This window comes from Centropristis striata, chromosome 19 (assembly GCF_030273125.1).
Source record: "Centropristis striata isolate RG_2023a ecotype Rhode Island chromosome 19, C.striata_1.0, whole genome shotgun sequence".
Lineage (NCBI taxonomy): Eukaryota > Metazoa > Chordata > Actinopteri > Perciformes > Serranidae > Centropristis > Centropristis striata.
Window position 1 is genome coordinate 3338056 of NC_081535.1, and position 144179 is coordinate 3482234.

Here is a 144179-nt window from a genome sequence, read left to right on the forward strand (position 1 = left end):
GAGCTTGTCTCCAGTTTTACTTGGTATATCATCATCAAACTGAAACTGGCCTCATGGAGTTTACAGCCAGAACTTTAGAGGTAAATTTACAGTAGGGCTCCACGCTGCTTTGTTTTCTAGTCTGATGGAGGCAACAAGTCTGGATTATTTGGAGCTCCAGGACACTCCACAGGGTTAAAAATCAAAAGAACAAAACCCAACATGTTTCCACCAAATCTTCACATTAATTCAGAGCTTTATGGTTAAATATAACTTGTGCTGACTGCACATTTCTTGATTTTTTTTTTTACAGTAACATCAGTTTTTCTGCTCAGTTTGATTAATGTGACTGAAGGCCATAGATGAGAGACGAGGGGAGGAGCAAAAAGAAAAAAAGAAAAAGAAAAACTGGGTTGAAAAAGCAAAGGATTGGAAGAGGGGGAGCCTGAGCTCAGAGTTTAATGTAGCGTGCTCCTGAATCTAGATCACTGAACACACCAGTGTTTCTTCACTCATTTCTTGTAGCAGGAATGGGCTCCGTGGTCTCACTTCACCGTGTGTGTCCCAGTTTTAGCGGCGGACCATTCACTGCGCTAATGCTAACACTAGCCAGGTCACAGAGGTGGGATGGTGCATGCAGAGTTTGAGAAAACAGATGTTATGCAACAAGGTGCACGGAAAATAATCGCTGTGAAATCTGCAGTTATTTACCGTTTTATTCACGGTGCATCACCGTGGTTGAGTTTTACAGTATTGTGCTGTATTATTTGCAATAAAAATCACTCCTTGTGACTAAATTACAGAATTCTAAACACAAAATTGTGTTGCTTTTACAGAAAAAAAGGCAGCTGTGGTTACCAGGATGATTCTGCAAAAAATACAGTACAAATGTATGTTCTTTTTTAATAATTTTGTGTCTTTTTTAAATAATGTTGTCTTTTTTGGTAATTCTGTGTCTTTTTTGGTAATTTTGTGTCATTTAAAAAAAATAATTTGTGTCTTTTTTGGTAATTCTGTCTTTTTTAAGTAATTTAGTTTTTTCTGTCATTTTGTGTCTTTTTAAAATAATTGTGTGTCTTTTTTTTGTAATTTTTGGTCATTTTGTGTCTTTTTTTTGTAATTTTTGGTCATTTTGTGTGTTTTTTAAGTAAGTTTTTTCTGTCATTTTGTGTCTTTTTTGTCATTTTGTGTCTTCTGTGGCTCGTTTTGTGTCTTTTTTAAAATAATTTTGTGTCTTTTTTGGTGATTCTGTGTCTTTTTTTGGTCATTTTATGTCTTTTTTGGGTCATTTTGTGTCTTTTTTTTTTTAGTATTTTGTGTCTTTTTTTGGTCATTTTGATACTGGCTCCAGTGGCCCCCAGGTAATTAGAGTTCGAGACCCCTGATGTAGAGCAACGACTCAGTGTTGTAGAGAGAGAGACAGAGACGGCAGTGTGTGTTTGGTAAAGTTATTAAAATTCATCTTAGTCTATTAAACTGTTTGTGTTGTGGTTTGATTCAGCGGCTGAATAACTTTATGTGATTAAAGCATAGCACATAAATATTCTTAAATGGAAAGAAATCACATTAATACATAAACAAAGATGATATTTACTGAAGCCAAAAAAATCACAAGTTAATTATGCCGTTATCACAAGAAAATAAGCTTTGTTACCCAGAAATAACTAAATAATCACCCGTTATCCCGACAAAACAATAGGTCATTTCCTCTTTAATTATACTCTTTGTCATTGTGATTAATATCCATGCTTTTCTACTTGTATTAATGTATTATAATGTTTTTTCTTTACTCTTTTTAGTGGCTATTAGAGGAACTGCATTAAGCATTTTACACATTAGTTTATAACACTTAGCCTTGACAGTCACTGCCCTGTTAATTGGACAATTATCTGTATCTGAATAACTTTATGTGATTAAAGCATAGCATAGAAATATTCTAAAATGGAAATAAATCACATTAATACATAAACAAAGATGATATTTACTCAAGCCCAAAAAAGATAATAGTAATTATGTTGAGATCACAAGTTAATTATGCCATTATCACAAAAAAAACAAGCTTTGGTACCCAGAAATAACTAAATAATCACCCCATTATCCCGACAAAACTATAGGTCTTTTCCTCTTTAATTATACTGTTTGTCATTGTGATTAATATCCATGCCTTTCTACTTTTATTTATGTATTATATATATATATATACTCTTTTTTAAACTTAAAAACTAACTTTATTCTGGGATAACATAAATGGGATATCCTTACATGTTAGAAACTGTATAAACATTATTTAACCCACATATAATTTGTGTGTTTTTTATACATTTTGGACGGGTTGATGGCAAATTTCGTTGTTCTACCCTGTGCAATGACAATAAAGGCTTTCTGATTCTGATTGTGAGAAATAATTTAACCCTTTAGCCTGAAGCAGAGCTGTCCAGGCCTCTGTGGTGCTTCTAAAGGCTGAAATCAGTTGTGATTAAATGAACCAGACACCACTTTTTCCAATTCAATCACTTTGATTATCCTGTGATTACTTCCTCATTATAAATTATATAATTAACTCAAGAAATAGGCTAGAGAAATAATTTCAGTTTCTTCGATTTGACATAAATTAGCCCAGTATCACATAAAAAAATAGTTTTTTTTTAATGTCAAAATAATTAACTTGTGATCGAGATAACGCATTATAGAAATTACCACAAGCATGACTGTGTAATTTGTGCTTTCTCATTTCAATACAGCCGGACACTAATACTGTCTTGGAGCCATCTAGTGGCTATTAAAGGAACTGCATTTTCTTACACATTAGTTGGTAACACTTAGCCTTGACAGTCACATTTTTAGCACATTTCATTTAAACTTTGCTATAGTCTTGTGAATAAATGCTTCATTACCACTGCCATAAAAGTTATGCTTTTTTGTTTATATAGGGCTGTTTCCACTACCGCCCAATACCCAGAATGAGGCGGGTCTCACTCGCCGAAACGCCCCTAATTTGAATACGAGCCGTCCGGAGCGGACTTTTGTTAGGACTTTTTTTGTCCCTGTAGAAGAGCAGGGTCTTTTTTCTCCCCTGAAAAAATCCTGGTTGCTGATTGGATAGAACGCTAAGCAGGATGTGACGTAATACTCGACGCCACAACAACGGGCACTTAGGGACTTTTCAGACCCCCTTAGCGACTATTTGTCAAGAAAGCGACTGGAGACAAATCCAGCAACTTTTTCTAGTGTTATTGGAGACTCCAAGGAGTCGAATCGGCACAGTCCTCCTGCAGCAGTCTCTCCCAGCTGCAGAGCCGGAGGGGATGTTAGAAAGAAATGTGAATAAAATCATATATCTGATGCAAAAAAAAGGGCTTTTCTTTGTGATAAATGGCTGTTCTGTCCTCTAAAGCCTCATCATGCAGCTGCTTTCTGGACATAAGGTCAAAATGCACAAGAAATATATATATATTTCACTGTAAGTTCTATATCTAGTCTTTAGACATTTTTATTTTGATTGCATTTTATTGCTAGAATCTATCTATCTATCTATCTATCTATCTATCTATCTATCTATCTATAAATGGCAGGGAATGCATCAAATAATACAGGTCAAAAATTTGAGGTGCAAGCAAGAAAATTAATGAAATATTTGCAAAATGACAGTGAAGAGGCATGTGCTGATGGCAGCCATATAAATTCTATGAGAAAAAATATATCTTTCAAGCCACTCAGAAGGTCAATCTTGGTGTCAAAATCTACATTTTCTGTTGGGAAAAATGTATCTACAAGATCTGACATGAGATTAAAGCTTTCTCTTGATTTTGAACATAGAGTCCAAACATTTTCAACTCAGGATTTCCTGCTGCAGCACTTGAAGCGAGTCAGTCTGGGTGAAAATGAACATATCTATTTGATCAAATAATCATCTAGTGATATTCTCAACAGCTTTAAATGATTCTTTGACCCAGAAAATGTAGATTTTGACACCAAGATTGGCCTTCTGAGTGACTTGGAAGATGTATCGGTTCTCATAGACTTCATATGGGTGCCATCTCCGATCCTCAATCTTGATGAAATGGCTCCTACCAAAAATTGAAACCTATAGTGATAGAGAGCATGTGGAAAATATGTGGTAAAATGTAGATTTTGACATCAAGATTTCTACAGGATCTATATCTATCTTTGGACTTGTGAACATTTTGTTACTGTCTTTATTCTATCTAGCTCCATTTTTCTTTAATTGAGAAAAATCAGACATGGAAATCATGCTTTTTGCAAACAAAATACAACCAAATCTCGCTTCATATTGAAACTCTCCTGTAAAAAAAAAATCCTCATTCATCCTGTGTGACTGTAAACGTGTGAAGCTCCATTACATGAATATGAAGCAGCACTGGAAGGACACAAAGCTTCCTCTTCTTCTTCTTCTTCTTCTTCTTCTTCTTCTTCTTTTCCTAAAAGCAGTGTTCCTATAGGACCTTGGGGGTCTATAAGGGCAGGCTGACTGGGAATATTCGGGCTAGACAGCCGACTTGCTTGTAACACAAGGTCCCTACACAGAATTAAGTCCGCTCCACTGGAGCCCGAGTACGCGTCTTGTCCCCGCCCCCCTTCCGACCAGGCACAGCATCCATCCTCTCACGCGCTCACACGCTGCGTGATCCCCATCACAACCCGAGCTGCTGAGCCCATGGAGTAGTAGTACTAGTAGTAGTGGGAGTGCTTCCTTTTTCGTCCCCCCCTTTCTCTCCTCCTTTTTTATATCTTTAATGGATTCGCCTTTTCTCTGGATTATTGCTTCATCCCTGCACGGTAAGCAAGTGTGTGTGTATATGTGTGTGTGTGTGTGTGTGTGTTGCCTGCTGATGCTGTGGGGGGAGAAATAAGAGGAAACGGGACTGTGCTGCTATTGTCTGTTGCTGAGGCAAGTTCGGACCTGGATTAAGTCCGAACGCGTCAGATTTAACGCGAACGCGAAAGCGGGGATCGAACCCGGGTTTGCACCTCAAACGCAAAAAATCTGTGCAGAATGGGTGATTGTACGGAGTCGATATCGGTATTTTAGACAGACACCTGTCTCCAGCAGCAACAGTGACCGCCCTCCGGGGCTTATTTACGCCCTTAGAAATGAGCATTTTGCACATGGAGCGCCTCTGAGCGCGCTGCGGCTCCTTTTTATGGCACCAAAAACCAAACATTCCGCTCCATTTCTGCAAATGTTTCGCCCTTCGTTGCCGAGCAAACGTGTCTTCAGTCCAGCCAGAAATATTCGGCCCTTCTCCCCGCCCCCCCCCCCCCCTAACATCACAGGGTGGCTATTCCTCCTCGACCAGCCCCCCCTCTTCTCTCCTCAGACCCTCAGACTTACATGCTCGGCGCAGTTGAAGCCTTTCACATCACTCAAAAAGACTCAAATCCTGTTATTTAGATGCCTTGCTGAGCGGTATAGGGGTAATTAATTCAGTGCAGCATGTGTCATCATCCCTCTGCTGATTGCTTCTCCTATCATCATATTATAATAAGACGTGCATGTGGCCTGGATATGAGAAGCCACAATCATCTTCTTATAGTTTTCCTGAAAGAAATAGGAATAAAATCATATTTCTGATGCAAAAAAAGCAGCTTTTCTTTGTGATAAATGGCTGTTCTGTCCTCTAAAGCGTCACCATGCAGCTGCTTTCTGGACATAAGGTCAATATGCACAAGGAATATATATATTTCACTGTAAATTCTGTATCTAGTCTTCAGAAATGTTTGTTTTTATTGCATTTTATTGCTTGAATATGCCGAGGTTGTTCTTTTTATTTAATAGTGTTGTTATTGTCTCTGTGTGTAATGCTGCTACACTGTAATTTCCCAGTTTGGAGAATAATAATATAATAATAAATAAATAAAGTCTATCTATCTATCTATCTATCTATCTATCTATCTATCTATCTATCTATCTATCTATCTATCTATTTACATGGCAGGGAATGCATCAAATAACACAGGTCAAGAATTTGAAGTGCAAGCAAGAAAATTAATGAAATATTTGCAAAATGACAGTCAAGATGCATGTGCTGATGGCAGCCATATAAAGTCTATGAGAAACATTATATCTTCCAAGCCACTCACAAGGTCAATCTTGGTGTCATAATCCACATTTTCTGTTGGGAAAAATGTATCTACAAGATCTGACATGAGATCAAAGCTTTCTCTTGATTTTGAACATAGAGTCCAAACATTTTGAACTCAGGATTCCCTGCTGCAGCACTACGAGTCTGGGTGAAAATGAACATATCTGTTTGATCAAATAATCATCTAGTGATATTCTCAATAGCTTTAAATGATTCTTTGACCCAGAAAATGTAGATTTTGACACCAAGATTGACTTTCTGACTGGCTTGGAAGATGTATCGGTTCTCATAGACTTTATATGGGTGCCATCTCTGATCCACAATCTTGATAAAGTGGCTCCTGATATCTATTGTCTAAAAAGTGCTGCTTATTTCTGCGTACATTGACCGTAGTTTTGATGCTTCCTAACTGTCTGCACTGCAAAAAAGGTGTCTAAAAACCAGATAAAAACACAAAATCTGAGGGAAATGATCTTGCTGCATGGACAGATTATTTCATTTGACAAGATTTATCAAATTAAGATTATTAAATCTATACCAGGGATGGGCAACTGGAGGCCCGGGGGCCGCATACGGCCCGCATTTTCACTTGAAGTGGCCCTCAGTACAACTACATGCATTTGAGCTTGAAATCTTAAAAGTGCAGTGTAAAAATGCACAAAATTACTTCTTGCAATTAATGTTGGTCTGCTGTTCTTACACTGAAAACAAAATAAATAACAGTAAGTGGTTATTTTTTATTGTTTCAAACCTTTTGTATTCCTATTTATACTGTTAAACATGCATCTGAGCATGAAATATGTTAAGTTACTGCACTGTAAACATATTTAAAATTGCAGTTTCATCATATCTGGTTAAGTGATGCTCCTATATGTGGCCCTGTGGTAGTGGACATGAAAAATTGTGGCCCCCTGCAGCATTTAAGTTGCCCATCTCCGCTATAGAAATAAGCATGTTGAACGCTTAAAATAAGAAATTAACTCTTAAAACAAGATAAATGATCTAACATTTCTAAATCTAAAGTTTTTTTTTATCTTGGTAAGAACCAAATAATCATCAGGTCACTCTGCTCGGGCCAGTTCATCACTGCTGGCAGCTTTAATTTATCTGGTTTTAAGAGTTAATTTCTTATATTTTAAGCGTTCAACATGCTCATTTCTAGATTATATTATATTATATTTAGTGTATTTCACTTATTTTGAGGCTGTAGGAAGTTAAATGTTTCATCTCATTTTAAAACCAGCATTTTCGGCTTATTTCAAGCCTTCTAAATGCATCTGTAGACATGTTTATTTCTATTTTTAATAATCTTAATTCAAGAAATCTTGTCAAGTGAAAATATCTTGCTGCATGGACGGATAGTGTCACTTGTTTTGAGAACCTTTTCCCTCAGATTTTGTGTTTTTATCTTGTTTTTTTAGACACATTTTTGCAGTGCATGTCTTGATTTGTTTTAACTGTAAACTCAAATAAGTAAATTAGCAATCTCCAGTTCCTCCTCCTTTAATTTATCTTGCTTTAAGAGCTAATTTCTTATATTTTAAGTGTTCAACATGCTTATTTCTAGCTTTAATAATCTTAATTTAATAAATCTTGTCAAGGTAAATTATCTGTCCATGCAGCAAGATCATTTCCTCAGATTTACTGTTTTTATCTCGTTTTCAGACACACCTTTTTGCAGTGTATTGAAAAAAGTTGTGGACCCAGAACGGAACCCAGTGGAACACCATAAAATAAGATCTTCATCCATTTTGACATTTTTAGCACTAACAATTAGTATTGTTTTACATCTCAAAGTACTCAAAAGTTGACCTCTGTGTGTATCTGTCCATGCAGCAAGATCATTTCTCTCAGATTTACTGTTTTTAGACACACCTTTGTTGCAGTAAGATAGTATCTCCCACCCAGAGAGAGAGGTTTCTAGCAGCTATTTGTAGTGGGCACCTGTGAATTAGTGCGTTTTGCTGTGTGTGTTTATATGTGACAGGTGTATTCTTGCTCGTCCCTGCAGTAAAGCAGGCGATGGTATTATTCAGCAGACAGATGGCAGGTGGCTGGCCATCAGGTGAGCCTTTCTGAATGCAAGAAACCTGCTGGCAAACACCCATCAGGCTCAATATGAAATTTAAATAGTGTGTGTTCTTGGTTTCACTGTGCTAATGCTTCTTGCAGGGGTGCGTGATTGTGTTAAAGTCCAGTTCTGTCTGACTCACACGGACTGTTTTGGCTCCGGGGTGTGTGTGTGTGTGTGTGTGTGTGTGTGTGTTTGCCTTTTCCTGCAAAAGGTTATGTCACTTTTGACCAATCAGATAGAGAAAACAGGTTGAGGTCACAGTGACATCATCGTGCCTGGCAATGATATACTGTAGTGATGTGGTCTGTGACATCATCAGCAGCATCATCATGTTGCACTTTCAGTTTCTGACATCAACGCTGATTCACTAATCATGATTGTTTTTTAATGTCGTTATTTATTTATTTTTTAGCTGGTTTATCATTATTATTGTGATTATTATAGCAGTTTGAACAGTCATGGTGATATTTTAGTCATTTAGTTATTGTTAGTTATTGATAGTTTAATGTTATGAGAGTATATTATGGCCATTGTAGGTAAATAAAAACCTCAAAACAAAACAAAACAAAACAAAACAAAAACAAACAGAGCCAGGGAAGGAGGCTTTTATTCTGAAAAAAATAAAAAATAAAATAAAATAATAATAATAATAATAATAATAATAATAAAACAGATGGATTAGAGTTACTACTCTTGAATTAAAAAAAAAATGTTAAAAAAAATAAAATAAAAAACAGAGCCAGGGAAGGAGGCTTTTATTCTGAAAAAATAAATACATTTGTATTTTATAAAATTAAATAATAATAATATTAAAATAACTGATAGATTATAGTTACTACTTTATAATTACATTTTTTTTTTACCTACAACGTATATTTTCATTTAAGAATGATAAAATATGTTTTTTTTATTCATCATGATTCGTGATTAGAATGCATTTTTTCATATTATTTGATTGAAATTGTGGTAAAAAAAAATGCTTCATTTACCTGTTTGTACAACAAGCTGTTCTTTGTCCTATTTTTTTATTCTTATTTGAATAGTTTTGATTTATTGCTTCATTTTGGCCTTGAACCCTTAAAGAACGTTTTATACCACAGTTTTGTCTGTGTGGTTTTAGACTGGCAGCTTTCAGAATAAAGCTGCAGTACGTGCTCGTATTATCATCTTAAATCTGCAGCATGAAGCCCTCACTGTCCTTCACTCTCAGAGGAGAGCATCCCATGAGATTTGTCAAAATGAAACTCAGCTCTAGTGTATGATTATCTCTTCACATTGTGAGTGATGAATCAAAACATACAAGTGTAATGTAACATGGCTGCTCCACATGTCACTTCTGTCTGGTTATCACAACATGTTTCAATCATCTCTTGCTGCCTTTTGGAGCAAAATAAATTACTGTAGTAGGTTTAACCCATTTAGTTTTTCTGTAAATTCAACAGAAGCGTCAACTCTTCTACTAAATAATAGATTTTTCAGCCTCTGTAGCAGATAGAAATTAAATTCACAAAGTATTTGAGAGCTTATAGCTGTTATATCTGAGCTCCCTCCGCTATAGTCGTCTTCCGCCATGATTTCAGTTCTGGAAAAGTCCCATGATGCATTGTGACACTCCCACATGTATTCTCATTTTGTGTCTTTTTTTTTGTCATTTTGTGTCTTTTTTAGTCATTTTTTTGAGGAGCAGGGAGGACGGGCAGCACTCTGCGAATATTTTCCCCTCAGTTTGCCAGAAGCTTAACTCTATGGAGCCTTGGGTTATTTTGTCCATTTTTGAATCCTTTTCTTGTCTTTTTGTGTCTTTTTTTAAAGTAATTTAGTGTTTTTTCAGTCATTTTGTGTCTTTTTTTGTCTTTTTTTAGTCATTTTGTGTCTTTTTTGGTCATTTTGTGTCTTTTTTATTCATTTTGTGTCTTTTTGTGTCTTTTTTTGGTGATGATTTCAAAGTTCTGGAAAAGTCCCATGATGCATTGCGACACTCCCACATGTATTCTGATGCATTTCATTGGCTACATTGGCCCAAATACTACAAAGCAACGTATCTGCAAAACAAGTCTTGATAGAATTTAATTTTGTGGACACAAAATGCAGTTAAACAGTTAAATCACAATATATTGAATCGCAATACTCACCATATCGCAAAATGCTTAAAATCGCAATAATATTGTATTGTGACTCTAGGGCTGGGCGATATGGACCAAAAGTCATATCCCGATATATTTAGGCTGAATATCGATATATGATATATATCCTGATATTTTTATCACAAAGTGAGAGCAAATGTTCAGTAAAAGCCAAATATGACATGTCACAAGTAGTTTTATTAAAACTGTTTTGAGTGAACATAAATACTGTATAACAACAGGAGAACACTGTAAAAATGTCCTGTTGTTTTTACAGAAATAAACTGGCAGCTGTGGTTACCAGAATATTGTTGACATATGTCAAAATCTTTACAGAACAACTTGTACATTTTACATCCTAAAACTGTAGTAAATTAAAATAAAAAATACATTTTAAAGTTGTAGATTATAGCGTCCTTTACTGCTAATTTAACAGGATGCTGCTGCTTATATACTCATTATTTATGCAACATTTACATGCAGATTTTGCTTATTGTGCATTGAATACCAGTAAATTAACATTCAGTTATTATTAATTGTACACTGAATACCAGTAAAATGTACAAGTTGTTCTGTAAAGTTGTTTACATTTGTACTGTATTTGTTGCAGAATTATTCTGGTAACCAGTACCTTTTTAAAAAAAAAAAAAAATCAAAGCTCCATAAAGTGCACATTTAGATAAAAAATTATCTTAAATAAAAGCCGCAGCTTGCCTGGAGCAAGGATGACAGTGCAAATTTGAACTATATCGATGTATAAGATATGGTCTAATTCCATATTACATTAAAAAATAAATCAATATATCTTTTATATCGATATATATTGCCCAACCCTAATTTTGACTCAAGTATCAGGATAAATCGTATCCTGCTGATTCACACCTCTAGTTTAAAACATGGTAAAATAGTAAAATAGTGACTAGATACTCTTCTGAAATGTGTTACACATTCCAATAACTACACAGAGACACCAGTCGAAGCCTCATGTCCTTATAAACCACAGATATAGACGTGACGCTGCAGGGAGCGCTGACCTCTGACCTCCTGTCTGACTCCTCCTCCTCCTCCTCCCCCAGCAGAGACCGGCTATCGATCACACACACATAAACCTTTTCACGCTCCGTAGCAGGTATTTGATGAGCACAAGATGTGGGGGCAGTGTCATTAGAGCCGAGGGGGCGTTCTGATTGGACGATATATCTGTCAGTGTGACGCCTCGGGGGAACGCTCGGCCCCGAGGTGAGATAAGGTCCTCTAGAGGACGAGGGGCCTTTTCTCTTTATCTCCACCAGGCTGATACATTCAGGTGATACGGAGACACAGAGGAGCAGAGAGGACGGAATATTTTTACCTCAGTTTGCTAGAATATTAACCCTGTGGAGTGTCCAAAAGCTCCAAATAATCCAGACTTTAGTCGTTTTGTTTCTTTTTTTTAGTCATTTTGTGTCTTTTTTTAGTCTTTTTGTGTCTTTTTTTTTTAGTCTTTTTGTGTCTTTTTTTTTGTCATTTTGTGCCTTTTATGGTCATTTTGTCTTCTCATTTTGTGTCTTTTTTGGTTATTTTGTGTCTTTTTTTTAGTCATTTTGTCTTTTTTTGGTCATTTTGTGTCTTTTTGGTCATTTTGTGTCTTTTTTGGCCATTTTGTGTCTTTTTTTAGTCAGTATTTCTCCATTAGCTCCCGTTCCCATTCAAACTAATTATATAGACGAGTCTGGCCTGAGACGCTGCATTCTGGCATGCTACAAATAAAGGATTTATTTATGTACTCAAGCCAACAAAATACCACTTTTCCCTCAAATTAATCAAGCATCCTTATAAATGTAGATGTTTAGCCACATTAGTTGTCACTGTGTTGTGAAGCTTCTGGGCTCTGAGACGATTTTAGCCGTTTTTGAACACTTTTGATTTCATGGACCACATAAAACATGTTTACTATACCCATATTTGGTATCTATTTTTTCTTCACCCATATGATCTGACAGTTATTTTCTCACGTTAACCTACTTAATTAACCCTGTGGAGTGTCCATAGACTTGTTGCCTCCATCAGACTAGAAAACAAAGCAGCGTGGAGCCCTACTGTAAATTTACCTCTAAAGTTCTGGCTGTAAACTCCATGAGGCCAGTTTCAGTTTGATGATGATATACCAAGTAAAACTGGAGACAAGCTCAAATAGATTTAGTATAAAATGATAGAACTGGATGGAACCCTCTTATATGTTAGATTTGACACCTTTGTTCACATTTGAAACATTTCAAATTCTTTATTGAGCATGATAGTGTTTTGAAAGTAAAAATAAGATTCAAAATCACATTTTATGTTGGACTAAAAAGACACAAAATGACCAAAAAAAACCACAAAATGACAAAAAAAATTACACAAAATGACCAAAAAAGACACAAAATGACCAAAAAAACACAAAATGACTAAAAAAAGACACAAAATGACAAAAAAAGACACAAAATGACTAAAAAAAGACACAAAATGACAAAAAAAGACACAAAATGACCAAAAAAGCACAAAATGACCAAAAAAAAGACAAAATGAGAAGACAAAATGACCAAAAAAGACACAAAATTACAAAAAAAAGACACAAAATTACAAAAAAAATGTTATTTTGTCCATTTTTTAAAATCATTTTTATGTCTTTTCATGTCTTCATAAGTCATTTTGTGTCTCTTTTGGTCATTTTGTGTCTTTTTTAGTCCTTTAGTCCAACATAAAATGTGATTTTGAATCTTTTTTTTTATCTTTCAAAACACTATCATGCTCAATAAAGAATTTTAAATGTGTCAAATTTGAGCTTGGGCTACACGGTGGTGTAGTGGTTAGCGCTCTCACCTCACAGCTAGAGGGTCAACGGTTCGCCTCCCGCCTGTGGTTCTTCTGTGTGGAGTTTGCATGTTCTCCATGTGTCAGCGTGGGTTCTCACCAGGTTCTCCGGCTTCCTCCCACAGTCCAAAAACATGCACTTAGGTTTAATTGGTGACTCTAAATTGCCCGTAGGAGTGAATGAGAGTGTGATTGTCTGTCTCTATGTGTTAGCCCTGCGACAGTCTGGCGTCCTGTCCAGGGTGTACCCCGCCTCTCGCCCAATGGCAGCTGGGATCGGCTCCAGCCCCCGTGACCAGATTGCGGTTAATGGTAATGAATGAATATTTGAGCTTGTCTCCAGTTTTACTTGGTACATCATCATCAAACTGAAACTGGCCTCATGGAGTTTACAGCCAGAACTTTAGAGGTAAATTTACAGTAGGGCTCCACGCTGCTTTGTTTTCTAGTCTGATGGAGGCAACAAGTCTGGATTATTTGGAGCTCCAGGACACTCAGCAGGGTTAATAAAGTAGGTTAAAGTGAGAAAATAACTGTCAGATCATATAGGTGAAGAAAAAATAGATACCAAATGTGGATTATAGTCATTTTTTATGCGGTCCATGAAATCAAAAATGTTCAAAAACGGCTAAAACAGGCTCAGAGCCCAGAAGATTAACAACACAGTGACAACTAATGTGGCTAAACATCTACATTTACAAGGATGCTTGATTAATTTGAGGGAAAAGTGGTATTTTGTTGGCTTGAGAACATAAATAAATCCTTTATTTGTAGCATGCCAGAATGCATCTTCTCAGGCCAGACTCGTCTATATAATTAGCTTAAATGGAAATGGGAGCTAATGGAGAAATACTGACTAAAAAAAGACACAAAATGACTAAAAAAGACACAATATAAGAAGACAAAATGACCAAAAAAGACACAAAATGTCCAAAAATGGCACAAAATGACTAAAAAAAGACACAAAATGACTAAAAAAAGACACAAAATGACAAAAAAAGACACAAAATGAGAAGACAAAATGACCATAAAAGGCACAAAATGACCAAAAAAGGCACAAAAAGATTAAAAAAAGAAACAAAACGACTAAAAAAAGACACAAAACAGCTAAAATAGACTCAGAGCCCAGAGGGTTAACAACACAGTGACAACTAATGTGGCTAAACATCTACATTTACAAGCATGCTTGATTAATTTGAGGGAAAAGTGGTATTTTGTTGGCTTGAGTACATAAATAAATCCTTTATTTGTAGCATGCCAGAATGCAGCGTCTCAGGCCAGACTCGTCTATATAATTAGTTTGAATGGAAACGGGAGCTAATGGAGAAAAACTTGAATCTGCAGCCAAACGTCCTGCTGGCTGACAGCCCTGGGTGTGTGGTTTTTAAATACATGCTAACTGACTATATTAAGGAGCAACTGGAGATTAATTTACTTATTTGGGTTTTTACACTGAAAAATCGAGACATGCACTGCAAAAAAGGTGTCTAACAACAAGATAAAAACACTAAATCCGAGGGAAAAGGTTCTCAAAACGAGTGAAATTATCCGTCCATGCAGCAAGATGTTTTAATTTGACAAGATTTCTTGAATTAAGATTGTTAAATCTAGAAATAAACATGTCTACAGATGCATTTAGAAGGCTTAAAATAAGACGAAAATGCTGGTTTTAAGATCAGCTTACTTAAAAAGTAATTTTACAGCCCAAAAATGAGTGAAATGTGCTAAACATAAGCATGAAATACGCCTGAAATGCTGGTTTTAAAATGAGATTACTTCAAAATGTAACCTTTTACAACCTCAAAATAAGTGAAATATACTAAACATAAGCATGAAATAAGCATAAAATGCTGGTTTTAATATGAGATTACTTAAAAATTTTACTTCCTACAGCCTCAAAATAAGTGAAATACACTAAATATAAGCAATTACATATTATGTTTTCTTACTTTTAGCAAATTCAGCTGAAGATTATGAAAAAATATATATATTTATTCAGAGAAATTATGATTATTTGATTCTTACCAAGATAAAAAAAAACACTTTTTGTGTCTTTTTTGGTGATTTTACGTCTTTTGTTTCTTTTTTGATCATTTTTATGTCTTTTTGTGTCTTTTTTGTGTCTTTTTTAGGTCACTAAAAGACAAAAAATTGTACAAAAGAGATAAATTAAAGCTGCCAGCAGTGATGAACTGGCGCGAGCAGAGTGACCTGATGATTATTTGGTTCTTACCAAGATAAAAAAAAACACTTTAGATTTAGAAGTGTTAGATAATTTATCTTGTTTTAAGAGTTCATTTATTACTTTAAGTGTTCAACAAGCTTATTTCTAGATTTAATAATCTTAATTTAATAAATCTTGTCAAGGTAAATTATCTGTCCATGCAGCAAGATCATTTCCCTCAGATTTACTGTTTGATCTGGTTTTTAGAGCTTTTTTGCAGTGTGACTATTAAAAATGTGAACCATTGCAGCTTGGTGAAGAGTTCTATTGGTTTTATTGTTCACCACTAGTTTCCAGTGTCTCATGGTAATGCTGGTTTTAATGAATCTTCTACCTCATTAGCAGATGTTGCAGGATCTTGAATTAATGTGGGCCAATATATTCATTTGGACTGAACATCAAAGCCTTTACCTTTGCTGAACTCGCTCAGTTATTCCGGACACGTCAGAGCTGATCACACAAGTCCAATTTTGAAATGTTGCATCAAAGAAAATGCCAATTATGGACGTTTCAATCTTCTGGTTAAAAGATTAAATACACAAAAGTCCAAAGATGGCATTATTACAGGGCTGGGCGATATGCACCATAAGTCATATCCCGATATATTTAGGCTGAATATCGATTTTTATCACAAAGTCAGAGCAAATGTTAAGTCAAAGTCAATATGTCTGTTTTGGGGTATTCTGTTACTTTTTTTTTGGTAAATTTGTTTCTTTTTTTGGCAATTTTGTGTCTTTGTTAGTAATTTTGTGTCTTTTTTTGGTCATTTTGTGTCTTTTCTTGGTCATTTTCGGTCATTTTGTGTCTTTTTTGGGTCATTTTGTGTCTTTTTTGGGTCATTTGGTGTCTTTTTGGGTAATTTGGTGTCTTTTTGGGTAATTTTGTGTCTTTTTTGGGTCATTTGGTGTCGTTTTTGGTCATTTTTCCATCTATAGTCATGGAAACCATGGACATGGATAATAATCAAACTCGTTATCAAGAAAAGCATGTTAAATGTCTAGATATCAGCTCTTAAATTAAACTCTTATGAACTATTTTTGTTTTTAATCATTATAATTGTCCAAACAAATATACCTTTAGTTGTACCAGCCATTAAAATGGACAAGAAATTGAAGAAAACAATAGAGTAATAATTTTTTCCATGACTGTATAAAGAATAGAAAAAAATGTGAACTATATAGATATATGGTCTAATTCCATCTCACATTTAAAAATATATCAATACATTTTTTATATCGCCCAGCCATACATTGTAATGTATTGCTGTAGGCTAATCCCTCAGTAAACAGTAGAAGAAGAGATTGAGCAAGAGAGAAAAAATAATAATAAAGAGGTTGCTTTAAATAAAAAATAAATAAAATTGTTGTAATTTGAACTTTCCAACAGTCCTTGAATGGATTGCAGGTCACAAAAATAGTGATATGTGTCAGAATGTCTGTATTCTACATGTGTAATTTAAAATAAAGCGTTTGCACTAACCAAATAAATAAATAAATAAATAAAATAAAGAGGTTGCTAATCGGACAGCGTTGCCGCCCACGAGAGAAAATATGTCTTCAGGAATTAGATTCAACTGGGCAACTTATAATTGTTCTTTCATGCAGTAACAGCTGATCAGACATGTGAGTTAAATGTTCATTATGCAGAATTTATTCTGGAAAAAAAAAGCATTTCCATCTCCTTTTAAGCTCATTAAGTTTTTTCAGAAAAGACAAAAACCACCTCAAGCGAGCGCAAAAACTTTTATGTGCATTTTTCAAAGTTTTTACCAAATTTAAGCGTTTCCATCAAGCTTTTCTCATGTAAAATCATAATTCATTGATGGAAACACTCACATTGCTACAGAGAAGCAACAGAAGAAGTGAGAGTGTCATATCTATTGTTGTCAAAGACAACGTGGCATGCTTGTATTTATATAATAAACGTTGTTGTATTCAAAGTGAATGAAAAGATGCGAACACAGCCACGATTAGAGGTTCAGGCTGGTTGTGAAGTGAGGCAGAGCTGCATCTTGTTCAGGTGAAAGTGTTTAAAGTGGAGTAAGCGTTGCCACTAACCCCTTTGGCTCTGTGAATCTATAAATGTAGAGAGATGAGAGTAAAGATGAGAGACGCTCAAGGAAAATAAGAGAAAGAATCCAGTGAATTCAGAGATCAGTCGGTTTGAGTTGTCACACAAACACACAGACAGATCCACTCCCCGCTAACGGTGTTAGCCGTGCTAGCTAGCTGCTGCTAATGTTTGCACAGTTGATGCATTGGTACTTTGGGGCATGGTGGAAGAAGTACGTACCAGTACAACAATGTAGAAGCACAATGTATATTTTTGCAGGGACAGCAGCACATAAATAAAAGTAATAGCAGCAGAGTTAGCTAGTAGCTCATTTACACCTGTTATCCTTGTGCAGCATGTGGATAAAAAACAACTAAAGAACTACAAATATAGTACATAAAACAGCATAGGGCTGGGCAATATGGACCAAAAGTCATATTACGATATATTTAGGCTAAATATATCTATATACGATATATATCCTGATATTTTTATCGCAAAGTGAGAGCAAATGTTCAAGTAGTTTTATTGGAACCGTTTATTTAAGTGAACATAAATACTGTATGACAACAGGAGTAACTTTTTTTTTTAATCAAAGCTCCATAAATGCACATTTAAGTAAGAAAATATCTTAAATAAAAATAGCCTATGAAGTAGAATGGGCCAAAGGTGCTATAGTTTGTCAGAAAGTAGTTGAAAAACACTATTATATGTGTGGTCTGTGGCCTAGATGTTAGGTAATCAGCTTGTTACCACAGGGGTCACTGGTTAAAATCCCAGGACTCACAGGTCAAGAACTAGTTGTCAAAAAATAGCAACAAAATACAACATTATGGGACGTCCAAAAATGACTCCCTTGAAATAAATGAAACATACAAGAACCTTTATTTAAATATGCAATCATTAAGATCAGTGTATATGATGGAATAGAGGCATTAAAATCTGTGAGAAGCCACCAAATTTGAGCTTTTTTTTTTTTTACAACACCGTCTGGCTGCTCCATTTCCTAGTGGAAAGCCCGGTTGACTGTGAAAATGTTATGTGAGGTGATTTTAGTTATTTAGTTATTAGTAATTTTTTTATTATTTGCAAATACTCAGGAGTCAAGAGTTTTATTTATTAAAACAGACTAAAAAAAACATATTTTCTATATATTTTTCAGTATTTTGTAATATCGTCAAGAATATAATTATCGCAAAAATTCCCTGAAATATCGTGATAATCTTTTAGGGCGATATCGCCCACCCCTAGTACAACAATGTAGAAGCACAATGTATATTTTTGCAGGGACAGCAGTACACAAATAAAAGTAATAGCAGCAGAGTTAGCTAGTAGCTCATTTACACCTGTTATCCTTGTGCAGCATGTGGATACAAAACAACTAAAGAACTACAAATATACTAAATAAAACAGCACAGTGGTTATTTAACGAGCCCTTTATTAAAAATCTGTCTTTAGTTAAAGTAGACCTATTATAAGCAAGTATCAAGAGAGTATCAAAAGTCCATGTTTTTTATATTATGTGAAATATTAATAGTAGGTATAGGTTTACCTTTTTAATCCTCAGGTGTAATGTTTCTTTGGTAGAACTGCGAAACATCTGGAAAGTGAAAGAGGCCCATCTGCACACTGTTTTCTCTGTAAGACATCACAAGCAATAAAGGTTAGGAGCCACTGGTTTCATCTTCAGCAATGCATTGTGTTTATTAAGCACATAGCTTATGTTTTAATGTAAAATCTGAATTTGTAGCTCAAGTAAGTTCAAACCACATCTGTCAAGCATATGTACTGGAGAAAAAAAAAAATAATAATTCCATCTGAAATGTAATAAAATTAACTCTATGGAGTCTTGGGCTATTTTGTCCATTTTTGAATCCATTTTTGTGTCTTTTTTTGGTCATTTTGTGTCTTTTTTGATCATTTTGTGTCTTTTTTGTGTCTTTTTTTAGTCAGTTTGTGTCTTTTTTTGGTTGTTTTGTGTCTTTTTTTGGTCATTTTGTGTATTTTTTTGTCATTTTGTGTCTTTTTTTGGTCATTTTGTGTCTTTTTTTGGTCATTTGGTGTCTTTTTTTTGTCATTTTGTGTATTTTTTTGGTCATTTGGTGTATTTTTTTAGTCATTTTGTGTCTTTTTTTAGTCATTTAGTCTTTTTTTTGTCATTTTGTGTCTTTTTTAGTCATTTTGTCTTTTTTTTGTCATTTTGTGTCTTTTAAGTCCTTTAGTCCAACATAAAATGAGATTTTGAATCTTTTTTTAACTTTCAAAACACTATCATACTCAATAAAAAATGTTAAATGTTGCAAATGTGACCAAAGGTGTCAAATCTACCATATAAGAGGGTTCCATCCAGTTCTATCATTTGATACTAAATCTATTTGAGCTTGTCTCCAGTTTTACTTGGTATATCATCATCAAACTGAAACTGGCCTCATGGAGTTTACAGCCAGAACTTTAGAGGTAAATTTACAGTAGGGCTCCACGCTGCTTTGTTTTCTAGTCAGGATTTGGAGCTTTTGGTGACTCCACAGGGTTAAAAGCTAAAGTAACAAATAGTGAAGTAAAGCACAAGTCATTCAAAATTGTACTTCAGTGCGTAGTTACTTTCCACCGATGCACCAAATCAGAAAAATGCAGAAAAAAGAGAAAAGCTTTGTGTTCTCTCCAGCTTTATATTCCTCTGATCCGTCAGACAGTCCTCACAGCTGTCATTTCCTCCTGCGTCACTCAGGCCAAACACTGAGCTCTACATCTAAGTGTTTCTTGGATTTTTTTTGCAGCTGAACAATAACTCTGTCTCAGTAAAATATCATAAAAATGTGTACAAATATAATTTATGAGTAAAGACTATTAAGTGTTTTTAGGAATTCAGTGCAAACAACAATTTTCATTACTCATCCCAGTCCATCCCATTAGTCCATTATAGATATACTATGCATATACTATGATTTTCCTAAAAAAAAACAATATATAGCATAGACTCACATAGGGCTGCACAATTACTCTAATTTTAATTGTGATCACGATTTTGACCGCCACGATTAAATTAACCTGATCGTCGGCGATATTTCCATTTTAAAATGTGTCTCTCCTGCATATCTAATCAACACTTTCTACACCAGTAGTCCACCAACCACCAGGGGGCAGGGCCGTTTTTCTCCCCTGAAAACAGCCTGGTTGCTGATTGGATAGAACGCTAAGCAGGATGTGACGTAGTACTCAACGCCACAACAACACGCGCCATTTGTAAAAGCTGGTGAAGCAGTGTTGTCAACTTAGCAACTTTGTTGCTATATTTAGTGACTTTTCAGACCCCCTTAGCGACTATTTTTCAAAAAAAGCGACTGGAGACAAATCCAGTGACTTTTTCTGGTGTTATTGGAGACTTTTGGAGACTCGTTCTTACTCTTCTCAACGTTAAGAAGAGTAAGAACGAGTCCAAGTGGCAAAGTCCTCCTGCAGCAGTCTCTCCCAGCTGCAGAGCCGGAGGGGATGTTAACCCCTTAGCGTCCAGTCTGCAAATTGCTAACAGGCTAACAGTTAGCTCTGTAGCAGTACAGTGTGTATGTGCTAACAGGCTAACAGTTTGCTCTGTAGCAGTACAGTGTGTATGTGCTAACAGGCTAACAGTTAGCTCTGTAGCAGTACAGTGTGTATGTGCTAACAGGCTAACAGCTAGCTCTGTAGCAGTACAGTGTGTATGTGCTAACAGGCTAACAGTTAGCTCTGTAGCAGTACAGTGTGTATGTGCTAACTGGCTAACAGCTAGCTCTGTATCAGTACAGTGTGTATGTGCTAACAGGCTAACAGCTAGCTCTGTAGCAGTACAGTGTGTATGTGCTAACAGGCTAACAGTTAGCTCTGTAGCAGTACAGTGTGTATGTGCTAACAGGCTAACAGTTAGCTCTGTAGCAGTACAGTGTGTATGTGCTAACAGGCTAACAGTTAGCTCTGTAGCAGTACAGTGTGTATGTGCTGCTGCTGCAGGAGGTGTTCACTTAGCGATCTCTGTTTGTTTACAACAAGCACCAGACACTAAAAATTGTTGCTATTGTTTGTTTAAAAGTAGTGCAATAAAAATACAGATGTTTTCCCTAACACGATGAATAATTGTGATTAATAATCGCGATTGCAATATTGATCAAAATAATCGTGATTATCATTTTGGCCATAATCGTGCAGCCCTAGACTCATATATCTTAAATAACTTATTGTAATCAGCCACTAGAAGTCTGTGGTGGTGTCTGTATCTGCAGAGATCCTCCCCCTCTGCCTATATGTTCTCATTTCTTTTCATTTTGCTGTGTTCCAGATGTTTCCGATGTCAGCCTTTGGGCATGAAGCTACTAAAAAAAACGAACACTGCCGAAAAAAAAAATGCAAACATAGCGAGGCAGGACATCAAGCTGACAAAGCAAGTTCCAAAACAAGAGTAAATGTGGGGTTTGCTGTCACTTCCCTTGAGCCCGAGGGGGAGGGGGGTAGTTAAAATGTTGTGTTTGCAAACATCAAGTGAAGATCATCTATATGCCTCTAAGGTACGACAGTTTGGATCAGTCCAAATTGTCTGCATCTAATAAGACAGGACGACAAACCAAAGGCAAAAACAAATGTTAAGTTTCATCTTTTCAGCATCATAACTGTGTTAGTGTAAAATTGGTTTTCATCAAAAGGGCAATTTGGCTGGGCGGTATATCGGTGTTACGAGAGACATGTAGTTAAGAGAGACTGATTCACCCAGACCAAACTGGGTTTATCCCACAAAGAAATTCCTTCCATAACTTTAGACGTCTTTTAAATATCATGCACTCTCCCAGACTTCCCCAAAAGGACCTTATTATCCTCAGTTTAGATGCTGAAAAAGCATTCGACCGGGTAGAATGGACATACTTATTTTCAGTCTCAGTTCAACTGTGGAGATAAATTTGTGTCCTGGACTAAGATCTCATACAATAGCCACCAGGCCAGAATACTTACTAAAAAAACTCTTTCGGATCCTTTCTGGAAGCCGAAACTATTCGTTTGCATCCAGATATACATGGTTACAAAACAGAATACGCCAAGGAAAAAGTATCATTGTATGCAGACGACATTTAGTAGTTTCTCGGGGTACAAGGTTTCATTTTACATCTATTTTTGATAATTTTGTGTCTTTTTTTGGTAATTTTTACATCTATTTTTGGCCATTTTGTGTCTTTTTTGGACATTTTTACATTTATTTTTGGTCAGTTTGTTTCTATTTTGACAATTTTGTGTCATTTTTTGGTAAATTTTGCATCTATATTTGTAATTTTGTGTCTTTTTTGGTCATTTTTACATCTATTTTTGGCCATTTTGTGCCTTTTTTGGTCATTTTTACATCTATTTTTGGTCATTTTGTGTGTTTTTTGGTCATTTTCTACATCTAGTTTTGGTCATTTTGTGTGTTTTTTGGTCATTTTTACATCTATTTTTAGTCAGGAGGAACGGTCTTCATTTCAGATAGGCTACTCATTATTTTTTAAATTGAACATGTGATTATTATCTATAGTCTATAGATGGATATATTCAGATTGCAAGAGAAATACAGTAAGAATTTCAAGAATTTACAAACACTTTATCAAAAAAATCCAAGCACTTTTTAAACCTTGAAATACAACATTTAAATTCAAGCATTTTCAAGGATTTCAAGCATCCGTATGAACCCTGGCAAATGAAAAAATAAAATCAAAGCTGCGGTATGAGCATCTTTTTTTCTTGTCCTGTCCTTTTTGTTTCATCTGCTTTGTTAATGCAGGGCTCTGCTTGTTTACTTGCTATTCATTGTTGTCATTAGTCTTTTTTGTCAGGGATTAGTTTTTCTCACCTTCTGTAAAAAACAAAGGAAACATAACTATCGACTGTTAATTCCTCTGTTAAGTGACTGGTTTCCCAATAAACATATTTGTAACAAATACCAATATATATCATATTTGGCCACACGGCGATCAGTTTTGGTCCATATTGCCCAGCCCTAGGTTACAATTGTCTATTTCAGAACTTTGTTTCTGTGTTTCTGTGATGATTCAGTCGTTGCTGAAGTTGTGAAAAAAGGTTAAGAGCCGTTGACACATAACAAAAACTGAAGTACAAACACAGATATACTTGTAAATGAAATGATTGCACGGATAATGAGAAGCTGCACTGTCATGATATTGTTGGAATGCTTAGAAATGTCAGAAGGGAAAGACTTCTTTATCTCCAGCTGGGTCAGAAGGATGCTTCTGATGGTTAGGGATGAAAAAAAAAAAGCTGAACACTCAGATCAAGAGCCTGTTTGATCTAAGTATAGAGCGAAATCTGGAGATGTTACAAGACAGCATGACAAAAAAACTTGCACAGCATCACTCAGCATTCAACACACGGAGTGAAAACACACACACACACACACACACACACACACACACACACGTACAAAAGCCTTGGAGGAATCGTGGAAATGCATTTTCCCAACTTAAGAATTTACATTCATACATATGCAAATTTACCTGAAGCGCTTGCAGTTGTTTACTAATGTCATTTATTGGGATGTAGAGCAACAACCAGCATTCCTGCATTAATTCACTGCACAAGCTAAACAAGGACTGTTGATTTTGAATATGAATATATAGGATTTAATTTAGAAGAAATACAATATTAGAAAATGTAATTCAGTCCTAAGCGTCTGCATGAAGAAGAAATAATTGGTCACTAAGGGTAAATTGTATTAAGAAGGAAGCTTTGATGCACAACATGGGTCTAAAGTGACCCGACAGAGTTTTTATGTTCTATATCTTTGCAAAAAATTATTTTCATCATTCAGTATTCCAGGTTTTCATCAATTAGTTTGTTTTTGATCATAATACATCCTAATTGTATGTCTTCCTTTATTCATTTTTTTTTTATAAAATCCCTTTTTGTGTCACTACTCTTCTAATGCACAACATGGGTCAGAAATGACCCATATCCATTTTTTTTAGCTAGGTAGCTTGCCAAGCTAACTACTTAACTCATAGACATATATACATAGACTCCGCATTGAGCCGGTTGGTCCGTTGCTGCAATACGTCAGCGCGGCCGCCATATTGGATGTGGCAGATCTGCCTGTAAACTAATGAAAGTAAACGGACTGAACTTCATAAAGCGCCTTTCTACAAAGTGCTTTAAGTTAATGCCTCTTATTCACCCATTCACACACACACTAATATATCTGGGAAACAAATAGGCACCAAAAACAAAGTATGTAACTTTTAAAGTGATGATTATAAATGTTTACTCCTTATATTTAGGGTGACCAAGCGTCCTCTTTTGCCCGGACATATCCACTTTTTACGTCCTGTCCGGGGCTTTTTTATAAATTCACGAGAATGTCCGGTGTTCAATGTTTTTCATAGGACCAGTACACGTGCACGTAAATTGACCGGCGCTTTGCACACAACTTTGCGAGACGTAATTACCAAGAGGCTGCCTAGTGGGCGAGTCAGCGCCGCACACACACACAGAGAGAGAGAGGGCAGATCGAACAGCGGAGCAACATTACATATTGAAATCTAACATTTAATCTGTGTCTATAATAACCAGATCCTGAAATGTAGATGTGACATGAGGGTTTTCTGAATAAAGAGCACTAACGTTTACATTTAACTGATTTGATTAATCGTTTTTATATTCACATTGATGAACATACAGTATATCTACACAGGGGGCATTGATGAGAATACATATCTATACAGCTATACAATTGCAGTCTGTGTGTGTGTGTGTGTGTGCAAGTTACTATTAAGTTACTATTATTATTATTATTTTTATTTATTATTATTATATGTACTGTTGCTGACATTACTATTATTATTATTATTATTATTATTACTATATACTGTAATATACTACTATTATTATTATACCGGCCTTATTTATTATTATTACTATTACTATTACTATTATTATATATTTATATATTATATATCATACTATATATTATATATCATACTATTTTATTTATAATTATTTTATTTTATATTTTTACTATTTATTATTACATATATTTTATATTATATACTGTACTATTATTATAATTATATACCGTCTAGTCACTATAGCATTGCTGCCATCATATCAGTATAATTATAATTACCATCATCTTGCCAACCTACCAACTGATCTGCTTTTTTAACTTCTTAAGTGTCCTTGTTCTATCCAGTGTTTTTTCTATTGTTGTTTTTTATTTATGCTACCTCAGTATTTTATTTTATTCTATTGTATTTTATTGTACTTGAATACCGGACTGCTGTGACAACCGAATTTCCCTTCGGGGATGAATAAATCTTATTAGTATTATGCGCGGGACTTCATAGTATTAGCCAAAATCAGCAAATTCTGTTCGTAAAATGACGTTATAATAGCCAGATACAATCAAAAGTATTTTTTGATTCTTACCTGTGAAAGGTAAGGCCATGCGATCGGGTTTGTACAGTAAATCTGTTGGTACATTTCCATGCAGCACATGAATTAGGCATCTTCTCGCTGTCTCCGCTTCTGCACTTTGCCACATCCAAGATGGCGGCGACGTTGACGTACGCTTCAGCACTCAATGCGGAGTCTATGTATATATGTCTATGACTTAACTACCTTCTTGGCTAAGTTTTTAGCTCAGTAGTTAGCTAAGTAGCTTGCTAAGCTAACTACTTAGCTACCTTCTTGGCTAAATATTTAGCTAAGTAGCTTGCTACGCTAACTACTTAGCTACCTTCTTGGCTAAGTTTTTATCTAATTAGCTTGCTAAGCGAACTACTTAGCTAACTTCTTGGCTAAGTAGTTAGCTTAGCAAGCTACTTAGCTAAGTAGTTAATTAGTTAGTTGTAATAATACAAAAACGTTTTTCTTCATAAAGTATGAGAGGCAAAATGGAAATAATAATCTGTTGCTATCAAGAAGATATTTAAAGAATACTTTGAATATTCAATCATAAAATAAGTTGATATCAAAAGATAGAGCACAGAAACACACAGCAGCATTAAATAACATGGGGAATGAATGAGGGTCATTTTGTTTCTATTTTGACAATTTTGTGTCATTTTTTGGTCAATGTTGCATTTATTTTTGGTCAGTTTGTGTCTTTTTTGGTCATCTTTACATCTATTTTTGGTCATTTTGTGTCTTTTTTTGCTCATTTTTACATCTATTTTTGGTCTGGAGGAACGGTCTTCATTTCAGATAGGCTACTCATTATTTTTTAAATTGAACATGTGATTATCTATAGTCTAGATAGACATAGTTTGCATATATTGCATGAGAAATACAGTAAGAATTTCAAGAATTTACAAGCACTTTATCCAAAGTCCAAGCACTTTTTAAACCTTTAAAATACAACATTTAAATTCAAGCATTTTTGACCCATGTTGTGCATTAGAAAGGGGTTAAAATATGTTGTGCATCAAAGGGTGAAACTAAAAGTGAACAGAAATGCTTCTTTGAGGTGTCACCGCAGTGTTGATTCAATACCAGAATGTTCTATAGCGATAATGAAGTAGGTGATAATGAAACCAGACAGGTTTATTTTTGTGGCGTTGAGAAAAGAGCGTGTGACATTGAGGCAAAAGTGATCAAAGTTGCAGCGATGAGTTGAAATGAGCTTCAGGGACAAATATCACTGAGGGTGAAAATCAGGCCAGCAGCTGAGGCAAACCACTGATCTGTGAAAAAGTACAGAATTATGTTTGAAAACTTTTTGAGACTAGCTGGTTAGACGCATCAGAAAAAAAACAAGCTTAATATCTCCTCCGCTTCCATGCTGCTTCTGTACTGTGAAGTCTCTCTCTGGGGGAATGTTTTTTTCTCTTAGTTTGAGAAGTTTTGATTCTTTTCTAAAAGGATATTCCTGATCTTTTACTGTCAACTTGGCTCTGTGTCTGATCTCATCTTACTCCTCTCTGTCTTTGACATTCTGGTGTCCTCTACTGTATCGTTGCTAGGCGATGTGCAGATCTTTTAGCAAAGCTTTTTGTCAGAGAGATAAAAAAGTGATTCCCATTTCAGTTCCCCACAAGTTATTCTGTATTAGAGTCTGTATAAAGACAGCTTAATTTAGGGTTTGTATGGTGGTAGGGCCTGAATCAGATACTAACTTTAATTGAGAAAATGGGCAGTTTGGGGCCAACTCCACCTGCTTGCAGGTTGAGATGGTTGTTATCAGCCTTTTCAATAGCAGCTTGAAAACAAAGCTGTTATGTTTAGAAAAAAGGCTGCAAGTTTACTCATGTTTAAGCTACAAAACCACTTTATGGTTAGGGCAAAAACCCTCTAGGTTAGACGTTATAAAAGATATTTTCATTCATTCATTATCCTTAATCGCTTTTTCATACTTAGGCTGGGGGGGCAAACAATCACGCTCTCACTCACACCTACAGACAATTTAGAGTCACCAATTAACCATGTTTTTGATATGTATATGTCTGTATATGTAATATATTGTCGTTTACATGCGTGACTTTTTGTGCTTTTTTGTGCAAATGTTTGACAGGCAGTACAAATAGCTGAAAAAAAACTATATTTCCCAAGCAGCCATTCCAGCTGTTTATATGTTATTTTATTAATAAAATAATATAATACATAATGATTATCTCATTGCAATGTTTTGTTAACAGAGCCTGAAAGTCTATTTTATTTGTTTTGGTTGTTTATTTGCTTTATTTATCTAGGATATTTTAATACATTTCAATTCCAATGTTTAATATTCTTTAGATTTATAAAATCATTGCAGTGAAAAATGGATGAACTTATTATGCTCTAATATGGTTATAAAACTAGAACAACATCGATACAACGATACTATCGTTTATCGTGATAGTTTCTGGGAAAGTATATCGCCCTAAAAAATGTATTATCGTGACAGGCCTAACTTCAAATAACATCGCCAACTTTTGTTTTGATATCGGACACAAACCCCACTTTCCTGGGTGAAAGTCCTAGGTTTGTTTGATCCATCCAACAAACCCTCCCACCTGCCCCAAGTGCAAATTTTCCTGCTTTATATCCTCGTGAATTTTCCTTCCTTCCCCCTTTCCATGTTACATGTCACTTTCACATTGGGGTAGTTCATAATCACATAGCCTGGGCCAAAGAAGAACCCATTAAATGTTGGTGCTGATCCAAATCATGGCGCAAATAGCAAATTTATCTTCAATTTCATTAACATTGCCGATAGGGCATTTGCGCTGCATTCACATGGTTGGTTGTTTGGTTGTTTGGTTGTTTGGGTGGTTGGTTGGTTGGTTGGTTGGTTGGTTGGTTGGTTGTTTGGTTGGTTGGTTGGTTGGTTGGTTGGTTGGTTGGTTGGTTGGTTGGTTGGTTGGCTGGTTGGCTGGTTGGTTATTTGGTTGTTTGGTTGTTTGGTTGCTTGGTTGCTTGGTTGGTTGTTTGGTTGTTTGGTTGTTTGGTTGGTTGGTTGTTTGGTTGTTTGGTTGGTTGTTTGGTTGGTTGTTTGGTTGGTTGTTTGGTTGTTTGGTTGGCTGGTTGTTTGGTTGGCTGGTTGGCAGATTACTTTATTCATCCCCGAAGGGAAATTCGGTCATCACAGCAGTCCGGTATTCAAGTACAATAAAATATAATAGAATAAAATACTGAGGTAGAATAAATAAAAAAAACAATAGAAAAAAACACAGAATAGAACAAGGACACTGAAGAAGTTAAAAAAAGAAGATCAGTTGGTAGGTTGGCAAGATGATGGTAATTATACTGATGATATGATGGCAACAATGCTATAGTGACTAGACAGTATATAATAATAATAATAATAATAATAATAGTAGAGTATATAATATATAATATAATATGTAATAATAAATAGTAACATGATAAAATAAAAATAAATAAAAGAATATGATATATAATAATAATAATAATAATAATAATAATAATATGGCAGGTAAGGCCGGTATAATAATAATAGTAGTAGTATATCACAGTATATAGTAATAATAGTAATAGTGGTGTCATACTTAACAGAAAAGATTGGTTTTCCAATCATATTTCATGGATCATCTCATCTTTATTCTTTGTGCCGTTTAAACATTATGAGCAGAATAACGACGACCCAACTTGGGAACCATTGGCCTTGGCAGACGTCTCGTTCTCTAATCTTATTGGCTACCAGCACATGATGCCTCACTAGATTCACGTCCCAACACTGGCAATTAATTGTGTTTGTTGGAATGCGCGACCAATTGAAGGTCTTGAACCTTTGAGTCTCTGTGGGGAGGAATGAACACCATCTGCGTGTCAACACAGTGAGTTAATGAGATCCGATTACTAATATCTCCACTAAGGTAAAAGCTCAGTCTCTCTCCTGTGGAAGTGAATTAAGAGTGAAAGTGGGGTTGTTCAAATCATATTTCCTGTTTAGTAATTAGAGTTTCTTGTCAACAGTGGGTCTCAGGGCGCTCTTTAATCATGCATTTGAAACATATTGCAAAGGGAGTTGCACTGATTCTTATTTGGGTTGCAAAGTAATCAGGGTTCGCTCACTTCAAGCTTTTTTCAAGGACTTTAAAGGGCCATTTTAAAGCTTTTCCAGTATCTTACACCTGTTGTGAATTGCATGTTTTAGATGAGTACTTACATACTAACAGGGGGAGATTTCACTTAACCATACCAACAGAGATGGTATTACACTTTTAGGAGGAATGGTCTAATACTTTTTTCCCATGACTGTATTTTAGGTCATTTTTACATCTACTTTTGGTCGTTTTGTGTCTTTTTTGGTCATTTTTAGATATATTTTTGGTCATTTTGTGTCTTTTTTGACAATGTTGTGTCATTTTTTGGTAAATTATGCATCTATTTTTGTAATTTTGTGTCTTTTTTAGTCATTTTACATCTATTTTTGGTCAGTTTGTGTCTTTTTTGGTTATTTTTACATCTATTTTTGGTCAGTTTGTGTCTTTTTTGGTCATTTTAACATCTATTTTTGGTAATTTTGTGTCTTTTTTGGTCATTTTTACATCTATTTTTGGTCAGTTTGTTTCTATTTTGACAATTTTGTGTCATTTTTTGGTCAATTTTGCATCTATTTTTGTAATCTTGTGTCTGTTTTAGTCATTTTACATCTATTTTTGGTCATTCTGTGTCTTTTTTAGTCATTTTACATGTATTTTTGTTCATTTTGTGTCTGTTTTAGTCATTTTACATCTATTTTTGGTCATTCTGTGTCTTTTTTAGTCATTTTACATGTATTTTTGTTCATTTTGTGTCTTTTTTGGTAATTTTTTACATCTGATTTTGGTCTGGAGGAACGGTCTTCATTTCATATAGGCTACTCATTATTTTTTAAATTGAACATGTGATTATCTATAGTCTATAGATGGATATAGTTTGCATCGATTGCATGAGAAATACAGTAAGAATTTCAAGAATTTACAAGCACGTTATCCAAAATTCAAGCACTTTTTAAACCTTGAGAATACAACATTTAAATTCAAGCATTTTCATGGATTTCAAGCCCCCGTACCAACCCTGGTAATTGACTAAATAAAATCTAAGCTGCAGTATGAGCATCTGCAGATTGAAAATGTAAGAAACAGCATGGGTCTTTAGAATCCATAGACTGCAAATATAACTTTCCATATGTGCGGAAGTAGGTGTGATATGTGGAGGCGCCAAGAACTGTGGCTGCCAGAAAAAACTATATTTCAAGACTTTGTGTCTAATTCCTGCTGAGTATGACAAGAGGAATATCCCAGAAGAGCTAGCAAAAAGATCTTCTCCCCCAAATTAAGCAACTTCTAAAATATGATTTACACAATCACTTTATTTTATTTTTCCCCTCTTCTGTTTGTGTTTCTCATTTATTTTGTCTCTCACCCTCCTGTTTATTTTGCACTATCAGTGCTAATATTAATATTACTAATATTTTATGTTAACATAGGGCTGGGCGATATGGACCAAAAGTCATATCCTGATATATTTAGGCTGAATATAGATATATACGATATATATCCCGATATTTTTATCTCAAAGTGAGAGCAAATGTTCAGTCAAAATCAAAGTCAAATATGACATGTCACAAAAAAAGACACAAAATGACAAAAAAAAGACACAAAATGACCAAAAAGACACAAAATGACAAAAAAAAGACACAAAATGAAAAAAAAAGACACAAAATGACTAAAAAAAGACACAAAATGACTAAAAAAAGACACAAAATGACAAAAAAGACACAAAATGACCAAAAAAAGACACAAAATGACCAAAAAAGACACAAAATGACTAAAAAAAGACACAAAATGACAAAAAAGACACAAAATGACCAAAAAAAGACACAAAAAGCTCAATAAAAGGCACATTTAAATAAAAACAATAAAATAGCCTATGAAATAAAATAGACCAATCTTTTTCTGAAATAAATATATTATATGAGAAAAGAAGAACGAACAATACAAAAGAACTAATATGACAAACCCTAGTAAGGGCAGCATTTATATAGAAAGAAAGAACATTTTTTCGAACTATGGTCTAATTCCATATCACAATTAATAATATATTGATATAACTTTTATATGGATATATCGCCCAGCCCTATGTTAACACACAGTTTAATGTTAGAGTGAATTTTGGAACAATCTTTTTCAACAAAGATATACTGGATGTCTATTGTCAGAAGTCTGTCAACAAATGCTTTGTGAGAAACACATTATTAGTGTTTCTACAGAAAGAAATATTTCCCATGAATCCCTTTTAAAGAAAGCCACGAGGGAAGTATGAAAACGGACTATTTATAGCACCAAAGATGCTCCGTTGGCAAGAGTGGCAGCCATGGGACAGCTCCGAGTCTGTGTTCACAGCCGTGCAGGCAGCCGACGAGGAATTCAAAAGGAGAAGTGTACACCTTGTTGATTTCAGGAAAACGTCTCTTGGAAAAGACGATTTGTAAGTGTTGTATTAAATAAATAGGAAAAATAAGCCTTCGAGGAAAACAGGAGCATTTTCAGCTTCCAAAAACGTAGTTTGTAGTCAAATAAAAAGTGGGAACAGCATGCTGAGTTGGTGGGTTTCCCAGCAAAACATGTTCTTTGGTTTTCATGCAAAAGAAGCCCCCAAACTCAAAACAGCCTCATGAATTAGACAAATTATTTATATTATTAATATCACAAATTAGCCCCCAGAGGGACTTAGAGACTCTGGATGGTTTTCACATACATTGTGATCACATACGCAACAGATTAGCGACGGGAGACGCAACTGTTGCCGCCGTCGCTAACTGTGCACAACGTCAGCAGCTGATCATAAACAAACCAGCATGGCTAATTATGCACAGCATCTCCGCTGATCATAAACATAGTGATTGTGAATTAACCAGCATCACAAAATGACAACAAAAGACACAAAATTACCAAAAAAGACAGAAAATGACTAAAAAAAAGTCACAAAATGACTAAAAAAAGACACAAAATGATTAAAAAATGGACAAAATAGCCCAAGACTCCATAGAGTTAAGATTGCTTGTTGTGTCCATCAAAAAGGGCAAAATCCAAAAATAGGGCTTACCACTATGTTTAGTTAGCCTGGGTTTACCCATACTGCATTGCGTGCTCGATTTCATTTCGAACCTGCATGCAGTCTGTCAACTACAGCCGTTTCTTAGCCCTGTTCTAGGATCCAATCACAGAGCGGGGAGGGACGACAAGACAATGACGCGTACTACTCGGCAGACGGAAGCTTGTAGTTTTGTAGTTTTCTTACAGATCCAACATGGCTGCTGCAGACGCGAAGCTCTCTTTAGCTGTAGATGGTGTTTTAAATAGTTTAGAGGGAAAGTTTATTTTAAAAGAAGAACAACGTTTGACTTTACACTCCTGTTTCACCACCAAAAAGGATGTTTTAGCCTTAATGCTTCCGACAGGATTTGGCCAAAGTCTAATCTACCAACTAGCCCCGCTACCGCTCACTGCTGTAACCACGGTGATCTGGCTACGAGCCGGGGGACAGCGGAGCCGCCCAGAGACCCCCAGCAGCTCGTCTATTGACCATAAAATCAGTGGATGTGTGTGGCTGAACACTGCCGGTAGACTGTGAGTCAGAACATGCTGCAGAAAAACTTTGCAGAAGCAGAATTGAGCATTTTAGTCTCAAAGTAGAGATGGGCTAGTCTGGCTATGTAAACATCAATTTCTGTCGCTCTACATACGTCATCTGGTATATCGTAAACCACGCCTCCTCTACGGAGAAATGAACGGCTGGTTTCCAGACTAATCTCATTTGTGATTAGTCTGGTGTTAGCCAGGCTAATGTTTAGTAGTCGCAGCTTTATAACTCTGGCATTTGTAAAAGTTCAATAACTGCTCTTCCACTGAAATAGAGGAGAGAATAGGCGCAGAGCCAACAGGCTGGCAGTGATAACTGAAGGTAATATTTCCTCCGCTTTCACAGTCCGCTCCTGCTGCCGTCTCTGGGAGGAATATATTTAGTATAAAATGATAGAACTGGATGTAACCCTCTTATATGTTATATTTGCAACCTTTGTTCACATTTGCAACATTTAAAATTCTTTATTGAGCATGATAGTGTTTTGAAAGGGAAAAAAAGATTCAAAATCACATTTTATGTTGCACTAAAGGACTAAAAAAGACACAAAATGACACAAAATGACTAAAAAAGACACAAAAAGACACAAAATGAAAAAAAAGACACAACATAACTAAAAAAAAGACTACAACAGACACAAAATGACCAAAAAAAGACACAAAGTGACTAAAAAAAGACACAAAATGACCAAAAAAGACAGAAAATAACTAAAAAAAAGACACAAAAGACACAAAATGACTAAAAAAAAGACACAAAATGACAAAAAAATACACAAAATGACAAAAAAAGACACTAAATTACAAAAAAGAGACAAAAAGACTAAAAAAAGACACAAAATGACAAAAAAGACACAAGTAACTAAAAAAAGACACAACAACAGACACAAAATGACCAAAAAAAAAGACACGAAAAGGATTAAAAAATGGACAAAATAGCCCAAGACTCCACAGAGTTAAGATTGCTTGTTGTGTCCATCAAAAAGGGCAAAATCCAAATATAGAGCTCACCACTATGTTTAGTAGTAGCAGCTTTATAATTTTGGCATTTGTAAAAGTTCAATAACTGCTTTTCCACTGAAATAGAGGAGAGAATAGGCTCAGAGCCAACAGGCTGGCAGTGATAACTGAAGGTAATATTTCCTCCGCTCTGTCATCGGGACAGTTTAGCCACATTCAGACAGTCAGGCAGAACAAGTCAGAGATGGTCCATCAGATGATATTTGTGAGCTCAATATTTCACAGTCCGCTCTGGGAGGAGAGCAGTCACGTCTAGACAAAGTCATCCCAGCTGGCTGAGTGGAGAGGAGAGCCTGATGAGTCCTGACAAGGCCTGGAGGCTGCTGCTTTGATGAGCTCGCCTTCAGGAGGACGATCTGATCACCTTTCATCCCTGTCTAATTAACTGGCTTCTCTGAATTGGAAGAAAAACGCTCCTTGGTTATGATCTTTGGAACATCTTTAGAAACTGTGATGTCTCGGGGCAGGAGGAAGAGAGGAATCATGTTAGACTTTACTGTGACGAGGTCCAATTGTTCATCGTGTGACTCCACAGAGCTGCCAGGCTCTTCTGCTGAGGGAGGAAGAAGCCAATGTAGTCTGAATTACTTAAAAAAGACACATAATGGGCGTCCCAGTGGCTCACACTGGTAGAACGTTACCATTAAGGCCGAGTCCTCGCTGCGGCGGAGCCGGGTTCGAATCCGGCCTGTGCTCCCTTTGCCGCATGTCCTCCCCTCTGTCACCCCCTTTCTATCTGTCACTTTCAATAAAGCATGAAAAATACCCAAAAAATTATCTTTAAAAAAAAAAAAAAAAAAAAAAAAGACACATAATGACCAAAAAAAGACACAAAATGACCAGAAAATACACAGAATTACCAAAAAAAGACTCAAAATTATGGAAAAAAGACACAAAATGACCCAAAAAAGACATAAAATTACCAAAAAAGACACAAAATTACTAAAAAAAAGACACAAATTGATCAAAAAATACACAGAATTACCAAAAAAAGACACATAATTACGAAAAAAAGACAAAATGACAAAAAAGACACAAAATTTCAGAAAAAGACAGAAAATGACCAAAAATACACAAACTTATTTAAAAAATACACAAAATGACCCAAAAAGACACAAAATTACTAAAAAAAGACACAAATGACCAAAAAAGACACAAAATGACCCAAAAAAAGACACAGAATTACCCAAAAAGACACAAAATGTTTTTTAGAAAAAGACACAAAATTACAAAAAAGACACAAAATTACTAAAAAAAGACACAAAATGACCAAAGAGACATTAAATTACAAAAAAAGACACAAAATTACCCAAAAAGACACAAAATGTTTTTTTAGAAAAAGACACAAAATTACAAAAAAGACATAAAATTACAAAAAAAGACACAAAATTACTAGAAAAAGACACAAAATTACAAAAAAAAGACAAAATGACCCAAAAAAAAGACACAAAATTACTAAAAAAGGATTAAAAAAAAAATTACCAAAAAGACACAAAAAAAGACACAAAATGACCAAAAAAAGACACAAAATGACTAAAACAAAAGCCATGGTTATGATCTTTGGAACATCTTGAAACTGTGCTGTCTCAGGCAGGAGGAAGAGAGGAATCATGTTCGGACTTTACTGTGACGAGGTCCCATTGTTCATGGTGTGACTCCACAGAGCTGCCAGGCTCTTCTGCTGAGGGAGGAAGAAGCGACTGCAGTGTAAACTCTTTGACACGGAGCGCGGCCCCCTTAAATTCTCTCATTCGAATCATCTGTCACAGAGCCTCCAGTCAAATCATCAAACTCACAGTCCAACTGTCACATTGTCAGGTTTTTTTTAATCTCTTCCCTCTGCAGCGTTGCCCACAGAACAAGGCTAAATAAAAGCTTCGACTGCACTTTTTTTTTTCTTCAAAAATAGACCACACGTCTCAAATGATTTCATGTTTATTCCCACTCTGAGCATTAAAAAGACAATATACTTGCCAGTCATTGTAAGCAAATCACTAGTGGTCCTTCTTTTTTAGGCATCCACTACTTCTCTCCGTGCCACTACAGAGTAAAATACGTCTTAAAGTTTAGCATGTCTTGTTGCATTCATACACTACAGTATGTCATCATTATACTATAATAGACCTCTTTAGTGCATTCATATTTCAATTAGTTTTACATCATTTTCATCATCCTGTTGTTCAGGTCTAGCCTGGTATTGCAAGGCTTTATCAGCAGACACAGACCACATCTGTGTTTTTATTGCACTACTTTTAAACAAACAATAGCAACAGTTTTTAGTGTCCGGTGCTTGTTGTAAACAAACAGAGATCGCTAAGTGAACACCTCCTGCAGCAGCAGCACATACACACTGTACTGCTACAGAGCTAACTGTTAGCCTGTTAGCACATACACACTGTACTGCTACAGAGCTAACTGTTAGCCTGTTAGTACATACACACTGTACTGCTACAGAGCTAATTGTTAGCCTGTTAGCACATACACACTGTACTGCTACAGAGCTAACTGTTAGCCTGTTAGCACATACACACTGTACTGCTACAGAGCTAATTGTTAGCCTGTTAGCACATACACAATGTCCTGCTACAGAGCTAACTGTTAGCCTGTTAGCACATACACACTGTACTGCTACAGAGCTAACTGTTAGCCTGTTAGCACATACACACTGTACTGCTACAGAGCTAACTGTTAGCCTGTTAGCAATTTGCAGACTGGACGCTAAGGGGTTAACATCCCCTCTGGCTCTGCAGCTGGGAGAGACTGCTGCAGGAGGACTGTGCCGCTTTGACTCGTTCTTACTCTTCTTAACGAGTCGCGGGGGGCGGTGGCTCATTAAGAAGAGTAAGAACGAGTCTCTAAAAGTCTCCAATAACTCCAGAAAAAGTCGCTGGATTTGTCTCCAGTCGCTTTTTGCTCTTACTACAAGTAAAAAAAATAAAAAGATGTGTTGCAAACAAGAGGTAATACTGAATGAACTGACTGGTGTTGCACAGTTCTGGTAACTGTAATGTTCTGCTACATGGAAGAGAAAAAACAACAATTATGCAGCTCTTCACTGGTTACAAAGAGCCCAAAATAAATGGTAATTATAAGTGCTTTCACTTGAGAATGCAACTAACCCTCACATATTGGTATGTCATTGGTTTTCTTTTGAAAATTGATGGACAGGTAGAAAGCTTGAATATGATTAAGAGGCATCTCGTACCATCCAGGAGACAGATGTGTTGCTGCTCGTTTCTCCAACATTATAATTCCAAACTGTCTGCATACATGAAGCAAGCACAGCACTAGTGTTTAACCTCTAACACTGGTATTGATCAGGAGACTCTGTGGTTGGATGGTTGGTTGGAGGCCGACTGATTAATTCTGTAAACTCTGATTGCAGCATCCCCAGTTAGAGCCCTGCTGCCTGTCATCCCCCGGTCCTTTCTTGGTTGTCCATTGAAGAATAAAGACAAAGAATACTTTGAAAACTACACATTGCTTCCTTGACAGTTCCCTCATGATCAGTAGATGGATTTTTGCTTTTCATTCAGGCTGAAATCTCGATTCTATCAAAACAAAATCCTGTCGTTGCTGTTTTTTCCAGTGGCTGGCCATGCATTTCACACCTAGGCCTTCCAGTAGTGCTCCGTCTGAATCAATCCACCCTCCATAACTATCTCATGGCTATAAAAACCATCTCATTATGCAGAAAAGATCTATTGCATCGCAGATAGATAACTCATGTAGCCAGAATAAATGCATATTTACTGAAGTCTCCTTCTACTGCAGCTACAGCTGCGACTCACATCTTTGTTGTGGAGCTCCGTTTCCCTGTGCACTTGCTTGCTCAGCTGTACATCCACTCTGGTTTCCACAAATGTTTCGGAAAGCACCGTTGCTTGTACGTGTCCGGCAGTGCTTTGGTGTCTCGTTGCTGCCTTAGTTAGGCAAGTCAAATTTACAAACCCAGTGTGGCTCCAAACACCATGTCCATCAGCAATAAACACTCCCAGCAATATAATTTGCATTTTTTGCAAATTTTAACAAATTTATGTTCCTGTGAGCCTGTGAACCAGTGGTACCGCTCGTAATTAGTGGACTGAAAGTGGCGGACAAATCCTTTTCTCCTTTCCCTTTTCCCAACAGGCTTGCTAGCTAGTTGCCCGAGTAGTTGCTAGTAGCAAGTTGCCCGACCTTTCTTAAGGATGTCCAGCTTTTCTTGAAAAGTCCATCTTGAATATGGCTTCGACAATAAATCTGCAACCAAATCCATTTCTTCTCCTCCTTCAGCCATTGCACTGCAAAAAAGCCGACTTGTATTTTTTGGCCTAAAACAGTGATTTAAGTTGGTAAAACTTTTAGGGCAAAAATGTAAGTTAGCACAACAAAGGAAGCCAGTTGTCTGCTCAAAAACAAGTTGGTGAGTTGTTGTTACTTATATCTTTAAGTTGGGGTTCACAACAAGGGACAATAGTTCTGATAACTCTTATTTCTTTGTTGTGAAATGCTGGAAAGCGGTGAAATTCGGTCATTAGCGAAAGCTAGCAGCTAACTGATGCTAGCGGCTAACTGATGCTAGCAGCTAATTGATGGTAGCGGCTAACTGATGCTAGCGGCGCTGCTTGTTACAGCTACAAGAGTAGCCATTAGCGTATCAATGCTAACTCAAAATTGTGGTCGCAACATTAGCTGACATTTCATAGCGGTGTTACAATCGTGCCAATTCAGCACATTGCAGAAGTAAGGATTCAAAGTTATTATAATGTAAAACTATAAGTTAGTACAATTTACAGTTGAGTTGACAAAAATCTGAATTCAGAGTTGAGCAAACTCAAAAACAAAACAAAAGTTTTGAGTTCACCCAACTTTTCTTTTTTTTTGCAGTGTGTGGGTTGACAAAACAGCTACAAAATCAACACCAATCTGTTTTTGCTCGTGCAGCTCGCTACATACGCAGTTTGCTAGCTCTGGCTAGTAAACTCTCTGATTATCCATTCAGAGGGAATGAACATGCTGACGTAACCGTTCGCCTGCTGGAGGGCAGTTTGATCGACACTTATTTTATGCTATAGGTCCTGCAGAACTGATTGTGAAGGCCTCCAGGCAGATTTCTTTGACCCTGGCAACAAATGATGAAATGTGATTGGTTAAATGCTTTAATATGACTCAAGGGACTCAATTAAAAAACTTAATCTAATTATTTAGAGGCTTTGTAATTAATTAATCGAAATTAATCGCATTTTAATCACATATAAATATTTGACCTGAGAACAGTGAGAAGTAATTTTTTTCACATGGATTTTTAGTACACCATTGAATAATGACTGAATACATAAGCTTAAGCAACAAAAATATTGTTTATTTTTGTTCAAGTCCAATAGACCAGTGCATTTTTTGCCATTAAGTGTAGCAATAGCATATTTATAAATATAGTACATTTCATAAATTCAGGTAGCCTATAGGTAGGTAGACCTTCTGTAAACTAGAATACTTTGGTTTTTGAAGTAAAACACAATACTCTTAATAATATTTTTTGCAGGCCCTGACGGCCCACCACTTCCAGAAACACAGCAGGGTTCAAGTTCAAGTCAGATGTAAAAGTACCCTTTAACTGTTTTGTATCAAAACAATTTATTCCCACAGCTGACTTATGTTTATATTGTGCATCATAGGTTGTGTTGCACATTTTAATTATTATATCATGCATCATATCATATTGTACGGCAGTACAATCTGCAGTTTTAATCTTTGCTCATTAGTGCTGGATATACAGGGAACATGTTGTAGATTACAGGAAAAACTCATACAAATCAAATGTTCCACTGAGATAAAAATCACAGTTGGCTACATGAACTGTTTCCATTTGAGTGGCTTGATAAAAGCACGGTTCAGTGGAGCAAGCTGCAGAAATGATGAATAATTTAACTGCTGTTGGTGGTAGAAGGGAACATTTTTAAATTTGCCACATATCTGGGAGTATGGAAGTATAGCGGTATAAATGGGATTATTATGGTCATTTAATTTCGGGGCTTTTTTAAACCACATGACAAACATGACTAGTGAGTTTTTCTTCTCTGGAGCTGAAGCTGCTCCACCTGCCATCATCTGAAGAGTCACAGAGTCACTGGAGGCCTCTTACACTGTTAATGTGCACGGAGACGGATCATGCAGATGTCTTCAGGAGTGTTTTTTCATGGATTCACTGGAAGCAATTAAATTTACATGGCACGTAAGAGTTTAAAAGTGGGTGATAGCTGTTTTAGTGAAGTGTAAGACGATCCATCAAGTAGAAAACTTTTTTAGCTCACCCTGTTTGCACGGATCTTGTGGAAGTTCTGCAGCTTTATCAACAGAAATCACATATGCACATATTTTAAGTAGCACATGTGGCAGGTGCTAGTTTGTGTTTCCAAAAAGATCTCCAACCTAAACGACAGAATAGACCGTTTGTCTATACCAAGGTTATAATAGTTTTGGATTTTTAATTTCGTTGTGAATTTTTGTTTTCAAATTCAGTTAGTTTTTGTTTAGTTTTTATTAGTTTTAGTTTTTTTGTAATGGGCTATGTGTTGGGTGCGAGATTCAAAGAGGTCATAATATACTCTGCCTTTATTTCCTTTGGTTTATCCATTTTAGCCCTAATAAGGTTATTAACTCTTACAGTTCCGGGTGTTTTGAACTTTGGTTCTAGTGTAGACATCCCAGTCTCAGTAAACATATTTACCAATGTGTTCCTGCATGTTCACCAACAGAATCCTCTTTCTAATAGAAACACTGGATGATGTATGAAAAAGACAAAAACGAAGGACATTTTCACTATAATTTTAGTTAGTTTTAGTTAATTTTGTAACCACAAAATACAGTTTCAGTTAGTTATCGTTTTTTTTTTTAAAACTCTCGTGTTTATTAAAAAACTAGTTTTTATTTAAAAACTCTCGTTTTTATTTTTATTTCAGTTAACGAAAATGTTTTTTCAATTCCAGTTTCCGTTATTTTGTTAGTGTTCGTTAACTATAAAAACCTTGATCTATACCGCTCATTACGACACTTATGAGCATTTGTCCGCGGAGCATTCTAAAAGTAGCACAAATACCATTATACATACACGTAAAGTTCGTGGTTGTAAAAAAGGCTGCAGTTTCGGTGAATTTAGGCTACAAAACCACTGACCTAGGTTTTGGGCAAAAAACGTCCTGGTAAGGCGTTATAAAAGTCTCCATAGCAACTGCTATGTTTTCGCTTTTGTCATACCGAGCTGTGACGGGACTGATTAGGTACTGGACAATTGCGGGTCTCAGGCTTACACACTCGAACTTCCACACATACAGATACGCATACACACATGTTGCTGAGGTTTTTTTTCATTGTTTTTCCTCCTTTCCTCTCCTCAGGTTGTGCTGTATTTCTCTTCATCTCTGTCTTCCTGTCCTGTTCACCTCTGTCATATTGTTTGTGTCTTTTTATACGTTTTGGACGGGTTGATGGCTAATTTCGTCATACTACCCTGTGCAATGACAATAAAGGCTTCTGATTCTGATTTAACCAGTAAATAAATGTACGTAAATGCCAGAAGTGAAGTAGTTACGAAGGTGACGTGAGACATTTAAACTCTACAGCTGCGTCAATCATTACTACTACGTCACCAAAGATGGAGGCGGAGGACGGTCTAAATGTGAATTGTCGTATTTCGCTGCATGTACAAACGTCATATATTGATGTTTTTGAGGGGAGACCCGTCTCTGTGTCTCACATAAAGAAACCAAACAGACTTTTTTATGCTGTGTGAAGAGCTTTGATAGCAGAGAGACTGAGGGTCAGATTGTTTCCATCTAACGTCGGCTTGATTAGCCTGGATTGAGTGTTAAATGAGAGAGGACAGGCACTTAGAGACTGATTAGACCTGCCGGCTTCACTGTGTGACCGCGTCCAAATGACTCAGTCAGATTGAAGTGTTTGGTTTCAGATCGTGATGAGAGTTTTACTAGTGATTTCCTCTGTCAGCATCCTGTCAGGTGTTCACTAGACCAGGAGTTCTCAACCTTTTTGAGTCTCGACCCCCAATCTAACATCATGTTGTCTCACTGAACAGAATCTCACAGTTCAGATCAGACAAACTCAGTTGATACGATGAATTTTGGACAAATAATGAAGCAGACAACAACTAAAACATCTCTCTGACTGTGCATTTATATATTTTTTTTATATTTGATTGTTACTTTTAATCTAAGTCCTTTGCTATCAGTTTAAAGGTCCATTCTGACCTCCTGAGTGTGTAACAGTCAGCTTCAAGCCAGAGACTCCTTGGAAAGTAACAACTTGATACTTTGGGATTTGTCAGAAAAGACACAAAATTAACAAAAAAGAATCAAATTGACCACAAAATGACACAAAATGACCACAAAAAGACACAAAATGACCAAAAAAAAGAAACAAATTGACCAAAAAAGACACAAATGACACAAGAAAGAAACAAAATGACCAAAAAAAAAAAAAAAAAAAGGCCAGAAAAGACACAAAATGACCAGAAGACACAAAATGACTAAAAAAGACACAAAATGACCAAAAAATTACATAAAATTAAGCAAAAAAGGACACAAAATGACCAAAAAAAGACACCAATGACCAGAAAAGACACAAAATGACTAAAAAAGACACAAAATGACCAAAAAAAGAAACAAATTGACCAAAAAAAGACACAAATGACACAAGAAAGAAACAAAATGACCAAAAAAAAACAAAAAAAGGCCAGAAAAGACACAAAATGACCAGAAAAGACACAAAATGACTAAAAAAGACACAAAATGACACAAAATAAGTAAAAAAAAGACACAAAATGACACAAAAAAGAAACAAAATGATCAAAAAAAGACACAAAATGACACAAGAAAGAAACAAAATGACCAAAAAAAAAACACAAAATGACCAGAAAAGACACAAAATGACCAAAAAAAAGACACAAAATAACACAAAAAAATAAACAAAATGACCAAAAAATGACACAAAATGACCAAAAAAGACACAAAATGACCAAAAAAGACACAAAATGAAAAAAAAATTACCAAAAAAAGACACAAAATGGCAAAAAAAAAAAGACATTAAATGACCAAAAAGACTAAAGCACATTAACACATGAACACTTTAACACAGTGGAGACAGAGCTGACTTCCAAAATGATTTCTTGACCCCCAGAAATCATCTCGAGACCCCAATTGGGGTCTTACTCAGAGCTTAATAAAGTCTTCATGATATGCAGAAACCGCTTTGATTTCACCAATAGGAATGCTAAGGGTGTTTTTTATTGCATATGCATATCAAGCTGATCCCAGTTCAGTCACTAAAGAGTTTTTACACACGAACTGGCAATCTGGTGAATGCCAGATGGGCCTGCTGCACCTTGTGGGCCTCAAGGCCCCGTTAGCACTGGAGGGAAAACCTGACCTGATGCTAGTGGACCACTTGTTTCTGAAACAGCCCATCTGATTAGAAATTACAAGTCCTCAAAACCGTCAGTAGGCTATCTATAGTAAAAGCTGATGTCTACCCATAGACTGTATATAAATAATGGACGTAGTCGATGTGAAAACTGAGCAGCGACTCCTTGGAGTGTCTGTTAGTCCAACCAAACACTGAACAAGACATTTAATGAACAAAACCTTCAAATAAACTGTCATTAAGTGAAAATACAGTGAAAGGGTCAAAGTTATGAGACCAAACCGCTAAACGTCCTTTTTTTAATATCTATATAGCGTTATGTATAACTTTATTGACACGTTGCCGTGGATACGCATTGTTCTGCTTCCCTCCTGGTGACGGCTCGCCTTGTTAGTGACCTGTCAATCAAAGGTAGCCCCGCCCCAAATCATACGATTCTTTATCTTCTATTTTCTTCTAAATGGGGCCATTATTTACACTATTAACATCAGATTGTCTTGAAGAAGATATTTTACTAGTGATTGAGACCATAGTGTTGTCCTAAAAAACATTTCTGAGGTAATAAATCAAGTGACAAGTTTTCAAATTTTGCATTGAAATGAATGGACAGATTTTTTTGCAGCCAAACTTAGCGCCCCCTGCTGGAATTTTTGGTAGAATGCATCTTAAGGCACTTCCTGGTTTGCCTCCCTGCTCAGACCAGGAGGTTGCCGCCTGGTTTTTACATAACTATGTCCTTCTTGCTGTTATGTCACCCTCGTAACTACTTCACTACCAGCATTTACGCATATTTATTCACTGTTTACATTTTTTTTTATAAACCTAGGTCAGTGATTTTGTAGCCTAAATTGAACAAAACAGCAGCCTTTTTTTTTTTACAACTGTGACCCATATGTGTATGTATAATAATGTGTGTGCTATTTTTAGAACGCTCCACTCCACTCTGAACAGTTTTAGGCCACCAGAGGGCACCACCAGCAATACATATTAATAAAGAAGCCTGTTGAATGATAACAATCGACAGGACCTAACTGAAAGTAGAATAAGCTCTTACTCACCTATACTTTCGGGATGATAATCCCTGAATGGTAGACACAGGCGGCAACCTCCCGGAGGTTGCCGCCTGTGTCTACCATTGGCACTGTTGAGTATAAATTAATATGTGAAAATGACACTGGTAACGCCTTCTAGCCATGTGAGATTCTGACTGCTGTTACCAGCCTGAGTCTTTTTTCTGAATGTTTGTTAAATTTTGAACTGCATTATTCAGATAAGACCATTTTATTTCCACACAAAAAAAATAAAAAATTCAGGCTGTGCTGAACTGCTATTTACCACAAAGTTATGTATACAATGCAACAAAGCTGGCAATCTTGTCAGTATTTGAGTGGAAACATGTCAAAATAGTACATGAAATTCAACTGAATCTTGCTAAAGCAGCCAGTGTTCAAGGACAATTTATTATCTTGTGCGCAAAAAAAAAAATGTTTTAAATGAAGAATTTGAAACACTCCACTGCTCCTTTTCTCTGCAACTTGGCTTCAAAACAAACCTCCTCCTCCTCCTCTTCACAGTGGGAAGAGAGGGAGAGCTCCAAAAATCCAACACCACGTTACTCTTTAACGGGGAATTAGACACGATTAAAGCCCCTCAACACATTTATGACCGTTAAATGTCTGCTGGGGGGGTCATAGTTTTGCTGATTAATCCCAATAAATCATCAATTATTACAGCAGATACTGGCATTTCTGGCTTTGGAGAACACAAACCCACCTAATCTACACCCACTGAAGCTGCAACACTCCTCCCACGTGCACCGTCAGTAGAAAACAACGCTACGAGTGAGTGAGAAAAGCAAATATATCACAGAAATATTATTTTTCCAGCATCCTCCTCTTCTCTACATATTCCTGTTGGATTCACTCTCACTAATGAGCTCGCTGCTCTCTGTGGGGAAATGCCATGGTATTGTTTGTGACAATTAGAAACTGTAATGAAATGCAGTAAAACACAACGACAGGAGAACAGAAGCAGAGCCAGAGACTCTGCTTGTTTACAGGCAGACAGAGCAGTTAAAGTTAATGTTGTGTACATTTTAATAATGCTCTGATTTGTGACACGAATATTGTTTCCTGAGGGCAAATTTAGTGCTTTTAAAAAATGCAACAAGCTAGGCTTTAACTGGCACAGGAAATATATTATAATGGCACATGCAGCCATTTCTCAGCTGAAGTGTAACCCAGGGTGCAAACAGACACTTTCACAAATCAGGTTTTGCGCATTTTATATAGGAAAGTAGCCAGTTTTTGCCAAAAGTTCTGTCTGTGAAGATTATAAGGAAAATACTTTATTAAACTGAATATATTTCACTTTTATATGAATGAACAATATAGCCATAATGTGCTAACTGTGCACAACGTCAGCAGCTGATCATAAACAAACCAGCATGGCTAATTATGCACAGCATCTCCGCTGATCATAAACATAGTGATCGTGAGTTAACAGCATCGCTAACTGTACACAGAGTGTCTGGTGCTTGTTGTAAACAAACAGAGATCGCTAAGTGAACACCTCCTGCAGCAGCAGCACATACACACTGTACTGCTACAGAGCTAACTGTTAGCCTGTTAGCACATACACACTGTACTGGTACAGAGCTAACTGTTAGCCTGCCAGCACATACACACTGTACTGCTACAGAGCTAACTGTTAGCCTGTTAGCACATACACACTGTACTGCTACAGAGCTAACTGTTAGCCTGTTAGCACATACACACTGTACTGCTACAGAGCTAACTGTTAGCCTGTTAGCACATACACACTGTACTGCTACAGAGCTAACTGTTGGCCTGTTAGCACATACACACTGTACTGCTACAGAGCTAACTGTTAGCCTGTTAGCACATACACCCTGCACTGCTACAGAGCTAACTGTTAGCCTGTTAGCACATACACCCTGCACTGCTACAGAGCTAACTGTTAGCCTGTTAGTAATTTGCAGACTGGACGCTAAGGGGTTAACATCCCCTCCGACTCTGCAGCTAGGAGAGACTGCTGCAGGAGGATTGTGCCACTTCGACTCGTTCTAAGAAGGAGTCTCCTTCACCAGAAAAAGTCACTTTTGTCTCCAGTCACTTTCTTGAAAAATAGTCTCTAAGGGGGTCTGAAAAGTCGCTAAGTTGGCAACACTGCTTCGCCGGCTTTTACAAATGTCGCGTGTTGTTGTCGGGTAGAGTACTACTTCACATCCTGCTTAGCGTTCTATCCAATCAGCAACCAGGCTTTTTTCAGGGGAGAAAAAAAGACCCTGCTCTTCTACAGGGACGAAAAAAGTCCAGACAAAAGTCCAATCTGGACGGCTCGTATTCAAATTAGGGGCGTTTCAGCGAGTGAGACCCGCCTTATTCCGGGTATTGCCCGATAGTGGAAACAGCCCTATAATAACCTTTCAGTACATTGTAATTCAAGAGGTCTGAAGGAAAACTTGACTTCTGCTCCTCCTCTTGGCTCAGTTTGCAGGCTTTAGTGAATCCAGCCTGACAGGAGACAGCAGTCTGCTGTTTGCTGTTCTAGAAATGCAAATGCACATCCATTCAGATGGTGAAAGCTTAAATCAATGGTGGAAAAGCCTGCAGAAAACTTCACAGTGGAAACAACTGCTACAAAAACAGAAGACAGGCTTATCGAAGAGACAGTCTGACAATAAAAGGTGCCAATATGGGAGAAGCTTTTCAGAGAGAGAGAGAGAGATGTTGCCAGTAGTTTTTAGCCTTCTGCTAACTTTAGCCAAAAGGCTAACAGCTGGGGCTAATTCAAGTTCATGTTTATGAAGCTATAGAGCCTCAAATCACAATCTGTCATATCAAAGGTATTAGGTATTATTCTCCACTGTGTTAAAGTGTTTTAGTCTTTTTGGTATTTTAATCTTTTTATCTTTTTTTGGTAATTTCGTGTCTTTTTTTTTTTGTTATTTTGTGTCTTTTTTGGTCAATTTGTTTCCTTTTTTGGTCATTTTGTGTCTTTTTTGGGGGTAATTTTGTGTCTTTTTTTGGTCATTTTGTGTCTTTTTTGGTCAATTTGTGTCTTTTTTGGTCATTTTGTGTCTTTTTTGGTCATTTTGTGTCTTTTTGGCATTTTGTGTCTTTTTTGATCATTTTGTTTATTTTTTGTGTAATTTTGTGTCTTTTTTTGGTCATTTTGTATCTTTTTTGGTCAATTTGTGTCTTTTTTTGGTCATTTTGTGTCTTTTTTGGGTCATTTTGTGTCTTTTTTGGTAATTTTGTGTCTTTTCTGGTCATTTTATGTCTTTTTTTAGTCATTTTGTGTTTTTTGGTCATTTTGTTTCCTATTTTGGTAATTCTGTGTCTTCTTTTAGTCATTTTGTGTCTTTTTGTCATTTTGTGTCTTTTTTGCGTCATTTTGTCTTTTTTTGGTCAATTTGTGTCTTTTTTTGTCATTTTGTGTCTTTTTTGCGTCATTTTGTCTTTTTTTGGTCAATTTGTGTCTTTTTTTGATCATTTTGCGGTCAATTTGATTCTTTTTTGGGTAATTTTGTGTCTTTTCTGACAAATCCCAAAAGTATCAAGTTGTTACTTTAATGCAGGCTATTCAAAATGCACTTCATCTTAAAATGAAGCGTAGAAGAAGTTCTCTTCTTCCATTTTTCCAGCCTGTGTTATGATGACAGGGTTGTTTTAGCTCCATTTAAACTTGCTGCAATTTTTGTTCAACGCAGCTCAAAATATTATAACATTTTCCCAACTTCTCTGCTTTCTGCCTCTGATCATCTTTCATCATCCTCTTTGCTCTTAAAAGTGGAAGCTTGTTCATAACTTTGTTGCATTATTGAAACTGTGTTCAGATAAATTCAAATGCGAGAGCTCATTGTTGTGATGGTGATTATTTTATTAAATGTGTGTTCTGGTCATTTGAGCATAATTAAACATGCCGCCTTTAATATGGCGATAAAAAAGCTTTGTTTTTTTGAAGGTGTGGGGGTTTGGGGGTGCATCAACCCGGTTAGGACATAGAAGGGGGTGAGTGACTAACAAAGTTTGGGAACCGCTGCAATAGACGAAGAACAGCGTGACATTTGTTTACAATGCTTGGTGCGCTTGATAAAGCACAGCATGACGGCAAAACAAATGAAAAATGCAACACAACAAGTCCACCAGACGTCAGACCTCAGACTCTGGGAACCTTATAAGGAGCATTTTTCAGGATTCTCTGACATTTAAAAAGACTAAACTACCAGACCAACTATTAAAGCACCATCCAGTCCCTTTTCCTTGAGGTTTTTTGAGCACCACTGACTGAAAGAGGACCCAAGAGTAGACCTTGGGGCGCTCCACAGGGATTTAATCTGTCAGCTGCTCTGGGAGTTCTTGCAGATCTCCCAGAAGGAATTTGAAAAAGGAAAAAGGTCATTTGAGCTGCTCTGCTTGTCCTTTTCTGCCACTGGGACCAGGATCAGATCTGAGCTGATGGATGATCGACTGGAGGAGCTTCTGATGATGTGACTGAAACCTCGACTCATGCATTGTTTTCAGACTCTAATCTTTGATCATGATATATGAGCTGTGTTCTGATATCCTTACTTCCATGAGTACACTTAAACACACTTACTAAGTACACAGATTTCAGCATGTGAGTGTTGTCTAAATACTAAATCTAATACTCTGTGGTGGACTTACCGGGAATTACGATCGTGACAGCCACCGCCAAAAACATTTACAAAAACATAACGCATCGACAAGATAAATACCAAGGCAAATCACAACTTGTTTGCTATATTTCGAGCTCTCAACCTGGGGGTCCCGACCCCAATTGGGGGTCGTGAGATGATTTCTGGGGGTCGCCAAATCATTTTGGAAGTCAGCTCTGTCTCCACTGTGTTAATGTGTTTTAGTCTTTTTGGTAATTTAATGTCATTTTTTGGTCATTTTGTGTCTCTTTTGGTCAATTTGTTTCCTTTTTTGTAATTTTATGTCTTTTTTCTATCATTTTGTGTCTTTTTTTGGTCATTTTGTGTCTTATCTGGTCATTTTATGTCTTTTTTGATGATTTTGTGTCTTTTCTGGTCATTTAATGTCTTTTTTTGGGCATTTTGTTTCTTTTTTGTGCCATTTTGTGTCTTTTTTTGGTCAATTTGTGTCTTTTTTGGTCTTTTTTTGATCATTTTGTGTCTTTTTTTGGTCATTTTATGTCTTTTTTTGATCATGTTGTGTCTTTTTTTGATCATTTTGTGTTTTTTTTAATCATTTTGTGTCTTTTCTGGTCATTTTATGTCTTTTTTTAAGTCATTTTGTGTCTGTTTTTGGTCAATTTGTCTTTTTTTGGTCAATTTCTGTCTTTTTGTGGTCACGGCAACTCACAACTTCTTTGCTATATTTAGAGCTAGCTCCTTTAGAAGATTACTTTATTAAGAAAATCCACCTGGCGGCCGTTGAGGCGTAAATTGTACATCGTTGCACACTCAGCATTTTGACCATTATGAGGGCAACATCCGGGTCTCTAGGTAAACTTCTTTTCACCGCGATTGGAAATTGGAACACCCTGCATACTCAAACTAAGTATAAGAAGTACAGGAAGTACAGGAAGTATTGGTATCAGAACACAGCAATGGACAGATGTCAGAAAGTCCCATTAACTGTCCCCCAGTCTTTTGAAATGTAATCTCCTGTGATAATAATCCACTTTAAAGCTGCAGGTGAGCGGTCAATACCAGGAGAGCTTCTCATCAATACTCCATCTCACCTCATAACACAGATCTGGTGTTTAATATGTAGAAATGTCGTGGCTGCATTTCGCTCATTATCAGATAATAACTCCTGACACTTGATGTTCCCGTCTTGTTTTTTTTTTTCTCCAGAGTGAGCCGCCGTGAATCCTGAGAGGAGAAGAAGTCTCCCGACAGGAGACAAGATGGCGTCCAACAACACCCTGCGCAGCTACTCCATCATCCCATGTTTCATCTTCGTAGAGGTGAGAGGCTGGGTGGGAATTTTAATCCCCATTTTTTTTTTTTTTTTGTGCGTGCAATGTACATGATGAGTTTGTGTGTGTGTGCATGCTTGAGTGACAATTTAACCATTAGCAAATGACCTCTTCTGGTAAATTATACACAGCTAACCAGAGCGTGAAGCGCTGGAATGAGTGGAAAGCTGCATGTGTGTGTGTGTGTAAAGAATTGTTCTGCTCCTCCATATTTAATTACCATGTCAGCTGAAAGTCCTTAATCAGAGAGATGTCTCAGGACGCCAGGCATTACTCTCTCTCTCTTTCACACACTCGCTTCTCTGAGGAAATATTTTACGCCTCTTCTCTATCTCGTGCCTTCTTCTCCACTGACCTTTGTGTCATTTTTTCTGACACCCTTTCAGCATAAGAGTCTCTGAAACTCAAAATGAATATAATTGTCTGCTGTGCTGGTGCTCCCAGATAAATGAATGAAATGTGACTATTTGATGTGATATATTCCACTTTCTGCTTACTTATATTTTATATATATATATATATATATATATTTATATTTTATATCAGCGCTTGTTATGAATCACTTGTTATGAATCGCTTGTTAAGAATCACATTTTTTGGTCAATTTGTGTCTTTTTGATAATTTTTTGTCTTTTTTGGTAATTTGTGTCTTTTTGATAATTTTGTGTCTTTTTTGGTAATTTTTTGGTAATTTTTTGGTAATTTTGTGTCTTTTTTGGTCATTTTGTGTGTTTTTTTGGTCAATTTGTTTCCTTTTTTGTCATTTTGTGTGTTTTTTTGATCATTTTGTGTCTTTTTGGTAAATTTATTTCTTTTTTTGATCATTTTGTGTCTTTTTTTGGTCATTTTGTGTCTTTTTTTGATCATTTTGTGTCTTTTTTTGGTAATTTTGTTTCTTTTTTGTGTCATTTTGTGTCTTTTTTGATAATTTTGTGTCTTTTTTTGGTCATTTTGTTTCTTTTTTGTGTCATTTTGTGTCTTTTTTTGATCATTTTGTGTCTTTTCTGGTCATTTTATGTCTTTTTTAATAATTTAAATATTTTACGCCTCTTCTCTATCTCGTGCCTTCTTCTCCACTGACCTTTGTGTCATTTTTTCTGACACCCTTTCAGCATAAGAGTCTCTGAAACTCAAAATGAATATAATTGTCTGCTGTGCTGCTGTGTATCGAGGCCTGTCCTCCAAAGATAAATGAATGATGTGATATATTCCACTTTCTGCTTATTTATATTTTGCCTCAGCGCTTGTTATGTAAGAATCACATTATTGTTCTGCATTTCTTTTCACACAACTGAGACTTTAACTCCCCCAGTTATTGATTAAGCGGGATATCAATAATTTAAATGGGGCTTTGTGTCCCTGAACAAGGAGAGATGGTAAAAATCGGCCTCCACTTGTGAGATGAATTCTGTTTAAATTTTCGGTAACACTTTATATCAGGAAACACATATTCAACATGAATCAGTTTCTTTTTAGCATGCAAATAATGAACATATTGGCTCTTAATTAGTCATTATCAAGTAGTTATTAATGCCTTATTCTGCATGGCCTTATTATACAACCAGTAAGACATTAACTAAGAGTTTTCCCTCAATAACCTCAGAATTATTGCTTATTAGTAGTAAGTAAGGAAGTTGTTGTATATGAGTTATGATCTTAATATGCTTTACTTTGTATGGACTTTATAATCTCTACATAGCGGTGAATGAAACCATGGAAACGGCAAAGAGCAAACACCTTCTCCTGACTTGTACGAGGTGAACTTGACTATGACGGCATTTGCTAGATTAAAGTGCCAAATCTACAAGAAAAAAATGTGCAGATTTAAGAGATTTAAAGTGGCAAATCTGCTCGACAAAAGTCGCAGATTTACAAGAAAAAAAGTGGGGGGAAAAACAGCTTTTTTCTTGCAGATTCACCACTTTAAATCTCATAAATCACATTTTTTTCTCGTAGATTTGCCACTTTAATCTCGTAAACTTTTATCTCAAAATATGACCCCCCTCCACCGGGTCCGTATGTTTTTTTTTTTACACATTCTGGCAGTATGTAATATCCTCCAATATTCTCTAGGGTTGAAATTTGGAATTTGCAAGTATTTCAATGAGTGTCCTATTAAGGGTTAAAGTTGCGCCCTTGATTCAGGCACAAATGCCACTACCTCCATCAGTTTGGTTCCTTGGTTTGATGCTGATTAACCTGTGTAGGTCCAACCGGAAAAGAAAATCAATCAGGAATTAATAAAGAATCAGAGCAATAAGCAGAATCGATAAACTGGTATCAATAGAATTAAATCAATTCCCATCCCAGCTAAAAATACTGCTCCATGTTGCATACCCTATTCTTGTTATATATATATATATATATATATATATATATATATATATAATGGATCAGTGACGAATGGTCAAATGGTGTAACCACAAAAAAATATTAAATATTAAATACTTTATCCACCTACAGTGTATTTAAGTGGACTTATACATGTAATAATCATCAACATCAACATTTTTTTTTAGTATTTCTACATTTACACGTTTCGTCAATATTGATCAGAACATATTCTAAAACAAAAAATGTTTTCTTTAGTTTTGACAAATTATGTAAAATTTGTTATATACCATAATGTTGCAATGTACACATGGATTGTTTTTTTTTTTCTCATTTTAGTTCACATTTATTTTCCTGTATATTATCAGATTTTTATGGGAAAAAAGTACCTGGTTACACCAACTGACAATGGGTTAGATCACGTCATTGACCCATATATATATATATATATATATATATATATATACATACATATATATATACATAATGCTATGATTGCCATGTTAGAAATCCCACTCGTGTCAATTAAAATGTCAATATTTTACTCCCACGCTGCCACTTTAAGTTCGACCATGTGAGAAAAAAATCCCCCTGTACAGCAACTGCTAACATAAAAACACAGTTCACATTTCAAGCACCCTCCTCCTGCAAAATGTGTGTTTTTTTTGTATTATTGTGACACTTTTTATCATCACAAAGTGCTTCATCCTTTCTAGAAAGTTCTCTGCTTGGACAGCCTGTCATCATTGTACAGCAATTTGCTCATTTGCAGCTTTCAAGTGTCTTGGCTGGAGCTCAGCATGAAACGCTCAGTAGGACGTGGCTAATCATGGCTGTGCAATTTGTTTAATTAGGATGTGTAACTACAGGGGGGTTAGTGTGTAACTGATTATTATGTCGGCGACAACATCCCCCAGTTCAACATCTCGGTGGTAAACTGTGTTTTCGGGATGTTTGGTGAAACACCAGAGCTCAGTGGGAAGTTTCTTACTGGATCTGTGTCTGACAGATTCTTTTTTCTGCAAAGTTACATGCTGTCATGAGTTCTGAACGTCCTTAGAAGTGAAAAATATAAATAAAAAATGTGTATGTTTATCAACAAAATAGATGATGATGAGTTTTGTAGGCTTCCCTGTTGCCATAGCAACGTGTTCAAAGCTGTTCAGGGCTGTTAGCCATTAGTTATTGATGAGTCTGTCACATGAGAGAAGTAAAATCATTACAAGTCCCAGTAATGGTTGTTATATTATTACAGTGTCAATCACAAAGAGAAATGTTCTCTCTTAGATAAACATTATGAATACATTTACTCTTGCTGTATATAACAGGAGCTCCACATGTTCTACATATGCCACTATTTACATTCACTTAAGACCTGTCTTGTCCTCTCCTCTCTGATCTGTGTAACCATTAGTCACATGACTGTTAGTCTTAGCCAAGTCATCATGAAGAGTTGCAAGACAAATTACATATCAAAACGTGCGGTTTGATCGGGATCAGTGTGCTATTACTTTTCTCTACAGAATACGAATTTTGGGGCAGTTACGTTGTGAAAAACTGCCCAAAATTTTGCATTGAAATGAATGGGACGGCCAACAAAAAATTTGCGAAAAAGAACAATAATTGGAGATTTTTAAACGTCTACTTCTCCGGCATAATTTCACCTAGAGACTCCATTTAAACTTTAAACAGTAGACACAAGTCTTGTGTATCGGTGTATTAATCCACGTTTCGATAGGTCATATAGTTTTTTATCAATCCCTGTTCAATGACCATGATCATTTTTGGAGAAATTCTGAGATTATAATGGGTGTGTATTGCACGGAATGTTCGTGTCACAGTGTGTGACATCATCGCCAGAGTGTAGAGGGAGAGAAAAAACTGTCAAAAAATAAATTTTAAAACTGCGCTCCAGGCCGCAAATTTCACTCTACAGAGATAATTTATACATAGAAACGTAGGAAAATTAGTCTTCTCCCTCACAATCCTCTGGTAAAGCTGTCAGAGTTATAGTTTGGGCGTAGGACGCACAGATGATCCACCAACACCACCAACAGCCTCATTGGCTCCCATATTAAAAACGCAGGAAGATTTCTGAAAAAGGTGGATGTAACAGTTTTTTTAGATCGCTCTAACAAAGCTATTTTTTTCATTTTTCTTTAAAAAAAACATATGTGGACGTTCAGGAAGAACTCAGGATGCTCAAAATGAAGTCAGATCAATGATAGGTATTATGGTTTTGCCAAAAATGCTTTCTGTTCGAGGCCATAAATTCCAGTCTGTCCACCTCTGGCTGCTTTCACTGTGCCAAAAGATTCAGGTGGCAGTTAATTCTGTTGATTGCTTTGATCTTTGATGTGATTACAGTTACAGATACACACACTCACGCACACACACATGCACACGCGCGCACACACACACACACACACACACTCCTTTATCAAATACTTTTAAAGGAATGCTTGTTGTAGGTGTGCTCCTTGTAATATTATGATACTATATTATATACAAGTATTAATTGTTTAAATCTCTAAAGGATCTCATCATAGTGAACACACACCGGCAGTAGCCCCCGTGGCCCTTCCACAGTTTCCCCAGAGGAAATTTTCTAGTTAATGTTGTAATTTTGCTGATTTTTCAAAAAAAAAAAAAAAAATCAAACGCACAGGTGACATATCGCCCAGCCCTACCGGTGAGTGTATAGCACCGTCTATCAGCCCTGTGATGGTACAGCTAAAAATGACTCACAAAAATGTTGATTTTACCACACAATCTGTTGGAATTCAGCCTTTATATGAGCACAAGACACTGTGAAATGTGTCTCAATATCCCAAAAAATGCATCACTCTGTATATTATGTGCTGCAGCAGGCTGACTGCTCCTGGGAGAGACGCTGTAAAAGCCCATTGAGGCGCAAGCTTTCTTTAATTTTCACGACTGTAAAGAAGAGGGGGAGTAAGTGAAAACAGACAGCTCTCAAAGGCGTCCTATCCTCTCCTCCTCTCCTCCTCCTCCTCTTCTCCTCCTCTCTGCCCGTCCCTCTCCTCTCGTCTCTCGCTCTTTGATGTCTCTGTCACATCCTCACAGCCTCATTTCTCTCCTCCGCCCCTCCTCTTCCTCTTCCTCCCTCAATCTCTCCCCTCATCTCTTCCCATTCCCAAAAAAAGATACAAAATTACTAGAAAAAGACACAAAATGACTGAAAAAACACAAAAAATATTAAAAAAAAGACACATAATTACCAAAAAAAGACACATAATTACCAAAAAAAGACACAAAATTATTTTTAAAAAACACACAAAATGACCCAAAAGACACAAAAAAGACAGAAAAAGACACAAAATGACCAAAAAAAGACAAAATTATTTTAAAAAAGACACAAAATTACCCAAAAGACACAAAATGAGCAATAAAAATACACAAAATGACCAAAAGAAGACACAAAATTACTTTTAAAAAAGACACAAAATTACCAAAAAAGACACAAAATTATTTAAAAAAGACAAAATTATTAAAAAGACACACAATTAATAAAAAAAGACATACAATTATTAAAAAAAGACACAAAATTACTAAAAAAGACACAAAATTATTTTAAAAAGACACAAAATGACCAAAAAAAAGACACAAAAATATTTTAAAAAGACATAAAATTACTAAAAAAGATACAAAATGACTAAAAAAGGACACAAAATTATTTTAAAAAGACACAAAATCATTAAAAAAAGACACAAAATGACCCAAAAAAGACACAAAATGACCAAAAAAAGACACACAATTAATAAAAAAGACACAAAATTACAAAAAAGACACAAAATGACCAAAAAAGACACAAAATTATTTAAAAAAAGACACACAATTATTAAAAAAAAGACACAATTTTTTTTTTTTTTTTAACCACAAAATCTATTGGAGCCTATTCAGCCTTTATCTCCTCCCATTCCTCATGTTGTCACAGGAGCTCTTGCTCCCCTTCACCTCCTTTATCCTCCGCTCCATCTCGGTGCCCCTCACTCTTTCCCTCTTCCTTTGTTTCTTCTTTCTTTTTTTTTTGTGTCCTCTTTCTCTTACTCACCCTGCCTGTCACGAGCAGAGCGAGGCAGAGGGACAGTGCACACGTCACATGACCGGAACGAAGCTCTCTGATTGGTGGAGAAGCTTCAGTGCCGGAGGCAGCGTGACAGGGAGGATGCTTATTTATGGTGATTTGTTTATTTAGTCATGTAACTTGTTGCTTTTTCCGTTATTTAACCTCAAGATGTTGAGGGAGAGAAAACAAGCAGGGCTGTGAGATGAAAGGGAATAAGAATAGGATGAGAGGAAGACGGGACACGAGGGAGGAGGAGGAAGGATGAGACAGGGAGGATGAAGAAAGTACAACAGTGGGAAGGAAGTGAAAGGTTGCAAAAATGATGAGGAATTAATTAAAGGCAGCGCGGTGGAGGTGAGCAGGAAGAATGGAGAAGAAGAGATATATCCTGTACCTCCCCCTGGATGAGATTATGTAACACACAGAGCCTCGGGCGTTCATTCATATAACTAGGATCACTAAGACTTCTCACATTCTGTGTACAAAACCTCATCGAGGGCCGAGAGCTGGGACACAAAATAACAGAAAAAAAACTAAATTACTTAATAGAGACACAGAATTACCAAAAAAGACACTAAATTATTAAAAAAGACACACAATTATTAAAAAAGACACACAATGACAGAAAAAGACACAAAATGACAGAAAAAAACTAAATTACTTAAAAAAGAAACAAAATTACCAAAAAAAGACAAAAAAATATTTTAAAAAAAGACACAAATTTACCAAAAAAGACACAAAATTATTTAAAAAAAACAAAAATGACCAAAAAAAGACACACAATTATTTTGAAAGACACAAAATTATTCAAAAAAGACACAAAATTATTTAAAAAAAAGACCCAAAATGGCCCAAAAAAGACACAATTTTTTTTAAAAAAGACTGAAAATTATTTAAAAAAGACACAGAATTACAAAAAAACACTAATTATTTTAAAAATACACAAAATTATTAGAAAAGACACAATTATTAAAAAAAGACAAAATTATTTTAAAAAGACGCAAAATTACGTAAAAAGACACAAAATTATGTAAAAAATACACAAAATGACTAAAAAAGACACAAAATTACCAAAACAAGACACTAAATTACAAAAGAAGTAATTAAAGGGACCTTCCACACACAACACGGTAAAGTGCCATTCATTTAAAACTCACATTAAACTTTCATATCAAGGTGGGGGCCACAAAATATCGTCACGAGGGCCACAATTGGCCCGCGGACCACGAGTTTGAGACCCCTGGCCTATAGTGAGTTACAAACCACCAACCAGCACCACGCTGTCAGGAAATGAACCCATCTCTTGACTATCGTCTGTGAAAAACTCCCACCGTCAACCTCAGAGATGATTTCTCTCTTTTATCTTGCTCCATCTCTTCTTCCTCTGTGGTGTAATAATGTTCTGGGCTGTCACGATTTCAAAAACAAAAAAAAAACCTCCATCATCCCCGCAGGGAGCGAATGTTTTTGATGTGGCTCTGTCTCTCTCTCGGCTGCACTGACGCAATATGATTTTTAACTTGGGGGATTCTGAAAAGGAGCTTTTATCTGGGGAACCGCATGGCAAATTTAGTTTTGGAACAGCAAACAGCCTAATTAAACCTGATAGTTTTGCTTAAGTTTGGACAGGAAACATGCCTGCAAGTTGGACATTTTGACTTCAATGACCTGAGTTTCCTTGTGAATGGAGCAGCCAGCGGTGATGCTGTCGTTTGAAATTGGGGGAATTGTCAATCTGTGACCCGCACTCTTTAACAAACACATGATGTCAGGAGCAACAAGATATCAGTTAAATTAAATTTGAAAGCACATGTTTCATTTGTTTTTTTCACTGTTCACAGTCAGACTCCATGGAGAGGACTTAAAAGCAGACATCACAGAGAGTTTAGAGAGTTTTAAAGATATTAAGTCAAGCAAACAATGGGAAAATTTTTTTTAAAACTGCCAAAGTTTACGTAGTGAGGCAGAGGTACAGAAACCTTGTCATTTTACAAACAGGGCAACATGTATGGGCTGAAATATGAGCCACCAGAAACTGAATTTGAATTATTTATATTTGAATTGCTTAACTTGAATAATTGCATTAGAAAACTGAATTTGAATCACAGAATTTGAATTTGTATTGTTCAATTTGAATCATTGCATTGAAAAACTGAATCTGAATTGTAATTTGAAATTTAATTTTTTAGTTTGGAACTGAACATTCAGTTCTCACAATTCAAATTCAGTTTGCAAAATTAAATTTCAATTTTCTGCGACAAAGATACACAGAGCGCCTCTTTGGCCAATCAGCACCTCTGTTTTTTTTCGTAACATTTGTTGCCATAGCACCTCTTCTGTTCCGGAAGTGCTCATCCATTGGTCAAGCCAGTCTAACTTCTTCCTCCGTTGCGTGGCGAGTGGCAACCTGGTGGCAACAAATGTTACAAAAGAAAACGGAGGTGCTGATTGGCCAAAGGGGCGCTATGGCAACCGGGTGGCAACACATGTTACAAAAGAAAACGGAGGTGCTGATTGGCCGAAGGGGCGCTATGGCAACCGGGTGGCAACAAATGTTACAAACGAAAACGGAGGTGCTGATTGGCTAAAGGGGCGCTATGGCAACCAGGTGGCAACAAATGTTACAAAAGAAAACGGAGGTGCTGATTGGCCGAAGGGGCGCTATGGCAACCGGGTGGCAACAAATGTTACAAAAGAAAACGGAGGTGCTGATTGGCCGAAGGGGCGCTATGGCAACCAGGTGGCAACAAATGTTACAAAAGAAAACGGAGGTGCTGATTGGCCGAAGGGGCGCTATGGCAACCAGGTGGCAACAATCTTACAAAAGAAAGCGGAGGTGCTGATTGGCCGAAGGGGCGCTATGGCAACCGGGTGGCAACAAATGTTACAAAAGAAAACGGAGGTGCTGATTGGCCGAAGGGGTGCTATGGCAACCGGGTAGCAACAAATGTTACAAAAGAAAACGGAGGTGCTGATTGGCCGAAGTGGCGCTATGGCAACCAGTGCCCCAATGCATCATACTGCGTAATGTGCTATCTCACGATTAGCATGCTAACGAATACATACTTCCTACCGGCATTGCACTAGTTTAAATTAAAAGCAGATTTAATAAGACGTGGAAATTATAAATACACTGGATGAGGAGTAGAATGCCTGGAAAACAGGCCCAAACCTTAGAAATCTGACCCTCAATAGACATTCCCCAAAAGGCCCAAGCTTTTTGGATACATGTGAGAAAAAAAACAAAAAAGGAGTAAGTGTATTGTGTTACGAATAGACAAGTTTTGACAACAGAAGTGTAGCTTCACAGTCTAAATCCAGGCAAGCCAGACTAAGATCCCCATTCCTGTCAGTCTTTTTTCACCGAGTCTACTAACGCAACATGACAGTGAAATGAAAATCTAGGACTCGGTGCTGGATTTATATAACGCTTTCCTGGTTGTTTTCAGGGTGTGAGGGAGGAGATGGGCAGTGGGACTGACAGTCGAAAGATTTTGGAGTGAAGGAGACAAAGAATGGAAGAGATTAGCAGCATTAGAAAAAGGGAGAAATTTATGATGAAATTGGCTGTGTAGACAGTAATTACACCCAAATTTAACAAAGCAGTATTTATTGCAAAGCGGGTCTAAATCTGCCATAAAAGCACCGACGTAAGCTATAAAATTTATAGATTTACATTACTGACTTAAAGAGAGACTCTGCTACTATTGCTAAACACAGGCAAATACTAGAATATAGTTTAACAGTACAATATGTATGCATTTACTATTTCTAGATATACATTTTAATCTTTATCAAGTTTTATTTTATTTGCTGTTTTATTTTGTTTTTATTTTTTCCTTTCTTCTTTTTTTGCTATTCGTATTTTAGTTCACATCAATATCTAAGTATAGTCTGGACCTAACTATAAGAACAATTTCATTTTTAATTTTATTTATTTTTATTTTTATTTAATTTGCCATTTCTTAACTCCCACTTTTCTAAGTTGAATGATGTGTGATATGTGCCTCTTTTGTGTGTGTGTATGAGGACTCTATACTGCGAACAACATCTACCTCTGCAGGTACAAATAAAGTAACTTGAACTTGAACTTGTATGTTAGTGAGATAAGAATATCTGTTGCTGCCTTCAAACCTATAGCTGCATATAGCATGCATACCACTGGGACATACTGTTCTTTATGCTGCACAAAGGATTCTGGGACAAAGAATGCTAGCTTGCATACTGCAAAGTGGATGCAGAAGGACATCCTGGTATATTTGGCATACTGGTATAGTAAATAGTGTAGCAGTATGGATTAAAGCAGTTTTTGTCAGTTTTTATGGGTTGAACATGGGTTTGAACGAGGGATAAAAAGTTCATATTAGAATTGTAATTACTAGGGGTGTGACGAGATCTCGTGCCATGAGATTTCGCGAGATTAAACTTGACGACATTTCTCGTCGCGTTAAAAATCTGTCTCGCAAGATTTGTGAGCTATATAAACTTCTATTTGTGACCTGTGGGGGCAGTAAAGCAAGTGTTGTGAATTAATTTGAAGATGTATTAAAATATCTGACATATAGCAGTTTAAATATGCATCAAACATGTTTTTATAAACACACATAAATCTGTCCAACAGTCACAGTCTCTTTATAGGAAACTTCTGCTTGATTAAGATATGAGCAGCTCTGATTTAGGAAATCCCACTGCACCATTTGGAACAATAACAGGAAAGCAAGAGACCTGACACACAAACATTAGATATAATAACACCAGTTTTAGGATTACTGGGAACTCGCTGTTCGAACCAAGGACCTGTTCTTGTGTATCCTGAATATTGTATCTGTTTTGTAATACTCGTCAATAAATCCCGTACAGGGCTGTCTTTCTAGAAACTTTTGCTGTCTCTTAAGATTTTCCACCACATAAACAGCCAGAATGATTCGAAAGAACGAGTTGAATCGGCACAGTCCTCCTGCAGCAGTCTCTCCCAGCTGCAGAGCCAGAGGGGATGTTAACCCCTCAGCGCTACTCTGCAAATTCCTAATAGGCTAACAGTTAGCTCTGCAGTACATTGTGTATGTGCTGCTGCTCTATTAATCCAGCTTTAATCTTTGTTTTTAATAGGGTTGAGAAAGAGTTAGATATTTGTTAAAAGTCTGTTCGAAAGTATTCGATTCATAAATGTTTTGAAAACCACTGACAAATGTGGCGTGTTAAAGCTCGACAGAGGTAGATGGCTGCAGCAGAACGCCCTGCTGAATGGAAAATGGAGAGGTGATTGTACCCTCTAAGGGAGAAGGATAATGGCATGCTGCAGTAACTTTGTATGAGCATTTTACGACAGCCAGTCTTGTCAGTCTGCCCTTCAAACAGCTAATGCAGCATGACGCTGGCTGGGGAAGGAATATAATGGAGCCACAAGTTATGCTTTACAGAGAAAGGGACACTTGTCCAGGTGTAGAACTGTCACAAAATAAGCCACCTCATAAAAAAGTCACAGAAATAGCTTCCAGCAGCTTCTAGGGATTACACTGCAGCATCGTTTTCTTTTCAGTTGATACGGCCAGCAGTGGAAGAAACACTGAAATGTTTTACAGAAGTAAAAGTAGCAATATTGTGTGAATCAAGGTTATAATAGTTTCAGATTTTTCACTAGTTCTAGTTTTAATTTCGTTGTGATTTTTTGTTTTCAAATTCAGTTTGTTTTAGTTCATTTTTAGAGTGAGGTTACTGGTTTTAATTGGTTTTTATTTTTAGGAAAATGCTTAGTTTTAGTTTAGTTTTCATTAGTTTTTAGAGTGAGTTTTCAGGCCCTTTTGCGGCACAGTCCTCCTGCAGCAGTCTCTCCCAGCTGCAGAGTCGGAGGGGATGTTAACGCCTTAGCGTCCAGTCTGCAAATTGCTAACAGGCTAACAGTTAGCTCTGTAGCAGTACAGTGTGTATGTGCTAACAGGCTAAAAGTTAGCTCTGTAGCAGTACAGTGTGTATGTGCTAACAGGCTAACAGTTAGCTCTGTAGCAGTGCAGTGTGTATGTGCTAACAGGCTAACAGTTAGCTCTGTAGCAGTACAGTGTGTATGTGCTAACAGGCTAACAGTTAGCTCTGTAGCAGTACAGTGTGTATGTGCTAACAGGCTAACAGTTAGCTCTGTAGCAGTACAGTGTGTATGTGCTAACAGGCTAACTGTTAGCTCTGTAGCAGTACAGTGTGTATGTGCTAACAGGCTAACAGTTAGCTCTGTAGCAGTACAGTGTGTATGTGCTAACAGGCTAACAGTTAGCTCTGTAGCAGTGCAGTGTGTATGTGCTAACAGGCTAACAGTTAGCTCTGTAGCAGTACAGTGTGTATGTGCTAACAGGCTAACAGTTAGCTCTGTAGCAGTACGGTGTGTATGTGCTAACAGGCTAACGGTTAGCTCTGTAGCAGTACAGTGTGTATGTGCTAACAGGCTAACAGTTAGCTCTGTAGCAGTACAGTGTGTATGTGTTAACAGGCTAACAGTTAGCTCTGTAGCAGTACAGTGTGCATGTGCTGCTGCTGCAGGAGGTGTTAGCTTAGCGATCTCTGTTTGTTTACAACAAACACCAGACACTAAAAACTGTTGCTATTGTTTGTTTAAAAGTAGTGCAATAAAAATACAGATGTTTTCCCTAACATGATGAATAATCGTGATTACAGTATTGATCAAATTTACAATACTTGCCTCCAGAATTTAGGAATAGGAGTATAAAGTAAAGCAAAATTACAGTACAGTTATTGAGTAAATATAAAGAAATGTAAATGTATGTTTGCCTCTGCAAGAAGAGAGTTCTGCTACAGACGAGAGGAGTCCGATCAGACTGAACAAGCTGAAATTGCTCGTCTCTTGTGGCCTGTTTTAGTAATTTGCCACAGCCTGATGAGTCTCATCATATCTAATAGCTCACTGCTTGTTTATGACTTTCTATGATTTATAATGTGGACAAGCAGAAGGAGGAAGAAATAGGAGTTCCACAGAGATCTAGAAGAGAAGGGAGAGCGTGCTGTGGGGGGGACATGGAGGTGGTGCCAAGTTATAAGTATCTAGGTGTATACCTATTTTTGTCATTTTGTGTCTTTTTAGTCATTTTTGCATAAAATTTTTGTCATTTTTTGTCATTTTTACATTTTTTGGTGGTAATTTGGGGTCTTTTTTGGTTATTTTTACATCTATTTTTTGTCATTTTATTTCTTTTTCGTAATTTTTACATCTATTTTTTGTCATTTTATTTCTTTTTCGCAATTTTTACATCTATTTTTTGTCATTTTGTGTCTTTTTCGTCATGTTTACATCTTTTTTTGGTAATTTTTGCATCTTTTTTTGGTCATTTTGTGTCTTTTTTTGGTCATTTTTTGGTCATTTTTGCATCTGTTTTTTGTCATTTTTTGTCTTTTTTAGTCATTTTTACATCGACAGTCATGGAAACATTCTTGATAATGTGGACAAGCAGAAGGAGGAAGAAATAGGAGTTCCACAGGGATCTAGAAGAGAAGGGAGAGTGTGCTGAAACCAGACCGGTAAATTAATACTAATGTGGCTGTGATGCAGCTCCAGGCCAGCTTTGGTCTTCTGTTTTCAAATGCAAATAAGGTGAAGGTCAAAGTAAATGAAATCACAGTCATCATGATATAGTGCAATGAGTTTAGTCTAGTGAGCAGCGCTCTTATTAATCTGCCCAAGCTCTTTTCAGCTATCAGGTATTTGCTTGTAAACCTGACATCACTAGCTATGTGATCCCACAAGGTATTACATGGCATTTCTGCAAGAGAAGGAATTTACATATTTTCAGAGGAGACCTGTGAATAATGTTTTAGCAGATTATCCTGCTGCAGTGTGTTTGTGGAACAACATGAAATCATGAAATTATGCCACATCTGCCCGTCTCTGGTATTTCAATATTGTTTGCAAACACGCTGGAGAGAGAGGATTTTATTATACAATCTGAAGAACTGAACTGAACTGAAGGCTCTGTTCTGGCTAAATTACTGTTCACACTGTACACAGCAGACTTCAAATACAACTCTGAGTCCTGCCACATCCAGAAGTACTATGTAGTAGTATCTATTTTTGTCATTTATGCATCGAATTTTGATCATTTTTTGTCCTTTTTTTGTCATTTTTACATTTTTTGGTGATAATTTTGGGTCTTTTTTGGTTATTTTTACATCTATTTTTTGTCATTTTGTGTCTTTTTCGTCATGTTTACATCTTTTTTGGTCATTTTTGCATCTATTTTTGGTAATTTTGTGTCTTTTTTTGGTCATTTTTGCATCGAATTTTGATCATTTTTTGTCCTTTTTACATTTTTTGGTGGTAATTTAGGGTTTTTTTTGGTTATTTTTACATCTATTTTTTGTCATTTTATTTCTTTTTCGTAATTTTTACATCTATTTTTGGTCATTTTGTGCCTTTTTCGTCATGTTTACATATTTTTTTTGGTAATTTTTGCATCTATTTTTGGTGATTTTGTGTCTTTTTTTGGTCATTTTGCATCAGTTTTTTTTTTTTTTTTTTCATTTTACATTTACATCGACAGGCATGGAAACATTCTTGATAATAACCAAAATCATTATAAATAAAACCATGTTAAATGTCTAGATGTCAGCTCTTAAATTAAACTGTTTACCTGCATAATAAGTTGGACTGGTCCCTAAACATGGACGCTCTCTACAAAAAGGGGCACATCTCGCACTCAGAGCACTCAAAGTCCTGTCTAAATGTTAACCTGTTACGGCACATGTCCAAGATTTGAAAAAAATAAAACTTTGTCACCGAGCTAAACCAAATACATCACCGGAAAGGTCTTGGCCTGGAGAGTAACAAATATCAATTTGAAGGTTCTATAATATTCTTGCTTTGAGATATTGACCCTTGAACCTTAACTTTGGGGCATATTTAAATGATTATAACTAAGGGACAAAAAGGGTTACAGACATGAAAAAATAAAAAATCCCCCATTGAACAAGACAATATTTAAAGTCTGATGCCAAAAATGTGATTGACATCCCCTCAAACCCCTGGAAAGCCACTAATTATGTATTTCCAGCTTCCAATTTTAGGGGAAACCCTGTTTTATTAAAAAAAACTACAACTCCCTAGACCTCTCTTCAGTACTTATGTCAACATCAGCACTGTAGTTGTAGTTCTTCCACTTTAGGGTTGTACTAGGGTTGTGAAAACATATTTCTACCCAATATATCGAATATCACACACTGCCTAAACATAAATAATTATACTGCATGTATATTATCTATGCTAAAAAAATATACAACAATGTTTGTTTAATGAAATGGAATGGAGCCCGCGGCATTTACAGTGAAGTGCGATTCAATGAGATCGCACCACATCCGGTAGGATGTTTTTTATTTATTTTTTTATTTTATTCTATCAACTCTATATTTTACTGCATTTTATCCCTCTTGTAAAGCACTTTGTGATTGTATCTATGAAAAGTGCTCTATAAATAAACTTTACTTACTTACTTACTTACTTACTTACTTACTTACTTACAACACATCTGGTAGATTACAAAATAAAACAGCGGACAAATCTGGTCGTAAGTCGTCACTTTGTCAACATTTCTGCAACAGAATAATATGTTGATCAGCAAATCAACCTCAGACACAAGGCATGTAATGGGTGAAGGTTTGATCTGTTAAATACACCGAGGATCAGGGAGATTTCAAAATAAAACACAGCGGATCACCTTTCTCTGGCGAGATCTTCACCACAAAGTGATTATGTACATTCACTGAGTGAATATTTGGAAAATAAAACATATATTTCCTCGCTAGAAATGTGATCAAAATCCATTTTTATGCAGAAACTAAGTCAAAATATTGATTTTTTTCACAAAAAAATGAGACAACTGTCCGCCATGTTTTTTGTTCTGTTCATATATGACTCAACTTCTCTGAATATGAACATGATGTATTGTGTTTGTTCTCCTCACATCAGTCGTTGTTGATGCATGTCAACTGTGTAAAAATCGTTCTCCACAGCAGGATTCCTTTGTAATAACAGGAGAACGCTAAGAAGAAAAATGTTGCAAACTAGCTTAACGTTATTCTAAAACTTGGCATAGAAACCAATAACACACACACACACACACACACACACACAGACAGACACACACCTGGACGTCTCCACATGGCCATCTGTCAGCAGACAGATCTGCCAACATTTCTCTCCTTTTCTCTGTAAACACAGTCTCTTTCTTGCCTTCCCCGTCTGAACCTCAACGACCATATTGTCCGCTCCGGTTCACACTCCCTCCATATTTTACAGTGATTAACATTGTTCTGCATTAATAACAGTTAGTTCTGCTCAGCTGGTTTAATTGCATCGGATCTATGGTTGACTTACAGTAAAATAGGTCCGGCTTGTTTTAATTTTACTGTTTAGTGTCTGACAGAAAAAAACATGAGGTGTTTACTGCACGCTGCTGCAGAGTTAATGTACAGTATATATATACAGTATATATACAGTATATACCTGTGTGCTGCAACATACCACTGATACTGGAGCTTTCTAACCAAGCCTGAAGCTCAGCAGACAAAGCCAATAACTATCTACTTTCACTTTGAAAAGTTTGTCTTTTCTAAGTCCAGAAAAAATAACTATCAAACAAAAAGCACGTAAAAATGACTAAGAAGACACAAAAATGACAAAAAAAAATAGATGTAAAATGACCAAAAAGGACATAAAATTGTCAAAATAGAAACGAATTTAGCAAAAATAGATGTAAATAATGATCAAAACAGACACAAATTTACCATAAAAAGCCACAAAATTACAAATAAGACACAAAATACCCATAAAAAGGGCAAAATTACAAACAAAAGACACAAAATGACAAAAAGTAGATGTAAAAATGGTCAAAAAAGACACAAAATGACAAAAAAATAGATGTAAAATGACCAAAAAGGACATAAAAATATTGAATTAGAAACGAATTGAGCAAAAATAGATGTAAAATGATCAAAACAGACACAAAATTACAGAAAAAAACAGAAAATGACAAATAAGACACAAAAATACCACCAAAAAGGGCATAATTACCAACAAAAGACACAAAATAAAAAAAAAATTGATGTCAAAATGACCAAAAAGGACAAAAAAAATATTGAATTAGAAACGAATTGAGCAAAAATAGATGTAAAATGATCAAAAAAGACAAAAAATGACCATATAAAGACACAAAATGACGAAAAAGACACAAAAATACCCCCCAAAATGGCAAAATTACCAACAAAAGACACAGAATGACCAAAGAATCTGAGGTAAACTGTTCACCAGCAGACTATCTACTTTCACTTTGAAAAGTTTGTCTTTTCTAAGCCCAGTAAAAACAACTATCAGACAAAAAGCATGCCGGTTTACAAAAAAAAATGTCTTTATCATTTATCTTATAAATCCTTTTCTCACCTGATTTTACGTCATAAACACAGGAGAGAAAACTATGTAGATCTGACATGGAAAATGGATCACCAGATTGTTGTTGTTACTTGTCTCTTATAGTTATTCTGATTAAACTTTTTGTATCACTGGTTCAACATGTCATCAATGTGTCACTTTCCTCAAAAGCTAGATGTGATTTACTTGGTACAGCCATTATAAGGCATTAAAATGGCTTAAATGAGAGTGTAAGCTACTGTGATATATAGGCAGGTTCAGGAGACAAAGACTAATACAAATATATGCAAATAAACAGTAAACTGTGTTGGCCTTCGCCCTGGTCTCAGCCTGTAAACATCACCTCAGCAAGCTAATTAGTGCAGCAACTGATGCTAAAGTTAACATGCATGTTAACACTACACTGCAAAAATGTTTCTAGAAATTACAGTAAAACACTGTCAAATTACTTCAGAAATAGGGCGTAAAATTAAAAATATCACCGTAGTAGACACTTTTAATTACAGTAAATCAAAAAATAACACAAAACTTTTAGTTTTTCTGTCATAAACTGGAAGAAACACACAGTTTTACTGTAAAAGTATAACATTTCATGTAAAGTTAATGGAGAAATGCCATGATGTGTGAATGAATGACACAATAACCCTAAAAATAATGGGAATATTCAGTCTAAATTACAGTTTTAGCTGATAGCTGATATGCACATTTAAATTGTAAGTGTATTTTCTTCACACAAAGGTGAATATTTACAAAATTACCAAAAATAGATGTAAAAATGATCAAAAAGGACATAAAATTATCAAAATAGAAACAATTAAGCAAAAATAGATGTAAAAATGATCAAAAAGGACACACAATTACCAAAAAAAGACACAAAAATACCCCCAAAAATGTCTAAATGACCAACAAAAGACACAAAATGACCAAAGAACCTGAGGTAAATGTTCCCCAGCAGAGCAGTGTTGGAGTTGGAGCTGATATCTAGACATTTAACATGGTTTTATTGATAATAACCAAAATCATTATCAAGAAAACCATGAAAAATAGTTTGTATGTTCCTCCTTTTGAAGCAACACTCATCCTTGTGCAGTAGCATAGTGACACCTGGTGTTGGGGAGAGGTATTACACATGGCAGGCCGAACCATATTTAAGAATGAGGAACCATTCATAACACTAATATCTCTTCTATATGATGTTTTCCACTTTGGAAACCTTGTGTTTGCTAAAATTGTGCTATATAAATAAAGGGGATTGGATTGGATTGGATGTTTTAACAAGAAAGTGGTAGTTGTAGTTTTTCAGCAGACAAATATGAAAAGAAAATCAGACATAACTGTTTGTAAATTTAAGTGTAAAGGCTGAAATGGTCATTCAGCTAATTGATTTTTCATTTAAAAAAAAGAAAAAAAAACAGCCTTCAACTTTGAGATGTTGAGAGTGATATGTTCACTATTTTCTGACACTTTAAAGACCCCCACTTAACCCAAAATATGATCGTCAGATTAATTAATAATAACAATAATTATTAGTTGCCCAGCTGGTCCAATCCAATCCAATCCACTTTGTATTTGTATAGCACATTTAAACAACAAAAACGTCTCCAAAGTGCTGTACATAGAATCATAAAAACAATAAAACAAACATTTCCATATAACAATCAGCAATAAATAATCAAATAAGTGCGTAAATCTAAAATGATGCTATAAATAAAACAATAAAAATCAAACCGATAAACATAGTAAAATGAATATAAGACGTAGTTAAACGTAGTAAAATAAATAAAAGACACGGAGGACCACAAAACTCACGCAATTTTTCATTACCAGTTTAATCTATTTATAATAGATCATTCCTTTATTCCTGTGGTATCAATAATGCATCATTATTCTCTCTATTTTTTTACATTCCTACTGTGATCATAGTGAGCTCTATTTTAATGTAACCGTTATGTGACTAATGGTTTCAGGCTTTATTTACTGTAGACTACTACATCATATTAAAGAGCACAAACATTAAACTAGACAGAGGTACAAAGGTAAACAACCAGGCTACATCTTTAGCAAAGGAAGTTATTTAAAGAGAGGCAGAATATTACACAAAAAGCACCAATTATAAACTTATATTATAAGTGCAAACAGATAAAACTGAGGACAATATTAAATAAACAATAGACAGATGGTTTACAAAGTATTTTGGCAAGAACTTATTTTTCTTGTCAACAGTGCCAGTGTTCACATTCAAACAAAACATGATATTCATCCCCCAGGTGGTTGTCATTACATAAATTTAAAAATATTTTATTCCTTTCCAGACGCTTGTGTCTTCCAGGTATTTTTAGAATTCTTCCACCAGAAGCTAGAAGGTAACAAATATCCTGGATACCATTTTCATGGTTTTCTTGATGATGATTTTGGTTATTATCAAGAAAACCATGAAAATATCTAGAGCCAGCGGCTCCATAAGAAGAGTAAGAACGAGTCGAAGTGGCACAGTCCTCCTGCAGCAGTCTCTCTCAGCTGCAGAGCCGGAGGGGATGTTAACCCCTTAGCGTCCAGTGTGCAAATTGCTAACAGGCTAACAGTTAGCTCTGTAGCAGTACAGTGTGTATGTGCTAACAGGCTAACAGTTAGCTCTGTAGCAGTACAGTGTGTATGTGCTAACAGGCTAACAGTTAGCTCTGTAGCAGTACAGTGTGTATGTGCTAACAGGCTAACAGTTAGCTCTGTAGCAGTACAGTGTGTATGTGCTGCTGCTGCAGGAGGTGTTCACTTAGCGATCTCTGTTTGTCTTTTTTGGTCATTTTGTGTCTTTTTTTAAATCATTTTGTCTTTTTTCTGGTCATTTTGTGTCTTTTTTAGTCATTTTGTGTCTTTTTTGGTCATTTTGTGTCTTTTTTTAATCATTTTGTGTCTTTTTTTAATCATTTTGTGTCTTTTTTGTCATTTTGTGTCTTTTTTAGTCATTTTGTGTCTTCTTTTTGTCACTTTGTGTCGTCTTTAAGTCTTTTTGTAGTTATTTTGTGTCTTTTTTTGACACAAAAAGCACCAGACACTAAAAACTATTACTATTGTTTGTTTAAAAGTAGTGCAATTAAAATACAAATATTTTCCCTAACATGATGAATAATCCTGATTAATAATCGTGATTACAATATTGACCAAAATAATTGAGCTTATAATTTTTTCGCCATAATCGTGCAGCCCTATAAAAACCCCAGCAAAGTGCCAGCTGGCGTCAGTATCGTCACATTAGTGGCTGAATGACACAAATGCATATTTACCGATTTTTTTCAGAAACCCCATTAAAAAATCCTGGCTTTGCATGTGTCTTACATTTCATATTCCAGGTTTTAGTTCGTCATCAGTGACTAAGGACATATTATATATATATTTATATATATAAAAAAGGCAAAAAATTGCCTGCAGCTGATTCTGGAAAGAGAGCGAAAAGAGGCCAGAGACAAAAGACGATGTTAGAGGGATAAAAGGATGAGGGGGTGAGGGAGGAGAGGAGGTGGTAAGTGACGGTGCTGGTGGTGGGGGGGTTTGTTAGCATTACATGGATAGAGAGAAAAAGAGAGAGAGAGAGAAAAAATAGCTCATTTTAGAGGATTTATGCGGTCGTTTTTGAATTAAAACCTGTTAGAAACGTCACAGCCGAGTGATGATCAGAAGGAAACTGACTTTTTTTTAACCGTCGAGGAGAAAAAAGCCGCCAGTGAGCTGGATATACAACTAACAAGTCCTCCTTTCCCTCTTCTCGTTTTTCTTCTTCTCCTCTTCTTCTTCAACTTCCTCTACTCTCTGGCTCTGTCTCCCTCCAACATGTTCTTCTTCCAGCTCGTCATCATGTCCGGCACGGTGTTGTTGGCCTACTACATGGAGTGCACCGACCTGTTCAGCGTGCACGTGCAGGGTTTCTTCTGCAACGACGCCGAGCTGATGAAGCCGTACCCCGGCCCCGAGGAGTCCGGCTTCATCCCGCCCCTCATCCTCTACTGCGTGGTGGCTGCTGCTCCCACCGCCATCGTGAGTCAAACTCTCCTTCAGCTGCTTTTACCTCCAGTTTTATGTTCAGGGAGGATTTTTTAGGTTGTCTAAATACCTAAATCTCTGAATAATGTACTTTATTACCTCTATCTTTTAGGGTTGTCACCATACTAAGATTTTTAACTCGATACCGATACTCAGGAAAATGTTCGATACTTGATACCACAAGGATAAAAACAAAGACCCCATGTCATAATTTGTTACTTTTTATTGGCATAATTTGTGTCTTTTGTCATAATTTTGTGTGTTTTTGTCAGAATTTGTGTCTTTTTGGTCATAATTTGTGTCTTTTTTGTCATAATTTGTGACTTTTTATTGTCATCATTTGTGTATTTTTTTTGTCATAATTTGTGACTTTTTATTGTCATAATTTTTGTCTTTTTTGTACTACATTTTCGATACAAGGATAAAAACAAAGACCCCATGTCATAATTTGTTACTTTTTATTGGCATAATTTGTGTCTTTTGTCATAATTTGTGTCTTTTGTCATAATTTGTGTCTTTTTTGTCGTAATTTGTGACTTTTTATTGTCATCATTTGTGTATTTTTTTTGTCATAATTTGTGACTTTTTATTGTCATAATTTTTGTCTTTTTTGTACTACATTTTCGATACAAGGATAAAAACAAAGACCCCATGTCATAATTTGTTACTTTTCATTGGCATAATTTGTGTTTTGTCATAATTTTGTGTCTTCTTTGTCATAATTTTGTGTCTTTTGTCATAATTTGTGTCTTTTTTGTCATGTGTGACTTTTTTTATCATAATTTGTGTCTTTTTTGTCATAACTTGTGTCTTTTTTGTCATAATTTGTGACTTTTTATTGTCATAATTTTGTGTCTTTTGTCGTAATTTTGTGTCTTTTTTGTCATAATTTTGTCTTTTTTGTCATAATTTGTCATTTGTCATAATTTGTGTCTTTTGTCATAATTTTGTGTCTCTTTTGTCATATATATATGCAATATGGTCTAATGCCATATCACATTTAAAAATACATCGATTTATATCGATATATCGCCCAGCCCTAGAGCACGTTACTTCAGAGTTTATTCATACAAGTTATATTTAATAAATGGAACACCTCTGCAGTTGTCTCTCTATCCTCAAATATGGTTGAAAAAAGTCATTGCAAACTTTCTGTTTTCAGACTGTTTTCATAGCCTTCTATGGGTCAGCTGATACGTTGCTTACAGATTTGACAGACTGAACTCTTGGCTCTCTGTTTTGAACTTTACTCAGCGTCTCTCCAACGTGTTATTTGCTCGTTTGGCACCAACAACACATCACATCAGTGAAGTGGAACGTCCTGCTGTGTGTGTGTGACTCCTTCAACAGTCTGGCTGGTGATTCTCAGGGTTTCTCCCAGTGCTGCAGGGCCACCAGGACTTCCTGTTGTGTTGTTTCATCATGCATTCATTGGCCCAATACCAACTGCCTCACTCAGACTTTGAGGCAGGTCCTTGCTAAGTGTGCTAAGGCTCAGGGATGTCCCCATGTTAAACTGTCTAGTGCATAAGAGGCCTGATGCTGAGGCTTCCTCATGCTATTATGGGCCCTTTGTGTCAATCTGCAGACTGACTGAGGGGACTTGTCCATTGTTCATAGTGAAATTGGTTACATATAAAAAAGTTCTTGCCCTGCTCCCCACAATATGTAAACAAACCAACTATGGAGGGTGGAAGGAAGAACTTCACATCAATATTTAACCTTGTATAATGTGTCTAAATCAGGGGTCTGCAACCCTTACTAAAAAAAGAGCCATTTTTGGACAAAAAAAGAGAAATAATGTCGGAATAGAGCCGCAAACCTTTTTTTGTGCCTTACAGTGACGTTAAAACAGCCTACTCAGTCTAAATCAACATTACTTATAGGCCATAATGAGCATTTATTTATATGCTTTCGTAAGAATCCAGCGAGGGCCAAAGTGCAAATGAGAGGCTGCACACCGAAGAAATATCTCACGAAATTTGGAATCGAAAGCCTGCCTAGCTAGAAAAACTCAAAACAAGAATTGAAGTTGACAAAATGAAGAGGTTAAGGCGCTGAGCTGTAGACTTTCAGAAGTTTCGTATGCTATAATGCACATTTTTATTGACTTTTTAATGCCATATATTAGCTGCACATTTTAACAATTGAAAAATACAAATTCCAATGGGCTGATGCCCATTCTAAGATGTATTCAATCAGTATACATATGCTATATTATATTGTACACTGAACTTTTAGATTTTTTTATGAATTAAAATTGGTATACAACCAGAGACTGTATCTAAATAGTGGACATAGTCACTGTGACGTCACCTATTGGTTTGTGGACTGCCTGTCCAAGCAGTACTTGATTTACATCGGTCATATCGTATCTTTCATGATTATACCGGTATATTTTTTTTATGAGTAAAAAAAATGCATATCATGATATTGGCAACATTCATACTTCTTGAGGTAGTAAGGATTTCCCATGAATGACCTGGTCTCATGTGCTGCACTAACGTCACATTTCAACCTACTGAAAGTTTATCTACACTATTCATAATATAATCTCAGTCCTCCCCCTCACTTTTGCTTTTTGTACAACATTTAAGATTTATTTTCATTTTGTTGTACGTGATTTATTTATTCATTCATACAGACTAAAAAAAACATATTTTCTATATATTTTTCAGCATTTTGTAATATCGTCAAAGAGTATCATTATGGCAAAAATACCTTACTGTCTTTAAAAACTATAATTAGTTTGTTATGAAAAAACTTGTTGTGACTCACCTGGTGTGGAGTGTTTGTAGAGACTACCACTGGTCACATCTCTCCTCCTTCAGATGTCTCCATGTTTTACAGAAGCTCCATCAGAGTTCAGCTCCAACCAAGAACATTGTTTTTTGTTTAGAAACAAGTCAACACGGTTTTTTTCCTCATAATATAAATTAAACAAATAAGAAGTAGACCTAATACATGTATCTATTGTCCTTAATTCAAGACAACAGCTTGGGTGATGTGAATATCTGGCATTCAGTCTCTTGTAGGTCCGGTATCGGGTTCGATACCGGCTTAAACCGAACGAATTACGTCGGTAAATCGGTAAAATCCCGCGGTGGAGCCGGTGAAAACAGTGTGAAGTTGTTCAAGTCCCAGTGAGTCAGTGAACCGAAAACCTGGTTAGAGTTTTCAAACCTCCCGCAGACAGCTTCAGCTTCCTGCAACATAATGAAATACTAAATCATGGCGAGTTGAAAGCGGTCGCGTGTAAACTTCCTCGAGACACGCGTTATTATTATGCACACTGTGCCCTGGTGACGGCCTGACAGGCAGGTTGAGGGGAAGGGTTTGGGGAGGAAGGGTTTTTTTAATTTTTTGTTTTTTCTCTGGTGTGTAGAATATTAAGTATCAATAAGTATCAATTTGTTCTAAACATAAAATAAAAATGTTAAAATGAATACGTTTTGACACATTAATTACAACAGAAAGTGGGAGTGTAAAGTAGAAATGTCATTTATTTTTATATATAAAGCAATTATTATATTGTTTATGAGTATTATATATATATATATATATATATATATATATATACAAACAAACAACCATCAATACACATAAATACATACATACATATAGTCCACATAGTTTACTGTTTCAGCAATATATATTGCATTGGTATGCACAGCAGTATGGATTTGGGACATGACATTGAAGAAAAGCTGTAGGTAAAAGTACCAATGGGCCCTTCTCACAGCATGTATTTATACTTCTCAATACAGTAATTAATACTGTTAATGGTTCAGCCCTCATTAGTGTTATTAATTACACCTGTAATACCTGCAAGGACATTTCTAACATCCATGTAAAAAGAGCCTATTATGTTACTTTTCTAAACATTTCATCTCTAAAGAGAAAAAAGATTACACAGGCTGTTATTTATTAACCCTTTGGAGTTTGGGGCTATTTTGTTGGTTTTTGATGCTTTTTCATTCTTCCTGTATATTCATCTTAATGCCATGGTGTCATCTTTTTCAGCACAACCTCATCTGATTATTATTTTGTCATTTTGACTTACTGGATCAACATTTTGAAACAGAAAAACACACCAACAAAAATACAGAAAAACACATAAAACACATAAAAACACACAGAACCACAAACGAATTACGAAAAAGACACGAAAAACACAAAAAATAACAAAAATAACGAAAATATTACAAAAATCACAGATAAAAACACACAAAAAATCACAGATAAAACACACAAAAATACCCCAAAATCACACAAAAAATACACAAAAATGCTGAAAATATTACAAAAATCACAGATAAAAACACACAAAAAAATAACAAAAAATCACAGATAAAAACACACAAAAATACTCAAAAATCACAAATAAAAATACACAAAAATACACAAAAATCACAGATAAAAACACGCAAAAAATACACAAAAATCACAGATAAAAACACGCAAATATACCCCAAAATCACACAAGAAAGTAAACTCAAAATATTGCAATAAAAAATGTTGAAACACACTGCAAAATTTGAAAAATCTCTGCAATAAAAGTAAAATCATGGAAACTTAGAGTTCATCTGACAGCAGGGCTCCATGCTGCTTCGTTTTTTTACATCGTGACGTCATGAAGGAGTCGTGCTCCAGCACTTTCGTGGACTCCGGAGGGTTTTTAAAGCTTGCTGATGGTGAATGTAGGCCAGGGGTTACCTGTGCATGGCTGATTTAAATGCTTCATGCAGCAGCAACAAACGGCCACCAGGTGTCACTGCAGCTCCATGTTTGTTTATGGCTCCAACCTGCACAGCAGACCTGGCAACATATGTTCCTGGGCCCCTGGGTCTCTTCATTATTAAACCTGTGTCAAAGACTGGATTTGCATGTTCCTGTTTAGTATTAAAATTCATTTTTTTCCATGTCTTAATCGGACCATATGCAAAGAAAAAGACGAGTCAATCCCAGAATACACAAACAGTTTGATCCTGTGTGTTTGAAGAAGCCGATGGTTGATGGTTAGACGCAGCCGCAGTATGTTTTACAGTCATGAAGGGTTATGAATGTTAACAGCTGCAGCACTGCATCACATTTGTTCATACATCTTCGTTGTAAAGGAATCTTTTTTTTTCACTTTAGCTTTTTTTTTCCACTTTAGCTTTTTTGATTTAGTGTTTTTTCTGTCATTTTGTGTCTTTTTTTGGTCTTTTTTTCCACTTTAGCTTAGGCAAGAATGCAAATTAAATGCTTTGACATAATGTCAATGTATCAAATTCTCAATACAAATATAAAGGAATAAAGGAAAAGTTAAGACTTTTTAATAATAAAAATAATTGTATCATGTTAAAACATTTCCTTGCACCTTTAAATCATCTTCATATGTGCATACAGCCACCTATTTTCAGAATATTACACAATAAAATGTATTGGCCCATGCAATCACTGTAATTTAAGTTACTGTATGTTTACTTCATTTATACAGTATATACTGTATATTTACAGTTTTTATAATAATAAAATAGTAGTAAAAATAATACAAAATAGTAGATTTGTGTCTTTTTAAAATAATTTTGTGTCTTTTTTGGTAATTCTGTGTATTTTATTGTCATTTTTTCTGTCTTTTTTGTAATTTTGTGTCTTTCTTTTGTAATTTTGTGTCTTTATTTGGTCGTTTTGTGTCTTTTTTGGTAATTTTGTGTCTTTTTTAAGTAATTTAGTGTCTTTTTTGGTCATTTTGTGTCTTTTTAGAGTAATTTAGTGTTTTTTCAGTGGTTTGTGTCTTTTTTTTGTAATTTTGTGTCTTTTTTTGGTCATTTTCATACTGCCTTCAGCGGCCCCCAGGTAATTTGAGTTTGAGACCTCTAGATATCAGCTCTGAAATTAAACTCTCATCAGCTAATTTTGTTATTATCATTATATTTGTCCAAACAAATATACCTTTAGTTGCACCAGGCATTAAAATGAACAAGAAATTGAAGAAAACTAATATTTTTTTCCATCAGACTTCCTCATTACCCAATAGGTGTATGTCTAAAGACCTTGGTGTCGTTGAATGCTTCACAGCAAACCTAAACTTTAGTTTCAAACCGTAGAGTGCCATGAAAAGGCTTCTTTTGTACTGTATATGTCTCATTTTAATAGCCCAGGTTCTTCTCCAAACAGACTTCTTCTTCTCTTTCTATTACCATTTGAAGAGGCACTTAATCTGGGCTGTGATCATAAAAGATGTCTGGTTTCTGGACTCGCTCCCCATTTATCTGTAATGAGATATTACTGTTCTGCTGCCTCTTTGTGTCTCTTCCTGCTCTTTGTGCTTATTACCTGGACGCTTCATTCTTCACTCTCAGCCTCTAAACACATTGAGTGTTGTTGCCGGCATGTTAGTTTGAAATAAAACCTGAATTATTGTCACTTTTATTGAACAAGTAAAACACATCCTGTTACTCATATTCCCTCTCTGGAGCTAATTGGTGAGCAGACGCATCAGTAGTGTTACACACCTGGATGCACACACACACACACACACACACACACGTACGCACACTGACATTCACAATAGAACAAAATAAATTGGTTTAAAATACGGAAGAGTGCTCTGATTGGCCAGGAAATGTGACAGACAGAATTATTCACAGCTGATTTGTTTAGAGTGCATCTGTGTGCAGTTTTGACAGACTCTTCTGCACTGATTACTTCACCAGAAACATGGGAAAAGAAAAGAGAGAAAGAAGAAAAGAAAATGTAATTATGGACTGACTGGAAAGTTTAATCCACAAGCTTGTTTTTTCATTCATTTTGTGTCTTTTTTTGTAATTTTGTGTCTTTTTTCAGTCATTTTGTGTCTTATCTGGAATAAAAAATACACAAAATGATTTAAAAAACTACACAAAATAACTTGAAAAAAGACACAAAATGACCAAAAAAAAGACACAAAATGACCACAAAATGACCAAAAAAAGACACAAAATGACCACAAAATGATCTAAAAAAGACACAAAATTACCAGATAAGACACAAAATGACTGAAAAAAAGACACAAAATTACAGAAGATAACTAAATTACTTAAAAAAGACACAAAATGACCAAAAAAAGATACAAAATGACTGAAAAAACACTAAATTACTTTAAAAAGACACATAATTACCCCAAAAGGACACAAAATTACCCAAAGAGACACAACATTACAAAAAAAAGGACACAAAATAACTAAAAAAAAAAGACACAAAATGACATTACATAACAAGTTAAAAAGTAAAAAAAACAACAAAAAAAACAAAATTAAATTAACAAACACTTTGCATTATTCACTTTAGCGTTTTGGCTTTTGAGAGTTTGCCTTTAAATAAAAATTAATGCCTCGTATATGTCCTGCTGTTGTTAAAGCCAGAGGAGGTAGCTTTGAAGAAAGCAAAGCAAGAAAAACCCAAAAATTATAGTTTAAATGTGTTCTGATAAGTGACTCTTTATATAATAATCACCTTTATTTTGTTGCAAAGTATAGCAATGAAACTCTGATCTTTTTTTGTACAAATTTGAATATTTCGTATTTAAAACTCATTAAGTCCCACTAAGATGATTCCTCTCTTCTTTATCCTGCTCGTCCTGATCACACCCCTCCGCTGTGATTGCTGTGTCAGCTGTTTAACTTTTGTTTAACACTGCTGGTCATTTCCCATAATTCCATCTCTTTCCTCTCTCTCTCTCTCTCTGTATGTGGCCTTAGTCGCTCTATCCATCTGTAAGCTTTCCCAAACTTTTTAATTGTGCCCTTTGAGAATGCTGTGTCAGGTGCTAAAGTTGTGCTTCACGCTGTATATATCGCTCCGCCGCCACATGCGTCATAAACCAGAAAAGAAGCCAATCAGAATTAATGATGACAGGGCTGGGATGTTGGCCAATTAGCACGGAGGCAGTAATTTATTCGGATTGTTCCACATGGTCGGACCAATGGGAGGCTGCAGAGGTGAGACGGGTCATTTTAATGCAGCGCTCCGTTCCTTCATGGAGCGGTGTCAGAGAGTCGATCCGTCACCATCGACATGATGACAGAATCAAGCGTGGGTAGAACAGAAACAGGTGGTTGACTGATGTTAGTGGTTAGCACCATGACTGACTGTAGAGCAGGGGTCTCAAACTACCTGGGGGCCGCTGGGGGCAGTAACAAAATGACCAAAAAAAGACACAAAATTACAAAAAAAAGACACAAAATGACTAAAGAAACACTAAATTACTTAAAAAAAGACACAAAATGACAAAAAAAAAGACACAAAATGACAGAAAAAAAAGACACAAAATTACAAAAAAGACACAAAATGACAGAGAAAAACTAAATTACTTTAAAAAAGACACAAAATGACCAAAAAAGACATGAAATGACCCAAAAAATATGCAAAATTACTAAAAAAGACACAAATGTTCTAAAAAAGACACAAAATTACCAAAAAAGACACAAAATGACAGAAGAAAACTAAATTACTTAAATAGGAAACAAAATTACCAAAAAGACACAGAATTACCAAAAAAGACACAAAATTATTTAAAAAAGACACAAAATGACCCAAAAAATATGCAAAATTACTAAAAAAGACACAAAATTTCTAAAAAAGACACAAAATTACCAAAAAAGACACAAAATTACTAAAAAAGACACAAAATTATTTAAAAAGACACACAATTATTAAAAAAAGACAAATAAAATTATTTTAAAAAAGACACAAAATGACCAAAAAAAGCCATTCTTATAAAACTCACATTAAACTTTCATATCAAGGTGGGGGCCACAAAATATCGTCACAAGGGCCGCAGGTGGCCCGTGGGCCGCCAGTTTGAACCCCCTGCTGTAGAGGTTTCTAAAGATAAACTGTGGAGAGATATCAGAGGTGTTGAAGTTGAAGTTGAAGAACTCCAACGTATTCTTTCCATACCAGTTAAGGCCCTTGATGGCCAATTCCACTTCCTTTAACGTGTGCCTTGGTAGCAATAATAAAAAATGATCGGCTCGTTAAAAAGACATTAAAGGATCATTAATTGATTTTTTTTCTCCACTTCGGGGAACCATCACAAACTGTAAACACAACAAGTTAAATATTATCACCTTATAAAGTGAATTATCCTGTGTTTTTGTTGCCTGTTTACACTAACAGCAGACAATGAGCAACATTAGCATTGATTTGGTGTAGTGGGTAACATTTCACTCTCATTTGAGCTCTGTTGTAGTCTCCAATGACTCCTGAGAGAAATATCTGACAGGCTGCTGAATGATCCACTATGTCCAACAGTTAGTTTTTAACTTTATCAGAAGTTTGGTGGGTTGGAAGCATACAGTGGGTTTGTCAGAGCTTTTGGTGAAAGCAGCTGCATTTATGGGATTAGAACCCTGACATATTGTTTTTTTGGGCGCTTCCTAGTCACTCGCGAGCTATTTTGTATCCTGCATCTTTGCATTTAAGCCTTTGCCTACATTGACACACTACAGAATATCCAACAAGCGTTTTTTTATCGATGGAGGAAACAAAAGACAGCGCTCAGACAAGCATATTGAAGTACATTGCTCTGTGTGACATTTTGCAAACATTCAAGTCAAGGCAACATATAACACCAAATCACAATCCATGTTATTCAGGCATTCAGGGCTGTGAGATTTGTCCCGTTTGTCCTCGTGCTTAGCGAGAACCAAAGGCTGGTTTTCCAGCTGTGATCAGTGCGTTTACATGCACAGTTTAATCGAGCTATGCTTAAAATTAGCTTTTGGCGTCTAATCAGACTTCTGTCCTTGTCCCAGTTTACATGCAACTGAAATCGGATAACTGACGGGAACGTGTCCTCCTCCTCAACACTGGGTGGTGATATGCAGAATCTCAGTGGGTTAATACGGCGCCCTTTCCGACTGACTTATTATGTCATAATAAACAAGTGGAGAAAGGTGGGAAACCGGCATTTTCGAACAACAAAAACAACAAGATAGAAGATGATTTTGAGGGGCAGACACGAATGCCGGATGCTGTTAGAGGACTACAACAGTAGCCTGTCTTCATTTCGACACTTTGTGCCATCGCTACTGACTGGCTAATGCTACTGGCTAATGTGACCGGCTAATGTGTGACCGGCTAATGCAACCGGCTAATGTGTGACCGGCTAATGTGACCGGCTAATGCAACCGGCTAATGTGTGACCGGCTAATGTGACCGGCTAATGCGACCGGCTGATGTGTGACTGGCTCATGCGACCGGCTAATGCGACCGGCTAATGTGTGACCGGATAATGTGTGACCGGCTAATGTGTGACCCGCTAATATGTGACCGGCTAATGAGACCGGCTAATGGGACCGGCTAATATGTGACCGGCTAATGAGACCGGCTAATGTGACCAGCTAATGTGTGACCGGCTGATGTGTGACCGGCTAATGCGACCGGCTAATGTGTGACCGGCTAATGCGACCGGCTAATGTGACTGGCTAATATGTGACCGGCTAATGTGTGACTGGCTAATGCGACCGGCTAATGTGACTGGCTAATATGCGACCGGCTAATGCGACTGGCTAATGTGTGACGGGCAAATGTGCGACCGGCTAATGTGCGACCGGCTAATGCGACCGGCTAATGTGTGACCGGCAAATGTGCGACCGGCTAATGCAACCGGCTAATGTGTGACCGGCTAATGCGACCGGCTAATTTTAATCATTTTTAAAAAAGTTTTTTTCAAGTGTCATGTAAACGTACTGACTGACTCGCATGCCAATCCACTGGTTGTGCTAATCTTAGCACATGTTGCTAACGGCAAACAGCTAAAAGTTTGCACGCAGAACTTGTGAATTGGTTTAACATTATTATGTGCATTAATCTACATATCATGTATTCTGCATGCAGCTGCATGCAACAGACCGTGACCCCAGCACAGCAACAGTTTGATTCAAATACAAGAGTTCCATCGCAATTACACACTTAGAATTAGGAAATAATTCTCTGTTGGCTTCATAAATACATCTGGAGTTATCACAATTAAAAAACAGTGTAGGTTTGGAGCTAAACGCAGAACAAACTAATGAGGAGCCAGCAGACAAAGCTCAATGATTTAATGATGAAAATAACTATCCAGGAAGATCGACAAGACAAGACAAGAGGACTGAAAACAAAAAAACCACAGCTAAAAGTAGATGACATGACAATTAAACAGGGAAATCACTGAGACTAAACACACCAGAGACTAATTAACTGGTGCAAACCAAGTGTGACAGAAAACAGGCGGGAAAAAGACAAAGGCAGGAAGTAAACGAGATGTCACATGAAGAGAATGACTTTCAAAATAAAACAGTGAACAAACTACAAACAAAAAGCCAAGGACAGGACATTCACTACACATTCAGTATATGAAAATATATAATAGTGCAGCATTAAGGAGGTTCTACATTTGTATTGTATTACATATTTCCAAATTAACCTTAAAAATAAGCCAAATTGAACGACTAAGATCTGTTTTTCTTCCAATTTGAAAAGATTATCACACGTAATTAAGAGCTTTAAACTGTAACATTAAAGACAAAGTTTTCTGCTGCCTCAGGCTACACGCTTGATTATTTTTCAAAAGTCTCAACTTTTGGCAGTCAGTATGAACCGAGACATGAATCATTTATGGTTTTTTCCACAGGGGACAGATGTCACATTTATTATATGAGTGAATAAAAATGAGAATAGGGTAAAACATACAAAAAAAAAGCTACTCTTAAATGCTGTGAGCAGTCACACTGTGTCATTTTAATGTCACAGGTGCTGAGTTTTATGGACTTTCAAGGGTATTGCGGTCTTGAGCTCCCATAAATCTGTTACACTCTTGGATGGCTCAGTGTTATTAACCCATTAAGGCCTAAAACGCCTGGAAATAATGTGTGGAAAACCTATGGGCGATTTTAAAATAACCCCCAAAAACCTGAAGTTTTTTTTAGTAATTTTAGGTGTTTTTTTGGTAATTTTGTGTCTTTTGGGGGCAATTTTGTGTCTTTTTTTAATAATTTTGTGTCTTTTTTTGGTAATTCTGTGTCTTTTTTTGGTAATTCTGTATCTTTTTAAAATTATTTTTGTGTATTTTTTGGTAATTCTGTGTCTTCTTTGGTAATTTTGTGTCTTTTTTGGTAATTTTGTGTCTTTTTTTGGGTAATTCTGTGTCTTTTGTAACTAATTTTGTGTCTTTTTTTGGTAATTTTGTGTCTTTTTTTGGTAATTTTGTGTCTTTTTTTTGGTAATTCTGTGTCTTCTTTGGTAATGTTGTGTCTTTTTGGGGTAATTTTGTGTCTTTTTAAATAATTTTGTGTCTTTTTGGGTAATTCTGTGTCTTTTTTAAATATTTTTTGTCTTTTTTGGGTAATTCTGTGTCTTTTTTAATAATTTTGTGTCTTTTTTTGGGTAATTCTGTGTCTTTTTAAATATTTTTGTGTCTTTTTTGGTGATTTCAAAGTTCTGGAAAAGTCCCATGATGCATTGTGACACTCTGATGCATTTCATTGGCCACGAGACCGAAAATAGAATACAAATACTACAAAACGACGTATCCGCTTTCCTGGCTTTAATGGGTTAATATAGTATGTGAAGCAGAAATTTGCTGTTCTTATCTCATGTCTGGCAAATTACTCTAAGATATAGATTAGCGTGTTTCTTTTTAACCTTTTGATTTTCTGCTCAGACACCAACCACACTGTTTCAGCTGAATGCCAAGTTGTCCTCAGTTTCCCGACATTTAGAGATAGTTGTTCTCAGTCAGTTCACTTCAGTTTTCCTGACATTTGTATAAAGGAGCGTGGGGGTTACATGAGTTGGAATAAGAACAATCAGTCAGTGGTAACTAACCTTTTCAGTGCTGAGGCAGACTCTAGTGAGACAAATACGTCAAGGCAATTTGTTGTTGCTTGAAAATGTTAAAGTTATCATTTAGGAAAAGTGTCTGGAAATCACTTATTATCAGCATTTCATGAACCTGAATAGAATGTAATAGTGAGGCGGCATAGCTTCTTGTGAATGGGATATCTCAGCAACACCTGAAGGGAATTTCATTCTATTTGGTGCAAATGTCCACTTGGACTCAAGGATGAACTGATTAGATTTTCTACATCAAAGGACAAGGTCACTAAACATTTTGGCTATAACGCACAGAAATGTCTAATAGGATTAAACGATTAAAGGAGGTTTAGTGAGAGATTTGGGACCGGTGATGATGATTTCTGATTTTTCACTGTTGAGTTTGAGAAAGTTGGTTTGGAGCCAGGATTTTTTTTCAGTGATGCAGTTGGTGAGAGTAGAGTGTGTGGCGGTAGTGATGACTTTAGTAGAAATATGGAGCTGGATGTTGTCTGCAAAGCAATGAAAATGGAGTCCGTTGCGGCGCATAATTTGACCAATGGGAAGGATGTAGAGGATGAAGAGGAAGGGGCCGAGAACTGAACCTTGGGGGACACCACAAACTTTCGTTTCATTTCGTATCCGTTTATTTCGGTCAATACATGTCATTAAAACAGAAGTAACAAACCAGAAAAAAAACCATTGATCAAAGTAAACAATAAGTAAACAGAGAAAGAAAATTGATAATAGACATTTGGACCGAAAAGGCTGAAGCGTAGCTTATAACGCCTTATTACCCTGTTACAACTCAAGTTAATTTAAAAATTAGAAATGTACAATCTGTTATTTATTAATAAAAGAAATAAGCAGTCACAAAAGAGAGAAAAGAAAGAAGCTGCTTGATTTTTTTTTCCTAAATAGTAGCCGCATAGAACGTGTCACCACTCATTACTCTAACTCCAATTTGTTCCATACATTAACAGCTGTTAGCGTGGTGCATCGTGACATGCAGGCTGCCATGGTCAGGGATCGAACCACCGACCTTTCGATCTGTCTTTAAGAATATGTAGCTTCTTTGCAGTAAAGTCCATATTTCAAACATTCAGCCATGGCTACACATGTGTTTGTACAGACATGGGTGTAAACTGCAACTTGGCCGGTTGGCTGAGCTATACAACCATGAGGCGATATTCCTAGTTTTTAAAGTTTTCCAGTAATTGACACTCACTGGAGATTAAGATACATCTGATCTCCCTACATGGCAAAACTGACCTATATTTCAGATATAGAACAGCTTTGCATATGCATGCTTCAAGCAAACTAAATAATTTGTTTACTCTGAAAATTGTAACATGCATGATGCTTTAAGAGGCTGATGCATAACTTTGTTTATATTAAAATCATTTTTTTCTTTTAAACCACCCAAGATTTAGTGTAGTGAATTTATGTTAGTTAACTATTACACAATGCCCTCCTTTGCAAAAATGCAAAAATGCATTTTGATTTGCCTCCACCACAGCTCTGCCATAATCAAACTACATGGTACAAGTTGCCTGCCTTTTACAGTCACAGTCTGTTTGAAGATGAAGGCAGTTTTTGGTGAAGACAGATGTTTTTGTGTCAACATGCATCAGAAGATAGATTCTCCTGTCATGATACATTGATGATATTTTCATTTGGTATTTGCATGCTTCATGTCAGCGGAAAAAAGTTTTTGAAAATATTAATTCGGCCTCGTTGGTGCTGACAAACCCAGACAGGACTGAATCCAAGCTTTTTAAACATTCATACCCTTTTTATGTGACTGCTGTCAGTCTCTCTTTCTTCTTTGTTTCTTTAGTTTCTCAACATCACAAAAACCAGCCGCTCTCGCTGCTCGTAGCCACAAAGAAAGAAATAGATTATAGTTGCATGCACAAAAAAACATGTTGATGATAAAAAAATAAATATAGAAAACATTCACGAGGGATGGAAAAACACAGGAGTTTTGTTACCTGTCCTGGGGCTCAAAACAAACTCTTTTATGAACTCAAACACACACCAGAGAACAAAACCACATGTGTACACACATATGCACTTATTGTATGCACACACTCTGGCTCATAAACACACACTTTTTTCTAGCAGTGTGCATCACCCAGAGGCAGTGGGCAATGAGTTTCATTTTGTGTGTCCGGCAGCAGTTTTTCCATTAGACCTGATGTAATGTCCACAATATAATGGACCTGAAGAAAGGCTGCATTAAGACACAGTGGTTTATGTACACAGGGCAGACAGGGGCAAAATGTTCCTCTGCCCTATAATGGGATGCCTAACTTGATGTTTCTTTTCTACTATGTCTCTAGGGCTGTTTCCACTACCACCCAATACCCAGAATGAGGCGGGTCTCACTCGCCGAAACGCCCCTAATTTGAATATGAACCGTCCGGAGCGGACTTTTGTCGGGACTTTTTTCGGGACTTTTTTCGTCCCTGTAGAAGAGCAGGGTCTTTTTTCTCCCCTGTAAAAAGCCTGGTTGCTGATTGGATAGAACACTAAGCAGGATGTGACGTAGTACTCGACGCCACAACAACACGCGCCATTTGTAAAAGCCGGCGAAGCAGTGTTGCCTACTTAGTGACTTTGTTGCTATATTTAGCGACTTTTCAGACCCTCTTAGAGACTATTTTTCAAGAAAGCGACTGAAGACAAATCCAGGAACTTTTTCTGGTGTTATTGGAGACTTTTGGAGACTCGTTCTTACTCTTCTTAACGAGCTGCGGGGGCCGGCGGCTCGTTAAGAAGTCCTCCTACAGCAGTCTCTCCCAGCTGCAGAGCCGGAGGGGATGTTAACCCCTTAGCGTCCTGGCTAACAGTTAGCTCTGTAGCAGTACAGTGTGTATGTGCTAACAGGCTAACAGTTAGCTCTGTAGCAGTACAGTGTGTTTGTGCTAACAGGCTAACAGTTAGCTCTGTAGCAGTACAGTGTGTATGTGCTGCTGCTGCAGGAGGTGTTCACTTAGCGATCTCTGTTTGTTTACAACAAGCACCAGACACTCTGTGCACAGTTAGTGATGCCGGTTAATTCACCATCACTATGTTTATGATCAGTGGAGACATTGTGCATAATTAGCCATGCTGCTTTGTTTATGATCAGCTGCTGACATTGTGCACAGTTAGCAACGGTGGCCACAGTTGCGTCTCCCATGTGTGTTTCTTTCTGAAACTCTTCATCTTTCTGTGTCGCTTCCTGACATTTTCTGTGTATCTGTGTGTAGATTTTCATCGGGGAGGTGTCGATGTACGTGATGAAGTCAACGAGGGAAGCTCTGCTGGCCCAGGAGAAAACCATCGTGACAGGAGACTGTTGTTACCTCAACCCTCTTATCCGCCGCATCATACGCTTCATAGGTAAGAAAGTTTTAAGGCTTAAGAGTTAGGGCTTGATTATGGCAAAAATTATTATCACTCTTTTTTTAAAATGAAAATCACAATTATTTAACATTAGTAAAAACTTGGACTCAAGGATGAACTGTTTGGATTTTGGCAGTCAAAGTGTGTCTGTCCCACTATTGTGAACACAATCTCTCAGGTTGAACGCTTAAAATAAGAAATTAAAAACTCTTAAAACAATATAAATTAAAGCTGCCAGCAGTGATGAACTGGCCCAAACAGAGTGACCTGATAATTATTTGTTTTTTACCAAGATAAAAAAAACTTTAGATATAGAAGTGTTCGATATTTTATCTTGTTTTAAGAGTTAACTTCTTATTTAAGTGTTCAACATGCTTATTTCTAGATTTAATAATCTTAATTTAATAAATCTTGTCAAGGTAAATTATCTGTCCATGCAGCAAGATCATTTCCCTCAAATTTACTGTTTTGTCTGGTTTTAGACTAAACACCTTTTTTTGCAGTGCTCTGAAGTCTGTGTTTTCTCAATGTGCACCTCAGTGCAGCGACACTGGACCAAAATACAAAAAATAACGATAATTTTGCAGGTTCAAATCATTTCATTTAGTTCCGTATAAAGATTTCCACACTCACTGTGCAGTTTTTTTGTGTTTTGTTGTTGCAGCAAAGTGATCCAATCATAATTCAAATGCATAACCATACACACACTTCAGTGACCACATCACCATTTATAATGCAGTGACATTAAGGTGCAGCTTTTGACCGTCTTCACTTCCATTTCATTTAATAGCCAACTACATAAGCACTGTTTATAAGGTTAATAGCTCAGCAAACAATGCATCTGCAGCATCCGTTTCTCCTCTCAGTCTCTCAGAGAGCTTTTAAACAGGAAGCTGTATATCATGGCTAAGCTGACAGGTGAATGTGGCTGCTGTTAGTCACCTGTGAGGGGAGCTCCAATGCAAAAAAGCCACCAATTCAAATTGTAATCTTGATGATTCAGAGCTCCAGGATTGTGGTATTTAGAATGAGTTAGTTTTCCTAAACACCCCCAGCATCATGTAAAGAGGACTGAGGGTGGCTCCCCAGCAACAAATAGGCTCCTCCAGCTGTCACCAACCTGTGAATAACATGACGTATGAAAGGGTTAGCCATTATCCTGTGTGTCAGGGAAAGGTCGATGCACAGTGAAGGATGAAATGAAAGAGTTGAGAAGGTAAACAAGGTCAGCCAGGATAAGGGAGGCAGCAGGTAGTCAACCCAAACATGGAACCTAAGGTCATCTACAAATACTTAACGTTTAGATGAGCAGATGTTGATCCTCCATGTTAGATACTTGAGAATAAAGCAGCACGCACACTGGCTCTGTTGGTTAGTGGTGCATCATTTGATGTTTGTAGCACACACATGATACAATTCAGTGTGTTTACTTGCACAGTTTAATCGAGCTCTGCTTAAAAATCGATTTTGGCGTCTAATAGGACTTCTGTCCTTGTCCCAGTTTACATGCAACTGAGAAAATCTAATAACTAACGGGAACGTGTCCTCCTCCTTAACACTGGGTGGAGATATGTGTTGTTTCAGTGGGTTAATATGGCGCCTTTCTGTTGACCTCAGTTCAACACTCGCGACTGACCAGCGACTGGCTAATGTGACCGGCTAATGTGCGACCGGCTAATGTGACCGGCTAATTTGCGACCTGCTAATGTGACCGGCTAACGTGTGACCTGCTAATGTGACCGGCTAATGTGCGACCGGCTAATGTGCGACCTGCTAATGTGACCGGCTAATGTGCGACCTGCTAATGTGACCGGCTAATGTGTGATCTGCTAATGTGCGACCTGCTAAAGTGACCGGCTAATGTGACCGGCTAATGTGCGACCTGCAAATGTGACCGGCTTAGGTGCGACCGGCTAATGTGCGACCTGCTAAAGTGACCGGCTAATGTGACCGGCTAATATGCGACCTGCAAATGTGACCGGCTTAGGTGCGACCGGCTAATGTGCAACCTGCTAATGTGACCGGCTAATGTGTGACCGGCTAATGTGACTGGCTAATGTGCGACCTGCAAATGTGACCGGCTAATGTGTGACCGGCTAATGTGCGCGCTATTTTGCAGTTCATTTTTTGGCTTTTTAAATAGGGTTAGGGTTAGGCCTATTTGTCATGGAATTTGGCAGTATTAATCGTGGAAAAAGTAACAGACCGGGGAACAAAGGACCCTTTTTGGGAAAAGCGGGGAAAAAGGGTCCTATGTTCCTCAGTCTCATACAAAGAGGGGAACATAGACACGTCCCCACAATTCAGTGGGTCCCAGCAGCGGAGGTGGGCCCTGGCCAGGAGCTCTGCACTTTGCACCTCAGCCTCGTTCAAGTGTATTTACATTATTGGTAAAAAATGACTAAACAAGAATACACATGCATATCAAGGACCTTCAACTGTTCTGTATTCCTCTCCAGTTTACACATCCAAGCATCCATCCATTATCTGTAACCGCTGATCCTCAGAGGGTCACGGGTGGCTGCAGCCGATCCCGTCTGACATTGGGCGAGAGGCGGAGTACAACCAGACAGGAGGGCTGACAACCAGTCAGACAACCAGTCAGACAACCAGTCAGACAACCAGTCAGATAACCATTCACTGTTACACCTACAGGCAGTGTGTGTGGAGGAAGTGTGGCCTCATTAGAACTGGTTACGTCTTGTTATTGATGTGGTTTTGCTGTGGTTGGATCATGTTTGGCGGATTACACCATCTGCTTTGATTTAAACTTAATCTTGGACAGGTGAACTTGCTGGTTGAGGCTTTTCAGTTTAAATATACAGCAAACTGGCCTGACTGAACAGATTTCACTAATTCTTCAGAGGACGGAGCCAACTGGGATCCAGTCCAGCTGTGATGAATTTACTGCAGCTAAAACTGCATTAGCCACTGAAACAAAATTGAATTTAAACATCTTTATCAAACATGTTGGATTATAGGCTATATATATATAATATATGTGTGTGTGTGTGTGTGTGTGTGTGTGTGTGTGTGTGTGTGTATGTATATATGGGTCAGTTGGTGTAACCAGTAGTTTTTCCCCCATAAAAATCTGATTATATACAAAGAAATAAATGTGAACTAAAATGAGAAAAAATACAATCCACATTTACATTGCAACACTATGGTATATAACAAATTTTTACATAATTTATCAAAACTTTTGAAAAAAATTGTTGGAATTAGAATATGTTCAAAATTGATGAAATGTGTAAATGTAGAAATACTAAAAAAAAAAAAATTAATTTGATGTTTTTTTTAAATAATAATAGTAATAATAAAAAAATAAATAATAATACAGTATATAATATATAATAATGAATAGTAACAATATAAAATAAAAATGAATAAAATAATTATAAATAAAATAATATGATATATAATAGTTATAATAATAATAATAATAATAATAATAGTATATTACAGTATATAGTAGTAATAATAATAATAATAATAATAATAATAATAATAAGGCCGGTATGATAATAATAATAATAATAATAATAATAATAATATATTACAGTATATAGTAGTAATAATAATAATAATAATAATAATAATAATAATAAGGCCAGTATAATAATAATAATAATAATAATAATAATATATTACAGTATATAGTAATAATAATAATAATAATAATAATAATAATAATAATAATAAAAATAAGGCCAGCATAATAATAATAATATATTACAGTATATAGTAATAATAATAATAATAATAAGGCCGGTATAATAATAATAATAATAGTACAGTATATAAAATAATATGTAATAATAAATAGTAACAATATAAAATAAAAAGAAATAAAATAAAATAATATGATATATAATAATAGTAATAATAATAATAATAATAATAGTAGTAGTAGTAGTAGTATATTACAGTATATAGTAATAATAATAATGGCAGCAACAGTATAGTTTCCCCCTCTCTCTTTCTCCCTCCCTCCCCTCCTCTTTCCTCTCCTCTCGTCCTAATTCCCTCTCTTCTCTATTTCCCTCAATGATGCCCTTCACACAATCGTGTCCCTGTACCCCCCCCCCCCCCCCCACCCCCCCCCCTGCAGCCCCCCCTGGATGAGAATACAAAGCAGAGTAATTTCATGGCTAAGCAGGCCAGATAATCAGCAGTCATATTTCACAGCAGAAGGAATGCAGACGCAGACATTGGTCAGGCTCGCTGGGCTCAAAGTGTCACTGCAATCATTCATATTAGATGATATTTTTTTTATGTTTGTGTTTCTCTTCTGCCTGTTGTCCACTCTTCTTTCTTCCATATTAACGCCATGTGATTAGAGCGTTTATGTGATATCATAAAATCAAAACAGCTTGCATTCAAAGCGCCACAGAGTCATTTTCTCAGGGCAGAATGTTAACTTTAGATATTGGGGGGTTTATCTCTGCATAATGACAGTTGGGAGCTGATGTAGCAGCACTGGGAGCCAGACAGTCACAGGCCAATTTAACCCCGGATATGAGGGTGATTGCTCCAGGATCTAAGGCGGAAATGTGTGTGAAGATGTTCAGCTGCTGTGTTTATGCAAATTATATTTGGTAACTTCAGTGGATATCAAAATGGGGCCCCCATGTCTCTCTGTTTGATAGAAAAACAGGAACAAATAGTCAGAAAAACAGAAAAAAAATTACTCTAAAAAACAGAAAAATTGTCAGAAAAACAGAGAAAATTTGTCAGAAAAAAAGGAAAAAATTGAATCAGAAAAATAGAAAAAATTACTCTGAAAACAGAAAAATAGTCAGAAAAACAGGAAAAAATAGCAAGAAAAACAGAAAAAAATTACTCTAAAAAACTGAAAAATAGTCAGAAAAACAGGGAAAAATTGTCAGGAAAAAAAGGGAAAAAATTGAATCAGAAAACAGGAAAAAAATAGTCAGAAAAACAGGAAAAAATAGTCAGAAAAAAGGGAAAAAATGCGTCAGAAAAAAGGAAAAAATTGAATCAGAAAAACAGGAAAAAAATAGTCAGAAAAACTGAAAAAAATTACTCTAAAAAACAGGAAAATAGTCAGAAAAAACAGGGGGGGGGAAGTCAGAAAAACAGAGAAAAATAGTCGGAAAAAAAGGAAAAAAGTGAATCAGAAAAACTGAAAAAATTATTCTGAAAACAGAAAAATTGTCAGAAAAAAAGGAAAAAATTACTCTGAAAAACAGAAAATTGTCAGAAAGAAAAACGAAAAAAATGAGTCAGAAAAACAGGAAAAATGTCCCAAAAATAAGAAATTAACTCTTAAAATTGTATTAAGGGTTAATGTTTCTTCTGCTGTGAGTTTTTACTATATCATAAACACTCATCTGTGCATCTGTCTGTGTGCCTCCAGGTGTGTTTGCATTCGGTCTGTTTGCCACAGACATCTTCGTCAACGCGGGCCAGGTGGTGACGGGAGGTCTCTCGCCCTACTTCCTGTCTGTCTGTAAGCCCAACTACACCGGCACCGAGTGTCGCTTTAACCACCAGTTCATCGTCAACGGCAACATCTGCACCGGGAACCCCGTGGTGGTGGAGAACGCTCGCCGCTCCTTCCCGTCCAAGGACGCTTCACTCAGTGTTTACTCTGCTGTTTACCTGACGGTGAGACTAACTTCCATGACTGATAAGCACTATAATGAAGTTTTACACTGTGACTTCATGCATATTTTGTACCATAAAGCATGCTAGGGCTGCACCATTATGGCCAAAATGATAATCACGATTATTTTTGATCAATATTGTAATCAGGATTATTTATCACAATTATTCCTCATGTTAGGGAAAACATCTGTTGTAAAGCAGGGATGGGCAACGGGAGGCCCTATTTCTCATGCAATTTGACTTTTTTACTGTAATTTCTTCAAACATTTTTTACAGTGTACACAGTCGCCCATAAAGTTGGAATACAATATTTTTTTACCTCTTTCCATGAAATGATTGTGACAATGTGATTTATTAATGACAGATAAAGTTTATATCTTCTCAAAACTTTGTTAATAAATCTCTTCCAAACATATCACAATGAAAATTAGGAGGATTGTGTCTGAAAACGAAATTATTCAAACTTTATGGGAGAATGTTCAGATAGAAGACGTAGAAGCCAAAGTTCCCCTCCAGCCATGACTGTGTTTTTCTTGTTTCTGTCCCTAAATTGTCTGACCTCGTCTATTCTGACTTGTACCTGTTAAGTTTGTCACTTTAGAGGTGTTTTCACACTCTAAAGAGGAATGATGTTTGTGTTTGTGCACTTACCATCCATCTGGGATTCAAATGAACCCCGAGCGAGGTAGTTTAGGTACACGGAAACTTTTAAAAGCCAATAAAAAGCTTTAAAAAACAAACCGGAAACTTCCAGCGTAGAGTAAAGAGAGCAAAGTCACCATAACATCTTAGCAAGGTTATTATAGTTAACGAAAATAAACGAAATAACGAAAACTAGAAATGAAAAACATTTTCGTTAACTGAAATAAAAATAAAAACTATAATTTTTTTAACGGAAACTGTATTTTGTGGTTACAAAAATAACTAAAACTAACTAAATTTATACTGAAATTGTCCTTTTTTCATACATAATCCAGTGTTTCTATTCCTCCACTACTGAATGAGTTTTTTCCTGCTTTGTGGGCTTCTAATAGAGGCGCGAATATAATTACCGCAATGACACCATATTGGCTGTAAAGAGCAACTTCTCAGCTTTCAGAAAACATTGGAAATATGAAAATTACAATAGCTTAAACCATTCAGTCATTATGGTAATCCGAAGTGCGTATGTCTTCAATTTGCACAAATATTAACTATCCTATTTTGTTAAATTGGTGTTTTTGTCCATAAAATTATTATTTGGTGGCTCTAATAAGTCTCAAATGTAAAAATATGTGATTTTCCAATGTAATCTGGTGATTCTAACAACTCTTTTCAAGTTAAACCTTCAAAATAAGACAAACATAGTTACACTTATACTCAAATTGTTAATTTAGTGAATCACTTTTTGTATCACTACGCTTCTAATGCACAAGGTCATTTTTGACCCATGTGTGTTAACTTGATGTAATAATACAAAAACTATTTTTCTTCATAAAGTATGAAAAGAAAAATGGATATAATGATCTGTTGTAATAAAAAAAAAGATATGCAAACACACAGCCAGCATGAAATAACATGGGGAATGAATGTGGGTCATTTTTAGAAGATGTTTATATTTTGTGCATAAAAGTGAGAAAAGTTGCCTTTTTTTAAGGAAAATTAGGTATTTAAGTGCTGAACTAAACAAAAACCAATTTAAATTATTCAGTTTGACTAAATGTTACGTTTTTGCAAATGTAAATATGTGTAATTGCTAAATAAAGTTTAAATCAAATTAAAAAGTAGTTGTAATTGTACACCACGATATAGATTTCCCTAAGCACAAGTTGTTGTTTTTTTCATTTGCATCTGTTGTTCCGTTCTTTAAATCAGCACCACGTAATCGAGTGAAGACAAAAAAGAAAATTTCCGGATTTTCTGCAACCCCAATATGAGCAGAGTTAATTAAAAATCAGTGTCAAATGTACTCGTGGCTCCAGAGTTACTCATCTGGGACTGAATTTAATTATTTCACATCTTGGTGGAAAGTGATTTTAGAACACAAACAATCAGAGATGAATAGATGTTTTTTAACCTGGCTGATTAAAGTTGTACACTAGATTTGACTTTGAATAAAAAGGAATATTTGCTGTAAAAATGTTAAAATGTTACCCAGCACATCTATCGTTAAAGGAGCAGCTGACAAGGAGGGACTTCATATTTCTCGAAAGTGTGTCGAGGAATGTTTCACACCAGCGTGGGTTCAGGCATTTTAAGAAAATTGTCTGTGGAACACATGAGAATGGCTTTCTGAAGAGCTGCTGGTTGGTGTCAGGGTGACGGAGAGGCTCAGCTGCTGAGGAGTGAAAGGAGAGATGTTATAGTCGGAGCAAGACAAATACAAGGACAGGCTGTTGATGGAGAGAGAACTTGATACGCAACGCATGGAGGTAAAAGGGAGTGTCTAAAAACGAGATAAAAACAGTAAATCTGAGGGAAATGATCTTGCTGCATGGACAGATAATTTACCTTGACAAGATTTCTTGAATTAAGATTATTAAATATAGAAATAAGCATGTTGAACACTTAAAATAAGAAATTAACCAGTTAAAACCAGAATAAAACCCAGTTCAAACCACTAAAAAACAGAATAAAATCCACAAAAAAACAGAACAAAACTACATAAAACCAGAATAAAACCATTTAAAACCAGAATAAAACCATTTAAAACCAGAACAAAACCACATTAAACCAGAATAAAACCAATTAAAACCAGAATAAAACCACATAAAACCAGAACAAAACCACATAAAACCAGAATAAAACCATTTAAAACCAGAATAAAACCAATTAAAACTAGAAAAAAACCACATAAAACCAGAATAAAACCATTTCAACCCAGAATAAAACCATTTAAAACCAGAACAAAACCACATAAAACCAGAACAAAACCACATAAAACCAGAATAAAACCAATTAAAACCAGAATAAAACCATTTAAAACCTGAAAAGTCGCTAATTATAGCAACAAAGTTGCTAAATTGGCAACACTGCTTCACCGGCTTTTACAAATGGCGCGTGTTGTTGTCGGGTAGAGTACGACGTCACATCCTGCTTAGCGTTCTATCCAATCAGTAACCAGGCTTTTTTCAGGGGAGAAAAACAGCCCTGCTCTTCTACAGGGACAAAAAAAGTCCCGACAATTCAAGACATTCTTGGTATTGGTCTGTAGTGGAAAAAGTCCTTTTGGGATCCATTCTTTGCTCTGATATAATCTTCCTTCTGTCCTCTTTAGATGTACATCACCAGCACCATCAAGACCAAGTCCAGCCGTCTGGCGAAGCCGGTTCTCTGTCTGGGAACGCTGTGTTCTGCCTTCCTGACCGGCCTGAACCGGGTCTCAGAGTACCGGAACCACTGCTCCGACGTGGTGGCCGGCTTCATCCTGGGGTCCGCCGTCGCTCTGTTCCTGGTGAGGAGAATGTTTGGGGAAAGTGTGTGAGTTAGAGGAGGATTAGAGGAGGAGAGGGAGAGGAAGATGATTATTCTGAGGTGGATTCTGGTCATGACTTATTTTCAAATTATAATAATATTATCCAGCTTCATTTTGGAACAGACCCAAACCAGTAATTAAACCATTAATTCAGGCTGCAGCCCAAACCCACCAAAGCCATTTTTAAAGTCAGTGTGGATGCAAAATTATATCCTAAATATCCCAAACACACCATGTATTTAGTGTTCATCTATATTGATCTTAACCCTTTATCGATATCTAAAACTGGGTCCCCATGTGTCTCTGTGAGGTCGTAGAACCACATGGATTTCGTAATATTTCGAGAAAAAAAGTTGTACATTCACTAGATTAAAGTGGCAAATGTACAAGAAAAAAAGTTGCAGATTTAAGAGATTTAAAGTGGCAAATCTTCCCGAAAAAATCACAGATTTACGAGAAAAAAAGCGGGAAAAAAGCAACTTTTTTCTCGCAGATTCACCACTTTAACTCTGTGGAGTCTTGGAATATTTTGTCCATTTTTTAATCCTTTTCATGTCTTTTTTTGTGTCGTTTTTTGTGTCTTTTTTGTTACTTTTGTGTCTTTTGTTGTGTCTTTTTTTAGTTATTTTGTGTTTTTTTTATGTCATTTTGTGTCTGTTGTGTCGTTTTTTTGGTCCTTTTGTCACTTTTTTGTCCTTTTGTGTCTTCTGTGTCTTTTTTGGTAATTTTGTGTCTGTTGTGTCTTTTTTTTGTTTTTTTGTGTCTTTTTTGGTAATTTTGTGTCTGTTGTTTTGTCTTTTTTTAGTTATTATGTGTCTTTTTTTAGTTATTTTTTGTAATTTTGTGTCTTCTGTGTCTTTTATGGTCATTTTGTGTCTCTTTTTGGTCATTTTATGTCTTTTTTTAGTCATTTTGTGTCTTTTTTTAGTCATTTTGTGTCTTTTGTCATTTTTTGTCTTTTTTTGTAATTGTGTGTCTTTTTTGGTCATTTTATGTCTTTCTTTAGTCATTTTGTGTCTTTTTTGTTCATTTTGTGTCTTTTTTTGACGTCATGAAGAAGTCGTGCTCTGGCGCTTTCGTGGACTCCAGAGGGTTAAATCTCATAAATTTTTTCTGGTAGATTTGCCACTTTAATCTCGTAAACTTTTTTCTCAAAATATCACCCCCCTCCCCCGGGTCCATTTGGTTTTTTTTTACACATTCTGTAATATCCTCCTATATTCTCTAGGGTTGAAATTTGGAATATGCAAGTATTTTAATGATTGACGTTGATATGTGTTTATAGAAACCACAACATGTATGTTAAAAGTACCAATGTTGCCATGTGTAATGAGTTCCTAAACTCTAATCTAAGAGAGCAGTTGATGAAAAGGTGACGGACAGAGAAAGAGGATGTAACATGGTTTATAGTGAGCTAAAGGTGAGTTCAAGTCCAGGTGAGTTAGGATAGAGGGGGATGGTGCTCTGGTTGATTGGGTTGAAGGAGGAAAAGAGAAGAAAGGAGAGAAATACTGAGGTGGCACCTGGATTTCTAGTGAGATCAGCAGATGCTCAGAGCTCAGAGAGAGGCAGGAGGTCCACGAGTGGAAATGGAGTTGAGGGAAATAGTTTTAAACTAGTTCTGAGTCAAAGGAAGGCAACCTGCAGCTCCGGAGCCACATGTGGCTCTGTAGGCCGTCTGCAGTGGCTCAATGTGGCTTTTTTGGTAATTTTGTGTATTTATTTTGGTAATTTTGTGTCTTCTTAAAGTAATTTAGTGTTTTTTTTCAGTCATTTTGTGTCTTTTTTGGTCATTTTGTGTCTTTTTTGGGTCAGTTTGTGTCTTTTTTAAGTAATTTAGTTTTTTTTCTGCCATCTTGTGTCTTTTTTTAGTAATTTTGTGTCTTTTTTGGATCATTTTGATACTGCCTCCAGCGGCCCCCAGGTAATATGAGTTTGAGACCCCTGCTATAAACGGTTTTAAAACATCTACAGCTGGCATTTTAAAATCTACATTTTGCCAAATTCAAGTCTAGTTTTGCAGTTTTATACTTGTAAGTGTTGATGAAAAAGCTTTGTAACTGTTGATATTCTAGTTTCAAGCATGAATTTACTCAATTTAGGTCATAAAATCTCAGTAACAAGCTGTAATATCTGATTTAGATAATTAAGGACCAAAACACATTAAACAAGTGAAACAGTCGAACATAAAAGATGCTGACTAAGAAGAACTATCTTATCAGACAAAAAATAAGCAGATATCCCTTATCTATATCTAAGATATTTAATCTTACTAAGATTTCAGTTTTTGCAGTGAAGCTGAGAAACGCTGATGTGCTTTGGTCCATGAAGCAGCCTGTCCTTGGACCAGGAGGAGGAGGAGGAGGAGGAGGAGCCACATAATGAAGGATATTGCCTTTCAATGATTGATTTATAAAAATTGACATGCAATGAGTGGGGAATCTCCAGGGAAAGACTGACTCAATCATCAGCTCAGCAGCAGCTTTGAACCTTCTCGTTCCCAGCTGATTATCAGACGGGTCCTCCTGCATGTTGACCTGACGGTCCTGATGAAGCTCATCAAGGTCTTGTCATGTGAGAACTGAGGCGGTCTGATGGACTGCTACCTGGAGGGAAATTAATTGGTACAAAGAGAGTAGAAAGCAAGTGTATCTCAAATCCCCGAGCTATCAGCGCTGACAGCCAGGAGATTCAAATATACTCATCAAACAGCTCCGAGCTTTGGTGTTACAAGAGCTTCGTCCTCTGCTGCAGATTGAAGGATCAGTGGTAATATAATGCTGGAGACGGAGGAGTCCACTTGATCCATTTGATCCACTTGATCCAAGACAAAGTGGCGGCACATGACTAAAGACAGGAAGTCTACTACTGTTATACTGTGGATTTCTTCTTCTTCCTCTTCCGGACGCAATTTCGTCCCGCTACTAGTCCTACAACTTGAAGAGTTGCAGGACAAATTATATATCAAAACGTGCGGTTTGATCGGGATCGGTGTGCTATTACTTTCCTCTACGGAATACGAAAAACTGCCCAAAATTTTGCATTGAAATGAATGAGACGGCCGAAAAAAAATGAGCGACAAAGAACAATAATTGGAGATTTTTAAACGTCTACTCATATGGCATAATTTCACCTAGAGACTCCATTTAAACTTTAAACAGTAGACACCAGTCTTGTGTATTGGTGTATTAATCCACGTTTCGATAGGTCATATAGTTTTTTATCAATCCCTGTTCAATGACCATGATCATTTTTGGAGAAATTCTGAGATTATAATGGGTGTGTATTGCACGGAATGTTCGTGTCACAGTGTGTGACATCATCGACAGAGTGTAGAGGGAGAGGTAAAACTGTCAAAAGATAAATTTTAAAACTGCGCTCCAGGCCGCAAATTCCACTCTACAGAAATAATTTATACATAGAAACGTAGGAAAATTAGTCTTCTCCCTCACAATCCTCTGGTAAAGCTGTCAGAGTTATAGTTTGGGCGTAGGACGCAGAGATGATCCACCAACACGCACCAACAGCCTCATTGGCTCCCATATTAAAAACGCAGGAAGATTTCTGAAAAAGGGAGATGTAACAGTTTTTTTAGATCGCTCTGACAAAGCTATTTTTTCATTTTTCTTAAAAAAAAACATATGTAGACGTTCAGGAAGAACTCAGGACGCTCAAAGTGAAGTCGGATCAATGATAGGTATTATGGTTTTGCCAAAAATGCTTTCTGTTCGAGGCCAGAAATTCCAGTCTGTCCACCTCTGGCTGCTGTCACTGTTCAGGAACATTCAGGTGGCAGTTAATTCTGTTGATTGCTCTGATTGCCTTTGATCTTTGATGTGATTACAGTTACAGATACGCACACACACACACACACACATTTTGAGGTTAAAGGGCATAGGTTGCTATATAAATAAATACTTGAAAATAAATGCTTGTTTTAGGTGTGCTCCTTGTTTATTATATAGTATTATAACATTACTAGTATTAATTGTTTGAAATCTCTCCGTGGCCCTTTCAGAATTTCCCCAGAGGAAATTTTCTAGTTTTACATCCTATTTCTCATTCAATTTGACAGTGTTTTACTGTAATTTCTACAAATATTTTTTACAGTGTGTGTTCTAGGATAAGGATACATGCAGGTCAGTATATTTAATCTGGACAAGAAGTTTTCTTGGTAAAGGGTTAGATCCTGTAGCAGGAGAATATTCTACTTTTATCTGGAGGCTTAAATGTGATTTTTCAGCACTTCCATAGCAAGTAAAAACTTCACTTTCCTCACCTGAGACAATAGAGGCAGCTTGGCCGAGCCTGTCTTCGCTCGCATGACAAGACTCAGAAATGGAAAGCAAGCAGTCTTCCTTCAGGGATCCGCTTCAGTTGAGAGAAAACAAGAAAGCACAAACTACAGTGAAATGTTTCTGAAACAAGCAGGATGGTTGGAGCTGAAAGATAGATTTCATCCAATGGCAGAAGAGAACAGTCATGTGAAAACAACAAGCTGATGAGAGCTGAAAGGATGGCAACCTTTGACTCATAACTCATCCAGATCCACTGAGACAGAGATTTTATTAGGAAATAGTTCTCTTTCTTTCTTTCTTTCTTTCTTTCTTTCTTTCTTTCTTTCTTTCTTCCTTCCTTCCTTCCCTCCTGCCTTCGTTCGTCTTTCTGTCTTTCTGTCTTTTTTTCTTCATTTCTTTCTTTCTTTCTTTCTTTTTTCCTTTCCTTGTGTCTTTCTTTCTCTCTCTCTCTCTCTCTCTCCCCCTTCCTTCCTTCCTTCCTTCCTTCCCTCCTGCCTTCGTTCGTTCGTCTTTCTGTCTTTTTTCTTCATTTCTTTCTTTCTTTCTTTTTTCCTTTCCTTGTGTCTTTCTTTCTTTCTTTCTTTGTGTCTTTCTTTCTTTCTTTCTTTCTTTCTTTCTTTCTTTCTCTCTCTCTCCCCCTTCCTTCCTTCCTTCCTTCCTTCCTTCCTTCCTTCCCTCCTGCCTTCGTTCGTTCGTTCGTCTTTCTGTCTTTTTTCTTCCTTCCTTCCTTTCTTTCTTTCTTTCTTTCTTTCTCTCTCTCTCACCCTTTCTTTCTTTCTTTCTTTCTGTCATTCTTCCTTCCTTCCTTCGGTCTTTCTGTCTTTTTTTTCTTCATTTCTTTCTTTCTTTCTTTTTTTCTTCATTTCTTTCTTTCTTCCTTTCCTTGTGTCTTCCTTCCTTCCTTCCTTTCTTTCTTTCATCCTTCCTTCCTTTCCTCCTTCCTTCCTTCTTTCCTTCCTTCCTTCCTTCCTTTCTTTTGACTGGCCCATAACTCATCCTGATCCACACAGATTCACAGTGACAGACCTTTTTTTAGGAATAGTTCATATCTTATGAAACATTGTTCCTCTGGTTTGGTCTTGTGAATCTTTCTCAGCAGCTGGTGTTGTGTTTCAGCCTGCAGCACCATGAAACTCTGTCCATGAACCGCCACAGACCAGGAAACCTTGAGTTCCTCCAGCAGAGAACCGCTGGCTTCATTTTCTCCGTTGCCACCGCCTGAGGCAACGGTTGGCCTGGAGACGGAGGGGGGAGGGGGGGGGGGGGGGGAGGGTTCCCCCTCGGGCTGCCGTCTTTCATTAACCAGTCCACGGAGGATAGGAACACGGCAACCTTGGTGGTTACCGTATTACTGTTAACAGAACCTGACGGACAGGAATCTGAATTTACAACTAACTGTAATTTACAAGAATTTAAACAGACATAAAAATGAAGAAACACGGTGGTTTCTTTCTTTCTTTCTTTGTCTTTCTTTCTTTCTTTCTTTACTTCTTTACTTCTTTCTTTCTTTCTTTCTTTCTTTCTTTCTCTCTTTCTGTGTTTCTTTGTCTTTCTTTCTTTACTTCTTTACTTCTTTCTTTCTTTCTTTCTTTCTCTCTTTCTGTGTTTCTTTGTCTTTCTTTCTTTCTTTCTTTCTTTACTTCTTTCTTTCTTTCTTTCTTTCTTTCTCTCTTTCTGTGTTTCTTTGTCTTTCTTTCTTTCTTTACTTCTTTCTTTCTTTCTTTCTTTCTTTCTCTCTTTCTGTGTTTCTTTGTCTTTCTTTCTTTCTTTCTTTCTTTCTTTACTTCTTTCTTTCTTTCTGTCTTTCTGTGTTTCTTTGTCTTTCTTTCTTTCTTTCACTCTTTCTTTCTTTCACTCTTTCTGCGTTTCGTTGTCTTTCTTTCTGTGTTTCTTTGTCTTTCTTTCTTTCTTTCTTTCACTCTCTCTGTTTCTTTGTCTTTCATTGTGTTTCTTTGTCTTTTTTTCTTTTTCTTTTTCTGTCTTTCTTTCTTTCTTTGTCTTTCTTTCTTTTTCTGTCTCTCTGTTTCTTTGTCTTTCTTTCTTTCTTTGTGTTTCTTTGTCTTCCTTTCTTTCTTCCTTCCTTCCTTCCTTCCTTCCCCATCGTTGAATGCATTAAATGATGGCTGCATCGTTTAGACTCATACATTGTTTGATTGAGGTTTTACACCCATATAAACTTTATATTACAGCGATAACTGTTCCAAAGTGAAAAAATATGGTCACATCTCTCCAAAAAAACCTCCCGGTGGTCTTAATTCCTTCTAATTGGAGCCTTATATCGCAGTGACACAAGGGTTGGCAGGCACTCTGATTTAAGGGACAAGTAATCTCATTTTAATATGGACATTAAGTGACGCTCTGTTTAACAATGGTGTGACTCTCATGCTAAATTAAGGTGTTTCTGCAGATTACAGTGTTGCATCTGTTGAATAACTCTACTCCGTCTTGAGGGACCAGATGCATTTACAGTACATGTACTTGTATTTCCTCTTAGAGGCTGCTAGGGTTGCCAGGCAGGGTGAGTTTTAATATTATTTGGTGAATGGCATGAGTTTTAGCCATGCTAGCGGCATGGCTCTAGGCATGGTGGTGTCAGTCTGTTGGACCGTTTTAGTCTAGGGTGAAAAATCTCAGCAACTATTTGATGGATTGGCATGGATTTTTGTACAGACATTCATGGTTCAGAGACGGTGAAGCCTCAGGACTTTGGTGATCCCCTGACTTCTCATGCCACCAGCAAGTTGACTTTTCTGGGTTTGACTGAAACGTCTTAATAACTGTTGGATTGATTGCTATGAAATTTGGTATACATGTTAATTTCCCATCAGGGTGAATTGTGATCTGTTCAGTTTTTTTAAATTTTTCATCTAGTGCCACCATCACGTCAATTTTCTGTGGTTTATAACCTGCAAATCTAACAACATTCCCATCAGCCACAGCTGTACTTTTTCAGTGTTAATTAGCAAACACACTAAAATATGAACAGTGAACATGGCATTCTTGGAACCCAGGGGCTGATATCTTTTATCTTTATTTTCAGTGCACTTGTCATTGTTTACTGTCTGATTAGCAACTTGATTTGCAGAATGTAGTAGAAGTAGAGCGATGACGTGATTTTGTCACAGGGGTCATCCCTATGTTCCCCCGGTTAGGGTTAGCCCATAGGGTTAGGGTTAGCCAGTAGGGTTAGAGTTAGACCATAGGGTTAGAGCTAGGGTTAGCCCATAGGATTAGGGCTAGGGTTAGCCATTAGGGCTTGGGTTAGCCATTAGGGCTAGGGTTAGCCAATAGGGTTAGCCCATATGGTTAGCCAATAGGGTTAGCCCATAGGGTTAGGGTTAGCCAATAGGTTTAGGGTTAGCCCATAGGGTTAGGGCTAGGGTTAGCCAATAGGGTTAGGATTAGCCCATAGGGTTAGGGCTAGTGTTAGCCATTAGGGTTAGCCAATAGGTTTAGGGTTAGCCAATAGGATTAGAGTTAGACCATAGGGTTAGAGCTAGGGTTAGCCCATAGGATTAGGGCTAGGGTTAGCCATTAGGGCTTGGGTTAGCCATTAGGGCTAGGGTTAGCCAATAGGGTTAGCCCATATGGTTAGCCAATAGGGTTAGCCCATAGGGTTAGGGTTAGCCAATAGGTTTAGGGTTAGCCCATAGGGTTAGGGCTAGGGTTAGCCAATAGGGTTAGGATTAGCCCATAGGGTTAGGGCTAGTGTTAGCCATTAGGGTTAGCCAATAGGTTTAGGGTTAGCCAATAGGATTAGAGTTAGACCATAGGGTTAGAGCTAGGGTTAGCCCATAGGGTTAGAGCTAGGGTTAGCCCATAGGGTTAGGGCTAGGGTTAGCCCATAGGATTAGGGCTAGGGTTAGCCAATAGGGTTAGGGTTAGCCAATAGGGTTAGGGTTAGCCAATAGGGTTAGAGTTAGCCCATAGGGTTAGAGTTAGCCAATAGGGTTAGGGTTAGAGTTAGCCCATAGGGTTAGGGTTAGCCAATAGGGTTAGGGTTAGCCAATAGGTTTAGGGTTAGCCCATAGGGTTAGGGCTAGGGTTAGCCAATGGGGTTAGAGTTAGCCAATAGGGTTAGGGCTAGGAGCCACCAGTCACATCGAAGGTCTGGAGAAGGTGTTTGCTATTTGCTGTTTCCATGGTTTCGTTCACCGCTATGTAGAGACTTATAAATTCCATACAAAGTAAAGCATATTAAGATCATAACTCATATACACTTCCTTACTCACTACTAATAAACAATAATTCTGAGGTTATTGAGGGAAAACTCTTAGTTAATGTCTTACTGGTTGTATAATAAGGCCATGCAGAATAAGGCATTAAGAACTACTTAATAATGACTCATTAAGAGCCAATATGTTACTAATTTGCATGCTAATAAGCAGCTAATTAATGATGAATATGTGTTCCCTATTTTGTCAGAGTTTAATGGAGAACTTTGTCATAGATTTAATAAACTAAATCTCTAATTAGCCTAATGTGGACTCAGCCTGGTTTGGTAAAAGTCATAATACCGGTCACGTCAGAATGTCTCATCTAAAACAAACTCTCCCGTGCTAAAAACTGTTTCTGTTCCATGTTTTCCTAGACCTTGCTATTAATGTTAAACTGTCCTCATGTGTTCCAGGGTATATGTGTTGTGAACAACTTTAAAGGCGTCCACAGTGCAGCAGCCAAACAGAAAACTGAAGACTACCGCGGTCTTCCTCTGATGACTTTCCCCCGCGTAGAGAGCCCTCTGGAGACTCTCAGCGCACAGGTAACTAAAAACACTTAACCTGGATTCACACAGACCTAATCTCTCCATGATGCACATTATCTTTCCCAATTAATTGGCAGAGCTCCCTCAAGACCAGAAGCTTTAAAAAAAAAAAAAATCCCCCTTCAGAGTTTAGTCAACTGTAATCTGCAGCTCCTGTAATTTATTATAATTTACTTTCACGTCCTACATTTCCCAGAATTCCCAGAATGAGTGAAGTATTAAGCAACTAAAGAAGAATTCAGTCACATGTTTGGTTGATAATGTGCTTTCTGTCTTTCTTTCTTTCTTTCTTTCTTTCTACACAAAGCAATGACACATGTTCAGAAGAATCTACACTACAGGCCAAAAGTTTGGAAGCAAGATCAAATTTGTACAAAAAAAGATCATAGTTTCATTGCTATACTTTGCAACAAAATAGATAAATTATCTAACACTTCTAAATCTAATTTTTTTTTTAATGTTGGTAAAAAACAAATAATCATCAGGTCACTCTGATCGGGCCAGTTCATCACTGCTGGCAGCTTTAATTTATCTTGTTTTAAGAGTTAATTTCTTATTTTAAGTGTTCAACATGCTTATTTCTAGATTTAATAATCTTAATTTAAGAAATCTTGTCAAGTGAAATTATCTGTCCATGCAGCAAGATCATTTCCCTCAGATTTACTGTTTGATCTGGTTTTTAGACTAAACACCTTTTTAGCTTAGTCATTCTTCGCGAATACTGAGTATTTTTTCTCTAAATATATATGTATATATATTCATAATCTTCAGCTTAATTTGCTAATAGTAAGAAAACAAAATATGTAATTGCTTATATTAAGTGTATTTCACTTATTTTGAGGCTGTAAAAGGTTACATTTTTAAGAAATCTCATCTTAAAACCAGCATTTTATGCTTATTTTATGCTTATGTTTCGTATATTTCACTTATTTGGGGGCTTTAAAAAGTTACATTTTAAGTGAGTCGATCTTAAAACCAGCATTTTTGTCTCATTTTAAGCTTTCTAAATGCATCTGTAGACATGTTTATTTGAACCTGGTCTCACAGGAATCCGTGGAATAGCCACGGAATCCCTCAAATTTCCGTGAAACTGACACGGATTTCGCTACAATGCAAGTTAAAGACAGTCATGTCCCGTGGCTATTCCATGGATATTTGTTCCTATTGGTTTGTACCAAGTCACGTGACTTTCAAGGTCCCGGCGGTCAGAACAAAAACATGGCGGACAGTTCTCTCATTTTTAGTGAAAAAAATCAATGTTTTGACTTAGTTTCTGCATAAAAATGGATTTTGATCACATTTCTAGCGAGAAATATATGTTTTATTTTCTAAATATTCACTCAGTGAATGTACATAATCATTTTGTATGTTGGAATAGCCACGGGATATGACTGTCATTAACTTGCATTGTAGCGAAATCCGTGTCAGTTTCACGGAAATTTGAGTGATTCCGTGGCTGTTCCACGGATTTTGAGTTAAGCGAATCCGTGGGTATTTCACGGATTCCTGTGAGACCAGGTTGGTTTATTTCTAGATTTAACAATCTTAATTTAAGAAATCCTGTCAAGTGAAAATACCTTGCTGCATGGACGGATAATTTCCCTCAGATTTACTGCTTTTATCTTGTTTCGAGCCACTTTTTTTTGCAGTGTGGTTTTTAAGAAAGCCATTGTGAACAGAAAATTAAAGTTGCTTCCAAACTTTTGTCCTGTATTGTAGCTACATGCATGATATTTTGCACTACACCCTTCTCCTCCTCCCTTTTAACGGCACAGAAACACACACACAACCTCACATAAAGCACTCCTGATGCTGTCTGACAATGATTTCCACACCTTTTCCCCTCTCCTTGTCTTTCTGTTTCTTTCCTCCCTCCACTTCCAGAACCACTCGGCATCCATGACGGAGGTCACATGACTAAGGGGGCAGCACCGGGTCACGTTTGCGTCTCCACAGCACTTCCAGACACAATGACGAGGACGCATGCCACGTGGCGCCGAATGCTTAACTAAAAACACTGCTGATATATCTGTTTAATCCACCCGAGGGAAGAAACACACCGTGTTCCTCATGGTTCTCTTTTATTATTGGGCTATGCTCAATCCGACCGACCGATCGCATTAAAAATATCACAAGGCAAACTTAAGCACAGATTGTTTTTTTTTCCAGATATTTTGAACCATTTGAAACACGGGATGTGTGTTTTTTCCCTCCAGGGTGCGCTGTTTGTAGTTAGAGGACGGTGTTTTGTACATTTTGTATGAGCGAGTGCTGTAGCCTATCCTGACGGTGTTAAACCTGCGCACTTCCTGTCAGCTGACTCACTCCGTTTTACATCACATCCTGTCAGGTGACTTGCCTCGTCGATCACATCTAACCCCCCCTCCCCCTCAGTCTGAAAAATCTGCGATGGAAAAAATATTGATGTTGTTGTTCTGTGATGTTTTTTTCATTTGTACAGAAAAAAAAAACACAAACAGAATCCTTCTTTTTATTATCTCGCTGTACATTAACTGACCGTGTCAGGTCATATTTTGTAAAGATTTTTGTCAATCTGTATGACTATTATGATCCATTTGGACCTGTTTGCCTGCTGTGTAAACCTGGATATGTTTTGGTATCAGTTTTAGGTGTTTTGGGGGAACGAACCCCTCTCCCCTTTGGAGGAAATGACAAGGAAGAGTCAGTGACGTCCTCCGAGTCAGAAAAAAAATGGGGTTTTTGGCACTTGCGGTGCTATGAATGAAAATGAAATATGATTGGTTGAAAGTCTCACTAGGAGTGTGTTTCACCCCAATTTCCTGATTCACTGTGATGTTAATAGGGATGTTTCTACAGAGAGGTCCAGTGGGGCTAGCCGGTGCCGCTTGAACAATTAAATTTAACCCTTTATTGGGCGAAGAACTGTATTTAGTAACTTCAGTGGATGTCAATGGGTCCCCATGTCTCTCTGTTTGGTCGTAGAACCACATGGATTTCTTCCAGCTAATCAGCAAAGATCAGTATGATAATAATATAATAATATTCACTTTATTGACCTTTACCTCCACTGTAAAAATGAAGAATTTGGAAAAAAAAATCTGCAAGAAACAGTTGTACAAACAGAGTTATTCTTCAATGACTTTGCAAATTTATTAGATTAAAGTGGCAAATCTGCGTGCGAAAAGTCGCAGATTTACGAGAAAAAAGTGAAAAAACAGCAACTTTTTTCTCGCAGATTCACCACGTTAAATCTCATAAATCTGCGCATTTTTTTCTCATAATAAGTTCCACATGGACTTGTACGAGGAATACTTGACTATGACGATGTTGCAAATTTACTAGATTAAAGTGGCAAATCTACAAGAAAAAAAGTCGCAGATTTAAGAGATTTAAAGTGGCAAATTTGTGCGAAAAAAGTCACAGATTTACGAGAAAAAAGCGGAAAAAAAAGCAACTTTTTTCAAGCAGATTCACCACTTTAATTCTCATAAATCTGCAAATTTTTTCCTCATAGATTTGCCACTTTAATCTCATAAACTTTTCTCTCAAAATATTACCCCCCTCCCCTGGGTCAGTATGTTTTTTTTACACATTCCACAGTCAGACACATTGTGGCTGTATGTAATATCCTCCAATATTCTCTAGGGTTGAAATTTGCAAGTATTTCAATGAGTGCCCTATTAAGGGCTTGTAGATCCTGATAATGTAATAAAAATCTGCACTTGAGTCCATTGAAAATGTAATAAAACCTGATAATGTAATAACTTCCCGATAATGTAATAAAGTGCATTTCCCAATAATGTAATACACTTTTTTACCAATAATGTAATAAAGTATAACAGTAATGGGAGGTTATTACATTATCAGGTTAGCCTGATAATGTAATAATTCCCCAATATTGTGATAATTTAACAGCAGACCACCCATTACTTGGGTTCAAGTGGTGATACTGTGTATCAACTCTAGCTCAAGAGCTCTAGCGCCACCAACAGGTCAAAGCTGAATGTTTATTCACTTTTGACCTGTTCACCCGTTTTTCACAAAGGATGTATCACTGGAACCCTTGGGCCAATCCCAGCTCAATGCATCCTCAATGGGGGTTTTCGGCCATATTGGATTTTCCGCCATCTTTGATTTGATCAAAAACCTTCCATTAATGTTATACTTTATTACATTATTGGTAAAAAGTGTATTACATTATTGGGAAATTCACTTTATTACATTATCGGGAAGTTGTTACATTATCAGGTTTTATTACATTTTCAATGGACTCAAGTGCAGATTTTTATTACATTATCGGGAATTTATTACATTATCAGGTTCTACAAGGGTTAAACTGAAATCCCAGTGGAAGGCATCCTTATAAAATACATGGAAAAATAGAAAAAAAAGACACAGAAATGCTCTTTGGAGTGAAACTGAGTGGCTCACTTAAGGCCTGGCTAGCCCTTTTAATGGAAACCATGGAAACCAGCCTGGCTAGCCCCTTTTAATGGAAACCAACCAGGCTAATGACTCCTGCTTCACTTTTCCTCCTCGAGGCACCCCCCCTCCCCCTCCCCCTCCCCCCCAGACCCACCAGTGGATTGTGATGAAATGTTGTGACTCCATTTCCCATATTGGAAGAAACGCCCAGCATGAAGAGAGAAGTCAAGATGTTTTATAGATATTCATGATTTCAATTATACTCATTATCATTGTGATTATAAACGTCTTTTACTTTGAAAAACAAAAAAAGTGTTTCATTTGAAATGCTACATATATTTTTTTTTCTTGGTTTGTCCACAAATTAAATAGTCAGTAGCAACTTTGTGTTCTCTTGTCTTTTTCATGAGCTGTTAGCATGCTAACGTGGTAGCTTTCTTTTTTCTATCAAGAAATTTAAAAAGAAATCTAAGAACTTTGTCTTCAAGAATCTCATTTGTTCTCAAGTTCTATCTGAGGAAAAAACTTAAGAAACTTAAGAAAAAAAACAAAGAAAAGATTAGAATTTCTTCATGAATACCAAATATTCTTACAATTTTGTCTTAAGAGCAAAGTTAAGAAGAAAAGTGCCACTTAAGAAGTTTTTACTCCTTAAGAATGCTTTGTGAATCTGACCCCAGGACTCCATCTTCATAGTAACTTTTACTGAGTTGGCACTGATTACATCTCTGATTAATATTTGAATAAAAGAGTGACCTTGAATTATATAGTTCATCATAATCATATCCCGCTAAGATCAACCTTTGATTTGCTATTATCCCTGCTACATCTGCCAGCATCAGAACAGGAGTAGAGCCCGCCTCCTGCTTGATTTGATTGGCTGTCTGATGATGAGCAGCGTGACTCTGCAGCGCTGAATAGTTGAGAATATTTTAACTTTTCCGAAGGGTCAAAAACTTTATGAAAGCAGAACATGCAGCGCAAAAGTGGAACACATACCAGGTACGCCATAATTTATCTCTACACTGCAAAAACCAACGGAAAAAAAGAATAAATAAATAACTAGAATCAAGCAAATACATGCTTGAAACAAGTAAAATTATCTGCCAGTGCAGTAAGTACATTTTTCTTTGTAAGAATTCTTTAAATACGTAAAAAAATTTTTTAGTAACATTAAAATAAGCCAGTAATACTAGAAACAAGCATGTTTTGGTGATAGAAAATTCTTTTGAAAGAACATTCAAACTACATTCAACTAAACCTTTCAATTGGAGCCAATATTTGAGGTTAAAAAAAAGTCTTGAAACAATAAGATAATTAAATGAGCACATAATAATACTAATAATTAAATAAGCACATAAAGCTATGGCCAGTAGGTAAATTATACTAAAAACAATATAATTAAGATACTATTAGACTAGTTATAAGAAGAAAATACTTTAAGCTTCATGAAAATACAGTGAAAGGGTCAAAGTTATGAGACCAAATCGCTAAATGTCCTTTTTATATCTATATCAGCTAATGTTGCAACCACAATTTTGAGTTAGCATTGATACGCTAATGGCTACTCTTGTAGCTGTAACAAGCAGTGCTGCTAGCATCAGTTAGCCGCTAGCATCAGTTAGCCACTAGCTTTCGCTAATGACCGAATTTCACCGCTTTCACAACAAAGAAATAAGAGTTATCAGAACTATTGTCCCTTGTTGTGAACCCCAACTTAAAGATATAAGTAACAACAACTCACCAACTTGTTTCTTGTTCCTTTGTTGTGCTAACTTACATTATTGCCCTAAATGTCAATAATTTATATTTCCAAGTTTTACCAAATTAAATCACTATTTTAGGCCAAAAAATACAAGTTGGCTTTTATGCAGTGTTCTTGGTTAGATTAGGGAAAGTAAAGGGTTAAAAGTAAATATATTTGCTCTGTTATTTCACTTCGATATGCAAGTACACTCATAATTACTACTGCCACTAGAGGTCACCGCCTAACAATAAACATAAATATGAACACTGCAACAAAAAAAAGGAAGTCTAAAAACCAGATCAAACAGTAAATCTGAGGGAAATGATCTTGCTGCATGGACAGATAATTTACCTTGACAAGATTTATTAAATTAAGAATATTAAATCTAGAAATAGGCATGTTGAACACTCCAAATAAGAAATTAACTCTTAAAACAAGATAAATTACCTAACACTTCTAAATCTAAAGTTTGTTTTTTTGCAGCATGTTAGAGTAATGTGACCCTCACTCACAAAGTGTGCAGCTGGTGTTACACAATCCACAGAGAGATGATTCCTTGAGGCTTCAGTTCAGGGAAAATACTTCAAATGTTCTTCAAATATGTACTCAAGCATGATGCGATAAGTTTATGATGATGGAAAAAAATTCTGAGAGGACTAGAACACCTTCAGGGTTGTTCTTGACCAAAAAACACAGCTGACATTTATTTTGTCAAGTAAGAAATGTTAATTTGAAAGAAGCCTGATGCCTCAAATTGCTGCTTCTGAGAAGGAAAAAATGTGTTGAAGCAAACCTGTTTGATTAACCCTTTGATGCACAACACAACATTGCAGGTTTTCCTCAATTAACTTGTTTTTAATCATCATACATGCTATTTTTTGGTTTTCATTTCTTACTTTTTGAATAAAAACAAATTTATTATCACTACTCTTCTAAGGCACAAGGTCATTTTTGACCCATGTTGTGCATTAGAAGGTGTTTATATGTTTTCACCAATTTAAAATCTGACAAAGAAGACACAAATATTAACTATCCTATTTTGTTAAATTGGTCTTTTTCCAATGGAAACTATTGTGTAATATTTGGTGGCTCTAATAAGTCTCAAATGTTAAAATATGTGATTTTTTAAATGTAATCTGGTGGTTCTAACAACTCTTTTAAAGTTAAACCTTCAAAATAAGACAAACATTGTTACACATTGTGTCTTTTTTTGTCATTTTGTGTCTTTTTTAGTATTTTTGTGTCTTTTTTTAGTCTTTTTGTGTCATTTTGTGTCTTTTTTTCATTTTGTGTCTTTTTGTCATTTTGTGTTTGTCTTTTTGTCATTTTGTGGTTTTTTTTGGTCAAACCTTAAAAATAAGGCAAACATAGTTACACATATACTCAAATTGTTAATTCAGTGTATCACATTTGTATCACTACTCTTCTAATGCACAAGGTCCTTTTAGACCCATGTGTGTAAACTTGATGTAATGATACAAAAACTATTTTTCTTCATAAAGTATGAAAGGAAAAATGGATATAATGATCTGTTGTAATAATAAAAATAAAAATAATATTTTAGACCCATGTTGTGCATTATAAGGTGTTTATATGTCGTTAAATATGAATATACTCCTTATTTTTGTCCCGTGTTCTGAGCCTTTCCTCTTCACACCACACCTCAGTCACATGCTCCCCAGACAAGTGACAAGTGAAATGAGCCTAGATATGCTTAAACCTGCCTCTTATTTAGCTTTTCTGTTGATTCATCCTGTTACGGCCGCAGCGACTCCACTGATGTTTATGTCACCGCTAAGCAAGGCACACACACACACACACACACACACACACACACACACACACACACACACAGAGACACAAAGAGAGCTGACGGCTCAGCCAGTGCACTTGCTCTTTTGCTCTGTCAGGTATTCATTTCAGCTGTGACAGCCTGCGCTTACCCTGCAGACACACTGGCTAAATAGATAGGGACTGTTTGTGTGTGTGTGTGTGTGTGTGTGTGGTGCTATTTGACCATGCCGTGTGTTTATAAAATGTCATCCTTGGCTGTTCTGAGTACGCCTTCCTTCCCAAATTGCTGTCCCCTAGCAATATGGGTGAAGAATAGTGCAACAAGCAGATATTGTTTCAAGGCGGGAAGCAAAGCTCTGAGTGGGTTGGTTATGTATATGGCTGCAGGGTGTTTTTTTTTAAACCATAACAGCATCTATTTAGACGGGAGAAAATGAGTAACTGCAGGTGAATCTCAATGGCCAACGTCCTGCAAATAAATCATCCTGAATGCACAGTTTGATTGGTGATCTTTGTTCTTTCATTCAGTGCGTTTACATGACACTTGAACAAAAACTAATTATTATAATCTGATGATAACTGGACAACTGAAGTGCATGTAAACATGTTCGTCCGTCTGATGTCAGAGTTTACAACTCTGATTAGGACACCCCGGTCGCATTGGCAGGTCGTACATTAGCAGGTTGCACATTAGCCGGTCGCATTAGCAGGTCGCACATTAACAGGTCTCATTAGCCGGTCGCACATTAGCTGGTCACATTAGCAGGTCGCACATGAGCTGGTCGCATTAGCAGGTCGCACATTAGCAGGTCACATTAGCCAGTCGCACATTAACTGGTCGCATTAGCCGGTTGACATTGGCCAGTCACATTAGCAGGTCGCACATAAGCCGGTCGCATTAGCTGGTTGCACATTGGCTGGTTGCACAATAGCTGGTTGCACATGAGCAGGTCGCACATTAACCGGTCGTATTAGCCGGTCGCACATTAGCCGATCGCATTAGCTGGTCGCACATTAGGTGGTCGCATTAGCAGGTCGCACATTAGCCAGTCGCATTAGCAGGCCGCACATTAGCCGGTCGTTCATTAGCCGGTCGCACATTAGCCGGTCGCATTAGCCGGTCGCATTAGCCGGTCACATTAGCCAGTCGCATTAGCCGGTTGCGTTAGTTGGTCGCATTGGTCGGTCGCATTAGCAGGTTGCACATTAGCCAGTCGCATTAGCCACTCGCAGATTAGCCGGTCGCATGAGCCAGTCGCAGATTAGCCGGTCGCATTAGCCAGTCGCACATTAGTCGGTCACATTAGCCGGTCAGTAGCGACGGTACAAAGTGTCAAACTGAGGTCAACAGAAAGGCGCCATATTAACCTGCTGAAACGACGCATATCACCACCCAGTGTTGAGGAGGAGGACAGGTTCCTGTTAGTTATTAGATTTTCTCAGTTGCATGTAAACTGGGACAAGGACAGAAGTCCTATTAGATGCCAAAATCGATTTTTAAGTTTAGCTCGATTAATCTGTGCATGTAAACTCTGTACCTATCAGAAAGCAAATCCCTTTATAAACCACTGAATAAAAGTATCCAACAGTCTATTGAAATCATCAAGAATCTGGTTTTCATTTGAGGTTTTAAGAAAACTTAAAAGTTGCTGCATATCAAACAGGTTCAAGGTTATGGAGGCGTGATTATATAAAAGAACTCAGATGTAACTACGTCCAAGGCTGAAAGACTCAAGTGTCCTACATTCTGCTTTCTAACATGCACTGGAAATTGTATATTGACGTGTTAGAAATGAAAAAAATGTTTCAATTAAATTAAGTGCAAAGAAGAGAGGTAAGTTTTTAATAACAGAACACATCCAAACGCAAACAGAAGATGCAAGAAAACAGGTCTCATCACAGAGGGACTGTTCCGGTGTGTTCAATTGTGAATGATCATCATATTCAAATAAGGTGTCAGAGTTTGACAGGTGGTCTATGTTCGTGTCTACGGTTACTATTCAACAATGGGGTTGTACCAAAAACTGAATGGTGGTTGTGTGTTTGAGACAGCACCGGCATGATCTCAAAAGGCTGGGTAAAAAGGTCCTGTTTTGGGTCCCTGACTGAAAAGGCTGAAGACTCTTGGATTTATTACCATTAGATATATTCTTCACAACCCATGTGTATAACCACGAAGCCATTATAAAGACAAGAAACATCCAGACCATAAGTCAAACCCTGGCAAGTTTAAACGATGACTTGTAGGTGCAACTTCCTTTAACCCTTTATCAGGCAAAGAACTATATTTGGTAACTTCAGGTAATATTTAGAGAAAAAAGTTGCAAATTTACTAGATTAAAGTGGCAAATCTACAAGAAAAAAAGTAGCAGATTTAAGAGATTTAAAGTGGCAAATCTGCACAAAAAAGTTGTGGATTTATGAGAAAAAAGTGGGAAAAAGCAGCTTTTTTCCCCCCAGATTCAACACTTTAGTCGGTTGCGTTAGTTGGTCGCATTGGTCGGTCGCATTAGCAGGTTGCACATTAGCCAGTCGCATTAGCCTGTCGCACATTAGCCGGTCGCATTAGCAGGTCGCAGATTTAAGAGATTTAAAGTGGCAAATCTGTGCAAAAAAAGTTGTGGATTTACGAGAAAAAAGTGGGAAAAAGCAGCTTTTTCCCCCCAGATTCACCACTTTAAATCTCATAAATATGCAAAAAAATTTCTCGTAGATTTGCCACTTTAAACTCGTAAACTTTTTTCTCGAAATATTATTTTCGTATGTTTTTTTTTTTTTTTACACATTCTAGCAGTTTGTAATATCCTCCAGTATTCTCTAGGGTTGAAATTTGGAATTTGCAAGTATTTCAATGAGTGTCCTATTAAGGGTTAAAGTGGTGAATCTGGGAGAAAAAAGTTGATTTTTTCCCACTTTTTTCAGGTTAATCTGCAACTTTTTTCGCACAGATTTGCCACTTTAAATCTCTTAAATCTGCGACTTTTTTTTCTTGTAGATTTGCCACTTTAATCTAGTAAATTTGCAGCTTTTTTTCTCTAAATATTACCCTTAAGTTACCAAATATAGTTCTTTGCCTGATAAAGGGTTAAGAAACTAGTAGTGCATCAGTGAAGTGCAGGACAACATTGTACAGTGATCCTTCAAAATAAGATTCTGTCCTATGATCCACCACAAGATACCAACCAGATGTTCTTGATGGGGTCTTACTGGACCTTTTTTATTGTTCTTAACTCTTCCACCAAATGCCCCAACAAACCCTCAAAAAGGCGCACAAGAAAATATGACCTAAGTCATATAATGCATTGTCAAAGGCCAGAAACATTAGATCATCATTTCTTTTCTTTCCCCCCTTTCAAAGACACAAGGTTTCAGCACAAGGCCATAAAGACGTGACTGGATGGGTTCAGCTTCAGGTCATTTACACTCTGAATGAGTCTCAACATAAGACTCAGGTGAATTAGCCCATTAAGCTTAAATACCAGTCTTCATATCTATGATCAAGCTTATCATCACGGCAAGCAAATCTGTACCCTTGAAGAGACGAGGCTTAGAGGGAAGGGATGAGAGAGGAGGACAAGAAGGGAATAGGAATGGAAGCAAAAAGGAATAAGAATGAAGGGATCGGGGATGTGGAGGAAACGGGGGGAAGGGAAGGTTAACCCTTTATCAGGCAAAGAACTATATTTGGTAACTTCAGGTAATATTTAGAGGAAAAAAGTTGCAAATTTACTAGATTAAAGTGGCAAATCTACAAGAAAAAAAGTCGCAGATTTAAGAGATTTAAAGTGGCAAATCTGCGCGAAAAAAGTCGTAGATTTACGAGAAAAACGTGGGAAAAAGCAACTTTTTTCTCCCAGATTCACCACTTTAACCCTTAATAGGGCACTCATTGAAATACTTGCAAATTTCAACCCTAGAGAATATTGGAGGATATTACACACTGCTAGAATGTGTAAAAAAACCCATATGAAAATAATATTTTGAGAAAAAAGTTTACGAGATGAAAGTTGCAAATCTACGAGAAAAAAATGTGCATATTTATGAGATTTAAAGTTATGAATCTGTGAGAAAAAAGCTGCTTTTTCCCACTTTTTTCTCGTAAATCTGCAACTTTTTTTGCGCAGATTTGCCACTTCAAATCTCTTAAATCTGCGACCTGCTAATGCGACAGGCTAATGCGCGACTGGCTAATGCGACTGGCTAATCTGCGACTGACTAATGTGCAACCTGCTAATGCGACCGACCAATGCGACCAACTAACGCAACCGGCTAAAGTGTTGAATCTGTGGGAAAAAAGCTGCTTTTTCCCACTTTTTTCTTGTAAATCCACAACTTTTTTTGCGCAGATTTGCCACTTTAAATCTCTTAAATCTGCGACTTTTTTTCTTGTAGATATGCCACTTTAATCTAGCAAATTTGCAACTTTTTTCTCTAAATATTACCTGAAGTTACCAAATATAGTTCTTTGCCTGATGAAGGGTTCAGAAGAGGAAGGTTTTTTTTTTGCACAGCTCTTCGGTGACAGCGACAAGCGAGAGAGAGAACAGATTTGGTTCAGGGTCCCTGGTTCACCTTTTTGCCGAATACTTCATCTAAGTGAATCTTCCAGAAGTCAGAAAATGTTCTGCAGGAACCGATCCCTGGAGAACGTTCGGGGGGACATCCTGAGTCTAACGGAGGATCCAGCTTCCAGAACTCCAAAAAACTCAGACAAGGATCCTTTTCCAGAACCCGTGCAGAAGGTTTTTTGGAAACTAGACCCATGTCTGTCTAAAACAGGTTCCTCAAAGGCTTCAGAAGTCCGGGAGCGTGTTTGTGTGTTGGTTAGTCTGCTGGTGGGACTGGGTGTACTGGGGGAACTGGTTGGACTGTAGCGTAGTGGGCTGACTGGGTGCAGTCTGGTTTGCTTGCTGGTTTTCTGTTTTCTGATACTGTTCTAGCTCTCGCTTCCTCCTCATGGCCGACTGGAGCTGCTGCTTGATTACGAGGATCTGGCCCTCCAGTTCTGACAGCTCCTGGACCAGTGGGTTCCGGCCCACTCCCAGTCCGGGGCCACAGTCGCCCACGCCCAAGCGTGTGATGCCCTGCCCGGAGCCCCCCGGCCCGGGCCCCGAGCCCGGCCCCAGTCCCTGGCCCACCACCCGGCCCAGCAGGTCGGAGCGGCCGTTGGAGTTGGTGACGATGGGGAGGTGTTTCTCCAGCAGGGGGAGGGAGTGGCGGTGGGGCAGGGGGGAGGGAGGAGGTGGGGGGGGGAGCTCCTGGGAGGACGGACGCTCCAAGTCGTTCTGCATCTCCTGCGGAAGAACCCGTCTCCTGTTGCAGAGAGACGTCTCTGCAGGGTTCCAAGAGGCTGACTGGTTGTTTCCCTCGTTGCACCTAAGGATCAGACAGAAACACACACAGACATCAGGGTTTCTACAAAGAATGCAGAAATAAGAGATTGTGATTAGTGGTCGACTGATACGGGTTTTTAATGAATAAAGTGTTACACAACCAGGCCCAAATAACAGAAAATATGGAAAATATGAATAACATTAATTGCATGATATTCACAGAACTTTTCACTGTGGATTTAAAAAAAAAAAGTTGAAGTCACATGAAAAAAGTAAAAATGACAAAAAAAAGTTTAAATCATGAAAAAAAGGTCAATATGAGAAAAAAGACGAAATCACTAAAAGTAACGAGAATAGTCAAAATAATGAGAAAAAAGTTGAAGTCACGAGGAAAAGTAAAAAAAAAATAGTCAAAATCACAAAAAACAGTCAAAATAACGAGAAATTGTCAAAATAATGAGGAAAAAAGCTGAAGTCACAAGAAAATGTCAAAATGAAAAGAAAAAAGTTGAAGTCACGAGAAAAAAGTCAAAATAATGAGAAAAAAGTTGAAGTCACGAGGAAAAGTAAAAAAAAAATAGTCAAAATCACAAAAAACAGTCAAAATAACGAGAAATTGTCAAAATAATGAGGAAAAAAGCTGAAGTCACAAGAAAATGTCAAAATGAAAAGAAAAAAGTCGAAATCACGAAAAAAAGTCAAAATAACGGGAAAACGTCAAAATAATGAGAAAAATGTTGAAGTCACAAGAAATTGTCAAAATGAAAAGAAAAAAGTTGAAATCACGAAAAAAGGTCAAAATGAGAAAAAAAGTCGAAATCACAAAAAAAAGTCGAAATCACGAAAAAAAGTCGAAATCACGAAAAAAAGTCAAAATAACAAGAAAATAGTCAAAATAATGAGGAAAAAAGCTGAAGTCACAAGAAATTGTCAAAATCAAAAGAAAAAAGTTGAAGTCATATGAACAAAAGTCAAAATGACAAAGAAAAGTTGAAATCATGGGAAAAAAGGTCAAAATGAGAAAAAAAGTTGTAATCACGAAAAAAAATTCAAAATAACGAGAAAATCGTCAATATAATGAGAAAAAATTGAAGTCACGAGAAATTGTCAAAATGAAAAGAAAAAAATTGAAGTCACCAGAAAAAAGTCAAAATGACAAAAAAGTTGAAATTATGGGAAAAAGGTCAAAATGAGAAAAAAAAAAAAGTCGAAATCACAAAAAAAATAGACTGTACAGTAAAATGTCAGCGTATCCTTGAGCAAGATCCTGAACCCCAAATGTCTCCCGATGCTGCGTTCATCAGTGTGTGAATGAATTCCCAGTGGTGGCAGGTGGCACCAGTGTGGCCTGGTAGCCACTAACACCAGTATGAATGTGTGTGAATGAGCGTAGTGTGCTATCTAAGAGCACTCCAGCTACCATTTACATAGCCTGCAACAACATGCAATTACTGAAGAAAAAGAAAAGACCTTGGCTGTCAAGGCTCACTGCTAGGAATCAAACTCAAGTCCAATTAATCTCCTGCAGCTCTGACCCTCCAACCTCCTCCTGACCTGCAGCTCTGCCCTCATCTTCAGGATAATGAGCTGCAGCAGCACTGGAGGTTCAACACAACATCACTAATGTCATGTTCTATCACTAATGTCATGTTCTATCAGGGCTTAAACACACAGTATGTCACCTGACAAATCCTGTTTCCTCCTCCTGCTGCTGCAGTGATCCTCAATCACTGTCTGGTTAACCCTTTGCTCAAACTCAAATTACCTGGGAGCCGCTGGAGGCAGTATCAAAATGACCAAAAAAAGACACAAAATTACTAATAAAAGACGCAAAATTTAAAAAAAAGACACAAAATTACCAAAAAACCCACAAAATTATTTAAAAAAAAAAAGACACAAAATTACCAAAAAAAAGACACAAAATTACCAAAAAAGACACAAAATGGCCTTCAAATACACAGAATTACCAAAAGAGACACAAAATTATTTTTTTTAAAAAGACACAAAATGACCCAAGAAAGACACAAAATGAAGGAAAAAATGCTTAAAAAAGAAACAAAATGACCAAAAAAGACACAAAATGACCAAAAAAGACACAAAATTACAAAAAAGACACAAAATGACAGAAAAAAACACTAAATACTTAAAAAGACACAAAATGGCCTTAAAATACACAGAATAACCAAAAAAGACACAAAATTATTTAAAATAAAGACACAAAATGACCAAAAAAAAGAATTACCAAAAAAGACACAAAATTATTATAAAAGACACAAATTACCAATAAAATTAATTAAAGGGACCTTCCACACACAACTACTTCATACAGTATGAGAAGCAAAATGTAAATAATGATCAGTTGTTATCACAAACAAGATAATTAAAAAAATACTTGTAATATTCAATCATAAAATAAGTTGATATCAAAAGATCACAGAAACACACAGCAGCATTAAATAACATGGGGAATGAATGTTGTGCATTAGAAGGTGTTTATATGTTGTACATCAAAGGGTTAACACCATTTCTCCTGCTGTCAAGGACTGTTTTCAACTCATCCTACATATTAATGTGTCGTGTACAAAGTAAAAAAAGTATATGAGAAAAACACCGTCTGAAAGCTATTTCACTGAAGCTTTAAAGCTCGACAAACTTAAAAAAAAACAGCAGCCAGCCATGGGTTGTCCTTGGCGACATATCAATTCCTTTGATTGCACTGACCATGAAAAACTCCTGCAACATCAAGTCAGCATGCACCTTTGCCCAAAGCTCCTTCCACCACCCCACCTCCACTTCTTTTCTTTTTTCTGCTTTTTTAAAGCATCAGCACTTGATAGAAGAAGCCGGAAAGAAAGTGGCATCTGCAATACATGATTGGATATTACACAAGGCTGGTGTCGGCTCTGCTTAGAGAAAATACCAGCGAGGCTCCTCGCTTTAATGCTACACCAAGACATTTAGACCTAACTTCTCTACTGGTAATTTATTACCAAAATGTCGTTATTTTTTATTCATCCTAATCCATTTATTTATTTTTTTTTTGTTTATGAAAATAACATTTTGGGGTTTTGGGTCAGGGTTAGACACAAATGACCAAAAAAAGACACAAAATGACCATAAAAAGACACAAAATGACCATAAAAAGATACAAAATGACAAAAAATGACACAAAATAACCAAAAAAAGACACAAAATGACTAACAAAAGACACAAAATGACACAAAATGATTAACAAAAGACACAAAATGACCATAAAAAGATACAAAATGACCAAAAAATGACAAAAAAAGACACCACATGACTAAAAAAAAGACACAAAGTGACTAAAAATGACACCAAAAAAGGCACAAAAGTACCAAAAAAGGACACAAAATGACTAAAGACGATACAAAATGCCCAAAAAATGACCCAACATGACTTAAAAAGACATAAAGTGACCAAAAAAAGACACAAAATGACTAAAAAAAGACACAAAATGACCATAAAAGGACACAAAATGACTAAAAAAGACACAAAGTGACCCAAAAAGACACAAAATGACTAAAAATGGCACAAAAATACACAAAAGGGCCAAAAAAAGACACAAAGTGACTAAAAAAAGATACAAAATGACCAAAAATCACACAGAAGGACCAAAAAAAGACACAAAATGACTAAAAATGACACAAAATGACCAAAAAATGACAGAAACCATGTTGAATGATTAAGTTTCTTTTTCGTAAAATAACTTATTCTGTGTCTCTTTATATCTCAATGTACATCCATGTATTACTCAACATACACTTTGTATATTAACATTAATATTTGGCCATAATTGAAAAATCTACTTAATCTCCCTCTATACGAATACATACTTCCTACAGTTACTAGTCTATAAGACTAGTAGCTTAGTAAATAGATTACTATTGGACTTTAGTTGTAGCATTATGTTATAATATAAAGAAACTTTTCATGAACATAAACTTCAAGCATTATTTAAAGCTCCTGAGGTCGTGCTGTGTTTTATTTCACTAGAATGAAAACATAATTCAGTATGTGGAGCACCAATACATTATAATATATATTGTACTGTCAACTCGAAAGTTTCCTGCAGTCATTTATAAAGCAGTTCTGCCTCGCCAGAGAAAAGAACTAAACTTGGTTTCCTCTCTCGAAAAGAAACTTTTTTACATCTTTTGGACCCGATCTGCAAGTTAAGAAATAACCATGATTTCATTTAAGGAGTAGAAAAGAAAGATTCCCCCCTCGTGAATTGAAGCCTAACTGAAGAACTCTCTGAATCAAAGGTGTTTTTACCAGTGATAAAAAAAATAAAAAAGTGACAAGAAGAATCTAATGAGATACTCCTGACATCAAAAGAGACCTTAAGCTGAAGGATGAGACGTCAGAATATAAGAACATAAAAAGAATCTCATCTTAAATGATATATGCACCTTTTGACAAGCAAGCACCTGCATTTACATCACAGCTGCAATGAAAAGAGAATATTTGGCAATAAGGTTAACATTATCACATCTGCTAAGTCTTAAATCTTTAGATTTTCACTCCACTTTCAGCATTTTTAGGACCATTACATAATGGTGTTAGCGTACTTTATAGCACAGATGTTCTGCTACTTATTATACTATATCACAGTGGTGTTGTGACCTCAGCAGGTCTCTGGGTGCTGGTCCAAACTCTAGATTGAAAACAATTGCTGGCTCAGCTTATTATTTAACCCTCTGGAGTCTCCAAAAAGCGTCAAAGCATGGCTTCTTCATCACATCCAGACGTAAAAACAAAGCAGAACAAAAAAAGACACAAAATGACTTAAAAAAAGACACAAAATCACCAAAAAGACACAAAATGAGAAGACAGAATAACCAAAAAAAAACCCCACAGAAGACACAAAATGACAAAAAAAGACACAAAAAGGCCCCAAAAAGACACAAATTTACCACAAAATGATAAAAAAAAGAAACAAAATGACCAAAAAAAGATACAAAATGACCAAAAAAAGACACAAAATGACCAAAAAAAGACAAAATGACCAAAAAAGACACAAAATGACCAACAAAAGACACAAAATGACCAAAAAAAGACACAAATTTACCACAAAATGATAAAAAAAGACACAAAATGACCCAAAAAAGACACAAAATGACCCAAAAAAGACACAAAATGACCAAAAAAAGACACAAAATGACCAAAAAAGACACAAAATGACCAAAAAAAGATACAAAATGACCAAAAAAGACACAAAATGACCAAAAAAGACACAAAAGTACAAAAAACAAACAAACACAAAATGGGCAAAAAAAGACATTAAATGACCAAAAAGACTAAAACACTTCCAAAATAATTTGGCGACCCCCAAAAATCATCTCGCGAACTCAATTGGGGTCGGGACCCCAAGGTTGAGAATAGCTGAGTTACATAATGGTGTTAGCGTCCTTTATAGTCCAGATGTTCTGCTACTTATTAAACTATATCACAGTGGTGTTGTGACCTCAGGCAGGTCTCTGGGTGCTGGTCCAAAGTCTAGATTGAAAACAATTGCTGGCTCAGCTTATTATTTAACCCTCTGGAGTCTCCAAAAAGCGTCAAAGCATGGCTTCTTCATCACATCCAGACGTAAAAACAAAGCAGAACAAAAAAAGACACAAAATGACTTAAAAAAAGACACAAAATCACCAAAAAGACACAAAATGAGAAGACAGAATAACCAAAAAAAAAACCCCACAGAAGACACAAAAAGGCCCAAAAAAGACACAAATTTACCACAAAATGATAAAAAAGAAACAAAATGACCAAAAAAAGATATAAAATGACCAAAAAAAAGACACAAAATGACCAAAAAAAGACACAAAATGACCAAAGAAGACACAAACTGACAAAAAAGACACAAAAAGGCCCAAAAAAGACACGAATTTACCACAAAATGATCAAAAAAAGACAAAATGACCAAAAAAGACACAAAATGACCAAAAAAAGACACAAATTTACCACAAAATGATAAAAAAAAAAGACACAAAATGACCAAAAAAAGATACAAAATGACCACAAAATGACCAAAAAAAGACACAAAATGACCAAAAAAGACACAAAATTACAAAAAACAAACAAACACAAAATGGGCAAAAAAAGACATGAAATGACCAAAAAGACTAAAACACTTTCAAAATAATTTGGCGACCCCCAGAAATCATCTCGCGAACTCAATTGGGGTCGGGACCCCAAGGTTGAGAATAGCTGCATTACATAATGGTGTTAGCTTACTTTATAGTCCAGATGTTCTGCTACTTATTAAACTATATCACAGTGGTGTTGTGACCTCAGCAGGTCTCTGGGTGCTGGTCCAAAGTCTAGATTGAAAACAATTGCTGGCTCAGCTTATGTGCTATTTGTACTCAATGACTGTAGTCTGATTCACTGAGTGGAGACAGTTGGGATGAGCCTGCCACTGGCTGCATATTTCACAAGGCTTTGTTCTCTCTTTAACCCTCTGGAGTCTCCAAACAGGGTCAAAGCATGGCTTCTTCTTCACATCCAGACGTAAAAACAAAGCAGACCAAAAAAAGACACAAAAAGACATAAAATGACAAAAAAAAAAAAGACACAAAAAACCCCCCACAAAATCACCAAAAAGACACAAATGAGAAGACAGAATAACCAAAAAAACCCCAGAGAAGACACAAAATGACAAAAAAGACACAAAATAACTAAAAGAGACAACAACAGGCATAAAATGACCAGAAAATACACAAAAAAGACACAATTTACCAAAAAGGACACAAAATGACTAAAAAAAAGACACAAAATCACCAAAAAAAACCCACAAAATGACCACAAAAAAACACAAAATGAGAAGACGGACTAACCAAAAAAAACCCCACAGAAGACACAAAAAAAGACACAAAATAACTAAAAAAGACACAACAACAGACACAAAATGACAGTTTTTTTATTTACCACTGCCTTACACTATCTCTGTACTCTATTTTCCCAGTCACTGTGGCTGCATGTTGGGCTCAGCACCATCCAAGACAACTGTGATTGGTTTCAGGAAAAACAAACAAGTCAGAGCATTTTTCCCCTGATCTCGAGATGATAATTATTGTAGTTCTGACGGAGCACTGCAGAGATAGGTCTGAGACTATGATGAATGTGGAAATGTCAAGCTTTTAAATGGCTGCCTAAACCAAAGGCTACACGAAAAAAGTGGACATGGGCTGTTTCCACTACCGACCAATACCCAGAATGAGGCGGGTCTCATTCGACGAAAACGCCCCTAATTTGAATACGAGCCCACGACTTTTGTCGGGAATTTTTTCGTCCCTGTGGAAGAGCAGGGTCTTTTTTCTCCTCTGAAAAAAGCCTGGTTACTGATTGGATAGATAGATGATTGGACATAAGCAGGATGTGACGTAGTACTTTACACGAAAACAACATACGCCATTTGTAAAATCCGGCGAAGCAGTGTTGCCAACTTTGCAACTTTTCAGACCGCCTTAGCGACTATTTTTCAAGAAAGCGAGTGGAGACAAATCTAGCTACTTTTTCTGGTGTTATTGGAGACTTTTGGAGACTCGTTCTTAATCTTCTTAACGAGCCGTGGCAGAAGGTGTTCATTTAGCGATCTCTGTTTGTTTACAACAAGCACCAGGCACTCGATGCACAGTTAGTGATGCTGGTTAATTCACGATCACTATGTTTATGATCAGCGGAGATGCTGTGCATAATTAGCCATGCTGGTTTGTTTATGATCAGCTGCTGACGTTGTGCACAGTTAGCGACGGCGGCCACAGTTGCGTCTCCCGTGTTTAATCCATCGCGTATGTGATCACCATGTTTGTGAAAACCAAACGTCACCTCCAGAGTCTCTAAATCCCTCTGCTAACTAGTAATGGACTTAGTGAGCGGACTTTTGAGAGGGCGTGGCCTGAGACTTTCCCGGTCGCCACTTTTCCCCCTAGTGGAAACATGGCTATTGCCATGATGTCACCCATTGGTTGGTGGACAACTGTTTTGAAGCCTCAAGGTTTGGCATTTTGGCCGTACCCATCCAGTTCTGAAGGGCCCATAATTGGACCAGAGGGGGTTTGTTTAGCAAAGGTTCATCTGTCATTAAAAATGAACAGCCGACTCCTTAGAGTTTCTATCGAAAGCCACCAATTAACTTTCATTAACATGCACAGTGCCCACTTGCAACCACAAGGAAGCCCTGCCCTAAAACCTATCCTGCTTTATTGTCAATTTTACTCTAAACGGGGCCGCAATTTACAACATGATCATCATGCTCTATTGAAGAAGACCTGGAACTTGTGATTGAGACCATAAACTTATTAGGGAAATATTGAGAAGTGAGCCAATTTTCTCACAGATTTCTACATGATCTCACTTCTTTTTGCAACCAGTAAAGTCGCCCCCTGGTGGCTATTAGAAAGAATACAGGTTTAAGACATTTCTGTGTTTGTTTCACTTTTCAGACCCTGAAGGTGCCCAAAGCTCACATTTACAGACTTCCCTTATTCTTCTATCTGTCATTAACCTGCTGCTGGTTTTATTTTGCATCAATGTTTTTGCTTTTATTAATTTTGAAAGCACTCTGTTGCTACTCCTCATGTCTTTTATATAACTAAAAAGTGCTATTTATTTGTTGTTCTTCCATTCATCCAGCCTCTAATTTGATTTCCGGAGCATTTAGGTGTCCGTGCGTCACTCCAGTATGAAAGAGGAGCTCTTTGAACCTAATTTTTTATGAATGGGCATGATGATTGAGACGGATCTCAAATCATTTCAGTGGAAAATATTATTTTTTTTGTCTGGAACAGGTTCCCCAAAGAAATAATGATATCAAGGTCAGACGGGGAACTGTGCACCATGCAGTGTTGGCAGAGTGTGTTTAGCAGATGAAAAGCTTGCTGAAATATAAATTATTTCTTTCTGCAATGTTAGCTTGCCCTTCACATCATTATTGTTTTCCTACATGGTGAAAAAAGGAATACACATATTGGGTTTTAAATGGGGAAGTCATTATTATGCTCCGTCAGAGGGCTTCTTCAGTCAAAAACAAACAGAACTCTTTGTTTTACATTCTGTATATGAAGAGGCCAGGAGCTTATATACACAACTCACAGTGTTTTTTTTTCATAAGTTACAGAGAGATTATTTAGTTTTCCTATCTGCTGAAGGTAAGGTGCCTTCTTCAGAGAGGCCATATCTGTCCTCCACAGAATTTTAAAGAGATATCTTGTTCCTCCTACGTTGAATTTTGTATTTTTATTAAAAATACATGTTGATAGTCTTTACAAGTCGTGGTTTTAGAAATGTCCTGATGCAGAGTTTTAATGCAAACGTACCAAGCAATGTTATAATAGTTTTGGATTTTTCATTAGTTTTAGTTTTAGTTTCATTGTGATTTTTAGTTTTCAAAATTCAGTTAGTTTTCATTAGTTTTAAGAGTGAGTTTGCTAGTTTTAAATAGTTTTCATTTTTTGGAAAATGCTGAGTTTTAGTTTAGTTTTCATTAGTTTTAGTGTTAGTTTTTTTGTAATTGTCTGATCCATCTCAGCCCCAATAAGTTTATTAAGTCATAAAACCAGATAGATGAAATAGATTTCATATCAACCAAAAAGGTTTACGGATGAAAAAAGTTGTCAAAGACGAAAACGAAGGACATTTTCACTATAATTTTAGTTAGTTTTGTAGCCACAAAATACAGTTTTAGTTAGTTATGGTTTTTTTTTAAAAACTCGGTTTACAATTACCAACTAAGTCATGTTTATAAATGGTTTATAAACCAATTATTAACCATTTTCAAAGTGCTATACATATTTAATCTTTAAATGTTTTCAACCAATTCCTTAAAGGTATATGAATCATTTCAAAATCATTTACAAACTTAATATGGTGTTAAAAATGTTAAAATGAGTAAAACTGTTAATAAATTATTAATTATAATTTAATTGTTTGTTAATGGTAAAGTAACTATAAACTTACATTAATAAACCATATATTTGTCATTTCTAAATTATGTATTTACCGTTCTAAATGGCCTGTTTACCATTTATAAATGATGGTTATTGTAAAGTGTTACCAAAAACTCTTGTTTTTATTTTTATTTCAGTTAACAGAAATGTTATTTCGTTATTTCTTTACTTTATTTAACTATAATAACCTTGGTACAACTTCCAGCGTCCAACCTCCAGATCCTTTAGTGTCTCTTGTCAACCAGAGCAGCTCATGAAGAGGACACTGTGTCTCCCTGCAGCCGTTCTCTACGCTACATTCATAGAGTGGAGTTAGAAGTGAATATTTCACCACTGATCAGTATTTCCCAACCCATCTGTCAGTACAGATGTCTGTCAGCTTGTCTCACAGTGAATAGGGAGTCCGTCCTTCAGCATGCAGACAGGTGCAGCAGAAAGACATGATGCTCCCTGCTGAAGTCCTTCAGCAAGACCCTGACCTGCCACCAGCAGCTCTGGACACCTTTAACCCTTTGATGCACAACATGGTCTAAAGTGACCCGATATGAATGAGTTTTTATCTTCTGTATCTTTGCAATAAATTATTTTCATCATTCAGTATTCCAGGTTTTCCTCAATTAGTTTGTTTTTGATCATCATACATCCTAATTTTATGTTTTCCTTTATTCATTTTTTAATAAAATCCCTTTTTGTGTCACTAGTACTTGCTAAGCTAACTGCTTAGCTAACTTATTGGCTTAGTGTTTAGCTAAGTAGCTTGCTTAGCTAACTACTTCATTAATTTATTGGCTAAGTATTTAGCTAAGTAGCTTGCTAAGCTAACTGCTTAGCTAACTTGTTAGCTAAGTAGTTAGCTAAGTAGCTTGCTAAGCTAACTACTTTGCTAACTTCTTGGCTAAGTATTTAGCTAAGTAGCTTGCTTAGCTAACTACTTAGCTAACTTATTGGCTAAGTATTTAGCTAAGTAGCTTGCTAAGCTAACTACTTCGCTAACTTATTGGCTAAGTATTTAGCTAAGTAGCTTGTTAACAACTTCGCTTTTCTACTTCTTTCTACTTTGCTTTTTTTTGTCATTTTGTGTCTTTTTTTTGTCATTTTGCTTCTTTTTTTGGTCATTTTGTGTCTATTTTTAGTCATTTTGTGTCTTTTTTTGGTCATTTTGTGTCTTTTTTTGGTCATTTTTGTCTTTTTTGGTCATTTTGTGTCTTTTTTTAGTAGTTAGCTAAGTAGCTTGCTAAATTAACTACTTAGCTAAGTAGCTTGCTAAATTAACTACTTAGCTAACTTCATGGCTAAGTATTTACCATAGCAAGCTACTTAGCCAAGTAGTTAGCTATGTAATAATACAAAAACGTTTTTTCTTCATAAAGTATGAGAAGCAAAATGGAAATAATGATCTGTTGTTATCAAAAACAAGATATTTAAAGAATACTTGGAATATTCAATCATAAAATAAGTTGATATCAAAAGATAGAGCACAGAAACACACAGCAGCATTAAATAACATAATATTATGATTAAATAAAGTTATTAAATACATGGGGAATGAATGAGGGTCATTTTTGGCCCATGTTGTGCATCAAAGGGTTAAATGGAGGCTAAAAACATTAACTTCTTGCAATAAGCTATCATACAGCAGCTCTTATCTGTTGTGATTATGCTTCTTCTTCAGATCGTGGTGATGATGCACCATAAGAAACACACAGCAGGACTGAAACAGGGAAACACAATCCCTGCCCAATTATTTCGACACTGCAGAGTTGCTCTGGTTGCCCGACAATTGAACTCTTGAGGGAAATTGTATGTGCCCTCAGAAGTGAGGAATCAAAGGCAGAATGCAAACCGTTTCCTAGACAACACAGACGTTGAATGGTTTTGTATATAGATTTTCTAAAGCCCGGTTCAAACCAAAGTTTCGTGACGAGACGAGTTGAAACTTGCAACTACTTGCAATACAAAGTTCTGAAAACCTGCTGCCAGCTTACACCAATGTGACTAGACGGGATGGTGCATGGTCTCCATGGCAACCACTCTTTGTACTTCCATCCTAACTTTTGTCCTCTCAGGATTTTCCTATAGCGGGATATAACTTGTAGCATCTGAAAACATGAATGGGGTTACCTGCAAAATATCAGTTGGCTTTTTGGTTTGTGGCTTGCACCAAAGTTATTATAGTTAATGAAAGTTTAGTGAGTTGAATGAGTTTTTTTTTAAAACAGAACTAACTGAAACGGTAGTATGTTGTTACAAAACTAACTAAAATTATAGTGAAAATGTCCTTTATTTTCATCTTTGTCAACTTTTTTCATACGTAAACCTTTTTGAAAATGAAATCTATTTCATCTATCTGGTTTTATGACTTAATAAACTTATTGGGGCTGAGATGGATCAGACAAAGGAGAAAAAGGAAACATTTATTGGGACTTATTCGAATCTGGCACCCAACAAATACCCCATAACAAAACTACAACTAATAAAAACTAAACTAAAACCAATAATTTTCCAAAAAATAAAAACTAATTAAAACTAGCAAACTCACTCTAAAAACGAATAAAGTAGTTGTTATCCCCAACACAGGTAAGACTAATTTTTAGTCATTTTGTGTCTTTTTTTTGTCATTTTGTTTCTTTTTTAGTCGTTTCGTGTCTTTTTTTAGTCGTTTCGTGTCTTTTTTTGTCATTTTGTTTCTTTTTTAGTCGTTTCGTGTCTTTTTTTAGTCGTTTCGTGTCTTTTTTTTGTCATTTTGAGTTTTTTTTTGTCATTTTGTGTCTTTTTTGTCATTTTGTGTCTTTTTGGTCATTTTGTGTCTTTTTTGGTCATTTTGTGTCTTTTTTTAGTCATTTTGTGTCTTTTTGGTAATTTTGTGTCTTTTTGGGTCATTTTGTGTCTTTATTGTCATTTAGTGTCTTTTTTTGGTAATTTTGTGTCTTTTTTTGTTATTTTGTGTCTTTTTTTGGTCATTTTGTGTCTTTTTTTGGGTTATTTTGTGTCTTTTTTGTGTCATTTTGTGTCTTTTTTGACATTTTGTGTCTTTTTTGTTATTTTGTTTCTTTTTTGGTCATTTTGTGTCTTTTTTTGGTCATTTTGTGTCTTTTTTTGGTCATTTTGTGTTTGTTTTTTTTGGTCATTTTGTGTTTTTTTTTTGTAATTTGTGTCTTTTTTTAGTCATTTTGTTTCTTTTTTTGGGTCATTTTGTGTCTTTTTTTAGTCATTTTGTTTCTTTTGTAGTCATTTTGTGTCTTTGTTAGTCATTTTGTGTCTTATTTTGTCATTTTGTGTCTTTTTTTGTAATTTTGTCTTATTTTAGTTATTTTGTTTCTTTTTTGGTCATTTTGTGTCTTTTTTTAGTCATGTTGTGTCTTTTTGGGTAATCTTTTGTCACATTTCATGAATCCCACGTATGATTTTCTCATTTTCCTCTTATTGCTTTGTGCAAGAACACATAAAAAAAAAGAAAATAATAAGAAAGCATTCATACATGTGGCCCAGCAGTCCTTTCAGTCTCTCCCATATAATATAATTTCTCCATCAAAGAGAGAATAACTGCTGAATTGTAAGTGATCTACTAGAAGTGACAGATGATCTTGTTTTAGTGTCTGTTAGAGGTCCTCTCAGAGCTCCATGACCTCAACACTCCTCTGCTACTAAATCACAGGATCTTAATTGGACATCAGAGGCTGATATTACAGACGCTGCTGCTAATTCTCCCAGACAGACACTTCTCTGATGCCTTTGGGCTTTTCTACTTCCTTCTTAGCACCGTTAGGAAATGAAATATGCTATGGTTCCATCTTAAGTACTCATTTTAGACCAATTTCATTTTTCTACCCATATGCTCCATTTGATCACATAATATCTCCTTTTTATTATACTGATGACTCACAGGTGTGTGTATATACACACTGTAAAGAATTTACTGTGTTTTTACAGTAACTTATTGGCAGCAATTAACAAGTAACTTACTGTAATTATTGTTTACAGTACAACTACTGTATTTTTATTTACAGTACTTTTAATACTGCAAAATAAAAAAACACTGATTTTAGTTTTATTTAATGATTTGTTTACTGTAAGAATAAAAAACAGTTAAACATTGTGATTTTTAATGGTACTGTATGTGGCATTTTGTGTCTTTTTTTGGTCATTTTGTGTCTTTTTTTCATCATTTTGTGTCTTTTTTAGTCATATTGTGTCTTTTTTTCATCATTTTGTGTCTTTTTTAGTCATATTGTGTCTTTTTTTGTCATTTTGTGTCTTTTTTTTAGTCATTTTGTGTATTTTTTGTCATTTTGTGTCTGTTTTGTGTCTTTTTTAGTCATTTTTGGTAAATTTGTGTCTTTCTTTGGTCATTTTGTGTCTTTTTAAAATAATTTTGTGTCTTTTTTTGGTAATTTTGTGTCTTTTTAAAATAATTTTGTGTCTTTTTTTGGTAATTCTGCATATTTTTTGGTCATTTTGTGTCTTTTTGAAGTAATTTTTGTAGTTACTAGTTAATAGTAATAATAATTATAACAATAATAGTGTTGGTACTGTACATGGCAATATGGCACTGTAAACAATAATTTTAATTTGATAGTAATTTCATCATTATTTTTTAAAAATAATTAGTTATTGCAAGTAATTACTCGATACACTAAAGAAAATATTATTAAAACATTTACAGTTTTACAATTGATTTTCCATGCTGTGTTTGATATAAAAAACTTTAAGTTAATTATTTAAAACAGCATTTGTATAGGACTGATTCTGGTCCAAATTATGATAAAAATGGAAAAATACAGTCATCTACTTTACTTTTCACAGTATTACACTGTCTACTGTCTTTTTTCTACAGGCAAGCTTTGACTAATGTAATTTTGTCACAAGGACTGATTTTTATTGTAAATTATACAGCACTATACTGTAAAAATCAGCTGAATAATACAGTAATACAGTAGATTTCACAGCGATTATTTACAGTGCAGTGTTTTTGTGTAACATGTGCTACTGTAGCAGCACTGAGGGTTTTTGTGTATTTTTTCCGACCCAAAGAAGATCACCCTGCAAAAAAGACATTTCTGACACGCGAGGTTCCTGTGGGACGCTGACAGTATGACGGTAATAATTTGTGACTCTCAGACAGCATGCAGGCCCGATGCAGCAGAGCCTGATTGAATGAGTCTAATTATGCAGCAGTAGGTAATCTATCCTCATTACCACAGGCATCCCTCACATGGCCTCGGCTCCACCATTATTACCTGTGTTTAATCCCACTCAGCGCTCCACCTGAGAGGCCCTCAGTGTGGCGCTAAGCAGGAATAGGTGGAAACAGGACAGAAGAAGAATCACACAGGAAGATGAAATGGAAATCAGCTGCTGAGTAAGGATTGTTTTTGATCTCCACTCAGAGACCTTTAACTGTGGAGTCTTATAGGGCTATTCTGTCCATTTTTGAATCATTTTCATGTCTTTTTTGGTCGTTTTGTGTCTTTTTTGGTCATTTTTGGTCATTGTGTGTCCTTTTTTAGTAATTTTGTGTCTTTTTTTAGTCATTTTGTGTCTTTTTGTCTCTTTTTTTGTCATTTTGTGTCTTTTTTGGTCATTTTGTGTCTTTTTTTAATCATTTTGTGTCTTTTTTTAGTCATTTTGTGTCTTTTTTTCGTCATTTTGTGTCTTATTTAGTGATTTTGTGTCTTTTTTGGTCATTTTGTGTCTTTTTTTTCGGCATTTTGTGTCTTTTTTTAGTCGTTTTGCGTCTTTTTTGTCATTTTGTGTCTTTTTTAAATCATTTTGTGTATATTTTTGGTCATTTTGTGCCTTTTTGTGTCTTTTTTTATTCATTTTGTGTATTTTTTTGGTCATTTTGTGCCTTTTTGTGTCTTTTTTAGTCATTTTGTGTCTTTTTTTGGTTATTTTGTTTCTTTTTTAGTCATTTTGTGTCTATCATGCTCAATAAAGAATTTTAAATGTTTCAAATGTGACCAAAGGTGTCAAATCTACCATATAAGAGAGTTCCATCCAGTTCTATCATTTGATACGAAATCTATTTGAGCTTGTCTCCAGTTTTACTTGGTATATCATCATCAAACTGAAACTGGCCTCATGGAGTTTACAGCCAGAACTTTAGAGGTAAATTTACAGTAGGGCTCCACGCTGCTTTGTTTTCTAGTCTGGTTGGAGGCAACAAGTCTTTGGACACTCCACAGGGTTAAAGGAATAATAATTCACCACGTTGCTTTCCCATAGATCAGATATAGTTAACTTATGGCAAAGAGGAAGCTCCAATGTGAGCAGTGACCCAAAATGAACAAAAGGGAAGCTACACTGTGACACACACGGTATTGGTGTCAAAATGACTCTCCAGATTAGTTACATAAACCCTCACAAAGTGCAGCCATGCAACATTTGAAAAGGAGCCGATCAAAAAGAAGCTTTTCGTGATTTAGCAAATCTCCTCTCACCCACTGAGCCAAACAATGCTCCGTGACGTCAGCGTGAGATTATTTCCTCAATTTCCCTTACTGATAATTAGCTTCCAACAGTCTGACCATTCTATTCTGTTTCTGATTAAAAATGGGTCCCTCAACTGCCACTTGGATGTTAATTGATGTCACTTATTCGCAGCCTGATCATTTGGCCAATGGGCTGTTTGAGTTTGGAAAATTGGCTTCTGGAAACACTTTTTTGGAGGTTACATCAAATGATAGTGATGCCCCAGAATTCAGCATTGCATCTTTGCTAAATTTACCTATTTTTCTTTATTTTGAGCTGTTTAAAATGTAGTAATGCTCTGGATTTGACTTAATAGAACCCTAAAATGAGTAAAAAATACACTACAGGCCAAAAGTTTGGAAGCAAGATCTAATTTGTACAAAATAGATCATAGTTCCATTTATTTCATATACTTTGCAACAAAATAAAGGTGATTATTATATAAAGAGTCATTTATTAGAACACATTTTGACTCTAATTATCAGGTCTAGACTTTGTGTTTCCTTCTTTCCTTAATGTATGAATCTGAACTCTTGTTTCTTTACTCAGCTGCTTCAGTTTGATCCATTTCTGTGGTAGTTTGTCAGAGATATGAACACAGTTGAGATTTATTGGCATTTTTGGATCCAAAAGTTTGTGTGTTTTTTTGTCATTTAGTGTCTTCTTTTGGTCATTTTGTGTCATTTGTGGTAATTTATGGTAATTACTATGGTCTCAATCACTAGTAAAACATCTTCTTCAAGACAATCTGATGTTAATAGTGTAAATAATGGCCCCATTCAGAAGAAAATAGAAGATAAAGAATCGTATGATTTGGGGCGGGGCTACCTTTGATTGACAGGTCACTAACAAGGCGAGCCGTCATCAGGAGAGAAGCAGAGCAATGCGTATCCACGGCAACGTGTCAATAAAGTTATATATAACGTTATATAGATATAAAAGAGGAGGTTTAGTGGTTTGGTCTCATAACTTTGACCCTTTCACTGTATTTTCACTTAATGACAGTTTATTTGAACGTTTTATTCAGTAAAAATGTCTTGTTCAGCGTTTGGTTGGACTAACAGACACAAGTAACGAACATTTTGTTTTGTTTTTTTGCTAGCCAAAATGAACATCCCAGTCAATGCTCCAGTTAATGCTAACACGGTGACTACGTCCATTATTTATATACAGTCTATGGTTTCTTTTTGCAGCCAGTAGAGTCTCCCCCTAGTGGTTATTATAAAGAATGCAAGCACTTTTGCATTGCTTTCAAGTTTCAGAACTGGAAGTTACACTTTTCTTGTGCAGTCTTTGGAGACTTTTTTTTTGTGCAGTGGCGTCTGGAGAATTGGCAGCATCGACTGTTTATCTGGATGAAAGAACTTCGGTAACCAGCGGCAACGGATGGAAACATTAGCTGGTGGCAAACCTGTTTCTGATGTCCTTGTGTGACAAGAGTTTTAATGAGCCTAAATCCCAAGTCAAAACAAAATGTACTAAATGGGTCATAAATAATGACAACACAGCTGGGCTCAGTTCATATTCAGTTCAATCCGTTAGGGACAGGACTTCCCTTAAAATCAAATTCATAAAGAGATATCACATTAAGCATGAATATATTACAGTGATGTGGTTGTCTGCTGGATTTATTGGATTGAAGTGAGAGTGTATTGAGCCCAGCCTTCATCAGGGACAGTACCTCTTCTCAGGCTTGGTAACAGTCGGCAGTTTGTCATCAGTGAAGACGGAGTTGAGGGCTCGGTGTAATCTCTGGAAAACAAGCAACACATTGGCTGTCACACACAGACTGGAAATGATTCTGTCTGTTTCCGTGAAATTACTCTCCTACGGTGTGTGTTGAGAAAGAGACAGAGAACATAAGAAAGTATTGAGCACTGCAGTATGCGTTGCAGCAAGTACTTTCAAAATAAAAGTGCAGAAACTTGCAATGGAGTATTTTTTTCTTACATTCTTTCACTTCCTGTGAGTAATAATCAGAATATCTCTTCTGGATATTGTGTAACGTGACTTTACTTTTTTTGCAGGGATTTTTTCAGATTTTGCAGTGTACGTTTCAGCAAATACTTTCAAAATAAAAGTGCAGAAACTTGCAAAATCCGTGAATCATTCATTCTTTCCAATTTAAATTGGCAATCAAAAATCTGCTAATTGACTGATTATTTTGTTATTTGTTTTTATTATAACACAAAAAACAAAAAAAATGCTTGTTTTTTCATTTTTCAATCTTGGGCTCAGATCAAAAATACGAAATGGAAAAACTGAAATTTGATTTTAATATTTAGTTAATTAATTAATCAAATTATTTTTTTTGCAATGAAGTATTTTTTTTACATTCTTTCACTTCCTGTGAGTAATAATCAGAATATCTCTCCTGGTTATTGTGTAACATGACTTTATTTTTTTGCAGAGATTTTTTCAGATTTTTAATTTAATAAAACATTTTAATGTAATCTTTTGTGTTTACTGTTTTTTTTGTGTGTGACTTTGGGCTGTTTTTTGTAATTTTTATGTGTTTTTTGGATTTTTTTTTGTGTGAGCACTGCAGTACACGTTGCAGCAAGTACTTTCAAAATAAAAGTGCAGAAACTTTTGTTATTTGTTTTTATTATAACACAAAAAACAAAAAAAATGCTTGTTTTTTTCATTTTTCAATCTTAGGCTCAGATCAAAAATACGACATGGAAAAAAAACTGAAATATGATTTTAATATTTAATTAATCAATTAATTAATTAAATTAAATTTTTCATTATTTGATTTTTGATTGCCAATTGACTTTGGGATGTTTTTTGTAATTTTTTCATTTTTATGTGTTTTTTGTAAATTTTTGTGTGTGAGCACTGCAGTACACGTTGCAGCAAATCCTTTCAAAATAAAAGTGCAGAAACTTTTGTTATTTGTTTTTATTATAACACAGAAATTGTGTGAAATGAATTAATTTAATTAATTAATTAATTGATTAATTCAATTCAATTTTTCATTATTTGATTTTTGATTGCCAATTGACTTTGGGCTGTTTTTTTGGAATTTTTGTGTGTGAGCACTGCAGTACACGTTGCAGCAAATCCTTTCAAAATAAAAGCGCAGAAATTTGCAATGGAGTATTTTTTACATTTCTCACTTCCTGTGAGTAATAATCAGAATATCTCTTCTGGTTTTTGTGTGTTTTCTGACTCATGAGTGTGTATTTGTGTGTATTTCTTGGTACCTGGCTGGTGTGCAGCCAGTATTTGAAGCGAGGCTCCTTCACCCTCGGGATCACCAGCTTGTACACGATGTGTTCTGCTATTGTGGTCAGTAGAGATAAGGCCACGCCCACACAGAGCATCACAAACAGACCGGAGAAGTGCTTTATACCCATCTGCAGCGTCTGGAGAGAGGGAGAGAGGTGAGCAGGGGTAGAAAGTGAAGGAAGAGACAAAAAAAGGAGATACATAGAAGAAAAGATTGCAAATCTATTGATTCTGTTGGTTGTTTGAAAAATTCTATCTGGGAAGAACAAAGATAAAAATGTCCCTCGGGTTCTGCTGAATGGTGGTAAAACAGTGAAATAACATGACAAACAAGACACTTAACAACAAACATTTATGTTTGATTATTTATCAAACACTTTATCTTGAAATTTCTGTGTGTCTTATGCAAGCATTATCATACAATATAAACATTGGGTACAATGGTTTAATTTTGATGGATTCACTATGGAATGACCTGAACTTGAGTCCACTCAATCCACAGTTTTGATGATTTGCAACTGGATTTTACAGGAAAAAAACGGCTCCAGTTCTCACTAAGACCAAAACAGTAGATCATATTAGTCCAGTTCTGAGCTCCTTACACTGGCTTCCAACTGTAAAATAATTGATTTCAAAATACTATTGTTGGTCTTGAATGCTTTAGGCCAGGGGTCTCAAAATCGCGGCCCGCAGACCAATTGTGGCCCTCGTGACGATATTTTGTGGCCCTCAACTTGATATGAAAGTTTAATGTGAGTTTTATATGAATGGCACTTTACCATGTTGTGTGTGGAAGGTCCCTTTAATTACTTTTTTGGTAACTTTGTGTCTTTTTTGGTAATTTTGTGTCTTTTTTGGTAATTCTGTGTCTTTGTTTGGTCATTTTGTTTCTTCTTTAAGTAATTTAGATTTTTTTTCTGTCATTGTGTGTTTTTTTTGGTCATTTTGTTTCTTTTTTAAATAATTTTGTGTCTTTTTTGGTAATTCTGTGTATTTTTTTGCAGTAATTAAGTGTTTTTTTCACTCATTTTGTGTCTTTTTTTAGTCATTTTGTGTCTTTTTTTTCATTTCATGCACCAGAAATCTGAACCCTAACCCGGAAAATTGCAGGTCTTTTACTTATGAATAATCTCTATGCAGTAGTCTACCACAGGCTTTTATAATGTGTCCATTCTAAGCTCCATGTTGTCTGATGTGTGTTTATGTATTGACTATTTGTTGTGGACCGTATGAACCACAACAACCTGCTGCTCAACATGAATTGCCCTTTGTGGGACTAATAAAGTTGTTTGAATTGAACTGAATTGAGTTCTGCTGCAACTCTCAACTCTTTTAAATGAAGACTGAAGACTTCTCTGTTTGCCACTGCCTTTCAGTAATACTGCACTCTCACTTCTCCTCCTTTGAAATTATTATTTTTATTATTTATCAGCGCTTTCCGTCTTAAAATGTTATATTTGAATGTCATTTTATGAGTCTCTCTCCAATGCTCTTAATGTCTTTGTAAAGCACTTTGAATCAGCCTGTTGTTGAAAGGTGATTTACAAATAAACTTGGCTCGACTTGCAAGTTAAAGACCTTGAGTGAGTAGAAAGCTCTGGAGCACTTTGACTTCTTCATGACGAAAACGAAGCAGCTTCTCTCTAAAGTTTTGGCTTTTTCACAAGTTTCCATGTTACATTTAATGCATCAACTCTTTTTCAGCAAAGGTTAAAATCACCACCACCAAGTGGAACATGATTTTACTTTTTTTGCAGAGTTTTTTCAGATTTTGCAGTGTGTGTTTCAACATTTGTAATGCAATCTTTTGTGTTTACTGGGTTTTTTTTGTGATTTTGGGCTATTTTTTGTAATTTTGTAATTTTGTAATTTTTATGTGTTTTTTGTAATGTTTTTGTGTGTTTTTTGTGTGATTTTATGTGCGTATTCTGTGTGTTTTTATGGGTTTATTTTGTCATTTTCTGTGTGTTTTGTAAAAAAAATTAAATTAAATTAAAAAAAAGTGTTTTTGTATGGTTTTTATTTTTGTTTTTTGTAATTTTTTGGTGTGTTTTTTATGTGTTTTTTCTGTGTATTTTCTGTGTGGGTTTTTTGTTTTAAAAAGTGTTTTTTGTAATTCTTTCCTGTGTTTTGGTGTTTTTTTGTGTGTGTTTTTTGTAAAAATAAAAAGTGTTTTTTGTATGTTTTTTATTTTTGTTTTTTTGTAATTTTTTGTATGTCTTTTGTGTGTTTTATGTGTGTGTTCTATGTGTTTTTATGTTTTTTTGTATGTTTTTTGGTGTGTTTTTTCATGTGTGTTTCTGTGCGTTTTTTTGTTTTAAAAAAGTGTTTTTTGTATGTTTTTTATTTTTGTTTTTTGTGTTTCAAAATGTTGATCCAGTTTGTCCACAGATTCTGTATTTGTATGCAAAATCTGTTTCTAGAGATTAGTTGTTTACATGGTTCCTTTTAGGTGAAATATTTTTTTTTCCTAAGTTTCTATTTACCGTCTATTGTTTTAACTTGTGTTCTGTGTTTGTTTGTATTGTAATTGGAAAATTAATTAAAAAAAACAATAGTCACTGCATGTGTATGTGTAAGCATCCTTATCTAATAGAAGCAGATGTTGTGTTCAGTAGTAGGTGTGGCAGCAGCTTTTAGTTGCTGTATGCAAAACTGTTTTCTCTACTTTTAAAGATAAAACCAGGTGTATTATAATTGTATTTTCTTTGCCATTATGTCCCATGAAATGTGTGAACCTGTTGATGTATTCTCCAAAGTTTGAAGTTCCTGTTCTGTCTCTATTACAGCCGGTTTGGCCGACCTCCCGGAGTCACCGGCTCTTATTCTTTTAAAAAAATTCCATTAAAAACAGCTTGCATAGACAAAACGCTGCTCTGACAAACAGAATGCATCATGTATTTTCCTCCATAACTTGACTTTATAACAGCAATCACTGCAGCTGAGACTATTGTTCAGGTTCACTTTACACTCTGTTTTCACTCCTATCAGGAGGAAACAACACCACCAATCCTTCCTTCCTTCCTTTATTTATTTAGTTTATTATTCTGCATCAACACACTCCGACATTTCCTTTCCTTATTCCTTTTCTTTCCTTTCCTTAACTTATTCCTTCCTTCCTTTCTTTCCTTTCCTTAACTTATTCCTTCCTTCCCTTTCCTTAACTTATTCCTTCCTTCCTTTTTTCCCTCTCCTTTCCTCTCCTTCCTTTCATTTCCTTTCTTTTCTTTTCCTTTCCTCTTCTTTCCTTAACTTATTCCTCCCTTCCTTTCCCCTCCTTTCCTTTCCTTTCCCTTCCTTTCCTCTTCTTTCCTTTCCTTAACTTATTCCTTCCTTTCCCCTCATTTCCATTCCTTTCCTTTCATCTCTTCTCCTTTCCTTTCCTCTCCTATCCTATCCTTAACTTTTTCCTCCCTTCCTTTCCTCTTCTTTCCTTTCCTCTCCTTTCCTTTCCTTAACTTATTCCTTCCTTTCCTCTCCTTCCTTTCATTTCCTTTCTTTTCTTTTCCTTTCCTCTTCTTTCCTTAACTTATTCCTCCCTTCCTTTCCCCTCCTTTCCTTTCCTTTCCTTTCCTCTTCTTTCCTTTCCTTAACTTATTCCTCCCTTCCTTTCCTCTTCTTTCCTTTCCTTTCCTTTCCTCTCCTTTCCTTAACTTTTTCCTCCCTTCCTTTCCTCTTCTTTCCTTTCCTCTCCTTTCCTTTCCTTAACTTATTCCTTCCTTTCCTCTCCTTCCTTTCATTTCCTTTCTTTTCCTTTCCTCTTCTTTCCTTAACTTATTCCTCCCTTCCTTTCCCCTCCTTTCCTTTCCTTTCCTTTCCTCTTCTTTCCTTTCCTTAACTTATTCCTCCCTTCCTTTCCTCTTCTTTCCTTTCCTTTCCTTTCCTTTCCTTTCCTTTCCTTAACGTATTCCTTCCTTCCTTTCCTTTCCTTTCCTTAACTTATTCCTTCTTTCCTTTCCTTAACTTATTCTTTCCTTTCCTTAACGTATTCCTTCTTTCCTTTCCTTCCTTCCTTTCCTCTCCTCTCCTTTCCTCTCCTTTCCTTTCCTCTGCTTCCTTCCTTTCCTTTCCTTCCCTTTCCTCTCCTCTC

At 36.3% G+C, this 144179-nt stretch overlaps 2 protein-coding genes across 3 annotated transcripts in view; one reads left to right on the forward strand and one right to left on the reverse strand.

The window, feature by feature from the left end:
- The first annotated feature begins 4517 nt into the window (after positions 1-4517).
- On the forward strand, positions 4518-109995 carry plppr1 (phospholipid phosphatase related 1). 2 transcript variants are annotated; one of them, XM_059358029.1, is made up of 8 exons: positions 4518-4776; positions 50764-50876; positions 72569-72757; positions 88846-88978; positions 94365-94615; positions 97872-98048; positions 106998-107129; positions 107440-107542. In XM_059358029.1, the coding sequence occupies exons 2-8, from the start codon at positions 50817-50819 to the stop codon at positions 107443-107445; spliced, it is 948 nt and encodes a 315-aa protein (XP_059214012.1). In that variant the 5' UTR covers positions 4518-4776; positions 50764-50816; the 3' UTR covers positions 107446-107542. The 2 variants fall into 2 exon arrangements, with proteins under 2 accessions (XP_059214012.1, XP_059214011.1); XM_059358028.1 differs by lacking the exon at positions 107440-107542 and adding an exon at positions 109017-109995 and having other exon boundaries at positions 4519-4776.
- Positions 109996-119553: 9558 nt separating this feature from the next.
- grin3a (glutamate receptor, ionotropic, N-methyl-D-aspartate 3A) overlaps positions 119554-144179 on the reverse strand; it is a 105619-nt gene continuing 80993 nt past the window's right edge. Inside the window, exons 8-10 of the mRNA XM_059357832.1 lie at positions 140065-140226; positions 138537-138607; positions 119554-120456 (exon numbers count right to left, since the gene is read on the reverse strand). Of these exons, the coding sequence (XP_059213815.1) occupies positions 119874-120456; positions 138537-138607; positions 140065-140226 (816 nt within the window). The 3' untranslated portion in view covers positions 119554-119873. The remainder of the gene's footprint in view (positions 120457-138536; positions 138608-140064; positions 140227-144179) is intronic.

What these genes read in the sequence shown, in the direction of transcription:
- plppr1 (XM_059358028.1), top strand. Translation starts at nt 50,817, where the DNA reads ATGGCGTCCAACAACACCCTGCGCAGCTACTCCATCATCCCATGTTTC. An exon ending in CATGTTTCATCTTCGTAGAG is followed by an intron (nt 50,877 to 72,568) that starts GTGAGAGGCTGG and finishes TTCTTCTTCCAG; the next exon opens with CTCGTCATCATGTCCGGCAC. An exon ending in CCGCATCATACGCTTCATAG is followed by an intron (nt 88,979 to 94,364) that starts GTAAGAAAGTTT and finishes GTGTGCCTCCAG; the next exon opens with GTGTGTTTGCATTCGGTCTG.